Source organism: Taudactylus pleione, unplaced genomic scaffold, assembly GCF_031769625.1.
Source record: "Taudactylus pleione unplaced genomic scaffold, aTauple2 ptg000372l, whole genome shotgun sequence".
In the NCBI taxonomy this organism is placed as follows: domain Eukaryota; kingdom Metazoa; phylum Chordata; class Amphibia; order Anura; family Myobatrachidae; genus Taudactylus; species Taudactylus pleione.
In genome coordinates this window covers 17,701,154-17,814,669 of record NW_028284773.1, presented here as the reverse complement: position 1 = coordinate 17,814,669, position 113,516 = coordinate 17,701,154, and the positions used below count along the sequence as shown (strand labels likewise).

Genomic DNA, 113,516 nt, shown 5'->3' with positions numbered 1-113,516 from the left:
GACATTTATATGATGCTATAAAGGTTTTTGCCTTCAATAATTATTAAGCATTGCATTCTATTCCATCCTGGAGCACTTTAGAGTGAACTAAATCTAAGATGCAAGCTTAGCATCAGAAAATATCTATCTATCTATCTATCTATCTATCTATCTATCTATCTATCTATCTATCTATCTATCTATCTATCTCATCATAGAAGAAATTTGTTTGTTTGTTTCTTTGTTGGCGAATATCTTCTACAGCTCTCAAGGTAAAGCTGCCAAATCTTATATAGTAATTTAGAATAAAAAAGTAAGCTATTATACCACATAGCGACAACGCGACAGAGCGACGAATCTTACATTTAAAATGCATTGGTCTGTTTTGTTTGCTTGTGAGTTTGTCTGTGCGGTTATGCATTCAGACACCCCTGTACCGATTGGGATGAAACCAATGCGAGGTGGTCTAGTAGGATCCTGGTTAGGTGTCTCAAGGTCTCAGTTGGACCCTATGGTGTACTCTGGACAGAACTTTGACCTGGGGAGTCTATTCTGAGCCTTCCACTGGATTTGGACCAAAACTTCACAGAGTGGTAACACTGGATCCAGAAGACATACTAGGGGGTTGAGGTCCTGGTTAGACCTCCCGTTGGTGTATGCTGGGCAGAGCTTTGACCTGGGGAGCCTGTTCTGGGCCTTCCACTGGATGGATTTGGACTAAAACTTCACAGAGGGGTGGCAATTGGTCTGGGATGCCTAAAGGAGTGGTTGGGGTCAGGGTTAGACCTCACATAGACCTCACAGCAGTAATGTGCGGTCAGGTGAGGCAGAGCCTTTCCTGTCATACTTAGGTATACTCCAGAGTTTAAACTATAAAATATATAAGAAAATGTAAAGAAAATATTCTAAAGATCTTCTTTATATTATTCAAATCATTTTTATAGTCAAAACTCTGGAGTAAAAAGTGTATGGCAGGTGAGGCACTGCCTCCCCTGTGTACCTTTTCCGCACATCCCTGATCAAAACACACCAAATTTCCAGCACTATATACTGCTGCACCTTTGTATAATGCCCACATGAACCCTCGGGTTCATATATGTATCTGTAAATCTGGCTCTGATACTAATGCCAATGTCTCTCCAGGCCATTTACCTCACCGCACGTCACGGGCGGAGTGCGCCGGGCAGAATTTTGACCCAGGGAGCCTTTTCGGACTCGGGGAGCCTGTACTGAGCCTTCCATTGGATGGATTTTGATGAAAACTTCACATTGTGGTAACACTGGATCCCAGAAGACATACTAGGGGGCTGAGGTCCCAGTCGGATCTCCTGTTGGTATACTCTGGGCAGTACTTTGATCCAGGGAGCCTGTTCTGGGCCTTCCACTGTGTAGATTTGGATAAAAATTTAGCAGAGGGGTGGCTATTGGTCTGGGATGCCTTATAGAGTGGTTGGGGTCCCAGTTGGAACTCACGGCAGAGTGCACCGGGCAGAACTTTGACCCAGGGAGCCTGTTCTGGGCCTTCCACTGAATGGATTTTAATATATTTGATATGAATTGTATTCCTATGTATATAGTTCTGATCAGTTATGAGACTGGTTACTAAAAGACACTGCCACCATCCTCTTTTAGGGAACATACTGTACTTAGATGTGTTCTTAAATCTACAGTACCTGTGATGTGTTGTCCTGAGTTGTGTGTAGCTGAAGAGCAGTGACTACAGACAAAATGATCCTGATCCTCATCAGTAGGAAATTATTAGAAATTGAAAAGAACAAATTTATCTGAGCACAGGGCCGTAGAGAGCATGGAAGGGCCCAGGTAAAAAAATGAAAAATATATAAATATAAGTGCAATTGCGTTCCCCCACACATAATGCCGGCAGATAGAGACACTGCCTCTGAGGAAGCTGTCAATTGACAGAGAAATGGGTAAGGCCACTCCACCAGCAATCTCTTTACCACTGTATTTGCATATTTACTATAGAATTACCACTTACCACACCAAAAAGGACTGGAACAGTGTTTTTCAAGTCCAAGATTTTCACAACAGCGAAGTGACTGCACGGGCTGCAGGTTATGCTATACCCTGCTGGACTGATTCTTTATCCCCTAAAGAGCTGAGTGGTACAGGTAACTATATGTAGGCTTTCTGCGACCAAAATACATTATTATTCCAGTGACTAAGATTACTACGATTTAACATCTGTTCCTGATGGATGTACTATGTCCTACAGACAAAAGCTATATCAGCATTTAGTAATAGTATAATATGTTTTTTAACATGTAATACTCTAGATCGCTGTTTTTAATTGTGTTGATTAAACTGCAATTTTTATTTAAACATTCACATGGTTTTTAGTGTATTATACCTATTATAGTATTTATTTTTTCTTTATCATATTAGTATACTGGTACACACAGTATATGAGCCATTGTCCACTTTTTTCTTTGCTCTAGCATTCTCCCTGGGTGACTACCTTGGTCATACGGCAGCATTCAGTAACAGTGTGTTTATTGGTGGTATAAATATATCTTGTAGTTATATATTTATCCAATACCCAGCTGCGGTAACTTTGGGCAGCGCCTCTTATTTGTTTGCTTAAGCAGATAGATGGCCTGACTCATTACAGATCGCTATTGCGATTGCAGTTGTGATTACACACGCAGGCTCACTGCGATAATAGGCTAATGATTGCAATTGCAATGCTGTAAGGACGTCCACTTTACCTTGCGCACATCCGTAACACTTTGCAAGTCTGCGAAACCATCGGTAACATCAGTTACCATCGGAGCCTTATGCACACTTGCATATGGTCTGACCTTACTCAGGAATTGCTAACCTTATCGCATGCAGTGAAAGCCCAAGCTGCATATGGCAGCTAATTCATGCATGTCCCTGTAACTGCGTTCAAACATACAGGCACGTCTGCGTTTCCTCCACCACCACCAGTCAAACCCCCCATATGGTCACTTCCTGTCAATCACTCTACAATGGGTCTGCTTAGTACTGCGGTCACAGGGCCTGATTCAGCAAGGATCGCAATAGTAAAGACACACGCAATCGGTCGATTAATTCACATTGCGCATGCATACGCAGCGCAGTGCGCGTGCGAGAACTAGAAATTGCGATGGGAAATGCGTTTGCAGAGGCTACGCAGACCCCGAGCACATTGATTGACAGGAAGTGCCGCTTGAGAGTGGTGACAGGGGGGGGTAGTCGGGCGAATGCAGGCGCACCAGTGCGCTGCAACACGGTTGCAGGGGCGTACATAAATTATCCACTGCAATACCATACACAGCCTGAGGGCTCATAGCGTGTGCTGAAGTAAGCAATTCCTGAGTAAGGTCTGGCTTGTGCGTAACTGTTCGTATGGGTCCGATGTTACTCGATGTTACCGATTATTTCACTATGTTGCCCAAGTATATGGATGTGTGTAAGGGGAAGTGGGCGTCCTTATGGTAAGCTGTGATCGCAATCCGATTGCAAACATTTGCATTTCACCGCTATAAGCAACTGCGGTGCGTGCGTTCTAGCAGAATAGCGATCCTTGCTGAAACAAGTCCACAGTCCGATCACAGTGTAGTCTTCGCACACTGAGATGCATACGCATGCGCAGAACGCAACAATTGGCCGATTGCATGCGTAATCGCAGCTGCGATCGGTAATGAATCAGGCCCTGGGACTGCTGCTGGTCAGCGGTAGCAGCTTTCCTGGACCCTCTGCATCCCAGCACACAGCAGAGTGTGCTGGGCTTGGGGATAGAGGCTGCTGCCGCTGACATGTAAGAAGTGTTACAGAAGAGGGGGGCGGACCTGGACCCCTCCAACAAGCTAGGGCCGAGGAATTAGTACCTCCTTCTTTTCTTGGCGCTGCTGATTGAGCATATTTATTAAGAGTAATTATGTAATCTTACATGTAAAGACATTATAATTTGATATTATTATTGCAACATGAAGTGTGCGTTTGCAATAAGAACCTGTTGCAATGAATTGTATTTGGCAATTTATTTACACAGATAAGTTTCTAACTGTGTGTTATCAGCCTTAAATAAATAACTGACTCGCATTGTTAATGTGTCCATCGGTTTTTTTGACCTGGTGACATGGCAGATAAGCATGCTTTCTAGTTAATTCTAGTTGTTCTTTGAGTTTTGTTGACGTTCCATAGTCTTATTTTTGTCACATCATCATACATACATTACAACACATCATCTTCAGTACCACCATGAGGACACATATGTCTTGGCATTGCTATACTTTTAATGTTGGCAAGAGGAGTTTAAATTAACAAGACAATAAATAAATAGAAAACTACTCATGACCATAGTATTACGTATTGCAACACTAGAAACAGTGGTCATTAATGTCATACTGCACTTGTTTATATATGCATTTTCTTAAAATGTGCTATAGAATGATGTTTAATACTGTTTGGTCTTAAAAAGAAGTTACATTGTTTTATTAAATAATATATAAGTACAATCAGTAATAGTTAAATATTATACCATTAAGGATATTTTGATTAATATATTTACAAATTAAATTTAATGTGTTGATTGCTAAGTCTATACAAATATAGATTTGCAACTCAAACAATTCTTATATTTTGGGTAAATATTCATGATTATTGAATTTAGTAACACAAAAGCAGTGTCAGTATACAGACTTCAATAGTTTAAGAAGGAATGAATGCATGTCGCCATAGCTCTGTAAAGTACAGCTTCCTGACTGCATCCCTTCCATAGACTCTTATGGAAATCAACTATAATACGTGTTCAATTCAAAAACAAAAGTGAACTATGTAAGCCCGAAGGACGACATGTAAACATGAGGGACATTTTAATGTCCCTCATGTTTACATTTGAGTGTTGCCAGTTTAATAACGTGTTGGATATTGCCCCTTTAACCTTAGCTGGTCTTATGCAGCCAATGAATGTTTCATGGGGAGTGGTCTAAGAGTATTTAATGGAGTGATGTATGTAAATCTGCCTCTTGTTCCTGTTTATTTCAGGACAGAGAAGTAAAATGTGTGATTTAAATCTCCTGAAGAAATCTCCTTTTGCTTTATCTCCTCCTGTTCTCTTCCCTCCTGCTATTCTTTTGTTCTCTTCCCATATACTTTAATTCTTTTCACATATTCTTTCACACTTTCCCTGTATTCTTTCCCACTGTGATTCCTTCCTTCCTCCTGTCTCTCTCTCTTGCCCCCCATCGTTCCTCTGTTTCCAATGTCCGCAGTTGCTGCCAGGCTACAACTGCAGGCTCCCGTGTTGCCGCCGCCCCCCCCCAGCTGAGTAGGCCGCCGCACTTATTGCGGACTGGGCCTGAGGCAGCGCTTGTGCAGTAGGGCAGGGCCGCAGCTATGACCACGGCCGACTGCCCCTGCCCTTTAGCTTTGTAGTACGGAGGCGGCCGGCGGTATCCGCCACCTCCGATTCCTGCCTCTCTATGGCGTGCCCGGCGCGGCCTAGGTCGGAAGCGGCGGCTGCGACTGTGCTGTCAGGCGGAGCGCAGCTGGGCATGTTGCCGGTGGCTCCGCCTCTGTGTTGTTTGCCGGCAACGGGCAGCGGTGGCTGCCCCGCTGGTCAAGCCAGTTAATAATAATAATAATAATAATAATTTTATTTATATAGCACTTTTCTCCTAAAGGACTCAAAGTGCTTTACATTTACAGTATAAAATATAAAACAAGCTTTTACAAGGGACATTAGTGAAATGCTTGGGTGAATAGGTGAGTCTTGAGTCTATTTTTGAAGGATTCTAGAGTGGAGGCCTCTCGAACTGTGCGGGGAAGTGAGTTCCATAAGGTTGGAGCCACAAAACTGAAAGCTCGACCCCCAGACGAATTCCGTGAGATTCTAGGTACTGTTAATAGTCCTTCGTCAATGGATCGCAGTAATCGAGTGGCACAGTAGGGAATCAGAAGCTGCTTCAGGTACTCTGTGCCATTGTCATGAAGGGTTTTGTAAGTTATTATTCCAATCTTGAAAACAATTCGCCATCTGACAGGCAGCCAGTGAAGGGAGTAGAGAATGGGTGTTATGTGGCTGGAACGGGGCTGGTTGGTTAATAGCCTGGCAGCTGCGTTTTGTACCATCTGCAAGCGGTGTAATTCTTTTGCTGGGAGACCGAGGTAGAGGGCATTGCAGTAGTCTAGGTGTGATGATATAAATGCATGTATGAATTTAGGCAGATCTTCTGAGGGAATTAAGTGCTTGATTCTGGCTATGTTCCTCAGATGAAAGAATGAGAATTTGATTGTGGCTGATACCTGATGTTTAAGTGTCAAGCCATTATCCAGGACAACACCGAGATTCTGCACATGTTTAGTGTTTTGTAATTCTGAACCCCCAAGTGTAAGTCCTGTTGGTTGGCTATGCTGTAGCCCTGTCCTGTGACCTATCATAAGAACCTCTGTTTTATCAGGGCTCAGTCGCAGCCAACTGGCACTCATCCACTCCTGAAGCTCAGCTAGGCAGCCATTTAGGGTTGTTATTGGGGCATTTGTACCCTGGAGCAAAGGACAGGTACAGTTGTGTATCATCTGCATAGCAGTGGTAAACCAGGCCATGACGTCTGATTATTTCACCCAGTGGCAGCATGTATACTGCAAAAAGCATGGGAGATAGTATAGAACCCTTGGGACACTGCATGGAAGTGATACTGGTGATGAAGAGTTTACTCCAGAAGAAACTCTCTGTGACCTGCCAGTGAGAAATGATTTGAACCATCTAAGGACTGTGCCATCCAGTCCGCAGAAATTTTTCAGGCACTCAATTAGAATCCCATGGTCCACAGTATCAAATGCTGCTGAGAGATCCAGAAGGATTAAGATTGAACAATCACCTCTGTCTCTTGCCATCAGAAGATCATTAAGCACACATACCAGGGCTGTTTCAGTTCTATGGGCCTGATTCAGACCCACTCGCGAGCGGCTGTCCGCTCGCAAGTGGGTCGATGTTATGGACTGAGCATGCGCACGACGGAGGGAGCTGCGCCAGACGCGACGAGCGAAGGAAAGTCCTTCGCTCGTTGTGTCCGATCAAAGGGGGCGTGCTGTCAATGTTGATTGACAGCACGCCCCCTTTGGTAGGCGTTCCGGGGGCGTGCCTCCCGTCAGAAGCCGGCCCACTGACATCACTAGTGATGTCAGTGGGAGTGATTTTGGCTCTGATAGAGCCAAAATCACTCCGGAGCTTGCGGTTGAAAACCTCAACCGCAGGCTCCGGCTCGCAATTTCGATGGTCGCGATGGTCTCGACCATCGCGGCCATCACAATGCACGCTCGTATAGCCTGTGGGTGGTGACCCACAGCTATACGAGCGTCCAGGAGGACGCTCCATGAAAATGGAGCCTGGCCCTCATTCAGAGCGTGCGCTCTGCTCAGAGCGTACGGCTCTGAATGAGGGCCTATGTCTTCTCCTGAATCCTGACTGGAATCGATCATAAATATCATGGGTAGACAGGTGGGTTTCCAGTTGCATTGCCACCACTTTCTCAATGACCTTTCCTAGAAAAGGAAGGTTTGATACTGGTCTATAGTTGGTCATGCAGTCGGGGTCTAAATTAGGTTTTTTAAGAAATGGTCTAACCATTGCTTCCTTTACTGGTTCTGGAAAAATGGCTGTTTGCAAAGAGCATTGAACTATTTTTGCAATTACAGGGCCAATAATGTCTATACACCCTATGAGAAGCTTGGTTGAGGCAGGGTCCAGATCACAGGTGGTGGGTCGCAACATTCTGATAATTTTAGCAATATCTTTTGCATCCATTATGTCAAAGCTGTTCCAGGGAGACAGGTGGCTTACCTTGGCAGGCTTGGTAGTTTGGCACTCCTTTGATGGCACTGTGGGGATTCCAGCCCGGATGGAGGATACTTTATCTGCAAAGAATTTTGCAAACTCATTGCATCTTGATTGGGAGAGGGTTTCATCATGCTGCAGGCATGCTGGTTTGCAAAGCATCTCCACTGTATGGAAAAGCTGAGCCGGCCTATCGTTTGCTGCCTTGATCTCATTTGAAAGGAACTCTGTTTTCTTACGGGTGATTGTTGATTGATATTCTCTTATATGTTTGATTAGTGTTAACTTATTCTCTACCAGGTTCGTCTTCCTCCATCGTCTTTCAAGTCTATGCCCCCTTTTCTTGAGTTCACTAACACTATTGTCAAACCAAGGGGCTTGACGGTGTGGTATGAGGGGTCGTATACGCACAGGGGCAATTATATCCATTGCAGCTTTCACATCCCTGTTATAGTAATGGACAAGGGAACAAGGTTAGCTATCGGGTTGTGGGCGGTTGGGGCCGCGAAGGGGGCGTGGCTTTGCCCCGAGTGCGGCCGCCATCTTTATACTGGGGGGGCTGCTGCTGCCTGCTCTAGGCATGGCAGGCAGCCTCCCAGGTACCACAAACTGCCCTATTCGTGCCCCAGATTATAAGGGACCATACAAATTAGGATCCCCTCAGTGCCACAAATTAAATAACTAGCACTACAGTCCCTGTTGATCTTTTATAATGTCAGCCAGTAGTAAAAATTGCACAGCCAGTAATGAATATAGTAGTGAACTGACTAGGTGATCTGGAAAACATGCACTGTTTGGGGTGCACTGATATAGACCATCTATAGGATCGATTACTAATACTGAATAATACACCATCCAGTACATAAGGGGACCAATCTGTACATCTATGTCCAGGGCAATGCACGGTTTCAATTCTGCCCTCCCCCAAATTCCCCAACTTGCTCAAATGATCTGCATTTAAAAACCCCTCTGTACAGATTCCGCATTTGCCACTGAGCCCTGTCCCTTAATAAACAAGGGCTGTTAGGATAGCCCAAGCGGGAGGCACGGGCAGGCCCCTTCTATATATCGCAGAGGTCGTGTGTGTGTCCAGTAGCGTTGGGCTCTCCACTACTGCAGTACGCAGTTACACCAGCAGTTATTCAGTCTCCCATGCATAGAGCTAGGCAGTCCTGGCTCCGCCGATCCAGGGTGCTGCCTGCTCGGCTGCCCAACACTGCATCAGTTATTACCGGAGGTGGGACCATGGCACCCGGAGAAAGTGTATGTCTTAGCGCAGCCCACCCCACACACTCACACACACTCCCTGTACTGAACTGAGCTAGTGGGGTATGGCAAGCCTGCGGGGGAATACTGGTGTGAAGTGTAAAAACAGCAAACAGTAGCAGTTTTTCTGCTGGGCATTGACGTCCCATTGGTGGAATAGAACGCTTAGTGATGCAATATCTGACATTAAGGGGTAGCTGCTTTGACACTGCCTTATTTAAGTATAGCACCTAGGATCTAACTGTGATCTATTTGAATCATTGACAGAGGAGGTTGTATTACTGCAATTGTTGCCCCAAGCAGCTTTCACTGTAAAACCAAATCCAGATCCAAAACCTTGCAGGAGATACAGATTCAAAAGCAAAATATGGGGGTCGGTGCACATCCCTAATATATATGTACACACACATATGTCACAAATCAAACAATATCATTATTAAAATTAGGGGTGTGCACCGGCCACTTTTCGTGTTTTGTGTTTTGGTTTTGGATCTGGATCTTTCTTCGTGTTTTGGATCTGGATTGGTTTTGCCAAAACCACCCTTCCGTGTTTTGGGTTCTGGGTTTTGTGTTTTGGATCTGTATTTTTTTGAAAAAAAGCATAAAAACAGCTAAAATCACAGAATTTGTAGGTTTTTCTGCTCCTATGCTATTATTAACCTCAATAACCTTAATTTCCACTCATTTCCAGTCTATTCTGAACACCTCACACCTCATAATAGTGTTTTTATGTCCAAAAGGTTGCACCGAGGTAGCTGGATGACTATGCTAAGCGACACGAGTGGGCGGCACAAACACGTGACCCATCTAGGCGTGAAACTGCAGTGGCAGACAGGATGGCAGTTTGAAAAACTAGGCCCCAAACTGTACATAATGCAAAGAAAAAAAAGAGGTGCAAGATGGAATTGTCCTTGGGCCCTCCCACCCACCCTTATGTTGTATAAACAGGACATGCACACTTTAACAAACCAATCATTTCAGCGCCAGGGTCTGCCACACAACTGTGGCTGAAATGATTGGTTCGTTTGGGCCCCCACAAAACAAGCTGGCAATTAATGTGTCCCTGCACAAACTGGCTCTACGGAGGCAAGATGTCATCCTCATCCTCCTCATCCACCAATTCCTCACCCTCTTCAGTGTGTACATCCTCATCCTCACAAAGTATTAACTCGTCCCCACTTGAATCCACCACCACAGGTCCCTCTGTACCTTCTGGAGGCTGGTCTCCCTGGAAGAGCTGATAATTCATTTTGATGAACATCATCTTCTCCACATTCTGTGGAAGCAACCTCCTACGCCTTTCGCTGACAAGGTTCCCGGCTGCACTAAACACTCTTTCGGAGTACACACTGGAGGGGGGGCAACTCAGGTAAAATAGAGCCAGTTTCTACAGGGGCCTTCAAATTGCCTCTTTTTCCTGCCAGTACAGGTATGGACTGTCTGACATGCCTACTTGGATGCTGTCACCGATGTAATCCTCCACCATTCTGTCAATGGTGACAGTATCATATGCAGTGACAGTAGACATGTCAGAAATTGTTGCCAGGTCCTTCAGTCCGGACCAGATGTCCAAACTTGGTCCTGCCTGCCCTGCATCACCGCCAGCGGGTTGCTTAGGATACCTAAGTTTTTTCCTGGCAGCCCCAGTTGCGGGAGAAAATGAAGAAGGAGCCGTTGACGTGTCACGTTCTGCTTCAGCTGACAGTGTGTTCACCAGCAGGTCTTTGCACCTCTGCAGGCTTGTGTCGGCCGGAAAGAGAGACACCACATAGGCTTTAAACCTAGGATCGAGCACGGTGGCCAAAATGTAGTGGTCTGATTTCAACAGATTGACCACCCTGGAATCCTGGCAAAGCGAATGAAGGGCTTCATTCACAAGTCCCACATGCCGAGCGGAATCGCTCCGTCTTAGCTCCTCCTTCACTTTCTCCAGCTGCTTCTGCAAAAGCCTGATGAGGGGAATGACCTGACTCAAGCTGGCAGTGTCTGAACTGACTTCACGTGTGGCAAGTTCGAAGGGCTGGAGAACCTTGCACAACACGGAAATCATTCTCCACTGCGCTTGAGTCAGGTGCATACCCCCTCCTTTGCCTATGTCATAGGTGGATGTAAAAGCTTGTATGGCCTTTTGCTGCTCCTCCATCCTCTGAAGCATATAGAGGGTTGAGTTCCACCGCGTCACAACCTCTTGCTTCAGGTGATGGCGGGGCAGGTTCAAGAGTGTTTGCTGGCGCTCCAGTCTTCGGCACGCAGTCGCTGAATGGCGAAAGTGGCCAGAAATTTTTCGGGCCACCCAAAGTGTCTCCTGCACGCCCCTGTCACTTTTCAGAAAATTCTGCACCACCAAGTTTATTGTGTGAGCAAAACATGGGACATGCTGGAATTTGCCCAGATGTAATGCCCGCACAATATTGGTGGCGTTGTCAGATATCACAAATCCCCAGGAGAGTCTAAGTGGGGTAAGCCACTGGGCGATGATTTCCCTCAGTTTCTCTAAGAGGTTGTCGGCGGTGTGCCTCTTACTGAAACCGGTGATACACAGCGTAGCCTGCCTTGTAACGAGCTGGCGTTTCTGAGATGCTGCTACTGGTGACGCTGCTGCTGTTGCTGCGTAAGGTGATACATCTACCCAGTGGGCTGTCACAGTCATATAGTCCTTAGTCTGCCCTGTTCCACTTGTCCACATGTCCGTGGTTAAGTGGACATTGTGTACAACGGCATTTTTCAGGACACTGAGGACACTTTTTCTGTCGTTTCTGTACAGTTTCGGTATCGCCTGCCTAGTGAAGTGGAATCTAGACGGGATTTGGAACCGGGGACACACTACCTCCATCAATTGTCTAAATCCCACTGCACTAATGGCGGATACCGGACGCACGTCTAACACCAACATAGCAGTCAAGGCCTCAGTTATACATTTTGCTTCAGGATGACTGCTGTCGTACTTCATCCTCCTCGCTAAGGACTGTTGGAGCGTCAATTGTTTAGTAAAAGTAGTGGTGTTCCTACTTCCTCTCTGGGATGATGAACGACTCCCAGCAGCAGCAACAGCAGCAGCGTAGCAATGCAGGATCCTCCGGAGGAATCCCGGATAGGAGAGTCAGTCATGCCAGTGACATGGCCTGCAGGACTACTTCCGATCCTGACTAAGGAGGAAATTGACGAGGAGGGAGTTGACGGTGTGGTTTGCAGGCGCTTGGATACAATAGGACAACGGGATTTAGGTGTCCCTGGACTGCTTACGGTCTTAGCCAAAGTTTCTGAACTTGACAGTAACTTTTTATGAACGCGCTGCAGGTGCCGTATAAGGGAGGATGTTCCTAGGTGGTTGACGTCCCTACCCTTACTTATTTCACCTTTACATATGGTACATATGGCAAGACAGTTGTTGTTGTCCGGATTTGGATAGAAATATTGCCAGACCAAAGAGGTGGAATGTTTGGTCTTCTGCCCAGGCATGACCGTGATGGGCTTTTTCATCCCACGGACATCAACTGTCTCCCCTGGAGCCTGATTTAAACAAACCACATCACCATCAGAATCCTCCTCGCCAACTTCCTCCTCAGCGCCAGCTACACCAGTATCCTCATCCTGTTGTACTTCAACAGTGACATCTTCAATTTGCCTATCAGCAAGTGGACTGTGGGTGCTCCTTTCAGCACTTGCAGGGGGCGTGCAAATGGTGGAAAGAGCCACCTCTTCCCGTCCAGTGCTGGGAAGGTCAGGCATCGCAACCACCACCACACTTGGACTCTCCTTGGGGATTTGTGATATCTTCTTAGAAAGCACAGTTCTTTGCTGTGCTTTTGCCAGCTTAACTCTTTTGATTTTTTTAGTGGGAGGAGGGCTTCCATCGTCATGTGAAGCTGAACCACTAGTCATGAACATACTAGGGATCGACCTTAGCCGTGTCGTAAATGGCATATTGGCAAGTTTACGTTTCTCTTCAGATGATTTAAATGTTTTTTTCAAGGTCATTTTCCTGAACTTTGTCATTTGGGATTGTATGTGCCCTCTACTATGACATTGGGCATCGGCCTTGGCAGACGACGTTGATGGCATGTTATCGTCTATGTCATGACTAGTGGCAGCAGCTTCAGCACTAGGAGGAAGTGTTTCTTGATCTTTCTCTATTTTATTTTTATCGGAGAAAGTTTGGTCCTCCATTTATGTTATATCGATTTGATATATACGTGCGGCTAAACACAGAAAATATTTTTTTATTTTTGCTGGAGAGTAGTGCACTTTGTGGGTTACACCAGCCTTTAAGAAATGAGCCTCTTTACTTATGGGACACAGGCGCACGCTTGGCGCTGCTCCTTTGTTGATGCACGTGCGGCTACTGCGCACACAATTCACACACACAGAAATTTTTTTTTATTTGGTTTGGAGTGTACTTTGGGGGTTACAGCACCCTTTAACGGTCAAGCCAGCCGGCCCTTTACTTATGACACAGGCGCACGCTTGGCACTACTTTGTTGATGCACGTGCGGCTACTGCGCACACAATTCACAAACACAGAAAAAATATATTTTTTTGGTTTGGACTGGAGTGTACTTTCGGGGGTTACAGCACCCTTTAACGGTCAAGCCAGCCGGCCCTTTACTTATGACACAGGCGCACGCTTGGCACTACTTTGTGATGCACGTGCGGCTACTGCGCACACAATTCACAAACACAGAAAATAATTTTTTTTTTGGTTTGGACTGGAGTGTACTTTCGGGGGTTACAGCACCCTTTAACGGTCAAGCCAGCCGGCCCTTTACTTATGACACAGGCGCACGCTTGGCACTACTTTGTTGATGCACGTGCGGCTACTGCGCACACAATTCACAAACACAGAAAATATATTATTTTTTTAGCACTTGGGGGGAGCACCCCTGATGGACAGAGCACCCCCTGGACAACACTACAGCACCCCTTTAGGACTGGGACACTGCACAGGACTTTGGAGTGGACACAGCCTCTATGGAGAACTGACTGCACAACACAGTCCAGCCAGCCCCTATGGACTTTGAAGTAGTGGACACAGCCCCTATTAACAACAGCAACACAGCACAACACAGCCAGCCCCTATGGACTTTGAAGTAGTGGACAACAGCAGCACTACACTACACTACACTACACAGCCCTAACTCCCACCCTCCCTCTTCACTGTCCACAGCCGAGTGAGAAAATGGCGCCGACGCGGGTACCTTATATAGGATCCAAAACCCGCGAGACTCGGAAGGCGGGATGATGACGTTTTGCCTCGATTTCAGATCCGAGTCAGGCGGGAAAAGTCGAGCCTGACTCGGATCAGACTCGGATCGGGGGGGCTCGGGTGGGTTCGGATTTCAGAAATCCGAACCCGCTCACCCCTAATTAAAATATTCAGTCAGTGACAGTGCAAAAATGAGCATATTTTTTTTTTTATAGAGGTACTGCACTGAGACAGGCTGCAGGACACAGCACTCTGGCCATCCACGACCAGCCAGCAGGTCATCCATGAAGACAGCACACTCTCCTGAGCCGCCATCACGGAGCTAATGCTGAGTTTGGAATGGATGCAATTCCTGTTGGCCTCATTGGTGTGGTGGCACTTGTGTGACATCACACGCCGTGACATCACACAGCACAGAGGAGTTCCTGAGAAACTGTGTGGCGCAGGGAGGGCTTGTGAAGTCTTCTAATGTGCCCCCATTTATTACTGAACTGTGCCCAGTATATGAATACCAGGCCAGTCGGACGGCCTGCTGGGGGATGGAGCATTTTTGGGGACCGTGACATGTGCAAAGCCCCACCTTACAGCAATAGAGGGCATGGCTAGATTTCGCCCGGGCCCACAGAGGAATTACCCGAATCCCCGGTGGCCCTGTCTGAGCCTAAATGCCGTGCTCACCAATCAGTTTAGCTGTGCCTACTCTCCCACAATGCTGGGCTTACCAATTTGTTCACCAATTACTTCACCAGGAGATGGATCATATCAATGTGAAGCTTTACTGAGGGAGGAACAGAGAATACCACCTATATGAGCTCCAATGAGTCCCTATTTTCAGGCTGGGAAATGGGCAGAACCCTATTGCTTAGCTTGATAGAAAACTATATGACCGGGATGCAGCCCACCTAAGCCGCTGTGCCCCATAGCAATGGCAGCCTCTGCACCAACTATAGTGCTCATGCTAATACAAATACCTTAAAGAAAAAGAACACATTTAATCCATTACATGCTAACAGTTGCTTTGCAGACAGTTTCTCGAAAATTGTTACTGAAGAAATAAACAAACTGAAAAACAACCCTCCCAGATATATGTATAATTTACCCTCAAAGAGAGAGAGACTGTGGGACAATTTAAAGAGAATACTTCTACAGGTTGAGCCTCCCATATCCAAATATTCCGAAATATGGAATATTCCGAAATAGGGAATAATTTTGGCATGACTGAGATAATGAAACCTTTGATTTTTGATGGTTCAATGTACACAAACTTTGGGGAATATCCAATTAGGTAAACCCCGCGACTAATTATCGCGCTGATCGGGATTCAATTATCGGGGATTCCTCATGTAGGTGCGAAGTAAAATCCGCTTGAAGCTGCCCTATTCGGCCTCGCGCGAGAGGGTATAACACACTAATTCCGCAGTTCTCAGTGTGTTCTCGCGCGGGAGTTCCGTTCTAATGACACAGTGAAAAAGTTATTTAATTGAATAGCAAATCCCCACGTCGCGGGACTTTTGCCTGACAATTAGCCGCGGGTGAAACCCCGCGACTAATTGGATTTGCCCCTTTGTCTAAAGCACAAATTATTAAAAATATTGTATAAAATTACCTTCAGGCTGTGTGTATAAGGTGTATATGAGACATAAATTAATTTCATGTATGTACACAAACTTTGCTTGAGCCACAAAATTATTGAAAATATAGTATAAAATGACCTTCGGGCTATGTGTATAAGGTGTATATAACACATAAATGCTTTCTGTGTGTATATTGGGGTCCCATTCCCAAGATAGTTCATTATGATATGCAAATATTCCAAAATACGGAATATTCCGTTATCCAAAATACCCCTGGTCCCAAGAATTTTGGATATGGGAGACTCAACCTGTATTATTATAAAACCAGCAGATGAAGGGGGGCGGGAATTAGTGTGTATGTGAAATTTTCTGACAACTTAATGGTGTTAAAACTTACAGAAAACTGAGGTCAAATCCATCTACTGAAATACTTTGTTCCTTTGGTCGAAAAACATCTCAATATGGAGTCCATCAAAAAAGGGACAGTCAATTTCTTAGTGAATGAGAATCATGTGATACCAGTTCTATACTTTTTGCCTAAATCTATGAGGAATTAGTAAATCTCCCAGGGTGTCCCATAGTGACTGGCACAAATTTGATAACATTGAATGTGTCACTCTTTATTGATCATCGTCCCCAACCACTGGTGATTAAAGGGAGATGCCATCTTAGGGATACAAAGATGTCCTGAACAAATTGAATGGGTGTAGTGGGTGGACGACATGTTCCTAATAGCAGAGAATATCACCTCCCTCTATGCAATTATGCAATCTATAGCTTTGAATAAAACCTTGGAGGCCAAAAACATGGACCCTAAGGGGTCAATCCTATTAGGTGCAAATTGCGAGGTGCGAGTTGCTCTTTTCACTTCGAATTCACATAGTGAATTCATTTTGCAAACCAATTAGCAACTCGCACTGGTCAGTCAGACTGAATTAGCAACTTTCCACTCACGTCTCCCTGAGGGTGAGAGATGGAAAGGAAAATCTATATTTTAAGGTTAAAATGTTGGGACACTGTGCTGAACCTCTTGGACATCCCCCCTAATGACTAATTAGGCAATTGGAAGTTTCCAATTAGCTTAATTAGTCCAATAATTACATGTCATTATTTGGGGTACAAGAAAAAGTCCTCAAATTACCCCAAATTTAATTACAATAACTTTTTAGTTGAAAAATAATTTTTATAATTTTTCTTTACATTTTTCAAGGTGCCTTTAAAGTATTTTTTCATTTAATTCGTTTGAGATTAAACGAAAAAAGTTTTTTTATAATTTTCTTGCATTTTTTAAAAAAAAGCTCAAATCACCCATTTAACACCATTTCAAAACCTACAGTAACTTCCTAATGCCCACAAACAGCCTTCTATACGGACCTGTTAACGAAATTATCCATTTTGGGGGGTTCAGGATGGTCTCCCCACATTTTCATGCATCTCTCGCAAATCTCATTTGGCAGTCAATTCGCACCCCTCCGCTGCGCGTAGTGCGAATGGGCATTTTTAATTGGATTGAAGAGTTCTCGGGAGCGCACTTCGCCGTGAAGTGTGCGAGTTTCAAGAAACAAAACTTGCTACTCGCCATTTGCACCTAATAGTATTGACCCCTACGTTACAAATGCTCATTAGTGAAGGTGTCATATTTATTTTACTCAAAAATTATTTCAAATTTGATGAGTCTTTTTGTATGCAGGACATAGCCATGGGAACCAGGTTTTCCCCCAGCTATACAAATATCTGCATGTCCAGATGGGAGGACGAAGCATTCTGGAATGGTCATAGCTGGGATGTAAACCTGGTGGAGTGGTGAAGCTACATTGATGAAGTCCTGTTTTTTTTTAAGGGCAATAAGGAGGATCTTGATATGTTTTGTCAATATCTTAATTCCAATACTTTAGGGCTAAAGTTCACTTTCAGTATTAGTGTGACCTCCGTTAAATATTTTGGAATAGAATATACAGTATATGAAAAATAATAGTTTGGAAATCGATCATTTTACGAAGCCAACAGATTCTATCACCTACAGTATATTAATAATATGAAATTGTGGTTAGAGAATATCCCTAAAGGACAGTTTTTGCATCTGCAGAGGAATTGTTGTTCAAAAGAAACATATAACAAGCAGGCTAACATCATGATAAATAAGAAAAAGGATATACATTGGATACTGCTATAGACAAAATAGGGAGTATAGGGCCCACAGGCATCTTTAGACAGGAGGGTGACAGTGGGCCTGATTCAGAGCCAGACGCTCTGACCAGAGCGCTCGCTCTGAATCAGGGCCCTCCTCCATTAAAATGGAGCGTCCTCCTGGACGCTCGTATAGCTGTGGGTCACCACCCCCAGCATATACGAGCGTGCAAAAAGATGGTCGCGATGGTCTTGACCCTGCGGTAGGGTTTCCCAGCCACAAGCCCTGGAGTGATTTTGGCTCTATCAGAGCCAAAATCACTCCCACTGACATCACTAGTGATGTCAGTGGGGCCGGCTTCAGACGGTAGGCATTCCCAGGGGAACGCCTCCGTCTGGCAGGCACGCCCCCGGCACGCCCACCAAAGGGGGCGTGCTGTCAGTCACCATCGACAGCACTCCCCCTTTGGTGCGAGACCCGGAGCGACAGCTTGGTTGTCGCAGTCCGGGTCTCGCGCATGCACACGACGGAGCTCCCTCCGTCGTGCGCATGCGCAGTGGGGAACATCGACCCACTTGCGAGCGTACTGCCGCTTGCGAGTGGGTCTGAATGACCCCCTGTGTCCATTCCCCATCTGTGGCCCCCTCCTCTCTTCCCGGCGGCCGGCAGCCGACTGACACAGCTGGCTGGCCACCGAAGCATTAGTAGACTTTGGACACTAGAATGTACCGGGAGTCTACTGTGCATGCGCAAAACGCCGGAAAAACAGCCGCAGCGGCCGGAGGCTCGTGTGCATTGCACACCCTGCACCCATTATAGATATGCCCCTGATAAGGCATGATTCAACTGTGATTGCAATAGTGATCGGTGGCAAACGCAGGATTTCTTGAGGGGGTTTCCACATGCTTGATTTTAGAGTGAGTGTGGCCAGTCCATGAAGAGGGTATAATTAGCACTTATCCAGCTTTGCGTAATACCAAGTGTATTGTGTGTCATAATTCAATCATATACAGGACTAGCGATCACAATATGCCATTAAATGCAGCAGTAGGGCCATAGCTGAATGTTTTTATTTCAGATGTGGGCACCATTCCAGAGCATGGGAGCAAGTCCGGGAGTCTGGGGAAGCAGCAGAAGAACATAGCACTGCCCTGGACATATATGTACATATTGGTCTCATATGCACTGGATAGTGTATCATTATGCAATATTAGAAATAGGGATGTGCGCCGGACCATTTTTGCCGGATTTGGATTTGGATTTGGTTCTAATTCGTCGTCCGGCTTTGGATTTGGATTTGGATTTGCCAAACTGCGGTGACTGGCTTTGGATTTGGATTTGGATTTGGATTTGGATTTTTTTACAAAAATTGACAAAAAAAGCTAAAATCACATAAATTGGTCTTTTTTTTCTTCCTAGAGTATTATTAACCTCAATAACATTAATTTCCAGTCAATTTAGACCATATCACAGCTTATAATATTGTTTTCAACATTATTGGCCAAAGGTTGCAGTGAGCTGACTGGTTACTAAGCGACAAAGCAGCGGCACAACGACACAGACACCACAGTATAAAGCACATCTATGACACATTGCCACACAGCAGTGGCAGAAATGAAAAGTAGTGCACCCACCCAGTGGGGTACGGCCAGCAGAGTCACAGTACTTGTTTACAAAGTGGGCTACGGCCCTAGGAGTCACAGTGCACAATCTTATTAGCATTACACCGCACATAGGGCCTGATTCACATTACACCATAAAGTAGTGTCTCTTATTTATGTTACGACACACAGTAGTGCCCCTTTTACACAATGCCCACAGTAGTGACCCTTTTACACAATGCCCACAGTAGCGGTGTCCCTTACACAATGTCCCCCAGCAGTGGTGCCCCCTATGCAGTCCCCTTAGTAGTACGGTCCACTATGCAGTGCCCCCAGTTGAATGCTCCCCAGTAGTATGCCCCCCATTAGCAGGCCCCCCCAGTAGTATGTCCCCCATTAGCAGGCCCCCCCAGTAGTATGCCCCCCATTAGCATGCCACCCAGTAGTATGCCCCCCCAGTAGTATGGCTCCCCCAGTAGTATGGCTCCCCCAGTAGCAGGCCCCCCCAGTAGTAGGCTGCTCCAGTAGTAGCCCCCCCTGTAGTATGGGCCCCCCCTGTAGTATGGCTCCCCCAGTAGTATGGCTCCCCCAGTAGCAGGCCCCCCCAGTAGTAGGCTGCTCCAGTAGTAGCCCCCCCTGTAGTATGGGCCCCCCCTGTAGTATGGCCCCCCCTGTAGTAGGCCCCCCCAGTAGTATGGCCCCCCCCAGTAGCAGGCCCCTCAGTAGTATGGCCCCCCCAGTAGCAGACCCCCCCCAGTAGTATAGCCCCCCCCAGTAGCAGGCCCCTCTGTAGTATGGCCCCCCAGTAGTATAGCCCTGCCCAGTAGCAGACCCCCCCCAGTAGTGCAGACCCCCCCAGTAGTATAGCCCCCCCCCAGTAGCAGGCCCCTCTGTAGTATGGCCCCCCAATAGTGCAGATCCCCCCCAGTAGTATGGCCCCCCCAGTAGCAGACCCCCCCCCAGTAGTATAGCCCCCCCAGTAGCAGGCCCCTCTGTAGTATGGCCCCCCCAGTAGTATTGCCTCCCCCAGTAGCAGACCCCCCCCAGTAGTGCAGACCCCCCCCCAGTAGTATAGCCCCCCCAGTAGCAGGCCCCTCTGTAGTATGGCCCCCCCAGTAGTATAGCCCCCCCCCAGTAGCAGACCCCCCCAGTAGTGCAGACCCCCCCCCCCAGTAGCGCCCCCGGACCTTTGACAAGTAAAAAAATAAAAAAAATAAAACTTACCTGTATCCCCGCTCCCGCGCCGTCCGCTCTGTCACACGCTGAGGAGGGAGCCGGAAGACGGAGCTCATGTGTGAGCTCCAGCCGGCTCCCTCCGTGCAGCAGCCAATGAGAGTCTGTGTGACTCTCATTGGCTGCTGTAACAAACACACAGCTGCCGCTGGCGGCTGTGTGTCTGTGTCTGTGTAGGGCAGAGCGCTATCACTGCGCTCTGCCCTACACGCGAGGAGACCTGATGTCGGATTCTCTAGTGAGAATCCGACATCAGGCGGCCGCCGTTCGGCCCCGAACGGGGATCCGAGTCAGGCGGTGAACACCCGAACAGGGTTCGGGTGGACTCGGATCCCCAATGTTCGGAGCGGTTCGGATTCCACAGAATCCGAACCGCTCATCTCTAATTAGAAATAAAACCTATAGATGGTCTATAGCAGTGCACCCCTAACAGTGCATGTTTTCCAGATCTCCTAGTTGGTGCATAGGTGTATTTATTACTAGCTGACACATGTTAAAAAATCCACAGGTGGTGCTAATTATTTAATTTGCAATACTGAGAAGAACACGCAGCACTAGTAACATTCTCTTATATTACTATTTCTATTGTGGTCATGGTGTGGGTTGGAGAGGGGGATTTTTAGGCAACCGGAAACCCGCCCTGCGATTGCCTATGGTGATTATGCACGCAGTCTCACTGCGATAGTATGCTAATCCATTGCGATCACTATGCCGTCGCAGCACAACATAAGGATGCCCACTTTACCTTACACATATCTTTAATCCTTAGCAAGACTGCAAAACCATCGGAAACATCAAGTGCCATCGCAGCCTCACGCACACTTGCACAAGCTATGACCTTACTCAGGAATTGCTAACTTCATCGCAAGCTATGAGTACTCAAGCTGCGTAAGGCATTGCAGTAGCTAATTTATGCATGCCCCTGCAGCGGCGTTTAAACGCACTGGCACACCTGTGTTTCGCTGACCACCCCCCGTCACCACCCACAAACGGCACTTTCTGTCAATCACTCTGCGTTGGGTCTGCGTAGTCACTGCGAGAGCAGTCCCGATCGCAGTGGTCGGTTCACGCACGCACACTGCGATTAATATACTTGCGCAGAAGGCAACAATCGGCCGTTTGCGTGTGTAATCGCAGTTACGATCGGTAGTGAATCAGGCCCATAGATAGGAAGCTTTACTTGTGCCTAGTGAAAAACATAAACCAGATCATAGTTTCAGTTTGGCATTTAATACTCAATTTACTAGATCACACAAATGTGTAGAACTAAACCCAAATTTATATATAAAAAGGCACCAAATCTAACAGATAAATTGCTGACAAGTGCCTTTCATACTGATGATAAAAAACAACTGGCCAGAAACAAAGGCTATTACCGGTGCGGTAGCTGCAGTGTGTGTAACGCGGACAGATATACACCAATAAAAGGACCAATTTTGAGGTCAATAGTAAAAATGATAAAACGACATAATTAATGACGTCCCACACGAGGTATGTAATTTATGCCATTGAATGTGTCTGAGAGGTCTCCTTTATATTGGGAAAAATATTAGACCACTTAAAGTGAGTTTAGCAGAACATGTACACACCATCAGAAGGGGGTTAGATACAGCAGCCACCCATTCTTAGCACATTTTAAAGAATAACATACTGTAACTGCTCTGTGAAGGACTTTTGGGGTATTGATCCATGATAATTGGAAGGACAATAATAAGGACACCGGACTAGCAAAGTGTGACAATTGGTGTATCCAAGATCCCAACACATTGATTCCTCATGGTCTCAATCATGACTTTATCATTAAAATGTTTTTGGACTAATAAGATCAAGTGTTTTATTGCTTATGTCAGGGGTGGCCAACCCACGGCTCTCGAGCCGCATGAGGCTCTTTTGAGCTTCTAATGCGGCTCCCGACTTGCGGCTCCGCAGACCCCCATTAGTACTGAAAATGCTGGTCTCTAAAGCCATCAGAGACTAAAGAAGTCTCTGATTGCTTCAGAGGCCAGCGTTCCCAGTAATGCAGTGCGCGGGTGATGTCATGACTTCACCTGTGATGTGAGGAGCTTGCGCGTCTGTTGGAACCAATTAGATCCAGCAGGCGGTGGAAGAAGCAGCAGCGATGGCGGGACTCGGGAGCCCTGACAGCGTGGAGCGGTACCAGCATGAAGGTAAGGTCTTTCATAGGGGTGTGGGCGGGGAGGGGAAGCTAGTGCTGGGGGCACTTCTTTAGGGGGCACGACTACAGGGAGCATTGCAGGAGGTGCACAGCTAGAGGGGGCATTGCTTAATGGGCACAGCTACAAGGGACAATGCAGAAGGGGCACAACTGCTGGAGGCATTGCTTAATGGGAACAGCTACAGTGGGCATTGCAGAAGGGGCACAACTACTAGGGGGCATTGTAGAAGGGGCACAACTACTGGGGAAATTGCTTAATGGACACAGCTACAGGGGGCATTGCATAAGGGCCACAACTAATGGGGGCATTGCAAAATGGGCACAGCTACAGGGGCATTGCTTAAGTGCCACAACCACTGGGGGCATTGCGTAATGGGCACAGCTACAAGGGGCATTGCAGAAGGGGCACAACTACTGGGGCAATTGCTTAATGGGCACAGCTACAGGGGGCATTGCATAAGGGTCACAACTAATGGGGGCATTGCTTAATGGCCACAGCTACTGGGGGCATTGCATAAGGACCACAACTAATTGGGGCATTGCCTAATGGGCACAGCTACAGGGGCATTGCCTAATGGGCACAGCTACAGGGGCATTGCAAAAGGGCCACAACTAATGGGGGCATTGCTTAATGGGCACAACTACAGGAGGGCACTACATATGGGGCACAACTACAGGGGGCACAGCATAATGGGCACTGGCATTCTCAATGTATTTTATGTGGATCTAGCTTGTTTCTGTGTATTTTATGTAAACGTGGCTATTTCAATGCTTTCTATATTGCTCTGGCTTTTTCTTTCACTTCAACAGTGAAAAATGTATATTGGGAAGATTATGTAAAATGTGTATTTTCAATGTCCTGGGCTCGCCCCCAGCGTGACTAAAAACGGGTGTGACACAAGGTCATGCTCTTGCAAATGTCATACCAAAGGCGGTGTGTGCGCACAAAAATGGGGCGTGGCCTTGTGACAGTTAGGCCACGCCCCATTTTTATCCCGTGCACCTGCTTTCAGCTTTTTCGCTTCACTACATATATTTTTTGGCTCATTGCCTCTGACTGGTTGGCCACCCCTGGTTTATGTGATAAAAAGGTAATTCTGTAGGAATATTTATAGTAGTTGGATTTGTTGTAGTTTCACAGAGATATTTATTGGAATCATATGTACATAGGTATTGCTGTCATGATGCATATTTATTAGATGTATTGTATATACAGATTAATTATAATATGTTAGTACCACTATGAAATATGAATTGAACTAGTTATTATTGTGATGATTTTATTCTAACAAATACTATTTGTTTAGAGGGCCTGATTCAGACCCGGTCGCAAGCGCTGAGCGCTCGCAACTGGGTCGATGTTTGCCCACTGGGCATGCGCACGACGGAGCCGACTCCGTTGTGCGCATGCGCGAGACCCGGCTAGTGATGGGTGCTCCGTCGCTCCGGGTCTCGCACCAAAGGGGGCGAGCTGTCGATGGTGATTGACAGCTCGCCCCGTTTGGTAGGCGGGCAGGAGGGGTGGCTGGCCAAACGGTAACGTTCCTGAAGGAAAGCCTGCCGTTTGGGGGCGGCCCCACTGACATCAGCAGTGATGTCAGTGGGAGAGCTTCCGACTCTATTAGAGCCAGAAGCTCTCTGGGGCTTGCAGCCATGAGACCCTACCACAAGGGTCTCGTCGGAAGCCCGATGGTCGCGATGGTCTTGACCATCGTGACCATCAACCTGGCCACTCGCAATGGTTGTGGGTGGTCACCCACAGCTATGCGAGCGGCCAGGAGGCCGAACAAAAAAAAAAATGCCCTGATTCAGAGCGAGCGCTCATTCAGGGCGTCCGTCTCTGAATCAGGCCCTGAGTCTCTAAGTATCACCGCCATCCTTTATTACTAGATAAAATCATTATTTACTTATTATATTTAAAATGACTATAACCAACCTTATATTCATTGCATAGACTTATATTTGTTGAAAATTTTTAAGTGAGCCCCCGTGTTCAGTCATATAGTAAATGGGTCCATATAATTTCCAACATTGGTAAAGGAAGTGCATCATCTCCCACAATGCTAGTCCTTCCCAGCCACCCGCTGACATCAGTGGATATTGCGCCACACTGACCTGCAATGTGTTCTGGGAGTTGTAGTTCAATTTTATTGCTCTAATGTGTAATGTTGGAGATTACCACCCTCATCACTGCGTTATCCGTTGATAGGGAAACCGCAGCATGAACCCTAATTATATAAAGTTATTAGATCACCCTTTTTACTATGAGTTCTATAAATGAATACAAAACATATATATTAGAACTAGGGGTGAGCGGGTTCGGATTTCTGAAATCCGAACCCCCCCGAGCCCCCCCGATCCGAGTCCGATCCGAATCAGGCTCGACTTTTCCCGCCTGACTCGGATCTGAAATCGAGGCAAAACGTCATCATCCCGCCTTCCGAGTCTCGCGGGTTTTGGATCCTATATAAGGTACCCACGTCGGCGCCATTTTCTCACTCGGCTGTGGACAGTGAAGAGGGAGGGTGGGAGTTAGGGCTGTGTAGTGTAGTGTAGTGTAGTGTAGTGCTGCTGTTGTCCACTACTTCAAAGTCCATAGGGGCTGGCTGTGGTGTGCTGTGCTGCTGTTGTTAATAGGGGCTGTGTCCACTACTTCAAAGTCCATAGGGGCTGGCTGGACTGTGTTGTGCAGTCAGTTCTCCATAGGGGCTGTGTCCACTCCAAAGTCCTGTGCAGTGTCCCAGTCCTAAAGGAGTGCTGCAGTGTTGTCCAGGGGGTGCTCTGTCCATCAGGGGTGCTCCCCCCAAGTGCTAAAAAAATAATATATTTTCTGTGTTTGTGAATTGTGTGCGCAGTAGCCGCACGTGCATCAACAAAGTAGTGCCAAGCGTGCGCCTGTGTCATAAGTAAAGGGCCGGCTGGCTTGACCGTTAAGGGTGCTGTAACCCCCGAAAGTACACTCCAGTCCAAACCAAAAAAAAAATTATTTTCTGTGTTTGTGAATTGTGTGCGCAGTAGCCGCACGTGCATCAACAAAGTAGTGCCAAGCGTGCGCCTGTGTCATAAGTAAAGGGCCGGCTGGCTTGACCGTTAAGGGTGCTGTAACCCCCGAAAGTACACTCCAGTCCAAACCAAAAAAAAAATTATTTTCTGTGTTTGTGAATTGTGTGCGCAGTAGCCGCACGTGCATCAACAAAGTAGTGCCAAGCGTGCGCCTGTGTCATAAGTAAAGGGCCGGCTGGCTTGACCGTTAAGGGTGCTGTAACCCCCGAAAGTACACTCCAGTCCAAACCAAAAAAAAAATTATTTTCTGTGTTTGTGAATTGTGTGCGCAGTAGCCGCACGTGCATCAACAAAGTAGTGCCAAGCGTGCGCCTGTGTCATAAGTAAAGGGCCGGCTGGCTTGACCGTTAAGGGTGCTGTAACCCCCGAAAGTACACTCCAGTCCAAACCAAAAAAAAAATTATTTTCTGTGTTTGTGAATTGTGTGCGCAGTAGCCGCACGTGCATCAACAAAGTAGTGCCAAGCGTGCGCCTGTGTCATAAGTAAAGGGCCGGCTGGCTTGACCGTTAAGGGTGCTGTAACCCCCGAAAGTACACTCCAGTCCAAACCAAAAAAAAAATTATTTTCTGTGTTTGTGAATTGTGTGCGCAGTAGCCGCACGTGCATCAACAAAGTAGTGCCAAGCGTGCGCCTGTGTCATAAGTAAAGGGCCGGCTGGCTTGACCGTTAAGGGTGCTGTAACCCCCGAAAGTACACTCCAGTCCAAACCAAAAAAAAAATTATTTTCTGTGTTTGTGAATTGTGTGCGCAGTAGCCGCACGTGCATCAACAAAGTAGTGCCAAGCGTGCGCCTGTGTCATAAGTAAAGGGCCGGCTGGCTTGACCGTTAAGGGTGCTGTAACCCCCGAAAGTACACTCCAGTCCAAACCAAAAAAAAAATTATTTTCTGTGTTTGTGAATTGTGTGCACTGTGGCTGCACGTGCATCAACAAAGGAGCAGCGCCAAGCGTGCGCCTGTGTCCCATAAGTAAAGAGCCGGCTGGCTCATTTCTTAAAGGGTGGTGTAACCCACAAAGTGCACTACTCTCCAGCAAAAATAAAATAATATTTTCTGTGTTTGTGTGCGCTTTAGCCGCACGTATATATATCAATATAACATAAATGGAGGACCAAACTTTCTCCGATAAAAATAAAATAGGGAAAGATCAAGAACCACTTCCTCCTAGTGCTGTTGCTGCTGCTGGGAGTTGTTCATCATCCCAGAGAGGAAGTAGGAACATCACTACTTTTACTAAACAATTGACCCTCCAACAGTCCCTAGCGATGAGGATGAAGTACGACAGCAGTCATCCTGAAGCAAAATGTATAACTGAGGCCTTGACTGCTATGTTGGTGTTAGACGTGCGTCCGGTATCCGACATTAGTGCAGTGGGATTTAGACAATTGATGGAGGTAGTGTGTCCTCGGTTCCAAATCCCGTCTAGATTCCACCTGCATCCTCAAAGCAGCAGCGACAAGCGTGCGTCTGTCTGTTAAAGGGTGGTGACACCCTCAAAGTGTGCTACACAAACAATTAAAATATTGTTCTTTTTTTTTCTGTCTTTGTGAATTGTGTGGGCTGTAGCCGCACCTGCATCCTTAAAGCAGCAGCGACAAGCGTGCGTCTGTCTGTTAAAGGGTGGTGACACCCTCAAAGTGTGCTACACAAACAATTAAAATATTGTTCTTTTTTTTTTGGTCTTTGTGAAATGTGTGGGCTGTAGCCGCACCTGCATCCTTAAAGCAGCAGCGACAAGCGTGCGTCTGTCTGTTAAAGGGTGGTGACACCCTCAAAGTGTGCTACACAAACAATTAAAATATTGTTCTTTTTTTTGGGGTCTTTGTGAAATGTGTGGGCTGTAGCCGCACCTGCATCCTTAAAGCAGCAGCGACAAGCGTGCGTCTGTCTGTTAAAGGGTGGTGACACCCTCAAAGTGTTCTACACAAACAATTAAAATATTGTTCTTTTTTTTTCGGTCTTTGTGAAATGTGTGGGCTGTAGCCGCACCTGCATCCTTAAAGCAGCAGCGACAAGCGTGCGTCTGTCTGTTAAAGGGTGGTGACACCCTCAAAGTGTTCTACACAAACAATTAAAATATTGTTCTTTTTTTTTCGGTCTTTGTGAAATGTGTGGGCTGTAGCCGCACCTGCATCCTTAAAGCAGCAGCGACAAGCGTGCGTCTGTCTGTTAAAGGGTGGTGTAACTCTCAAAGTGCTCCAAAAAATAAAAAACTATTTTTTTAATGTGTTTGTGACTTGTGTGCGATGTAGCCGCACCTGCATCCTTAAAGCAGCAGCGACAAGCGTGCGTCTGTCTGTTAAAGGGTGGTGACACCCTCAAAGTGTGCTACACAAACAATAAAAATATTCTTCTTTTTTCTGTCTATGTGAATTGTGTGGGCTGTAGCCGCACCTGCATCCTTAAAGCAGCAGCGACAAGCGTGCGTCTGTCTGTTAAAGGGTGGTGACACCCTCAAAGTGTTCTACACAAACAATTAAAATATTGTTCTTTTTTTTTCGGTCTTTGTGAAATGTGTGGGCTGCAGCCGCACCTGCATCCTTAAAGCAGCAGCGACAAGCGTGCGTCTGTCTGTTAAAGGGTGGTGTAACTCTCAAAGTGTTCCAAAAAATAAAAAACTATTTTTTTAATGTGTTTGTGACTTGTGTGCGATGTAGCCACACTTGCATCCTCAAAGCAGCAGCGACAAGCGTGCGTCTGTCTGTTAAAGGGTGGTGACACCCTCAAAGTGTGCTACACAAACAATTAAAATATTGTTCTTTTTTTTTCTGTCTATGTGAATTGTGTGGGCTGTAGCCGCACCTGCATCCTTAAAGCAGCAGCGACAAGCGTGCGTCTGTCTGTTAAAGGGTGGTGACACCTCAAAGTGTTCTACTCAAACAATTAAAATATTGTTCTTTTTTTTTTGGTCTTTGTGAAATGTGTGGGCTGTAGCCGCACCTGCATCCTTAAAGCAGCAGCGACAAGCGTGCGTCTGTCTGTTAAAGGGTGGTGACACCTCAAAGTGTTCTACACAAACAATTAAAATATTCTTCTTCTTTTTTCTGTCTTTGTGAATTGTGTGGGCTGTAGCCGCACTTGCATCCTCAAAGCAGCAGCGACAAGCGTGCGTCTGTCTGTTAAAGGGTGGTGTAACCCTCAAAGTGTGCTCCACAAACAATAAAAATATTCTTTTTTTTTTCTGTCTTTGTGAATTGTGTGGGCTGTAGCCGCACTTGAATCCTTAAAGCAGCAGCGACAAGCGTGCGTCTGTCTGTTAAAGGATTACATCGGTGACAGCATCCAAGTAGGCATGTCAGACAGTCCGTACCTGTACTGGCAGGAAAAAGAAGCAATTTGGAGGTCCCTGTACAAACTGGCTCTATTTTACCTGAGTTGCCCCCCCTCCAGTGTGTACTCCGAAAGAGTGTTTAGTGCAGCCGGGAACCTTGTCAGCGAAAGGCGTAGGAGGTTGCTTCCACAAAATGTGGAGAAGATGATGTTCATAAAATGAATTATCAACTCTTCCAGGGAGACCAGCCTCCAGAACGTACAGAGGGACCTGTGGTTCCAGCAGGGACGAATTAATACTCTGTGAGGATGAGGATGTACACACTGAAGAGGGTGAGGAATCGGTGGATGAGGAGGATGAGGATGACATCTTGCCTCCGTAGAGCCAGTTTGTGCAGGGACAGATAAATTGCCAGCTTGTTTTGTGGGGGCCCAAACGAACCAATCATTTCAGCCACAGTTGTGTGGCAGACCCTGGCGCTGAAATGATTGGTTTGTTAAAGTGTGCATGTCCTGTTTATACAACATAAGGGTGGGTGGGAGGGCCCAAGGACAATTCCATCTTGCACCTCTTTTTTTTCTTTGCATTATGTACAGTTTGGGGCCTAGTTTTTCAATGCCATCCTGTCTGCCACTGCAGTTTCACGCCTAGATGGGTCACGTGTTTGTGCCGCCCACTTGTGTCGCTTAGCATAGTCATCCAGCTACCTCGGTGCAACCTTTTGGACATAAAAACACTATTGTGAGGTGTGAGGTATTCAGAATAGACTGGAAATGAGTGGAAATTAAGGTTATTGAGGTTAATAATAGCATAGGAGCAGAAAAACCTACAAATTCTGTGATTTTAGCTGTTTTTATGCTTTTTTTCAAAAAAATACAGATCCAAAACACAAAACCCAGAACCCAAAACACGCAAGGGTGGTTTTGGCAAAACCAATCCAGATCCAAAACACGAAGAAAGATCCAGATCCAAAACCAAAACACAAAACACGAAAAGTGGCCGGTGCACACCCCTAATTAGAACCAATATAAAGATTTGATACTACACAAACATACAGCGATCATTTAAATGTGTCAGCATGCACAATAATGATTAAATGAAGATGTGTCAGCATGCACAATAATGATCTTATAGGCAGCCAACGTTTTAATGCTTCAACATTTTCACCAGGGTTATAAATAACAGGTGTACAATTCTTACCTTATATTACCAACTCCCGTACCACCATGTAAGACGCCACCAGACAAAGGCTGCCTGCATTGGCGACGCAATGTAAAAAAAAGCTAGCGATTCAACAAATAAGTACATATACTTTAGTGTACTTTAGTACTATTCACTAACTTTGATTATTTCATAAGAAACATATATCAACTGTATCAACTGGCATAACTCAAGAATATCTATCTCATAGCAACATATAATTAACTAACCTCCAGACCCCCTGAACCATATACTTCAAATGAAGAAATATTAAAATTGACACCATATTAAAGAATAAAGATGCTGTATGATATTTGTGTTAATAATTTTTATGTTAGCAAAAATAATGGTCACATACAGTATAACCAACAAAGGTGATCAAAGAAAACACTATCAGTCCAATTGCTTGTTTAATCCACATAGTGAAACAGTACAGCCTTAAGGGGGAATATCCACTAGGATTCGAACTGTGCAAGTTTTCTGGAATGGTCACCACCTGGTAACGGGACTATGTGATTATTATTTTATAATGGACCATGTTTAAGGTTTGGGAGTTATTAGCAAGTGCCTAGCAACCAGTTGCTCACTATAGAGATAGTATCACTACACCGATATTAGATCTATGCAATGCCATCTTCTCTTTAAATTGTTGCTTGGTCTTGCTCATGTAGTAAAGACCATGTGGGCAGACCAGCACATAAATTACAAAGCAATTACAAAGCAATTCGTTCATGTAATATGGCAGGGCCGATTCGAGGCATGTTCGACCAGTGCGGTCGAACAGGTTCGCCACCCCATAGAGGGTGCAGCCCTCCCAACCATTCCCGATTTCAGAGGGACATCCATTCAGTGCAGGGAAAAAGCTGGGAGCAGCTCAGCTACTGACCTAGTGCTGGGCTCGCCTGACATTAAATGGGGGCGTGCCATACGGGTATGCCCCCAAATAGCGTAATTTAGGGGGCGTCACCTATGGTAATTAGGCCACGTCCCTTTTCAGCCGCGCGCAAGACTAGGGCTTCTGGGTCCCTTGCCGCACAGGGCGTAGCTCCTGCTGGAGCCGGCCCTGTCAAATGGTGATGGATATAACATTATATCCTAAATGGGGATGTATAATTGTATCTCCTTCTATAAGGTAGTTAGAAGTAGTGCACCGAAAACAATTATGGCAGCCCATTTTGTGGATACCCAGAAAATCAGTAACAGGTTTTCTGTTAAAATCTGAAATATAATTTTTTACATTGACTCATTAATTTACTGGCTGAGAAGGCATTTACCTGCATTGCTCATTAGTTATGTATTTGGATCAGCTAAGACATTTGTGATATATTCTGGGCATCTGCTGCTACTCTTTACAAATACTGGGCCAGAGTTTTACATAAACCTAATGATTTACACAGAAGGCCCATGTTTAATGATCGGTGCATGTACAGGATCTGTACTTCGCATGTGCCGATCACCGACGGTGGCCACAATCCCCCCTAAGCATGATTGACATGCTGCCGATGTTTGGGGGCAGTAATGGCCAGCATTTGTTAAAATGGGGACGAGCCGGCCCTGTTTTCAATGCACACCAAGGCCAGGGTCTTTGTCTGACAACACAGCTTTCTTGGTCCTGGCAGAGTGAAGACACCGGTCATCCTGTGTAACCTGTATTCACTGATGATCCAATGCTATGTCCTCGGACGCAGCAGTGGATCACAGAAGCCTGCAGGAGGTGGCTATTTACACCAGATGTCTCCTGCAGTATTAGCAAATTTACACACAGCCAGTGTCGGACTGGGGCATGAAGGGCCCACCAGGGAAATGTAATGGAAGGGGCCCGCTGAAGGGGTGTGACCAGCCATTTGGTAGGTGAGCTCATTAAATGGAGGGGTATGGCCAAAGAACTTTAGGAAATTAGAGATTAAAATATTATGAATGGGGGCCAGTTTTTTATAGAGATGACCATCGGTGGGGTGGTCATTGATGGTTACAATCAATGGGCCCATCGGTGATTACCATCAATGGCACACAAACCATCTTTGGTGAACCATCGATTGTTTGCACCTCCTTGATGGTCACCTCTGTTGCTGGCACTCTGGGCCGCGACCCACAAAAAATGAGGGCAGTGCTTAGTGATGTTGGGGGCGGGGCTGAGCTCTGTCATGCCACTAAAAAATTAAATCATCTGCTCCTGCTCATCCATCGATGCCAGAGAACCACTGGTTCTCTTCCATCGATGCCAAAAGTAGTTGACATCGACAAGCAACCATCAATGTTTTGAAAGCATTGATGGTCGATAGCCATCACTAGTTTATTGCAGACAGATCTAGCATTCCAGAAAGTGCCCCAGAATGATGGAGAGAGAAGTGGGGAGATGTAGCAGGATTAGCGGCAGCCAGGGGAAGAAGCAGTGCTAGTAGGAATAGGATGTAGGAGGGATATTTATAGGTGAGGAGAGTATTGTGGCAAAAGTAGGTAGGTGAGGGGATGTAACAAAGAGTGGCATGAGATTTTATAAGAAATGCGGTACCAGAGAGGATTAAGGTGGGTGAGGTGGAGGATTTGTTGGTTAGATACCTGTGCTGCCATTCTACAGTCCTTCAACGGAGAACTCCTATCCTGCTCTGTTACTGGGAAAGCTGATAGGGCCTGATTCTGACTCGGACACTATTTTGATGCCGCACTTAGTTTAGCCATTTTTTTCCACTGCTTATGCGTTCTGATACAGTCGCAGTAGTGATGTCCGATACAGTCGCAGTAGTGATGTCCGATACAGAGTCGCAGTAGTGATGTCAGATGCAGAGTCGCAGTAGTGATGTCAGATGCATAGTCGCAGTAGTGATGTCAGATGCATAGTCGCAGTAGTGATGTCCAATACAGAGTCGCAGTAGTAATGTCCGATACAGAGTCGCAGTAGTGATGTCCGATACAGAGTCGCAGTAGTGATGTCCGATACAGAATCGCAGCAGTGATGTCCGATACAGAGTCGCAGTAGTGATGTCAGATGCATAGTCGCAGTAGTGATGTCCGGTACAGAGTCGCAGTAGTGATGTCAGATGCATAGTCGCAGTAGTGATGTCTGGTACAGAGTCGCAGTAGCAATGTTTGATACAGAGTCGCAGTAGCAATGTCCGTTACAGAGTCGCAGTAGTGATGTTCGATACAGAGTCACAGTAGTGATGTCCGATACAGAGTCGCAGTAGTGATGTCCGATACAGAGCCGCAGTAGCGATGTCCGATACAAAGTCGTAGTAGTGATGTCTGATACAGAGTCGCAGCAGTGATGTCTGATACAGAGGCGCAGTAGTGATGATTCAGACCCGCTCGTGAGCGCTGAGCGCTCGCAAGTGGGTCGATGGTGGCCCAGTGTGCATGCGCACGACGGAGCCGGCTCCGATACAGAGTCGCAGTAGTGATGTCCAATACAGAGCCGCAGTAGCGATGTCCGATACAAAGTCGTAGTAGTGATGTCTGATACAGAGTCGCAGCAGTGATGTCTGATACAGAGGCGCAGTAGTGATGATTCAGACCCGCTCGCGAGCGCTCGCAAGTGGGTCGATGGTGGCCCAGTGTGCATGCGCACGACGGAGCCGGCTCCGTCGTGCGCATGAGCGAGACCCGGATAGCGATGGGCAAGCCATCGCTCTGGGTCTCATACCAAAGGGGGCGTGCTGTCGATGGTGAGTGACTGCACGCCCCCTTTGGTGGGCGTGCCGGGGGCGTGGCTGCCCAGACGGAGGCGTTCCCATGGGAACGCCTACCGTCTGGGTCCGGCCCCACTGACATCACAAGTGATGTCAGTGGGAGTGCTTTCGGCTCTGTTTGAGCCGAAAGCACTCTAGGGCTTGCGGCAACGAGACCCTACCACAAGGGTCTCGTCGCAAGCCCGATGGTCGCGATGGTCTTGACCATCGCGACCATCTTCCTGCCCGCTCGCTATAGCTGTAGGTGGTCACCCACAGCTATGCGAGCGGACAGGAGGCCGTTCAAAAAAAAAAAATATCAGAGCGTCCGGCTCTGAATCAGGGCCTTAGTTGCTCACATTGGAGCCCACACTTACACAGAGATTCTGTGCCTAGCATGGGGCTGGTACAGGTTTAGATGCACCAAGATGCACTAAGCATGGTTGCAGTGTCTGGGGACGCTCTAATTGAGTGTCCCTGTCCTTGCACAGTCATACACACAGGTGTACACCAGGGGAAGCGCTTGTAGCGGCATTAGCATAAAGTCACAGACGTGCTACTAGCAAAAGATGTTGCGTCCCACTCAAAATCAGCCCCTTAGTCTCAGCTTAAGTAATATCCCTGCCATATGTGACGCTATTTTATATTGTTTCTTTTAAATGGCTTCCAAGATATCAGTATAAATATCATACTTCTGGCCTGCACAGAGGCCCTGATTCAGCTAATGCAAGTGGCCAGGATGATGGTCGCGATGGTCACCCACAGCTATAGGAGCGGCCAGGAGGGCCACTCTAAAAATCAAGAAGGATGGCCCTGATTCAGAGCGAGCGCTCTGTCAGAGCGTCCGACTCTGAATCAGGGCCACAGTGAGTACACAAGCTGCGTATGTCATCGCAGTGGCTAATTTATGCACGCCCCTGTAACGGTGTTGAAGCGGACAGGCGAATCTGCGTATCTCCTACCAGCCCTCCGTCACCACCCCCAAACGCTGACTACCTGTCACTCACTCTGTGTGATCATGGACGTGCACTGCGGTTCATACGCATGTGCAGTACGCAACAATCAGCCATCTGCATACGCTGTTGCAGCTGTGATCTGTGCTGAATCAGGCCCATAGATTTTTACTCACCATTATTGTGCCTGGTCAGCTGTACCCTCCGTCGAAATGGTTCTCCTTCAGAAGTATGGGCAGATTTTCCCACTGCTGCTGACACATCAAAAAGAGCTGGAAGGCAAACCTGGCTTGGGGGGGCCCTGAGAGAGGGGTAGGGGGCAATTTAGCACCAATCAAGCTGACTGCAGCAGGAATCCCCGAACTGCACAGAACTGCTCCCGAGGTTAAACCCCCCCCTGCATTAAGACTCCGTTCTCTGCCGAGCTGCTCCATAGCAGCATGAGGCAGGGATGTGGGATAAGGTGCAGGTACAAAGCCCCTAGTACTGGTCGTGGGAGGGCATGGGGCACTTCCACCGGGTGGGCAGCAACCCCTCCCCCCCGATCATGGGACCCTAAGCCCCGACCCCTCCGGAAAAGGGGCATGGCCTCAAATCAGTGGAGCCCACCGGGGAATTACCCGAATCCCTGGGAGCCCAGCCCACGCCTGCACACAACTGCTGTGTACACTGCGTACAACTCTGAATCAGGCCCCCAAGGGGATGAGAGTTAACAATATCTCCTCAGGCAGATAGGACATGAACAATACATTGTGTGATTGTGGTACCCTGACCAGTATTTTGTATTGGTTAGAGTGTTGTGCTGGATGGTGTCTTGACTCTTACCAGATCTTGAGTCTCTTGGTTCTCATTCTCGGTATAGAGAGGTAAGGAGGAGTTACAGGCACAGACGGTCACCAGTTTAGTTTCAAATAAGAGTTACAGTTTATTAAACAGGCAATTTCACACTCTGAGAAAAGCTCAGAAAATAGCATTTTCCATTCATTACATTTACTAGTAGATCACACTATGAACAACAAGGTTTTATTTTACTGGAATACTTGAATGGCTGATGACGCGTTTCAACGAAGAGGACAGCAAAGTGGAGATACTGGGGAATTCAAGTAGGTTAACCTAACAAACACATACAATTGAACGTATATCATACGATATTATAAACAGGGATAAATATATTAGAAGAATATATCCAAAACTCACAAATCACTTCTCTAAGTATTCTCAGAACTCAAATTTCCTATCTACCTAAATACAGATAAATTACTGCCAGTAATAAAGTCCAGCGTGTTCTGTAGAGGTGGTGCACGTTATTAATTTACCTTAGTTGGTACCAACTTAATGAGTAGGGTTATATAAGCAATGGTCTGCAGCAGAGGGTCTGCTGCAGACCATTGCCCGGGTTAATTTAAATGGTAAAAACATCCAGTTTCCTGTAGCTGGGGGTAATCCTGGCTGTTACCGTGTATACTGACTGCGCAAACTTTTTCCTGAGGAGTCTGTAAAAGTTTATGCTGTCTGTCTTATCCTGTCTGCATATGTCCTGTAGCAGAAAGTCGTTTACAGGCTATTAGGCTATACAGGGATGCCGTAATAAGGTGAACAGAGGATTGCAGAGTAATTAAAGTCTGACCTGTGCTCTGAACGTCCAGTCATTAATTAGTTAAGTTTCATTGCTCTCTGGACGCTATTTGCGTCTGCTCACTGGCTAAAAGGGGCCGGCTATTTAAATCATGCTCTCGCACTGCGTCGCGTAAAGCCGCCCACTAAGTAATAGCGAGCGGCCACACTATGCGCTCGCACCTGTATAAAGACGCTCCTTTGCCACTCGCAACACTCGTCATCTCCTGCAGTTGTAGGATTAATCGGGAACATCGAGAGCCATCGGAGCTGCTCGCAGTGCTTGTGGTAGCCTTTTCCAACCACAACATTGCGAGCAGTTCAGGCTAAAATACAACCTGGTCACGTGTGTAATGATGCTACTTTGCTAATTATGCATACCGATTAAATGCCGTTCTGACGGTCGGGCACGCCTGCGTTCGCACATCCACACCCCCGTTTTCAAGCACCTTCCCCAGTTGCCACCCACAAACGGCACTATCTGTCACTCAAAATAGCAGCCCGACTGCGGGCTACGGGCGAGCACTTTCCCATCGCAATGACTGGTTCGCGCACGCGCATTGCGACTCATACGCATGCTCAGATTGCGAAAAATTGCTCAATGCGAGCGAGCACAGCATAGTGTCCGGGTCTGAATCAGGCCCTCTGTCCCTACAGCTGTTCTTTGGAGATGTGCATCTGATACTGAATGTATAGAAGCTTATTAGGAGGAGGAATGAGAGTCTCTCTGTATGTGACAGCTATATGGCTATTTACCGCACCGGAGACTCATTACACCTGTCACCTGAAGTGAAGGGACGCTGTGCTGAGCTGTGATAATTAATTTATTACCGACCTCTCCCTGGTGCTTGCTCCAAGTGTCCTGACTCCTGTGCCTGTTACTGAAGGAGTCACTGCTCTGCCTCCGTTCATTTACCTCAACCAGCCTACCTCTTATCCTACTGCTCACTGGGGAGGGTCCTTTCCTCAGGCTGCCGCCCACAGCCCGCATTTTGGGGAGGAGGGATGGCCAGCTCTGTCACATCCTCCTCCTGCACATACTAATTAAAGGAAACTTCCGGCTCTCTGTCTCTGCTACAGACGGACCTCATAATCAGAGCTGCCGCTCACCGCTCACCTCAGTAGCGCAGGTAATCAGCCCACAGACCTGCTCTGCCTCCTCCGATGGTCACCTCACACAGTTGCCTCGACGGATGGGGAGAGCGGTTATTTATAGACTTGACCTCTCTATGCACATGCCAGTTGCCTCCCGCCTGACCCACGCTCCACTGTCCTTTTCACTACAACCAGGGCTCCCCTGTTATAGTCTGATTAGAGAGTCTCTGCCTCGTGGCCCCCGGACATTAAACATTAAAACAGTTCAAGTTGTTGGGGGAGCTGGAGATGGGGCTGCAGCGCAGTTCAAAATGCACATAGGGGAGCCACACCATCTGCCATTTCAGTCAAAGCCAAACATCACTGGCTGGGACTCACTGCCAGTCAGTGTGGCTCCCCTATTTGAATTTTGAACTGTGCTGCAGCCCCACCTCATGGTAATTTCTCTCTCTTATATGGCTCCAGAGGTGGGGATGCAGCGCAGTCCAAAATTCAAATAGGGGAGCCCCACCAACTGCCATTCCAAACGTCGCCAAACATTGCCGGCTGGGAATCACTGGCAGTTGGTGTGGCTCCCCTATTTGAATGTTGGACTGTGCTGCAGCCCCACCTCTGGAGCCGGCACTGGCCATAACTGAATGTGATTCCTGTGGAAGAACTGAAGAAGCTTTCTATTTCAGTTAAGAGCCACTTTCGTTGCCTCTATAATTCCACTTTATTGCTGTTCATTATTTGTAAGAATTAAAAGTGACATTTTATTAATTTTCCATTTTATTATTAAGAGTGACCCCAAAAAGGGTATTACTTTGATTTTGCCTCTTTCACAAAATACCCACAGTATAATTGTGCTAGTTCCTACAGTTGATGCATATTTCCTATGAGATGATCCAGGTATGTGGATAGATCTAAAGTACAACGTTTACATGATGAATCGCTAGCTTGTAATTTTTTAACTTATGTAATATTTAGCACATTGGACCTCATTTAGACCTGGTCGCAAGCACTGAGCGCTTGCAACCGGATCGATGTTTAGGCCCTGCGCACGCGCAGCAGCCGCACTGTGCGTGCGCAAGCCCCGGAGCGAGAGAGAAATTCTCTCGCTCCGGAGCTCACTACAAAAGGGGCGGCTGTCGATGTTGATCGACAGCTCGACCCATTTTGTAGGCGTGGCGGGGGCGTGGTTTCACAAACGGAGGCGATCCTTAAGGAACACCTGCCGTTTTGTGGGCAGCCGCAGCAGTGATGTCAGTGGGGAGCTTCCTGCTTGATCAGAGCAGGAAGCTTCCTGGGGCTTGCGGTTGCCGAGACCCAACCTTAGCCTCTCGTCGCAAGCCCCGATGGTCGCGATGGTCTTTACCATCGCGACCATCAACCTGGTCGGTTGCTAAAGCTGTGGGTGGCAACCCACAGCTTAGCTAGCGACCAGGAGGCCGCACTTGAAAAGTCAAGCGGCCGCCCTCATTCAGAGCGAGCGCTCGCTTCTTGCGACCGCCTCTGAATGAGGGCCATTGTCCATTACATGAATAGCTTCTATGTTTGCACTTGTTACTCTGAGACATATGATTTAGCACTGCAAGACAATGCATCAATAAACATAATGTGATAAGTATTTTCTTTCTTTATTAATATTGAACAAACAACATGAATACATTCAGATTTTTAATACACTTCTACCGATTACAGCATCATGAGAGTATAAAATATTATATTATAAAACAGAACCTGAAGTTGGTCTGATGTGTTTCTACTTTGGAATTCGGGTTGGCTCTTGTGGTACTTCTAAAATGGGAAGGTCTTCTATAACTGGAAAATTCTTGGATAGGCCAGGGCATTGGTCAGATGCTGAGGCATTGTCAGGGAAAGGGAGAATAAAGGATTTAGATGGTTTCCCCTTTTTGTCTGGTTTCGATCCTTTTCTCTTGTTGTCTTGTCCTGTAGGAACCACCGAGGGTGCCACATCAGAAGTGAGGTAGGTAATGGTTCCAACAGTTTTGGGAAGATCTGATGAAGGACCATGTGCCCTTTGGGGAGGGGAGTGATGATGCTCATGGGTGTGTAAATGCTCATGGTCATGCTCGTGCTCTTTGCTTTCACTGTGATCGTGATCATGGCCATGTTTATGGCCATGTGCGTGATCGTGCTTGTGTTCATGTCCATGGCCCTTTTTATGCCCATGTTTCTTCCCTTTTCCTCGGTCACCTTTCCTTCCATGGTGATCTTTTTTGTCACCATCAGGTTTATCAGCAGCATGGCCATCCTTATGGGGCTGCTCTTCCCTTATAGCAGCCTAAACATAAAAATCAATGTTATCAATAAAGCCATTGAAGAACTGATGCTATGTAAAGAATATTTCAATTTACCACTGTCATACTTTATTATATAAACCAACAAGAAAAACCAACACGAAAAAAGAAAAGAAAGGACTCTTTTTGGGGGCACACAATAGGTATAGAGAGTAGGCCAGCCAGCCTATTAAAAATTAGCTTTTATTATGTTTAATTAAAACTAGGACTAGACTAAGAGCAGTTGCACCATTTGGTATGAACGAATATATCAACTTTGGTGTTTTTCTACCATCTTGAATAACTGTTCCCTAATACATCCTAAGATCCACATTATTTCATCTTACTTGTTCTGCTATAATCCATGGCAGTATGTTCATGTATATAACATTAATTGTTAAGTAATTACGCTAAATAAATGTATTTCCCTCACTTACTTGTGACTTCACCTACCATCACACATCCTATTTAATCATCATACTATTTTAATCACATCACTGTATTATACTCTATTAATAGATTAGAGTAGCTTATCACCATATACACTCATAGTCAGTCAATTATTATACGGACTCACAGCACCTACTTCTATTTTTGTTTAACTTTCATTTTTTGAAAGTTTCTAGTTCACATCCCTTACACTTACACATATTTAATTTATATTTCTTTTTCCCTTCACTGTTATTTATTTCAACACATCATACCATATTTATATCAGCATTTTCACATTTATATGCACTATAGCACAGGTTCAACAAATATTGATCAACACATCAACTGGTGAATGTACATATGAGGATCACATTTTCAATATGGACACAACGATATCGCAGGGTTTTTTCTCTTCCTTATAAAGACACACATATATTTTTATATTATATTTTTTATATTTTGCATTCTTATATCAATCACATTGAAGACAATTATATTTCTTGTTCTTGTCTTATTTTCGGATATGTAGCATGAACAGCAATTTCTGATGGACTGATGACTCTGCAATGCCGAGGCAACAGAGTCAATGCCCATCAGAGTCAGTACATTTGCATTATCACATTATCTTTCTGCACATCAGTATACAGGTCCTCATTGCTCACCAACCATCAATGCCTATGGCATATGGTTGGCAGTAGCATGGGTCCCTGAGTATATACTGAATAGGATTTTTATATATATTTTTCATTATACTGTCACATCTATACTTCCTTTTTTCTTGTTCTCTGCAACTAAGGGCACTCTCGTAGATTTTCAGGGAAGGCATCTGCGATGCTTGTCATCAGGTGCCTTTCAGCTGATACAATGTAACAGCAGATGCTCTATTCTCATCCTTGATTACTTTGCAAGCACGCTCACAAGTCATTCACTGCAGGATATAATGACATGCAGCAGCTGCTTGCTTGGCATAATTACAAGGAGTAGACTATTTTTCATTATTATAATGTCCCTATCAAAAATGTACATACAGGCTTCATAATATATAATAAATTAGTTTTTGTGTTGATTAATAATGTGCTCAACAAAGAATTTATAGGGCTTATTATACTTAGTTTGTATTTGAGTGTAAACATAATAAACTTTTAAATTTTTTTATTTTTATCAAATAAAGTATTAGTACAGAGATATGTATATTTAATAATTTATTGTTCATTTATAATTTCCCTTCCCAGTGGTATTAACCATCACTTCTATGATACCTATTGTGAGCTTTAAATAAACTAACTGTATTATTGTTACCATTATGATAACAAATGGCATTAATCCAATTCTGCACATTATCGTTTTTGCAGCCTTTTTATTGGCCTTCTGCAATGTTTATCATATACTGACTTCAATGTGATTGGCCATTAGACTCCATACATCCATTTGCCATATGATATGCCAATCAGCTATTTTGCTATGTGATTGGCTATCAACGGGTACTAATACAGTGGGCTACCACTGAGACCATTGGGTTGGAACTGTGAACAAGCCGTTCTAGGAAAAAACGCGCATCAGGCACTTCCGGGTCACGAGATGCGCACACGTGACTCCGGTTCTCCGATCACACAGCGGCATGCACTTTTCCCACTGACTACTATAAAAGCTACACGTCCGGACAGCTGATCAGGTAAGTGGCGTACACCCCCTGCACTGCCTAGCGCATCAGGGCAGACGGCCACTGGTCCTGACAGCGTACTATCTTATACATACACACATTGCTGGACCATTGCTATCTCAGCAGATCTGATCATTTACATGAACATTGTATATCATGATCTCCATGCTAATATGTGATGTTTATAAACAGCAATACAAATCAAGGTGTATTTCAGATGACTCACTGTTAGTTACCATCTGGATGTGTATAGCTCAGAGTGCATGCAGGCATTAGGGAATTATTCACCCTATTTAGAACAATATATGAATCTATTCATTCCTAAAATTATACGCCTAGACTGTAAACCATCGGCGATATACTATTTTGTGGCTATTTGCAACATATATTATTTCAATTGACCGTATTATCTCGCCTGGCTTTCAACATTTTTTCATTGGAGGGATGCTTTTTCCTTGATATGTGTTATACAAATGGCAATATATTGATTTGTGGCTGTTAGTACATAACTAAACCACTATATTTAGCCTAAATAATTCACATTCTCTATATTTATAATGGGAGAGATGCATCCCCCGTGATTTATGTGTAAAATAATTGTTTGTTTATGTTGTATGTTGATTCTGTTGCTCTTTTTCCTTTTTTTAATTATACATAATAAAAGCTAATTTTTAATAGGCTGGCTGGCCTACTCTCTATACCTATTGTGTGCCCCCAAAAAGAGTGCTTTCTTTACTTTTTTCTTGTTGGTTTATATGTTGTAAACAGACTCTGGGGAGCACCAAGGACTTACCTATTAATGGATCTGATAGACCGAGGTCTTATGATCATTCTTGGGAGTATTTTAAACAATTGGTTTGTAAATCACCTGTGTAGTCCTTTATAGGGTATTTTTGAGAGATATATCATCCTTGTCACAGCGGCAGTATATTTTTCAGTGCAGTTCCCATTCCTTTCTTTTTTGGAAATTTTATTATATGTAATTATATTAAATTACTCCATTAATATTAAACTATATTCACATACTTGGACCAAGTTGATCATAAAACTGTTTGACTGTGGCACTCCTTAGTCCTGTGTCACTATCTGTATACAAACAGTCCCTGCTGTGGGTGCAGCCATCTTGGATTGTATCACATGATCTATTTTGACAAACTAGTCTCCAACAACTCTGGTCCCATGATTAAGGCAGCCTATTAGTGCACATTGTACCCTACATCAAACCAGGAACTGCTAATTGCACATTGCCAGAATTAATTCCTACAGGGATCAATCTCCTGACGCTGGTCCTGTCTGCAGTGACTCCAGTCAGTACTGCAAAGTGTATCTGATCCAATCTTTAGTATATGCAGTCAGCATTGCTAAGTGCCTCTGATCCTATATGCAGTATATCCAGTCAGCATTGCTAAGTGCCTCTGATCCTATATGCAGTAAATCCAGTTAGTATTGCTAAGTGCCTCTAATCCTGTATGCAGAATATGCAGTCAGCATCGCTAAGTGCCTCTGTTCCTATGTGCAGTATATCCAGTCAGCATTGCTAAGTGCCTCTGATCCTGCATGCAGTATATGCAGTCAGCATTGCTAAGTGCCTCTGATCCGATGTGCAGTATATGCAGTCAGCATTGCTAAGTGCCTCTGATCCTGTATGCAGAATATGCAGTCAGCATCGCTAAGTGCCTCTGATCCTGCATGCAGTATATGCAGTCAGCATTGCTAAGTGCCTCTGTTCCTATGTGCAGTATATCCAGTCAGCATTGCAAAGTGCTTCTGATCCTGTCTGCAGTATTTTCCGTCAGCATCACCAAGGTGCCTCTGACTTCAATGACTCGTCTACTAAGCCAGCTAGGCCCAAGGGTCCCAATTTGGATCTACAAAGCCCGGCATTCGTGACACGGTTGGCCCACTTATTGAAATCACTTGTTGATGAGTGCCAGTAAAAACTGCAATCAAATAACGAAAAACCGCTTATATTGTGTGTCACCATTCAACCACAATAACTACACCCTACAGAGACTGGCTGTTCACCCTGTGCTGGAGGTGGCTTAGGGCTTATTCTTCATCATGTTTTGTTGGTAATGCTGTTATGTCTATTGTACTTATCTGCTCTTTGTTCTGCTGCCATTTTATATTCCCATAGACTTTTCTACAACCATAAATCTATGATATAATAAAGCACCTAAGAATGTTCTAGAAATATAGATCAATTACTTCTTTCCAGCCAGAAGCATTCCTACTATCAAAGACATTTTCATCCCCCTAGAACAGGTAGATCCCTAAGATCATGGCTAGTCCATCCAGACAGAATATATAAAATACATGATATTAATCTGATATACAGTATGTTAGTTCTACAGTAATACGCTCTCATTTCATACCTCTGGTTCAAATATATCGCAGGTGACATTTTCCACTTTCTTATCATTGGGTGTACTCCAGTGTGCTATAGCCTTGGTCTTGCAGTAGCCAGTGTGCTGGGGGAAAATAACATTTCATTAACATGCATTTATATGAATATTGATAATAAAAATAGTAATAATAACAATAACACCAGCTCTTTATATCAACATATTTTGCATCCAATTTTGTCCATAAAACAATGTTTTTTAGAAAGAGTTCTTTCCAGCAACGGATTTTATCTAGGGGCTGCGGGACTGCAACCCCCCCAGTAAAATCTGCCACTCGCAGGGACTGCTTACCTAGCAGTGACAGTGACTTCTCATTGGAAGCACTCCCTGCTGATCGCAGGGGGAGGTGTTTTCTCCCCCTAGGACTGCCAGTCAGGACTGCAATAGCAGAGAGCCACTCCCCTGCTATTACAGCAGCCCTACCTGGCTTCTAGGGGCTGCAGCTGATGCAGTCCCTACAAGCCAGCCAAGCAGTGTTTGACTTAAACCACGACCCCTATTTAGGCCTCATCCCTGTCTGACATCAGCCCTGCCTCCTGGTAACATCACCTGTCAATCACTGGGATGGCAGGGAGGAGAGGGCTGCATAGACTGCAGCCAGACCCTCCGGCCAGACAGGTAAGGAGCCCCCGCTGGTTCTAACTAAAAGCTAAACAGTCAGGGGCGTTTTTATAATTGGTGCAGCGTTGCAGAAATCATTGGGAAAATGGCCACCGCAGCAATTTCCTTGGTGATTCAAGCATGCGGAGTAGAGATGTCCCGGGAATACGGTGCAGACGCCATGTTCCCGGAGACCTGCACATGTGCAGTAGACTCTGACAAAATGCCAGAGTCTACTGCACCGCCGGAGAGGAGGGGGCAAGATTGGAGCCTGCACACGGGCCCCCTCTTCTCTTTAAGTGCCCCTGTAAACAGTATATGTTTTAGTATAGAAACACAAATAGAGTATGAGGGGAGTTGAAACTAAAATAGATGTAAATTACTCAAAACAAAATTAGACAGAAAAAACCGTATGAATGTGCATCTATACACTTAAGGGGTATATTCAATCGGGCGCGAGGTTTAGCGAGACTAAATCCTCGCGCCCAATTTCAGAATCCTGTGGGTATGCGCGCTCCCGATACCCACGGGATTCAATTTAAAAAATAGTGGATGCGGGGTTTTCATCATTGAAAACCTTGCGCCATGTAAAATTAATTTAAAAAAAAACACTTACCTGCGCAGGGTTCTCCACGGCTCCTGGTGGCTTCCCCTCTCCCTTCTTACTGGAGAGGGGGCTGCTGGGAGTCCCGGGGAATGGTGGGAGGGGCAAGGGCTGCTGGGAGGTTCCGGGGGGACCACAGTGAGACTTGGGGGGGGGGCACACTGACACCGGGACACACGCACAAAACACTTATACATACACGCACACACACGCATACACTCATACACACTTACATACAGCACACACACTGACATACTTACCGCTGCTGCAGAAGACCTGGCTTCCGACGCTGGATGAAGAAGAAGATGCTGGAGACAGCGATGCAGAAGGTAAGTAATTATGGACTAATTAAGCTAATTGGATACTTCCAATTGCTTAATTAGTCCTCAGGGTGGGTGCCGCCGGGGTGTCAGAGCAAGTCCCAGTGATTTCTCCTAAAATCAACAATTTTATGAAAAATCACTCTTGCTCAAGAGGTGCGTAAATAAAAACCTCCCGGCGCGTGTTGTAAAACAAAACACGCACTTAATAGAGTAGCAAACAACCCGCACCTGCAGGAAAAACCTTGCATGTGTGGGTTTTCTGCTATTCTCACAGCCTATTGAATATGCCCCTATGAGTATAATGGTTTACTGAAATTCATCATCATTGATGCAGGGGCAGATCAAAAGATGGGGGGCAGTGTGTAGTCTCCATGTATGTTTCCGCTAGACTTTGGCACTGTCACAGAGTCTACTGGACAAGAGCTGATATCCGGGAAAATGACGGGGCTCCATTTTACTAGGGATGAGCGGTTTGGAATCTGTGGAATCCGAACTGCTCCCCACCTGACTCGGATCCCACTGCGACTAGAAGACTGCTAAAGCACGCAAGACACTAACTATATTAATTACCATGTTATTTATGTAGTATGAATATCTATTAAAACCTAAATATGTACACATCTAAAGAACAAAGCTCAGCTACTGGAAATAAGTTGTTCTCAACCAGTCTTAGAGCAAAAGCAAATGTTAAGTATATTGTATTTAGTTTAGTAATGTTCTTGGCAGTAGTGCATAATTGTATTTAAATTTGGAGCAGTGAATCTATTCAGTGCTCCTTTCGGATCAGTGACGGGAGTGCGCATGCACGACCTACAGATCACGCATGCGCACAAGAGCCCTGAATCCGCTGGAAGGAACCAGACAGGGGTGGAGGGATCCGAAAGGATCCCTCTTCGCGACCCGGGACTCCTTCCCATAAAGAAGGAGCGGGTATCAGGAGCATTCACCATTGAAGATGGTGAATGCTCCTTCACTCAAGCTCTGAAAATATTATATTTTCAGAGCTTGCAGAATTCTGTCCCCATACTAGTGTGTGGGGACAGCGGGCCATTCCGCCAGAGAAAGGTAAGCAGGAGATATCTGTGACATCTCATGCTTTACCTTTGTGATGAATGGCCCGATAACTTAATTTTTACAATTGCTTTTGTAAAATTACTGCTTTTATAAAAATTAAGTGATGATGAATAGGCTATACCTAAACACCGTTTAGGTATAGCCTAAACTGTTCTACCTAAATTGGGAAAATTTGTAGCTGTGAAATATGTAGCTATATTGAAGGCTACAATATGACCTAGGTAAAAACTAGGGATGAGTGGTTCGGATTCTGTGGAATCCGAACCGCTCTGAACATCAGGATCCGAGTTCACCCGAGCCGCGGCTCGGGTGTTCCCATCTGACTCGGATCCCACTGTGAAGCCAATGTCATCCTCCTGACATCGGATTCTCCAGAGAGTTCGGCTCTACAAAAGGCGCCAAGACCGGGACTCAGCGCCATTTCTCTCCCAATGCTTGCAGGCATGGAACAAGGAGTTCTGTGCTGCATGCATGAAGAAACAGATGCATGGATGGATCTCCGTCCGTGCATCTGTGTCTAATAAAATTGAAAACCTGTGTAAAAAAAAAAATGGCGTTACCTCCTCCCCCAAAAAAGCAACCGGCCCCAGGCTTTAGTGACCCAGTGCTGGTTGTGCAAAATGTGGGGGACAAATTACAAGGGGTCCCCCGTACTTCAGCACAACCAGCACTGGGCTAGTCAGAACCAGCCCTGGTTGGCAAAATACGGGGGACAATGGACATAGGGGTCCCTGTACTTTGAGCAACCAGCACTGGGTTCTGTGACGGTCCTGGTTCTGGAAATAAGGGGGAAAAATGTGTAGGGTCCCCCTGTATTATCCAGAACTAGCACCAGACTTTTTCAGCAGGGGGCTAATGCCACAGCCAGGGTAGCCCTTTCACCATTGGGGAGCTGCCGGGGAAAGTTCAAGGGCAATTGCTCACGATATCGAATCGTAAGCACATCGCATAGTGTGTAGGCACCTTCACAAGTGGCTGTGCTGGCAAAGTGACTGTGTATAGGGAGCACACTGCACAGTGATGTATGCTGCGCTATACTCTGCTGATTAAAGTGTCGAGACTCACAAGTGGCTGTGTGTTCAAATTTTTTTTTTTTTTAAATTAAAAAAAACTTTCAAGAAAGTTAAATGTTTAAAAATAAAAATATATTTTTTGGTGCTCTAGCCCACTGTGTATACAAGCACTGTGACTCAATTGAGCAGTAGCCCTCTGTGTTTATAAGCACCATGACTCAATGGGCAATAGCCATCTGTGTGTATAAGCACAGTGACTCCTTGGGCAATAGCCATCTGTGTATACAAGCACCATGACTCCTTGGGCCGTAGCCCTCTGTGTGTCCATAACACACAAGTACTGTGACTCAGTAATGAGTGGCAGTGAGTGGCAATGTTTCATAGATGTGCTTTAAACTGCGGTGTTTGACGCTTAGTAACCATGCAGCCTTTGGCCAATAATTGTGAAAACAATATTATAAACTGTGAGGTGGTCTAAATTGACTGTAAATGACTGGAAATTAATGTTATTGGGGTTAATAATACTCTAGGAACAAAAAAAGCCCAAATTATATATTTTAAGTTTTTTTTGTACATTTTTGTAAAAAAAATCCAAAACCAGTCACGGCAGGTTTGGCAAATCCAAATCCAAAGCCGGACGACGAATCAGAACCAAATCCAGCAAAAATGGTCTGGCACACATCCCTAGTAATAACTATTATTATACCAATGTGTCCCTACCAATAGCAGAAACACTTCCTGCATGCAAAAGAGGTGTGAATGTGAGGACCAATCACATGCTGCAAAGTCTTCTCCTGCTTGCAGAATTCAAGGATCAGAGTTGGGATATTGAGCCTACTTCATATATATAGAAAGAATATTAGTGAATAATATATTACAGTGTGCAATTTTGAAGGAGAGTTAGTTGTTCACACAGACCTGTCAAGCACAGTGCATATGACCAATTTACCAAAGTAACTGATGGTGCTGGGACAGAAGAAATAGGACATGCTCTACCTTTTCCCTTCTCCTCTCTGGCATCTCAATTATCTAAAATTAAACATTCATCCCCCTCCTTTCACTCAAAGACATTTCTAGTGGGAGTGCAGTGCATTCATGCAGTCAATGTAGCAAAATAATAAATGACTGGATGGTGATGTCTTCCCACCAGCATGATCCACCAACCATAGTTTTACCTACTGCTTTAGATGCATAAACATTTTATGCTGTTGCTTTAATCTTCCAATGTAATGATGTTTATCCTTAAAATAATGTGCTTCCCCTTTTTGGGACCTACCAAGGGCCCATTGTGGGCACAATAAAATGGAATTAGTATGTATTACCTGATGCTGTAGGCCCGCAGGGGTGAAAATCCTGACAGCGGATTTAGGTAAGTAACCCTAACCCTCTCCCCACCACCTAACCCTCCCTTAAGGGTGCCTAACCCTAACTCTCCCTAAGTGCCTAATCCTATCCTCCCTTCCCCATTGCCTAAACCTAAGTCTCCCCGGGGTGCCTAACCCCAACCCCCCCTTCCCCTAGCCCTCCCGGGGGGTGTCTAACCCTAAGTCCCCCCAGGAGCCCTGAAACCTAGCCCTCCCCCCCCCGTGGCTGTCCACACCCGGCGCCCGGCTTACCTTCATTTGGCATGCCAGGCGTCGGGCGCCCGACTTAGGTATAATGACGTCTGTCATTAGTATCCTGCCGGGATTTGAGAGTTGAGAAGCCATCAGTCAGCATTTCGACCATCGGCTTCCTAACTGCATCCCCAATAAAATATATGGTTTTGCACAGCTGCATTATACCCCTCACTGCATATGCCTAGCCTTCTAGATACGGTAGGAGGCTTATGAATATGTACTTACCGCAAATTCACAGTCTAAGGGCGTACACTGGGACAGGTCTTCATCTGACTTATTACAGGTAGATTCGTGAATTGTAAACTCCACGTGGTAGGCTTGTCCTGCAACCACCTTTGAACAATTACCACAAAAATGGAAAAAAATATAGATATTAAGTAGTGCTGCTATAATGGAGCTACTGTACAATATTTTGTATTCTGGTGCAATTGAGTGATCCTGTTACATTAACAAGGGCATATGTGTGTCAGGGGTAGGTAACAGGGACTTCTATAACCAGGTTTATAACTAGATATTTTTGGGTGTGATAGCAAGATTTTGTATGGGCTACATGTGACAACCAATGTGAAAACACCTTTATACGGAATACATATGTTACACTGCCGGCCGCATCTACCCCCTAACTCTCCTTTAGGGTGCCTAACCCTAACCTCCCCCCCCTGTGCCTAACCCTAATCCCCCATCTAAGTGCCTAAACATTACCCCCCCTTTCCCCACCATTTAAACCTAAATCCCCCGGGGGGGGATGCCTAACCCTAAGTTCTCCCCGGGGCTGTCTAACCCTAAACCTCTCTCCCCCTAGCCTAAACCTAACCCCCGGGGGGGGTGCCTAACCCTAAGTCCCCTCTCAGAACCCTAAACCAAACCCTCCCCCCACCACACCTGTCCGCTCTCCGGCGCCGGTCTCCCGTCGTATTCTGTAGGGGAGATGCCGGTGGTCGGCATAGCGACCGCCGGCATCATAAACGCATACCCCTTTATACATCTGCTTTTAAGAGGACTGGTTAACCCCCAGCTGTGGACTCTGCAACAGCTGTTACCCCCCCCCCCCTGCCCATAACTGTGGTAGTTATACCTATGCTTGACATTTTACCTCTTTGGGTACTCAATGCATTTGAAAAACAGAGCAATTGCTCCAAGGCTGCCTTCTTTGCTATATTTAGGGAGTATGTCAGAAAAATATAAAAAAAAGCAGACACATTAGCCTCATACTAAACAGCACTGGGCCTCTTCCCTGTTTCCCCCAGTTATGGGGGCTGGGATAATGTGTAAAAGTGTGAAAGCATTAAATAGGATTGTGGAACTACAAATCACAGCAAGCTGTAACAGCCATTAGCTACTTGGGCATGCTGACATCATAGTGTATCTTCTTGCCTACTTTCCTGTAGCAATCCAAAAATTACTCAAAAGTAATCCAGTGGGGCTAAGAAAAAAAAAATTAATATGACTCACAGAGCAGCTCGTCTCTGATTGGCTGGAGCATGATAGACTACATCATTTTATTTATGTTTATTTTACATATAATTCAATATACCTATATGACACCTTTATTGCAAGTTTATCAGCAATACATGATTTACTGTAACTTATATACATTTTCTGCAGTGTTCTTTCCTTGTCTGATATTTGTATCATTACTTCAATCGGTTTGGGTGTAGGATGTCGGCGCTCGGGATCCCCGCGGTCAGAATCCCGACGCCGTCATCCCGACAGAGTTAGGATACAGAAACCTTTCGGTAAGTATCCTAACCGTACCCTTGCCCCTACTCCTAAACCTAACCCTCCCTCCCTGTAGCCTAAACCTAACCTCTGCCCCTAGTGCCTAAACCTAACCAACCCCCCCTAGGGCCTAACCCTAACCCTCCCCCAAGTGCCTAAACCTAACCCTTGTCCAAGTGCCTAATCCTAACCCCCTCCCTAACGCCCACTACTTACCACCAGGATGCTGGCGGTCGGGATGCCGGTGCCGGGATTATGACTGGTGTCGGGATTCCGGTGCCGGTATTCTGAGCCCGGATTTAAACTACTGTACATACCCTTCAATAATTTGTTTTTTACTATTAAATCCTTAAATAATTTAGAGATTGCAAATTAAATATTGTTTCAAAAAAGGAAACCATAACGTGAGTTTTCATTCCATATCTACCTGTTTAGCTCCTTTTGTGATGTTTCCAATAACAAAATATTTGTTGATGTTACTCTCTGTGTTAAACTTCTCCAAGCTCTTCTTTGCAACCTCCTGAAAGTCAGAATCATTCAGAGGTTTGGAAAAAAGGCAACCACCACAACCAAAATGTCCTCGATCACCTGGATTAATAAATAAATAAAATTATGACTGTACATTGATTATATAGAAAACTCACTCATTTTATGGTAGCAACATTAACTTGGTGCATATATTATAAACAGTGATCAGCTACACAGATAGTAGTTCACTTTTTAAAGAAGCGCTTTTTTATTATTTTATCTCCTTATTTTATTATATGTTTTTGTGTTTCCTGTATGGTCAAAATAAAAACGTTATTTACGGAGATTCTCTCCCTTTCTGGTCTGAGGTTTGCCATTTGTGGTATATGAGGCCGGACGGTTGTTGCACATGACCAGGAACACTGAGGAGTGACATCTTTACATGCACTATCCTATGCACTATCTGGTACGCAGATTTATGTATGTTCACCATTGATACTGTTTGCAAAAACTATACACTATATCACCTTTCTGTGGGCAAAATTGGAGCCCAATCTTCTAAGGTTATATACGGAAGTTCTGTCCTTTGGAGAAACTCTGAAAAAGTTGCCACTACATACTTCCTGATTCTAGAAGGAATACCTGAACATCAGATAAGCTTATATTTGGTTATCTTTTGGTACGCATAATACTTACTATTTCGAGCACTATTTGAATTTATCTAATTTACTACACTATCAGGCACACGTCTTTGTTCTTATTATTTTTCAGCACACTGTTCCTCATTCTGCCACGTGATTATTTTGAAGACTGCAGCCACCTGCTATTTTCAGGAGTGTTTTTCATGACTTTTTTTCTTCAATGTTTATGATTATTTTCATATAAGGAATTTGAAATTTGTGCGTTAGTTTTTCACTTTTTTATTTATTTATATATATATATATATATATATATGCGCTATTTTTTAGCAGGAACTTAGGCCCTGATTCAGAGTCGGACGCTCTTTGTGAACGCTCGCTCTGAATCTGGGCGGCCTGTTTTTTTTCTAATTTGACCTCCTGGCCGCTTGCTGAGCTGTGGGTGACCATCGCGACCATCTGGCTTGAGACGAGACCCTTGTGGTAGGGTCAGGAAGCTCAACTACTGACATCACGAGTGATGTCAGTAGGGCCGCACTCAAATGGCAGACGTTTCTTTGGGAACGCCTCCGTTTGGCCAGCCACCCCCCCTCCCCGCCTACTAAACAGGGCGAGCTGTCGATCAACATCGACAGCCACCCTGTTTTGTTGCGAGCCCCGGAGTGAGCCATTTCTCGCTCGCTCCGGGGCTCGCGCACGCACAGTGCACACGCCTGGCCATCGACCTGCTTGCGAGCGCATATCACTTGCGAGCGGTCTGAATCAGGCCCTTAGTTCCTGAACCTCTCATTAGCTATGACGTAAAGTCCTGGGCCAAACTGTATTTTCCATAAGATAAGTGCCTTCTATTGTAAATACTAAATATATGTATATATAATATGTATACAAGTATATATAATGTATAGAATTGTTTTTCTATAGCTCCACCCACAGTTCCTGAACCTATTTTTCCAGAGAAATAGCCCTGTATATAATATTATTATTATTATTATTATTATTATTATTATTATTATCCTTTATTTATATGGCACCACAAGTGTTCTGAAGCACCTTACAAAGTACATAGACAAATAAGTGAACTAGCAACCAGTGACTTACAGTACAATACAATGCAGGACAAGGACAAGGTTTATATACATTGCTGCATTGGCGATCATAAAACTCAAATAAGCAATAGGGCGTAAGCAACCAGGTGTAAGGTGTCCGAGTGAGGAGTAGGAGAAGCACAAGAGGGTTGAGGACCCTGCTCCTGAAATCTTACTTTCTGAAGGGGTGGGGCAGACAAAGAGGTGTGACACACATGGGGTAGACAGGAAGGAAGAAGCATGTAGAAGCGGGTTAGGATGAGAGCTGGAATGCTTTAATTAAGTAGTTTGTCTTGAGAGCCCGTTTGAAGATTTGTAGACAGATGGAGAGTCTGATGGGGAAAAGGAGAGAGTTTCATAGGTAGGGAGCAGCACAGGCACAATGGAGAAGGGAGTGGAAGGAAGTAATCAGTTGGAAGGAGAGACAACATGCATTTGTTGAGCGAAGAGGTCGGATGGTAGTGTGAATTGAGATGAGGTCAGAGATGTAAATGGGAGGGGAATGGGTGAGGGCTGTGTAAGTGAGTGTAAGAATCTTGAATTGGGTTGTGAAAGGGAATGGGAGCTAGTGGAGGGCTTGTAGGAAAGGGGAGGCAGATGTAGTATAATTGGAGAGAAAGATGAGCCGAGCAGCAGTATTGAGGACAGATTGGATTGGAGAGAGGTGAAAGTCAGGGAGGCCAGATAGGAGGAGGTTACAGTAGCTCAATCTGGAGATGGCCAGTGAGTGGATAAGGGTTTAAGTAGCATCCTGTGTGAGAAAGGGTCTAATCTTGGAAATATGTTTGAGATGGAAATGGTAGGACAGCGAGAAGTGCTAAATGTGTGGTTTGAATGAGGAGGAGGATTCCAGGATTACTCCAAGACAGCGTACTTTGGTGCTCGAGGAGATAGATTGATAATGAAAATGTGTGAAGTGCGGCTATGCGGAAAAGTGGGAAGATGATAAGCTCCGTCTTAGACATATTAAGTTTAAGAAAGCACTGGGACACCCAGGAAGAGATAGCAGAGAGACATTTGGAGATATAAGTAAGGAGAGGGGGGAAAGGCCAGGGGAGGAAAGGTAGATCTGAGTATCATCAGCATAGAGATGATATTGGAGGTCAAAAGAGCTGATAAGTTCACCTAAAAAGGATGTATAAAGAGAAAATAGGAGGGGTCATGAAAGGTAACTTTGGGAACACCAAATGTAAGCGGAAGTGGGGAGGAAGAGGCCTCATGAGATGAGAGAGAGAGAAGGAACGATCAGAGAGGTAGGAGGAAAGCCAGCAGAGAGCATTGTCATTTAGACAAGGGAGTGAAGGATTTGCAGGTGGAGAGGGTGGTCCACAGTTTCAAAAGCAGCAGAGAGGTCGAGGAGAATGAGCAGAGAGTAGTGGCCCTTGTAATTGGTAGCAAGGAGGTCATTGGCGGCTTTCTCGTGAGCAGTTTCAGTGGAGTAAAGAGAACAGAAGCCAGACTGAAAAAGGTCAAGGAGGGAATGGGGGGAAGAAAGGAGGTAAGGTTGTTGTAAACAATATGCTCAAGGAGTTTGGAGACAAAAGAGAAGAGAAAGATGGGTTGGTAGTTGCAGAGAGTGATAGGATCAAGTGTAGAGGGAGAAAGGTAGCAGAGGAGGCAGGAAGGGATAGGGCCAAGGGGGGGAGGTGGAGGATTGGATGAGGGCCATGACCTCTCCAGATACAGGGGAGAAGGATGTCAGAGTTGGTAAGATGGATGGGGAGGGGTGGTCTGGGAAAGGAGGGGGGGGATGCTGAAGGTCTGGTGGGATATGATGTCCTGGTTCGTAGAGTAAATATTAGATGTAGGTGGCAAAGTCAAGGGCAGAAAGCAAAGAGGGGAGGCGAGGAGGTGGTGGGTATGCCCGCCAAGAGCCAGGCCTGGGTAAAAAGGGGCATGGCCTAATTGAGGGAGGCATGTCCATGTCCCCTTAGGTAAAAAAAAAAAGTTATGCTGCTGGCGAGGGAGGCACAGTGACCCCCCCCAGCCCAACGCATAACCAGTGGGTGGTGCGATCAGCTGTGGCTGCTTCTTAGCAGCCGCGAGCAGTCTCCCAGTGCAGCCAGCACACAGCAGTGTGTGCTGGGCTGCTGTGATGTTAAAGGGGAGGGGAGTGGTGCCGTACACGGGCCCCCGCCGGGCCCCTCTAGTAAGGCCAGGCCCGGGTGATTAGTACCCGCCCCCGCCATTACGGCGCCCCTGGTGATGGGCAGAGGGGGGAGTTAAAAGTGGCAAAAAGATGCCAGGGTTTGAGGACTGAGAGGAGAAGAGGTTTTATATATAGTATATAGTATAATATAGCAGTCTGTGTAATAAAAGTAAATTAAGTTTTCTCTTTATTATACAGAAAAGAGGAAAGTGATACCGCTAAATATTTTCTGTGAAATTTATTATATTTTAACATGGACAATCAGTATGTGAGCATGACATACCATACCTGGTCTCAGATCACATTCATAATTGTGGAGATGAGCAATTCTCTTAGGTTTACTCATTTGGAATGTAACTTTGCACTGTCCAATAACCTTTAACAACAGAACATGAATGACAATGAACATTTTAAAACCATAAATCCAACCCAACTCCACCTATTTCCTTAGAAAGTGTATTTTAATTGAAAGCAAAAACATGATTTATGGGAACATACTGTGCCAAATATTTTGACATTTGGCAAAAGTAAATTTTCTAGTCTAGAAAAAAACATGTTGAAGAAAAGTTTAAAAAAGAAAGAAGACTGAGGTGTAGTTGTAAGGCACACTTACTGCAATATGGAAACAGTTCAGGCACACATCCACTAAGAGATTTTATTGAGCGATTGAACGATAACGATATAGTTCATTAACCATTTAAAAATGGTTAGCAAATTGTGCACAAAAATGTCTTAAACGACCAGCGATGCGCGCTCCTGCTGGTCATTTAGACATCTATCATCGTGCAAACTTGCTGTACAACCTGCCGATATCGTCAGGTTCAGCATGTTTCCAGATGATTGATGTTCATACACTGAATGACTGTCTGTCTGTGATGTGCTTTCACTGAATCAGCAAACGACTGCAATGTCGTAATCGTGCAGTCTTTTGCCTGTCGTTTAGTGGATGTGTGCCTTTACAGGGCAAACAGTGGTAGGGCTATCAGTCTGATTCCATCCAGGGGACTATGGGCCTGATTCAGACCCGCTCGCAAGCACATAGCGCTCGCAAACGGGTCGATGGTGGCCCAGTGCGCACGCGCAGCATGCGCACTGCGCGTGCCCCGGAGCGAGCGCAAAATGCTCTTGCTCCATGGCTCACTGCAAAAGGGGCGGCTGTCGATGTAGATCATCAGCTCGCCCCAGTTTGTAGGCGTGGTGGGGGGGTGGCTTCACAAACGGAGGTGTTCCCATGCGAACGCCTGCCGTTTGTGGGCGTCCCCACTGACATCACCAGTGATGTCAGTGGGAGAGCTTCCGGCTCTATTAGAGCCAGAAGCTCTCTGGGGCTTGCGGCCACAAGACCCTACCACAAGGGTCTCGTCGCAAGCCCGATGGTCGCGATGGTCTTGACCATCACGACCATCATCCTGGCCGCTCGCAATAGCTGTGGGTGGTCACCCACAGCTATGCGAGTGGCCAGGAGGCCGCTCCAAAAAAAAACAAAAACGCCCTGATTCAGAGCGAGCGTCCGTCTCTGAATCAGGCCCAATCTCTCTGTTGTATGTGTCCTCTGTGCTTGCATGGGTTCCCTCCAGGTGTTTCAGTTTATCCCCAAAAGTTAATTAACTCCTGACACAATTAACCATAGTGTGTGTTCAGATGGGAAAATGTAGCTTCAATGAGGCAGAGACTGTAAATGATTTAACATGCTCAATAAATACAGCTTAATATAAAAGGTTTGATTTAAATATAAGATAATAAATAAATGGGACATTGCATTAAATACAGGTGAAAAAAAACAAACGTATGAATTCTACACCAATTTGATACTAATGCTTCAGCAGGGGAGTATCATCAGAGGAGGGGGAATCGTGTGCGGGCCTGCCCCCTACACCATCGCAGGCACTGAGAAAGCTGAGGCACTGTGCCAGAGTCTAATGTACCTGTATATACACTATCTCTGAAAAACTGCTGCTCAGTAGATCTGATTTATCTACTAAGCAGCATGCGCATTGACACCACTGCCATTGTGAGGTGATTTCTGCAGTGTTGGCCAAAGGGTAAGTATAGTCAATGGGTGCGTGATGTGAGGCCCCTTTGACTCAGGGTTCCATGTGTACCGCACACCCTGCACCCATTATAGGCCACGGTAATTAAGGAATATTAGTATACAGTCATTTCAACTTGAATCACTTTTATGGTTTGAGAGCTGCACTAACTAATTAGGGCCTCTCGTCTATTACTAAAAGACTAAAATTGTATGTCATATGGAAAGAATATTCATATGTTTTAAGGAAAAGGGAAAGCTATCATGTAAAATATGGCAGACCAGGTACCTCCCTCATGGAGTGTTCAGTTCCTGACAACATTGGGAAACCTCCACTGTTATGGAGCATCAGATCTTAAGCAAGACTAATGGCACAGTTTTTCCTAAACTGCTCCTGAGGGAGCACAATGTCACATTAAGAGGTACAAATAAGAGTATGTGGAGGAGGGGGGCAGAATAAAAAAAAAATGCTGTTTTGTCTGTGCAATCCTATTGTACAAAAAAGTTACTTTTAAATATGATTAACACATGGCAATTTATACCCCTTTCAGACAGAAAACCAGTCATACATTTCTAACCGGTAATTTGCTGATCAACACAGGTTTTTTTCTGTATGAAAGGGTTAACCCGGGTCTAAATTCCTGGGTCTCCGACCCAGGAATCTACCAGGGTTGGAGACCCGGGAATTTAGACCCGGGTTGATGCTTTGAGACAGAAGAAATACCTATGTTTCTCAGCAAATTACCCGGTAGAAATGTATGACCCGGTAATTTGCACTTCTGTCTAAAGACGGGTGCTGGCAGGGACCAGGGTCATAGAGAGCGCCGCTGGGCCCCGGTAAAGAGAGGGGGCGTGGCCTAATTGAGGGAGGCGTGGCCACACCCCCTTGAAGAAGTTGGGGAAACAAAAAAGTTTTTGCAGCGCCGCGAAGCGGCACTGCACGCCGGGGAGGGGGCGCTGTGAGCCCTCAGCCCGGCGCAAAGAGAGAGGGGGCGCGATCAATGTGATCGCTCTCCCCCTGAGGCAGAGGAGATTGCTGTGGGTGCTGCTTATCAGCCACTAGCAATCTCCCACGTGCTGGGCTGCTGCGAGGGAGGGGAGGAAGGGAGGGGGGGCGGCGCCAGACCCGGGCCCCCGCTGGGCCCCTCTGGAAGCCCGGGTAAAGTGTACCCGCTCCCCCCCCTCTCGGCGCCCCTGGCAGGGACCAGTAAAATATCCCGGCACACAAAAGCTGGGTAAAAGCCGGCGTTTTGCCATTTTCTGTCTGAAAGTGGTATAACCGAATTCTTCATAGAGAATATTTGTCATTCATATCAGTCCCTGCCAGGGGCAGAACTATGGGAGACAATGGAGGCGCCTGCCGCCGGGCTCCAGCTCTGAAGGGGCACCTCTTCCATTGTCCACAACATATTAACCCCACTTAAGGCTGTAACTATGTACCCGGAGTGTACCGTAACGGCCACCCAATACAGCGCACCTCTTCCCAGCACCTGAGAAGCCACCATACACTAGTGGAGAGCTCCATGTCAGACCATCAGCTGCTGCCTTCATCTATCTATAGCCTGTCTGCATGCAAATAGCTACAATACAGTGTCAGTGGCTGTAACGGGGGGGCACCAAATTATAACTTGTCTCCGGGTGTCTGGGATGAACTTACGCCACTGGTCCCTGCCTCAATGGAGTTTAAAGCCTGAGTGCTAAAACATACAAGTGTGCACACACTAGAGTTAATTTATGTCAGAATCCATTTAACATACCAGAATGTATTTGGATTGTTGGAGAAAACCCATGTAAACTTCATACAGATAAGGCCCTGGTTGAGAATTTAACTCATGACCTCAGTGCTGTGAGTCAGTAATGCTAACCACTATGCCACCATGTTGTCATTGCCTTGGGAGACATAGCATTGAGCAAAATGATCTATTATGTTCTTGTGCACTTACAGATTCATGTTGGTATTTGGCTGTACAATCTTTCCAAAATTTTCGGCTCAGAACATGGCATTGGGTCTCCAACACATCAAGTGTTATGTAAAACACTGATCCATTTTCATCCTATAAAATAAAAACACAGTCACTTTAAAATCTCTTATACAATTACCTCGCTTCATTCTAAATAAAAATATACTTAGTAGAAATAGTTACGGTTTGATGAGGTTTAATCGTCATTATTTTTAACACTCTAAAATGTTTTGTGCTATGCATTCACTAGCGTCACAGAAATGTGGAAATGCAGACATCAATAAGACATACTTGCCTACACTTCTGTGTGTTCTATAAATTGTGTCATCATAGTCCTGCCCCTCACTGTGTGATGCCATAAAGCACTGTGATGATGCAATTCACATTACCACACCCCAAAGTTACGTGGAGTTATGTGGCGTAACTAGGGTATTTGGAGCCCAGGACAGCTTAAAAAATGGAGCCCCCCCAAAGTATGTGCATGCGTCGCAAAAGTGGGCATGGTCACATGTAACAAGGGGCGGAAGCACTGGAAAATGGGGGCGGTGTTTGTAACTCTGTGCGCTCCGCACTACACAGACTTAAAATAAGTGTCCTGGATCGCGGAAAGCAATGCCCTCCCCCTGGCAACGCCGTACCAATGGCGCCCAGGGCACGTGCCCTGTTTGACCCCTCCACGATATGTCACTGCGTAGACTTCACCTCCCGGATCTCCCAGAGAAAAGGTCCCAAATGTAGGCAGTTACGTAATGTAATTAGAGATGAGCAGTTCGGCTTTGCTGAAAACTGAACACACCCGATCGTTGGGGTTTGAACCGAGTCCTGGATCGGATTTAAGTAGTAGAAACGAGTCTCGACTCGGGTCTTCTTGCCAAGTTCGGAACTCAAATCTAATAACCGGATCTTGTGTATTTTGGATTGCACTTAAGTACCTCCCTCATGATTTCAGGTGCTGCAAGGTGGTTAAAATTGACTGGAAATTAATTTTATTGATTTTAATAATACTATAGGAACCAAAACAGGTCAAAGTTACATGATTTTAGCTGTTTCTTATCATTTTTTGAAGAGAACCAAAACCAAACCAAAACACTTAGGGGTAGCTTTGCCAAAACCAAAACATGATGATGATTTAGAACCAAAACATCTCTAAATAAATGAAACAAACACTGGAAAGAGCCCAAATTTACACCCACATCCCTATGTAAGGTTCTGCACTCACACTTTGCACCATTCATTTACACTTCTCTCAACAAGTGCAGTTGAAGGTGACTTTGCTAAATTTAAAAAAGAGCCTTCAAACACAGGAGTATCAGATGTGTAAGAGGCAGTCATAATGCCTCCTCACTCTTGCGCTAAATGAAGCTATACACAAGGTTGAAAACGATCTGAGATGAAAGGAGAGATTCTATCGGGGTCTTTTATTTACATTCATTTGTGCACAGTGTAGCTTCATATTTTTCCACCTACCTACAAACCCAGGTAGACTTCAAGATTGCAGAGGCATCTCCAAAGACCATATAGTAGGCATGCACTTGGAGGTGCTGTGGGCGTTCCACAACTGCATGACACCAGTGGCGTAACTACGGTATTTGGAGCCCAGGGCAAGTTCAAAAACGGAGCCCACCCCAAGTATGTGCACACACCGAAAAAGTGGGCATAGTCACATGCCAGAAGGGGCATGGCCACTGAAAAATGGGGACGTGTCAACATGACACACCACCGTTTCTCATAACCCTGGGAACACTCCTTTCCATATGCCCCTCTTGCAATGCCCACTGTAGTAGTGCCCCTTATGCAATGTCCCCAGTTGCAGTTCCCCTTATGCAGTGCCCCCAGTAGTGCCCCTTATACAGTGCCCCTAGTAGTGGTCCCCCCTATGCACTGCCCACAGTAGTGCCCCTTATACAGTGCCCCCAGTAGTTGTCCCCCCTATGCAGTGCCAATTATACAGAGCCCCCAGTAGTGGTCCCCCCTATGCAGTGCCCCTTATACAGTGCCCCTAGTAGTGGTCCCCCCTATGCAGTGCCCCCAGTAGTTCCCCTTATACAATGCCTGCAGTAGTGGTCCCCCCTATGCAGTGTCCCTTATGCAGTGCCCCCAGGAGTGGTCCTCCTTATGCAGTGCCCCCAGTAGTGTCCCTTATACAGTGCCCCAGTAGTGGTCCCCCCTATGCAGTGCCCCTTATTCAGTGCCCCCAGTAGTGGTCTGGTCACCCCTATGCAGTGCCCCCAGTAGTGCCCCTTATACAGTGCTCCAAGCAGTGGTCCCCCCTATCCAGTGCAGCGGTCTACACTACACCGACTGAAACCACTGCCCATGACCGCGGCCGGTGGCGCCCCCCCGTGCTACTGGTCTGATGGCACCCAAGACACGAGCCCTGGGTGAACCCCCCCCTAATTATGCCACTGCATGATACAAATGTCTACTTTATTTTCTTAGGTTTGAGATTGGCCTAATACATGTAGAGTAAAAACTGGGTGAGATGAACTGTGACTAATACCAGCAAATTGGGACCAATTTGCCAGTATAAGGTATACATGTGTCCCATATCAGCTGCTACACCCACTGCTCCATGGTTACACCCATGATATAAGATTGGGTGTGAAACTTTGCCAGAAAATTTTTTGTGGACCTCATGTCCAATTTTGAATTTCTGCGGGTATGCACGCTCCCAATACCTGCGGTATTCAATAAAAAAATATATGGAAACTTCCATTTGCTTAATTAGTCATCAGGAAGGGTGTCCGATGGGTTCTGGAGCAAGTCCCCACAATTTTTCCTTAAAACAACAATTTAAGGAAAAATTAGACTTGCTCTGGGGCTGCGAGAGAAAAAAAATGGTGATTTCTATAGAAATCACTGCAGCTCATTGTCTCTCCTTCAATTGAATAGGAAAAACCCAGAAGCTGTGGGAAAACCCCCATGTCATAGAGGTTTTCTTATTATTTCACTCCAAATCGAAATACCTCTAAGTAAATGTAAGTAATTGAATAATGTTCTATTTTGCTAAATTTGCCCCAAACCAGCTAATACATAACATATATTACAGCTATCTGCAGCTCAGAAGACAGACCTATCCAGGCAAACTATGTCGGATATCTAAGATAACTGAGAGACCAAAACATAATGGCAATAAGTATACAGTAGGAGCACCTGAGCTTACATTTATACTTATGTCATACTCACATCATATTGTTCTTGCACATTGGTAATCCGCCTGAGTCCAAGCACAAACCCATCTTTACGGTTGGCATTAAGCTGGCGTAGAGACAAATCTGCAGCACCTTCTACTCCAGGTTTACTGCAAGAAATGGAAGTTAATGTAGGTTCTGTTGCTCCTGTTCCTCGCCCTGCTCTTACACAGAACAGCTGGGCACACAACATCAGTAATATTGCGCCCTTCATTCTTCCTACAATGAGAAAGAATGAGACTCAATTGGTCTGGTTGTCACATCAGTTGTCACAGTTCACTGCAAAGAAGCAATGTATATAACTTGCTTATATACATTGTTATCATTTGAAGTGATATATCACCTTTTACCCTTTGAAACTGACAGCAAACAAGAGAGTCAATGATTAGGCGAATGTCCAACACTATGTTGCAAAGTCAGGCTGAAACCTTAAGCACAGAAATCTAGTATTTGATTTTGTGTTAGTCCAGCTAACCTTGGCACAATGTGCTCAAGGTTGGTTACTTCTTTATTGAGAACAGGAAAATACAAATGTTAGAATTTAAAAAGGACAAAATGGGGAAAAACAGTGAGAAAGCATATGCTGGCTTAGATTGTTGGATTTTTAACTAAAAAATGAAATAGACCCAGTTCTGCGCTTAGTATTTAACTAAGGTTGTTACTCCTACACTCCTAAGTGTGGTATGAGAAGGTCCTAATATAAGCCACAGATTGATATATAGACATTTCCTATTCTGAAGTGGTCTAATATACTGCTGTAATCTAGTCATAGATCATCAGTGTAATAGAGACATGTATCCCATCTAATGAACCCCTATTCACCACCATTCAACCATCTACAAGCTGGATATAGATAGATAGATAGATAAATAAATAGAAAGATAGATATTGATGTTTACAGTAAATCAACAGAAGTATACAATGTGCTGCTGTGTTGGCACTTAATCTGACATGCTTAGAATAGGAAACAAGTCAATAAATATTTGACAATGATTAAAGTATGTTAAGAAAAATATAAAGATAGAGATTCTGATGCTAAGTTGAACTGCTTTTGCACTGTGCATGCTCTGGAACCGAGTGTACGCAAGTTAGAGGGATGCTGAGATTTACGCATTTCAAGCCCATCTCCCTTTGCAACTGAGGAGGTGTAACTAGCGTTCTCACATAGGCAAAGTTCAGTGAGGGTAGTTAACAGAACTGCAGGCTATACAGAGTTCAACAGAAGTATAAATATGCCCCAGGTGGGTATGTAGGATCAGGCTAGGGGAAGGGGGGGTTAGGCACCCCCTGGGGGGAGGTTAGGGTTAGGCACCCCCCTGAGAGGGTTAGGTTTAGGGAGCAGGGTGGGGGGGTTAGGTTTAGGCACTTACAGGGAGAGGTTAGGGTTAGACATTAGGGGCGGAGGTTAGGGTTAGGCATTAGGGGCGGAGGTTAGGGTTAGGCACCCCTAAAGGATGGTTAGGGTTAGGGGGGAGATGGTTAGAAATAGTACAAATACTTACCCTGTCAGGATCTTCTAGTGCCAGTCTTCCTGCGTCAGTAACTCATACCGTTTCCGTCCAGGTGTATAGTTTGCAGCAAGTATAGGCCAGTAAAAAAACAAACTCTGCGTATGGATGAAGAGATGCATTTATTTACCTGCACGCACTGTGCGAGCATCAACGGCTGATTTGTGTTCAATTCAGCATCAGGCTCAAATAATAATTTTTCAAGGCTTACTTTAGGGTATTAAATGAGAGGGAGGTGTGTAATAGTTGGGCAATTTCTCTATTACAGCCCAACTGCCCCAAATTACTTTATAAATTGACAGCTGGGGAGAGTTATTGGATATTGGGTATGCCACCTTTACTTCTATTATGATTACCCCAATGACTTTAACTACAACTACCTAAGTTTGCCGCATTGTAGGCTCATCTTTATCCAGGGATGAACCATTATTTTCATAACGTCCTCATAATGAATTATCTGGTGAGTCAAATGCTGAATTAATAGAATCTTACATTACAGTATATTAAATGGAATTGTTATGATATAGATTTAGGAGTGGTATACTCTGATGTCAAATACCGACAGCGGCAGGCCGGCGGGTCGAAATCCCAACAGCTAAAGGTAAGTACCCTAACCCTCCCCTCTCACCCCCTTACCCTTCCTTAGGGGTGCCTAACCCTAACCTCCCCCTTAGTGCCTAACCCTAACCTCCCCCCAGGGGTGCCTAAGCCTGACCACCCCTCCCCGCACCCTAAACCTAACCCTCTTGAGGGGTGCCTAACCCTAACCACCCCCCTAGTGCCTAACCCCCTGTTCCCCTAGCCTAACCCTAACCTTCCCCGGGGGGGTGCCTAACCCTTAGTTCCCCAGGTGGTCCCTAATTCTAACCCCCCATCCCCGAACTAAGTGTTATACTTACCCGTCCGAGGACGATCGGGATGGTGGGGGTCATTCTTCCGGCATCGGGATTAAGATAGGCGTTGGCAGGTTTAGTCAGGATTTAGACCGGCGGCAACATCCGCCGGTCTATTAACTACTTCCCTTCTCTGATGGCCATTACAGAATAGTAAGGAACAAGGTGCATAAAAGTTTTAATAGAAAACACAGTAGGTTTCACCCATTAGAAACATTTCTCAATAGTGCAAACTGTCATTTATGGCAGGAGATTAATAGAGAACAAACAGGTGGTGCAATTATAATTATAATAACAAAATGTGGCTATTTAAAGCCTAAGCAGAAAACATATCCTGAATGGGACCCAGATGTAACAGAATCCAGTACAGTTATTGTGTTAGTGACACTGGGGTGAAAGACTTCTGAAGAAGATAATGGGTTGGAGTCCCCGGTTTGCATAAAAAGGACTGTGGTAGCAATATGTTAGTAGATTTTATAGCAGAACTCAACCATTGGAAGCAGGTTAGCCCAGTCATTACAATAGTACAAGAAATGGGATGAGCATCCTTTGTATACGCTTCCCATACTTATGCTTATCTGATCTAAAATATTCAGATGGAGAATATGAGCCTTTTGTTTGCATATAGAAAAGTATTGGCACCTGAGGACACCATCTGTGAAATAAATTAATACTATGAATAGATCATCAATCTGCAAATTCCAGAGACATCCCTGAGAAGTGCCTTGGCACACCTACCGTGCACATCCTCCATCCATGTGCAAACAGACGAAGGATCCCACCCCAAAGAATAATTTCAAACTTGTAGTCTTTATGTTAGAGTCTGTGTTTGTTGTGGAGTCGGGGTGGTGGAACAGGTTTAAACTGAAGGGTGGGTTGTTTTATGTGAATGTTGGTAGACAATAAGATAAACTAAAGTTCAGTAATAAACAAACTAATATATGTGGCAGGAGGGAACTGTAGTGAGTGGGGATAAACGAATGTCCAGATCAGTGACAGAGATGAGTGAGGTGAATCCAGATAGACTATAAGAGTGAAGTGGATATCCTGGTATGCTGAATAGTGGCTGAGAGGGATATCCAGTAATGCTGTGATGATGGCTGAAAGGGAAATCCGGTAATGCTGTGATGATGGCTGAAAGGGAAATCTGGTAATGCTGTGATGAGGGCTGCGCAGGAATGGGTTAATTTAGGAGACAGGTTCAGGCAGGAGTGGGTCTGGTGGAAGGTGGAAGCGGAGGCAAGGCAGAGTGGAGAAATATCTGCTGCGGTGCCCTCTTAATATATTCAGATGGCATCTACTTAATGCACAAATTCTCAGTTTCGAGGAATTTCTGCAAAAAGTACTTGATAAATAGGCCCTTAAAGAAGGAAAATAAGCCTTTCATAACCTTATGTCTTTCACTATGCAACTGACTTCTATTGCTTCATCTGAATCATACATTTTCTTGCATAAATCATAGCTAAAAATAGCTTTGAAGACATTGGATATTGTGTCATTCCCCCCATTAATGGCAATAGTAGAAACTACAGTGCTTGAAATGTTATTGGTTTAGAAATCACTAGCAATCACAAGTCTAACAAAGTTAAAATTCTTTATTGTATTTCACGCTATCTTTGCTTAATGGTTATTATTAAATATATATATTGGAATGCTTTGACCCAGAAGTGTAATTGTAATTACAAGCAATTGCTACTATAAAAATAGCTTAAATTCATAGTGTGATGTGATCTGTGCACAAGAACTATACTTTTAACAAATAAATCCCCTCAATCTTTAAAACAAAAAATGTCCACATATTTTTTAGGAAAATTCCAATTTAAATAATGTGGTAAATGTAGGGGAAAATGTCTGTTTATGTTTTTGTAATATAGATAATGCTATGTACACAGTTGTATCATTGTATGCTTCAAACAAAGATCAGTGCTCTATCCTGAGTACATTTTAGATAATCGTGACAAGGTTCATCTGTTGTGTGTGGAGATTAAAACACTGTTATTTATTCAATGTTTGACAATGTGAAACGCCATAACCCTGAGTTACCCAATTTCATTTTCACTTAAAGTCTAAATAAGTAACATTTTGCAGTCATCTGTTTGATAAAGGAACTATTTTATGCTTCTCCTCACAAACATACTTAAGAATCAATTCCATAATAAAAATTATTACAGAGAGTTAACACTTTAGCACTGATTCAGTAATGCTCCAGAGCAGGAGCATGAAAGATTGTATTATTTTAGACAACGGGCTTTTCCCTAAATAATTGTCTCCATGTTTGACTTATTACACTGGGGAACAAAAAATATATATTTTTTCTTGCCAAGGATTTAAGATCGGTTTGAGAGTACTCGCAGGTCCTATTTTCGCATTAGATCTTTGCTATAGCTGAATTGGCTCCAGTTTTCAAATTAAATGAAAAATTATAAAATTCAATTATTTTCTCCATTTGAAGTACCTCACTAGTCTAGGCTGCTTTACTTAACAGAATCGACTTAGTTTTGGTTTTTTAACAACTACTCTCTTTCAACAATAACAAGAATTTGTTTTATTTATGATAATGTAGCTGGTAGTCACGTTTGAGACACATAACACATTTAAATCTCACTAATACTGGAAGGAGGCGTGGCAGTGCACTGCTGAGCCTGCTGGGACATCCTCAGACCACAGCCACGCCTCTTCCCAGCATACAGAGAGGAGCAATGGAGAGGACTGAGTGACACAGTTAGCACACCTCCTGTTCCTTTGTTCGGCCCTCTCTCTGTCCCACCACAAGCAATTTCCCACCAGTTGGGCTTGTTTTGTTCAGTATGTCCTCGGCTTTTGTTGGGAGTTAGCACTGAATGTGTGAAACAAAACGTTTTTTTGCCGTAAAAATTAGTTCTTCTCGGAGACGGTGTGCTAACAACCCTGATGTTGTTTTTTATATTTGTAGCAAATATAGTGTTGCAAAAGAAAGGAAAAATATAACTGTATTCGTAAAATACAAGCGTATCAGGCTTATTTTGGATGTTACAGCAAGACAAGATTTGGGTGCCTCACAAAGTTTGTAAAACTTGTGTGGAATCACTCCGCAATTGGACTAAAGGTGATCAAAAAGGACTTATGGTAAACTTTCTTCTTGGGCAGCAAAGTGGATATACTAAGTATCCTTGTCACATATGCTTATGGGATAGTCGTGCAAAATAAAAGCACTGGCAGCAAACTGTATGGCCTCCAAGAGAAGTTATAACTGTAGGAAAAGCCAACATCATTCGTGAGCCCTTAATTGACAGGAAAAAAAAATCATACTGCTGTCTCTCCATATCAAACTGGGTTTAATGAAACAATACAGTATGTTAAAGCATTGGACAAGTCAGGCGATTGTTTCACGTATATTTGTCGAACATTTCCATCTCTTAGTATTGAAAAATTAAAGGCAGGAATTTGACAGATACAGAAACTGGCGGAGGATCTAAATTTTACTACATCTATGACTGAAACCGAATCTGAACCATGGCTGAGTTATGTGTCTGTCATTCAAAAATTTTTAGGCAATCACAAGGTAAACAACTATCATCAATTAGTCCACAACATGCTAAAATATTTTGAGAAAGTAGATGCCAACATGAGTATTAAAGTACATTTTTTGTACAGCCATTTAGATCACTTCCCGTCCAATCTAGGAGATTTAAGTGAAGAAGAGGGTGAACGGTTCCACCAGTATATTTAGGTAATGGAAAAAAGATATCAAGGAAGGTGGTATCGTCACATGATGGACGATTACTGTTGGAGTCTGCAGAGGGACTGCCCACAACAAGAATACAATAGAAAAGCCTACAAAAAACAGTTTTCATAGCTTCCTAACACTTATTTATGTATTTATCCTGTGTCTTTTTATAACATTTTATGAATCAAATTTAATCAGAATAAAAAAAATATCTTTTTAACTATTTTTAGCATAGTTTACTTACATTTTTCATAAATATTAAAGACATATGCATATCTCAAAAAACTAAAGCCAATTGAAAAATAAGCATGGCATATTCATGATCAGAAGCACAAAAATAATCGAAATCGACTCTTAAATCCCTAGCAACAAATTGACTGTGCCCCAGTGTTATATGTGATCCACACCATGCTGACCTCTCTAATATGGTTCATGTATCTTCGATGCCCATGAAGAATTCGGATGTTTTTTTGTAAAGCATGCTGTTCTGGTGTGGCGACCTTATACAGCTCATTTTAAGAGTAAGGGGGAGATGTACTAAGCCTTGGAGAGTGATAAAGTGGAGATAGATAAAGTATCAACCAATCAGCTCCTAAGTGTCAATTTTCAAACGCAGACTGCAAAAAAGGCAGCTAGGAGCTGATTAGTTGGTTCTTTATCTCTCTCCAATTTATCGCTCTTCAAGGCTTAGTAAATTTCCTCATAAGGATCAGGGCAATTTTGTGGAATGTTCATTCATAAGATGATAGGGGTTATGTGTTTAATCATATGTGTCTGTGGTGATGCATCCTTGTTGGGAAAGAAAGATCTTTCCTATCTGCACATCTGTTCACAATAACCCAGACACAATATTCAGAGTCCATTGCTGGCCATCAAGTCAAGCCACGAAAGTGGAGGAGGAACAGGTTAATTCTCTTCCCAGTTTTGCCTAAAAGCTGGTCGCTGTATGGTGGTCTCCAGTATCCAGCATAGCCACCATTTTAGTTCCATTTATGCATACTGAAATGGTTGAACATTTTCTGACATAATGGGGCCACCATCCTTCAGGGATAGGGTTCACTCCAGTTTCCCCCCCCCTCTTCCCCTAGGCTTGATCTCCAGCCTCGAGAAGTAGGAGTTTAAAGTATCCATATAGCAACAATTTCTCTCCACATGTCTACTTCTATGGCATCGTCGGCAGATGGGATGGCCTTGGGGGTCAAATCAGTCCGTCTGTCACTTCCCACATCATTGTGGTAGCTGCCACCAGTCATTTGGGGGTCTTACATCACTCTCCCTCTGACCCCCAGGACTAGATACTTGATGATTGGTAAAATTCTGAAATTCTCTGCATATTTCAGCCATTCCCATAATTAATGCCTCCATCTGTCCTTTTAAAAGCTTGAAAGGTATCGGTGACAGGTAGCTGTATACTCTGTACGACAGTGTCTTTTGACAGCAATGAATTTCCCTGACTCAATAAGTTGACTTCTAAATGCTGTTTTGTCTCATGAAACCTTGTCATTTCAGAGAAAACTACCTCTTGAACCAGGTTAGGCCTACCACCTTGATGGCAGCTACTTTGAAATACAGGAAAAAGTTAATCCGCCATATGCATGCTCAATAGTCACAATTTGCACTCTCTCCATTTGATCCCTCAATAAATTGATTTACTAGTGTTTTGTCTACATTCTTTACTTCTGCAACATCTGTCACCTGAATGTTTTGTAATGGCTCTTGTACACTTAAGACAACATCTCATAGACTATCCCTATCTGTTGCTTCCAGGCTTATAATTTAGAACCTAAACATTGACTTCATCTTAGTCTTAAGTTCCATCAAAGCATTTCCCTCTGAGCTATGAGCATCCCCGATGTAGTTGGGGAGCAATGGAGCACCAAAGTAGTAAGGTAAGATGATTGGGTTCAGTTGTGACATAGGGTTTCTCCTCCCGATCCATTGGGGTTAATGCTGCATAAATCTACCGTGCGCTGTCTTTCCTTTTATATATATATATATATATATATATATATAGTCCAAATAATCTTGCACTCTCACCTATTTAATACACCAACGGGGGGTGCCACTAGAATCTAACAGATCCAAATAATATATTCAAACAAATTGTTCAATAACTATGAACAAGGGCACTCTCCAAAGAAGTCAAATAATTTTTATTCGGGCTTATTATTGCCACATAATTGTTTTATATTATTATATCCATTGAAAAAATGTCTTTATGTCGACGTTTCGGTTCTCCACGAACCTTCTTCAGGACATTTAAACACATGAAACATCTGTTGCAAAATGTTACTTCATAGGAACAACAGTCTCTGCAAAATAGAAGACATACATATACATATAAATATGGTCTCTCAGGCTTCATAGTCTATCAAAACACAAATGTATAATAACGTGAATACTGACTGAAGCTAACCTGTATAAAGGCCAACAATATGAATGACCATACCCTATACACTAAAAGAGCAAAATAATGACAATATTACCAACACATCATAATATATAATGTATAATGCGCAAGACACCACACATCAGCACACTACTGGTACTGAGGGTACATAAACAAATGCAATCATATCCTACTAAGAGAATATTCATGCAAAGCAATAAGGACATGGGGCCTCAGTCAGAGGCGGTCATTAGATGCAAGCGGTCGCTCTGAATCAGGGCGGCCGCTTGCATCCTAAACAGCTGCCTCCTTGTCGATCATTAAGCTGTGGGTTAACACCCACAGCTCTAACGACCGACATGGGTGATGGTCGCGATGGTCAATACCATCGCGACTATCGGGGCTTACGACCAGATCCTAGGGTAGGGTCTGGGCACTTGTAAGCCCCAGGGAGCTTCCTGCTCTGTTCGAGCAGGAAGTTCCCCACTGACATCAGCAATGATGTCAGTGGGGCCACCCCCAAATGGCAAGCATTCCGACTGGAACGCCTCTGTTTGGCCGGGCACGCCCCCGGCCCACCAAGAAAAAGGGGCGAGCTGTCACTCAACATCGACAGCTCGCCCCGTCTGCTACGAGACCCCTAACGACGGAGCACCCATCGTTAGCCGGGTCTCGCGCATGCACACGAAGGAGCCGGCTCCGTTGTGCGCCTGCGCTGTGGGGCAACATCGAGTCGCTTGTGAGCGCTCAGCGCTCACGACCGACTCTAAATGAGCTCCTTGGTGCTCATACAGAGAGCACATAGAAAATACTGCAAATAAACAGCATCTAGAAATGAATCCATATCCTGAAAATTGCACCACAGTTAAGTGTTTAATCAGGACCCATAAACAACATCTTAAAGTAAAACACAGAACACCGGGGTACTCACCAATATGTCCTATCATCGTACATGATAGATGCCTGGCCGAAATCACCAAACACCGGTGTCTCCGGTCGCAGGTGTATTGGACATGCAACAGCACTTGTCTTTTAAACCCTGCTCCACCAGAAGCACACGCCGATGCATCAATCCAAACACATCCACCTGGGATCTCAATATATTACGGCAGCCAAGGTGGCCAATAAGGCAAAAGCACAGCACAGTGCGGAAGCGGCTGTGCATGTAAACTAAGTAATGGAAGCAGGAACTAATGTGTGTTTCATAGCGCACATATTGTCTATATAAACAAACAAATTGCTAAGGGCAGCTAATGCCCAAAAACAAGCACGACGGGTATAGTCATAATCTGAAGTAATGGTTATGAAGCCTGGAGTTTGAACCTGCTCACACACATAATATATATAAAAAAATTATATTATATAAAAAACGCATCAAATAAAACAATGACACAGAGGGTAATTAACCCATATACAATCAGGTGCATAAATATTGGGACATTGACAGAATTTTCATATTTTGGCCTCTATTCACCACCACAATGGCTTTGAACTGAAACAAACAAGATGTGCTTTAACTGCAGACTTTCAGATTTAATTTGAGGGTAATTACATCCAAATCAGGTGAATGGTGTAGGAATTACAACGGTTTCTATATGTGCCTCCCACTTTTTAAGGGGGCCAAAAGTAATGGGACTATCAACTCAAAAGCTATTTCATGGACAGGTGTGGGCTATTCCCTCATTATTTCATTATCAATTATGCAGGTAAAAGGTCTGGAGTTGATTCTAGGTGTGACATTTGCATTTGGAATCAGTTGCTGTCAACTCTCAATATGAGATCCAAAGAGCTGTCACTATCAGTGAAGCAAGCCATCATTAGGCTGAAAAATCAAAACAAACCCATCAAAGAGATAGCAAAAACATTAGGCGTGGCCAAATCAACTGTTTGGAACATTCTTAAAAAAAAAGAACGTACCGGAGAGCTCAGCAACACCAAAAGACCCGGAAGACCACGGAAAACAACTGTGGTGGATGACAGAAGAATTATTACCCTGGTGAAGAAAAACCCCTTCACAACAGTTGGCCAAATCAAGAACACTCTCCAGGAGGTAGGTGTATATGTGTCAAAGTCAACAATCAAGAGAAGACTTCACAAGAGTGAATATAGAGGGTTCACCACAAGATGTAAACCATTGGTGAGCCACAAAAACAGGAAGACTAGATTACAGTTTGCCAAACAACATCTATAAAAGCCATTACAGTTCTGGAACAACATCCTATGGACAGATGAGACAAAGATCAACTTGTACCAGAGTGATGGGAAGAGAAGAGTATGGAGAAGGAAAGGAACTGCTCATGATCCAAAACATACCACCTCATCAGTGAAGCAGGGTGGTGGTAGTGTCATGGCGTGGGCATGTATGGCTGCCAATGGAACTGGTTCCCTTGTATTTATTGATGATGTGATTGCTGACAAAAGCAGCAGAATGAATTCTGAAGTGTTTCGGGCAATATTATAAGCTCATATTCAGTCAAATGCTTCAGAACTCATTGGACGACGCTTCACAGTGCAGATGGACAATGACCTGAAGCATACTGCAAAAGCAACCAAAGAGTTTTTTAAGGCTAAGAAGTGGAATGTTATGCAATGGCCAAGTCAATCCCCTGACCTGAATCCGATTGAGCATGCATTTCACTTGATGAAGACAAAACTGAAGGGAAAATGCCCCAAGAACAAGCAGGAACTGAAGACATTTGCAGTAGAGGCCTGGCAGAGCATCACCAGGGTTGAAACCCAGCATCTGGTGATGTCTATGTGTTCCAGACTTCAGGCTGTAATTGCCTGCAAAGGATTTGCAACAAAGTATTAAAAAGTGAAAGTTAGATTTAGGATTGTTTAGTTTGTCCCATTACTTTTGGCCCCTTAAAAAGTGGGAGGCACATATAGAAACCGTTGTAAATCCTACACCGTTCACCTGATTTGGATGTAATTACCCTCAAATTAAATCTGAAAGTCTGCAGTTAAAGCACATCTTGTTTGTTCCATTTCAAAGCCATTGTGGTGGTGAATAGAGGTCAAAATATGAAAATTCTATCAATGTCCCAATATTTATGCACCTGACTGTATCTGCTATTGGAGCTAACCTGTCTCAAGTGTACCAAAAAAATTTTGGAAAAACAAAAATACCAAATAGAAATCAATAGTGAGAACTAATAGAGATATACATACAGTATAAATACAAATGCATACATATACATATATACATACACACACATATATATATATATATATACATATATATATACAGTATATACATACACATACATACATACATGTGAAAAAAACACCCATACACGTGCATATGGATATATAGAAGTATAGAAAAAAACTGACATACATACACAGCCAGGAGACATAAGAATTCATAACCATGTGGGGATTGAAATCTAAGCCCAAAGTTTAGAACATCTTGTGTATAAGATAATCACCACAAGAGAAAATAAGCATGCAAAAATCAATACATTATATATGCATAAAGCATGTAAACATATATGCACCATAAGCGACCAATCAAGAGGAATACAGAAAAAATTATAAAATAACACCAACAGTGAAATAGGTACAATACAGACCACCACTTGAATTTAAGCAAAAAATACTGAAACATCATCAAGACTATCTCATGCAGAGACAAAGTAATCACCACCAAATCTACAGGAATACATACAAGGGATTGTATTCATTCAGGCCACGGGGGGCCACAATGTCCAATTGATGTATCCAATAACTCTTTTCTTCAATGTTTGGAGTCTATCACCACCAAATTTTGGAGGTGGTATCCAGTCAATTAATTTACATTTGAGACTGGCTATTTGATGTCCTTTCTCAAAAAAATACCTAGCCACGGGTTTATCAGGGGAACCTGTATTTAGGGCTGACCTGATCGAAGCCCTGTGATTGGCCATACGATCTCTAAATTTCCTTGAAGTTAGCCCCACATAGTAGAGTCCGCAGGGGCATGTCAGGATCTAGATCAGATGGTCCAAAGCGCACTGCAGGTGATAACGAATCCTGATTTTTCTACCAGAATGTGGATGTGGAAACGTTGGTCCTACCAACATCGACATGCACGTAATACAGTTACCGCAGGAGAAACTACCGGGTTTAGATGCCATGGCTTCTATAATTTTATTTTGACCCCCAGGGTAGGTGGTTGGCCTCATTACCAGGTTTTAAGATTGGGTTCTCGTTTAAATGCCATCATTAATGGACCACTGTTTTTGAATGGCAGTGTCCTATCACTTGACACTATAGGCCAAAATTTCTTGATCATTTCTTCAACATCTACCACCTGAATGGTTTGTAATGGCTCTTGTAGACTTAAGACATCTCATAGACTATCCCTATCTGCTGCTTCCAGGCTTACAATTTCATCTCTAATTCTGAGACAGTGTTGATCTCAAAGGTGGCTACTAGAACCTAAACATTGACTTCATCTTAGTCTTAAGTTCCATCAAAGCATTTCCCTCTGAGCTATGAGCATCCCTGGTGTAGGTGGGGAGCAATGGAGCACCAAAGTAGTAAGGTAAGATGATTGGGTTCAGTTGTGACATTGATAGGGTTTCTCCTCCCGATCCATTGAGGTTAATGCTGCATAAATCTACCGTGCGTTGTCGTTCCCTACATTGTGAACTTTACCAAACCCCGGAATGCAAAGCTTTGCTATCTGTTTGTGCAGCCTTCAGAACCCTCCCCATCAGCCCATACTGAGGCATGTATATACTAGTACCAATAACAGTACCCATGTGGTACCACCTAGGTTTATGGGCTTTAATATATATATATATATATATATATATTTTCCATACACGAAAAACCTTACGGTTTCACATGTCCCATTAAGACTACTTAGACATGATCTGAAAATTCACAAAACCTATGAAATTTCTGCCACTCAAACTTCAAAAAGTAATGGTCTTGTTCCTTGCGCAATACAGATATGGTATGCCATCACACCCTGTGGTTAACTGCAGATTCAGCACTCTCACAGAATGAGATTGCTTTCACTCACAAAATGGTGGAGCTGCTAATTCACAGAATTGTGTGCTCATTGGAATACAAACATGCGGCAGCAGCGGTGCAGTGCAAAGGGGGCATCTGTGGGCGACAGAGGGCTCACTGGTAGTGTGTATGCACCTGAGAAAATAAAATCAATAAGTTACAGAAGCACGAATGCAGCAGTGAGATCCATCTACGCATCTTTTAAAAATTAATTGTGCAAAAAAAAAGCATAGCCCCGCCCCCTAGAAGACAACCAACAACGGGCTTTGGAGCCGCAGTACTGGTTGTGCTACATACAGGGGACAAATGACGTAGGGGTCCCCCGTATGAAGCACAACCAGCACCAGGCTTTTGAGAACCAGTCCTGGTTGCCAAAATATGGGGGACAAATGACATAGGGGTCCCCCGTATTTAGCGCAACCAGCACTGGACTCTGAGTCGGTCCTGGTTCTGGAAATACAGGGGAAAAATGCATAGGATCCCCCTGTATTTCCCAGAACCAGCACCGGACCATAACTAGCAGGGGGGGTGATGCCACAGCCAGGGGAGCCCTTTCACTGGGCCCCCCAGCCGAAGCATCACCCCTGACTACTAGTCATCCCATCCAGGGCTTCCGCAGCGTCTTCTATCTCCTGTCTTCGGCAGCTTTTCACTGCTGCCTCCCCGCCGCTGACTGAGTGCACGGCAACTCGTGCTGGCAGTATTTAAGCCAGCCGAGGAGGCGGGGCGATGATGTGGCGAGCAGTGATTGGCTTGCGGTGGCCATCTTTGAATTTCAAAAATGGCGCAGACCCTGAGTACACAAATTGTGTATGGCATCGCAGTGGCTAATTTACTCATGCCCCTGTAATGGCGTTCAAACGCACTGTCATGTCTGCGTTTAGCCGACCACCCCCCCTGTCACCACCCCCAAGTGGTACTTCCTGTCAATCACTCTTCGATGGGTCTGCGTAGCCATTGCGATCCCAGTACTAACACTATTTATAATAATCCTATAAGGTCTATCCCATCTCCAACAAGCAGATTGGACAGACCTAGGAGAGGAGGATATCCCACCGGGCTCTGGGAACGCCGTTAGTATGGGGGTGGTGAGTGGGAGCGGGGCAGATGGGACAGACCGGGGCCAGACTGGGCAGCAGAGAAGGGGGCGGAGTGGGACAGAGCGGGTGACGGAGCAGAGTGGTGCGGGGGTCAGATTGAGGTGACCTGAGTTCCTTCACTAGTTATATGTAAAATAGGATAAATATATGTGCTCAGCCTCATATACAATTTTTAGGGGATCATCTGCATGACAATATAAATGAAGTATGTAAATATAAAAAAGAAAGGGTTGGGTATGGGATATCGGCACTCAGGATCTCGGCAGTCAAAAGCCTGATGCCTGGCATCCCAAAAGGGTTAGGATACCGACACCTGTCGGTAGGTATCCTATCCCTCTGCCTCTCCCTACCCCTAAACCTTCCTCCCTGGTGCCTAAACCTAACCTCCCCATCCCACAACCTAAACCTAACCCTCCCCCCTTAGTGCCTAACCCTCCCCCTAGTGCCTAACTCTCCCACTAACCCTGCTACTTACCTTCGGGATGCCGGCGGTCAGGATGCCGATGCCAGGATTCTGACAGGTGTTGGGATTCTGGCAACGGTATTCTAAGTGCCGGCAACCCCTTTGCCAGGATATTGATTGAATCCCAAAGGAACAACTGTTGTTTAAACTTGCCAGTACAAATATATTTAGCCTACCTCCCAGCGTTTCTGATTCTGTCAGGACTTATGGAAAGTTGGGAGGTGTTTCCCTTGCTGCATGCAGCAGACTCCAGTGTCTCCAATGTGTGTGGCAATAAAATCGTGTTTAAGTACTGGGGGCATGATCTATAATGTGGCCATGCCCCCAATATTGCTTCCGAATCAGAGTTTACCAATGCTGAGAGGTATTACAAAAGTAATATGGGTATTGGTTTATATTTTGTGCAAATCAATAAAGATTGCAAAGCAATGTCATGGATCCTTATGTTTTGCATGTCCCTATCCTCATATCTTCCCAAACAATGGAAATCACCATACAAGTCCTCTTTTCCTATTTCCATTACAATCTTCCATTTGCAAAACATCATAATAGATAAGCAGATTATTTGGTGTATTGTGAAGCACTGATATCCTATATACTTGTTAAAGAACAAAAAAAAGTAAGGGAAATCCCAGAATGTGACAACCTTACAGATATAGTTCATTTTAGAAGAGATATAACCATGTTATGTACAGTGGTACCATCTACAGATGGGTGACAGGTATTGCCATGGGGATTAATCGAGCTACAGAAGAATTATATTTTTGTAAGGAAGAAAAGTACATATTCAAAGCCTTTTAAAAATTCACCTTTACCCAGCAAATGTTTTTCGCTTTTATTGATTACATGTGTACACACGTTATCAAAAGGTTGGGTCAACACTGATGTTTAACAAAAAATTACCCACAAAGATAACTTTAACAGGCATTAACATAATTTGTTTTTATACATAGAGAAATAGCCCCAAATATATTTCCTAATACGCTGATTGCCAGAGGGATTTAAAAAGGCTATAATATTTAATGCAATACCTGGCATGTTTAGCCTTTAATATTATTGGCGTTGTAAGTCATGTGGGCAAAACCACTGACAATTGTGACTTCGTAAATATACCCACTTAGCTTCTATTTATGAAGGGCAAAGAGACCTGTTGTTTTCAATGGTGATAGAGCTCCTTATCACATTGCCCTCAATGGGAAACGCAGGATTTTTATAAGGGGGTTTCCAAATTCTTGTTTACCAAACTAGTAAAAAAAACATCAACTGGGGGCAAATAAATAAATATTTTAACAGAAGAAAAGAGAGATTGAAAAGTTGGAGTTAATTGACCTAGTGGTGTTGTCTGTTAAAGTCCGGTGAGTGCTGCCGTCTCTCTCTTTTCTTCTACAATCCATGAGTAGTTTCTACCTGGGGAGGGCACCACCAAGGCAAGTAAAATCAAATCTTTTAATTACCAGTGAGTGCCGGTCTTTTGGACTCACACATATATATCTGTATTTATATATATATATATATATATATATATATATATACACAGATAAATAAATAGATAGATATATAGATAGTTAGATAGATAGAAACAGCTTACACAGGATGGATACACGCACACTGACTGACACAGACACACACAGACACCTCTATCACTAAAAAACATGAATGCAGCAGGCAAATAAATACAGCCAGCATGATTTATTAAAGACCCACCTCCCTCCAGTATTGCAGCTTATACAGTTCTCCCAATAGTGGTCCCCCTATGCAGTTGCCACTTATACAGTACCCCCAGTAGTAGTTCCCCCTATGCATTCCCCATAGTAGTGGTCCCCCTATGCAGTACCCCCAGTAGTGCCCCTTATATAGGGCCTCCTGTAGTGGTCCCCCTTATGCAGTGCCCCCACCCCTATGCAGTGCCCATTAGATATATAGGACAAAGAAAAAAAGAAAGAAAAAAATACTTACCTGAATCCCCGCATCTGCTGCTGTGCGCTCCTCCGTCCTCCCGGCCCGCTCTGCACTATGGGAGAGATGTCATGACGTCACTCCCATCACCCACTGCGGGAGCTGGAAGGTGGAGCTCATGAGTGAGCTCCCGGCCGGCTTCGGCAGTGGGCGCAGCAGCCAATGAGAATCTGTCTGACTCTCATTGGCTGCTAAAACAACACACCGCAGTTGGGTAGTACGAATGTACTACCCGTCGCCGGCAGTGGTGTGCTTGTTACTGTGTAGTGCGGACTGCACTGAGGTCCACACTACACTTACTGATCGGCGGGCAGGGGGGGGTTCTGGGTACACGTCTTCCAAGAGCAGAGGGTACTTGTGCATCTCATTATTTTGTACAGGGTCATTTTGCAATGCAAATTGTGTGTGTCATAAATAAGGTCCAATGTGTGCATATTAATCATTCATATATGCAAATATGATCTGTAGATTCCTTTCAAGATTAATAATTATACAGAGATTTTTGATTATATGGAAAAGATTCTTAAAAGATGTTCCAATATCTACTAATTATTACAACATGTGATAATTATTACATATTTTATTTTTTTATATTTGTTATGTTTTTTTATATATAGATTATTATTTTGGCAAAACTATTCTGATTTTTTTGAGTAATTACTTAGTAGTAAGTACAATTTTATTTATCTAATTGCTTATGAATTTGGGCTGCTCATCGGTGCAAAATTTTCTGCTATCCTTTTTTGTTTATGTCAGTTCACCTTAGATTTTAGTATCTAAAGTTGATATTAAATTAAACATTCTCTGATCCCTTGTAAGAACCAAGACATTCATCTTACTTATACCAGGAATGTTTCCATCAGCCCACTTTAGGGACATTGCAACACTGTCAATAATATTGATTTGTTTACTTTATTTAGACTATCATATTCCTCCTACCTTGTCATCCCTTTAACTTAGATAACACTTTTATCATTAAACCAACATCAAACATGGGTTGCAGAAGCACAATGATCTCTCACCTTTTCTGCTTTTCCAAATATTGCATAATGGTTATCTATTAACAGAAAGTCCAAAGGAAACAAACAATTTGGACTAAATCTATTATGGAGTAGATTAAATGGAGCAATTCTTTAAATTGTTATGTGTAAGCATACAGTATATTCATAGTGTTTCCTGAACATTTAAATAAAGAACATAATAATTGTAGGCTAATGGTAAACACAATTGATGGAACAAGAAAAAATTGTAAAGCAAATATACATAACAAGCACTAGTAACAGCCGTAGTGAGCATTGTTAACCCATAACGTGTTCTATTAATATAAAAGAATTAATTACGGGGCATAAGCCTCCAACAGATACATCTTTGTAGTCAAATTGTTATACTATAAATAACTGCAATACTCATGAAGGGTAAGCCACATACACCTAACAATGGTTATTCAATGGTGAACGCATACCTACCAACCGTCCAAATTCTAGTGGGACAGTCCCTCTTTTTGGGGACTGTCGCATCTGAGGGCCACAGTGTCCTGCGGGTGCAGGAAAGAGGCTAGGGGCAAGAGGCTAGGGGCAGGAGTACTGGGCTTACCCCCAGCATGATGTGAAAATTAGGGTTACATAAGCTCCCAAAATGTAATTCTCCAGGAGGATGCACACGCCTTAGGCGTACGCAGGGGTCCCGATGTGAAAACCCAAAATGTTGGGATGTATGTGATAGCTGCTTTATTCCAATGAATAACCACTGAATAGCACTATGAAATAATTTATTTCTTCCTTCAGCACACAGCAGGAAAAAGAGCCAACAGTACTGCTCCATTTACTGACAGTTAGGGAGAGATGTACTAAGCTCTGGAAAGTGATAAATTGGAGAGTGATAAACTAACAACCAATCAGCTCCTAACTGTCATTTTTCAAACACAGCCTGTAACATGACAGATAGGAGCTGAGAGGCTGGCACATTATCACTCTCCAATTTATCACTTTCCAGAGCTTAGTATATGTCCCCCTTAGTCCCTAATAGAAATAGGGATGAATTTACCATTCCTCTGTGGTAGCGACACCGGCAGCCTGACACTGTTAAAGTAATAGGCAGATGACAACCAACACGGCTAACATCCGCATATGTGCAGAGTGGATTGACTCTGAGGGGACCCAGCAATGCCGGTGTGGTGGCAGTGGTCACCATTGCCGGGTATAGCTAACGCCATCCTGGGATTTTTGTCACTTCATAAATTTACTCAGACCTCTATGGGAATGGCATTAAACTGCGCTAACTAGGGTAATGTTGGAGAAATCCAATAGTATAGCTACAATAGGTGCAGGGGGTGTGGCTGCTATGGGCTAGGGCCGCCTCCAGGGTCCACCCCCCCTGCACCCAGTTACGCTGCATCACACTACAGTGAACTACTAGGTGTGGGGCAGGTACTCACCTCCTGTGCTCCGTGATTGGCTACTTCTTTCTTTGCAGTGTGCTGCTGCAGGCACATCTGCTGTCCAAAAATCAAAATAACAGAGTAAATTCTACTAAGAATAAGAACATGTGCAAATTGAATCACATTTAAAACAAAACACAATATTCAATACAATAGTATAAAAAAGAAAAACCCACATCAAAGACATTGGTGTGATACAATGGTGCTGAACAATGAATACAGATATCAATATGTATCAAACTATTGTTGGTGTCTAGTGATCGTATATAGCTCCGTGGATTTTTCCAAAATCCTTCATAAATCTAGACAAAAGTCTTAATGGAGAATCTGAGGTGAAAAGAAACCCCTCAAAAATTGATGAGTACAGAAATATCTATATTGTCCTTAAATGTTCAATCGGGTTTAGTCCGTGCACCAATGTGCAAAAACTGGTATTGATATAGCAGTTCAAGGTAAATCACAGTGATAATCTTATCCACAATGTAAATTATGACAGTCACTTGTAACAGCCTCTGATACGGGCTGTACTACCTGTGATGAGGTATACAGTGTAAGCAGGGGTGCAGCGAGGGTGGTTCCAGTGGAACATGAGCTCCCGGCACCAAAATGGACAGAGGGCACCATCCAGTGTTTCGGAATTCAGGGGGTGCTGCACAGTATGACAGCCGCCTGTTAGTTTTATCTCGTGTTTGTTTGCTCTATATCCTAAATAAGTTACGGATCGGAGATCTGTTTCTACATTTCATGCTCCCTCAAGCTGCCCAGATTGCCTCCCATCCAGCGCTCCTTCCTCTGTGATCACCATCTGTCACCTCCCCTGTCAGATTGATTACATTCACTTCTCACCTCTTCAATTCCCTCCCCTCTCTACCCTGTGATCGTCTCTTTGCCCCTCCCCTATCATTTTCTTATTTGTTTCTGTCACCACCCCTCTGATCGACTCTTTGCCCCTCTTCTTTCTTATTGGTTTCTGTCACCACCCCTCTCCTGTCCTTTTTCTGTTGGCTTCTACCGCCAAACCTCTCTGATCGACTCCTTGTCCCTCGTCTCTCTTTTCTTATTGGCTTCTGTCCCCACCCTTCTCTGATCAACTCTTTGCCGCTCCCATCTCCTTTATTTGCTTCTCGTCACCGCCTCTCTCTGATTGACTCTTTGTCCCTCCCCTCTCCTTTCTTATTGGATACTGTCACCACTCCTCTCCTGTCCTTTTCCTATTAGCTTCTGTCACCACCCTTCTCTGATCGACTCTTTGCCCCTCCACTCTCTTATTTGCTTCTGTCACCACCCCTCTCTGATCGACTTTTTGTCCCTCCTCTCTCCTTTCTTATTGGCTTCTGTCACCACCCTTCTCAGCTCCTTTTCTTATTGGCTTCTGTCACCTCCCCTCTCTGATCGGCACTTTCCTCTCTGATTCCCTCCCTCCTTCTCTTCTCATTCATTCATTGTGCTTCAATGGACTTAAAAGTTACACATCTGAGGTACAATCCTAAACTTACATTTTAAGGTGTGAGTTTAAAAAAAGTCACTGCTTTGCTATTTAAAGTAATGAGGATGATACTGCCACTGCATGCTATTTTGTTTTTCTCTTCATTTCAGTATTCCGCCGCAGGCTGGCCATACCCCACTGGCACAGTTCAGTACAGGGCGCTATGACATGCACTTTCTCTGGGTGCCATGGTTCCACGCTACTCCTCTGAGTGTAAGAGGGAGAGGCCAACTATGCAGCAAATTCAAGAAATGTATGGCGTTGCATCGCTCTAGTATTAGAGCAGCATTGACCAACAGCATGAGCGAACAACCTGTAGCACGCCATTTCCTTGAGTTTGGCCATAATCTTGCCAGTTTGCTTTACCGCATGATCAATCACATCCCGCTGCATAAGAGGGGTGGCAATCGTGGATGATTATTACTTCGGTGTGAAGTAAGGTGGATTCACCGTTTGGATGTCATTTTCCTAAGAGGTTTAAATGACTCCACTACATTATCTTGTTTCTAATGAGCAGGTTTTTTGTCAATTGTTTTATATTCTATTTATATATTCCCAATGTCCTTAACATTGTATATGTTTGTCTTGGTTGCCTGGTGATGGGCACTCTGTCACACGCCCGCGACGCTGCGGAGGTGATGACGTCATCTACAGCCGCCTCCAGACGGGTTGCTGGTCCTGCTCCTGGCGCGGTATTCACTGGTGGTGTTACAGTATTTAAGGTAAGATCTTTATGTATGTAATGTATTGTTACCCTGAAGATAGTACGTAATAGTACTGAAACGTCGATATTACAGACACAGTTGTCGTGTTTTACTTATTGAGAGTGCCGCACCGCTGCCTGATTGTATTCTCTATTTGTGAGGGCACCTCTACAAGTTTTTCATTGTCGTGTGATGGCCGGACCCTCGTTTGACTATATATATATATATATATATATATATATATATACAGTCAGGTCCATAAATATTGGGACATTGACAGAATTTTCATATTTTGGCCTCTATTCACCACCACAATGGCTTTGAAATGAAACAAACAAGATGTGCTTTAACTGCAGACTTTCAGATTTAATTTGAGGGTAATTACATCCAAATCAGGTGAACGGTATTGGAATTAGCCCATGTGGTGGTGAATAGAGGCCAAAATATGAAAATTCTGTCAATGTCCCAATATTTATGGACCTGACTGTATATATATATATATATATATATATATATATATGAACAAGGTAGTGTAAGTGGCGCACTAAGCTTAAATACCAGAAGATCCTTTAAAAGCAAACAGAAACACAAACAAATATAATATCAGAAACACTCCCCCGTAAGGTGGCTGCCAATCCTTCCTAGATATGATCTATTCAGAGAAACCATAGGAAAAAAGTGTATATAGAAAAGTGAAAGAGCGGCACCTTCAGTGTATCAATCTTAAGTTAAGATCCACTTTTGTAGTGTAAGTAACTATTTTTGTCGACCTTCTTGATGTAATTTTTGGTCTCTATTACATTATTCTTGGCCACTAATACTAGGTCCAAATAATATATTTCTTCACTGTCAAATTCATAAGTGAAAGTGAGGTTGTATGTCTAATATGTAAAATAAAATTCTCAAAAACTTCTTTATCACCTTTCCAAACAATTAGGATATCATCTATGTATCATCTATGTGTCCCAGAAAAGGGTTATTTTTATATATATTTTCATTCTCCCAACTTCCCATAAGCAAATTCGCAAAGCTAGGTGCAAAAACCGTCCCCATTGCAGTACCACATGTATGTAGATAAAACTCTTCTAAAAATTTAAATAGTTATGCTTTAAAATTAATTCCATCAACTGACCAATAACATTCCTATGCTTTTCCTCTAAGTCTGGATCCAATCTCATAAATTCCAGACTAGATATTTTTTATCAGGTAACACTATGTTTCTATTTGTTTTTCACTTATTTCGAGATAAATATCATGGGACGTGTATATGAAGACACGTTGGGATAATCAAGACTGTGTGGACACTTGTTGAAAGATCTGCTACAGAGATCTTAACTTTGATACACTGAAGGCGCCGCTCTTTCACTTTTTCCATATATATATATATATATATGTGTATATATATATATTTTTTTTACAAATTTCACAACAACCATGGACTTAAAGAAACGGTACACAAACATCACTAAACTACAATGTTGCTTCCCTGCAACTCACCCTCTGGCTGGGTGAGTGGGTAGCGTCTTCCTGCAAGTACACTGCCCCCTCCCCACCTGCCTTTATATTGCCCCAGGTGGATCCTTCCCTGGCCTGACCACGCTGTCCCACTGTCCAGTATGCCTCCCTAGGTGTTAAAATAGGGACGGGCCCCTTAGCCCGTCCCCACCGCTTTCGCGCCACTGGACCATGGGCTGCCTCGCGCCCCTCCCCCTTGAAGGGCTCAGGCGCCATTATGGCATCCTCCACTTTTATAAGGGGGAAAGGCCGACTATCTGGTGGCCCCACTTTTACCGTGCCCTACGCAACAAGCCGCACCCCCTTCTCACGTGGTGTGTGCTCGGCCCAACCTTGAAGGCCGCAGCAACCGCACCTCCTTTCTCAACCTGGGGACTAGCTACCATGCACATACCCCCTTTGTTTTGCACGCCTCCCGTATGGCCCAGCCGTCTCAAGCTGGCGCCAGGTGTGCGTCCTATTTACTGGCAAATATGCCTGGACCTCTGAAATCCCCCTACTTACCTTGCTCACCATCTCCTCCCACCACACGAGGTCCCCCGCTTGCTGGGGACCGAAGCCCCACCCAACGACCTCTACCATCTGAGATGCTACAAAGCCTCCTGCAACGCACTGTTGAACAAGTCTAAACCCATGTCAGACAAGTGCACCCCTTCCTTCCTATAAAACCCTTTGCAATGCGCTGAAATGTCTCTGTGCTGAATGACACTCCCACCACCGGCAGCTACCATCTTTGCCATTGATGCGTTCACCTTTTTTCTGGCCCTCTCGATACCAGCCCCACTCCTCGGCCCTCTTCATGCCAAACTTGGTATGATGTTTGACCCTATAATGTATGTCACTCCATCGCCTCATGCTTTTAAGGTTTTCAATAAAATCTTCCCCACCTGGTCCCTATCCCTCTTCTAACTAAGGGCACTCTGTTGAACTGCCTACCCCCTTGCTCCATATCTTAATGTCAGTTTGCTGGACGACGTCGCCTCACCTTGCTGCCTTGACATTCTTTCCAGCTCTCTTGATATAAGACCTCTCTAGCCCCTCGGGACTCTCCTGATTATGTTGATCCATATATTTTGAGCACAGCTCCACAGCCTATCTGTCTCATCAAACCCTCACACATGTAGCTGAGCAGGCCAAGAGCATTTAGCTTACCCGGTCTTGCCTTGTAGCTGCAATGCCCCTGTGACTGTAGCTTGACCTGTCAACTTTTCATCTTAACGGACAGCTCTCCTTGCTCGGGGCCACCACCTACGTCTGCTGCCAGTCCAGTGGACCTATCCACCTGCTTAGGGTGGGCCTTTCTCTGCTTATGAGAAAGTTAACGCCTTCTTTTTGTTTCACTTCCGCAACACCCTCACTGGCACATGGGTGGCCCCTTGAGTTTGAAAGCTTCCCAAGCTGGATCTGCCTCACTTCCCAACCTAGTACTTGTGCGTCTGACACAGCAATGGGCTTGCAAGTGGACCGGCAACCCAACATTACTGCTCCTCAGTCGAACACATGCAGCTGAATCACACACCCCAATTCCCATTTCCCTTTAAGGTTGCCTTTCGTTTTGCTTTATAACTGTGGCAAGACTTAGGGGTTTATTTATCAAGCAGTGAAAAACTTAGTGAGGCGGACCAGTGGAGAAGTTGCCCATGGCAACCAATCAGCTTTTAAATAACATGTATTAAGTACAGTCTATTAAATAATAGGTAGGAGCTGATTGGTTGCCATGGGCAACTTCTCCACTGGTCCACTTCACCACATTTTTCACTGCTTGATAAATAAACCCCTTACTGACTACACTTTGTTAGGACCCTGGTGGAACCTGCTCTCCAGGCTTCTGCACTGCGAGGCAGAACTGCCTGCCCTTCCGCCATCCACCCTGCCAATGGGCCCTGTCTCCATGGGAATGCCAATGCCATCAGTGATTCTGGTTGTCAGCCCTCACTTGAGTCTGCCTGATGTAAAGTTAAACCAAATGACAATCTGGTCTGTCAGACAGTGATCAAAATTCACACGCCTAAGGGTTAATGTATGTGGCCTTATTTTTTACTGCCGCTTCACAACCGGATGAATTAACTAAACAATATTGGCCTGCGCTTCCTAACCTGCTCCCCTACGCCCCATGTAGCCTTCCGCTGCTTTGGAGCTGCTTATTTTTCTTATTAAATGCGTCGCCACTAACTTGCATGTAGCAAACTTTACTCACCTGGCCTTTTATCTTTCTATTTTTATATTGACATTCTTTATCTCACCATTCCTGTGTGATCCCAAAGTGTACTTGATGGGCCCCTGCTGGACGATTCCCATAGATAAGACTGCCTTCGCTGCACTGGGTATGGCGTCAGCAATAGGTGTGATTGTTCTTTTCTGCACAGGGCATGGCGTCAGTGATACGCGTGACTGCTCTTTGCTGTGCTGGCCATGGCAACAGCCTTTGATGAAGTGCTTCTGTGACTGGCCTAGACCATGCCGCCATACTCCTGCACACCAGCTATGCAGACAAAACCGCCACCTTTGCTGTATGTGTATTGGGGCGTTATATGCTTTATCCCACCCTGCTTGCCTCAGAGACCACATAATCTCTTGAGAGCTGACCAGCCAAGCAGCCTCTGCTGCTGAAGTGTTTCTGTACATATGTTCCATATGTGTACTAAACAGCTGACTCCGCCATTCTGAGACGGTAATTGCTGCATGGTGCGCCCACCGCGCCTGCCTCAGAAACTATATAGCCTCCGAAGCGATCTGTCCAACAATGCCTCCTGTGCCTTGGTAGCCTGCAAACTGATAAAGAAGACTTTAATTGGACAGCATATCCTTAAATGAGCGACTTGGTAAAAAGCGATATGAATTTCTTAATAAATGCATAGTGGACCTAAATAGTCATCGATCCCCAATCAGTGCATCCAAGAGAAACATATTAAAACATTTTATTTATGCACCTTGAAAACCGTTTTCTATCATTTCATTTTCCTCAGTGCAGACATTTGCAGGAGGCGCAAATTTGATTAAGTGGCTACTTACAATACTTTGAAAGTCCATGGTTACACCGACTGATGCGGTGCTGATGTATCCATTGATTTATATCACCATTATATACGCTCTATCCCCACCGCAGTGCATTTTCTGATCTGTGCTCTACTGCACACTATACTGCAATCTCTGCCTCTGAGGAAACTGCCAGACAGACAAAGGCTCAGAAACATGTTAGGACACCTTATTTCTTATCAGTATTTGGAGTTCCAGATCACCAAAACTGTGAAGTACTACCTGCTGCCGTTATCGCTGCTACTCAGAGGAAGTGGATAGCATATGAGCAGTTTCATTCAATAAACCATTTTCATGGCTATCTCCCTGGTGATCAGAGGCCGGAAGTTCTACTCCCTAACCGGAGGTGAGATTTTCCTCCACACAGCTAATACCTGCCATCGAAGCGGCATTCTGGACACTGCCCTCCTTTTTTCACCTGGATGCAAGCTGGCAGACACGGTAAGAAGGTCAGCTAACACTGTGTACCTCATCACAGGAAGGACAGCCCGTATCAGAGGCTATTACAAGTGACTGTCATAATTTACATTGTGGATAAGATTACCACTGTGATTAACCTAGAACTGCTGATATACATACCAGTTTTTGCACATCGGTGCACGGACTTAACCCAATTGAACATTTAAGAACAATATAGATATTTTCGGACTCATCAATTTTGGGGGGATTCTTTCAACCTCAGATTCTCCATTAAGACATTTGTCTGGATTTATAAAGGATTTTGGAAAAATCCACGGAGCTATATAAGATCACTAGACACCAACAACATGTGTCAGCAAGTAATAAATACACCTGTGCACCAACTAGATCTGGAAAACATGCACTGTTAGTGGTGCACTGCTATAGACCATCAATAGGGTTAATTATTAATACGGTATTATAATACACTATCCAGTGCACAAGGAGACCAATGTGTACATATATGTCCAAGGCAGTGCTAGGTTCTTCTGCTGCTCCTCCAGACTTGCTACAATGATCTGGAATGGTGCCCACATGTGAAATAAAGTCATTCATCTCAGGCAGGATAGCCATACTGCTACAGTTAATGGCTTACTGTGATTGCTGGTCCTGTACATGCTGGAATTATGACACATAATACAGTTTGTATGACGCATATTAAAGTAGGATTAGTGCTAATTATGCCCTCTTCATGGACTGGCCACACTCACTCTAAAATCAAGCATTTGGACACCCCCTCTAGAAATCCTGCGTTTGCCACTGCAACTCTATTGATATATTTTGTAGTAACGTAGGAGAGGGTTTGTCAGATCTGGGGCTAAATGTAATAGCTTACGATCTTCAGCCGCTGCAGGGATTTATGCAGGTCTCCCTGTAATTTTAAAGTAGCAACCATTTTAAAAGCTAAACCAGCTTGGTTTAGCCTTTAAAATAATTGCCATTTTAAAAATACGGTGAGACTCGCATAAATCCCTGCAGCAGCTGAAGGTCGCAAGCTATTACATTTAGCCCCAGGAGTATGAATGTAATTAGGGTGGAGGAGGGTGTCAGATTTGGGATCTAATTGTTAATGAGGAAGGGAGAGGTGATTATTTATTATATATTTTACCAATATAAGTTAGTCACTATTTTACTCAAATTGTTTGTGTATATATAGCATATTGTTTGTTTTTAAGGTTTAAATACATGTCTGTTTATAAAAAGTGGTAATATTCTCATAGTGTTTTTTCATATAAATTGGGACTATACTTACTATATGTATTAATTAGGGATGTGCAGGCTCGGATAGGTTCGAGTTTGCACGTTGAGTTCGGATTTTTCCCTCAAAAAAAACGGAACTCAGAAAGAGGCAAAACTTCATCTTGCATGGACGAACATCATCATTCCTGGAAGTCCCAGTGTTAGCGCTCACATTTGTATGTTGATTTTAGATATTTTTGTTTCTAAAGCTACATATACACACAACGATGTTAATAACCAATGATTTTAGTGAATGATTTTAGTTCAGATTTTCCCTTGAAAAAGTGAACGAAAATCATTCACTAAAAATCGTTGGTTACTAAACTAATGATCAATTTTCAAAAACGATGAACGATTTTTTAATCATGCATACAGTGAATGGAAATCATTCACCGTTTATCGTTCATTCTGCACAACATGAATGATTTTCTGAACGAAAATAGTTTGTTAGACAGTCAGAATGGACGATGAACTACAAACTACAAACGTGAACGTGCATGAACGATTATCGTTCATCGTTCAGCTTAAAAAGATATACGATTTTACAAACGATTTAACGATAATGACGTCATTATAGTTAAATCGTTCAAAAAATCGTAATGTGTGTACGCACCTAAAGACAGGGAGCTTTTCTCCCTTTGGGAGTGATACTGCGCTGGACAGAAATTGGGCTTGGAATTTGTGTGTATGGAAACAATGTGTATATTCACAAATATGCAGTGTTGTATTTATCCTGTTGCTACATTCAGCAGGAGATGTATCAAAGCTTAGAGAGAGATAAAGTGGAGAAGTTGCTCATTGGAAACCAATCAGTTTCTGTCATTTATCTAACACAGGCTATAAAATGACAGTTACTGTAGAAGCTGATCGGTTGCTATGGACAACGCCTTACTATTATCTCCATGATTTGATACATCTCCCCTTTAATCTGTATACAAATACTGTTACATACATCTAAAACACCATATTCAGAATATTCACATACTGTATCTCACACATGACACAGCAAGAACCTTCTTTCTTTTTAGCTCCTGCATTGATTATTGCAAATGTCTCTTTACTGGCCTTCCCCTAAACACACTTTCACCTGTATTATCTATTATGAATGCAGTGGCTAGACTGATCTTCCCTGCAAAACATTATTCTTCTGCTGCTACGCTCTGTCATGATCGCCACTATTTTACCAAATTCAATATAAAATACTTCTGTTTACATATAAGGCTACCAACCAAACTACACCAACATATGATAAATGTCTTCACTTTTCTTGAAATATCTCCCACCTTGACCCCTCAATCTGTGCAAGATCTGCATCTCTCCATCACTCAACACCTGCTCCCATTCAGATCTGGCCCTGGGCATAGGCAAATTAGGCAAATGCCTAGGGGTATCCCAAGCCTAGTGCTGGCAGCAGTGTTTGGGGCACTTGGAGGATGGTGGCACTGCTCTGTCTGCCGCGTTCGGAGGTCAGCTCCGATCAGGCAGCTCAGCTTGCAGTGAGTAAGTAGCTGGCAGCAGTAGTGGGGAGCAGAGAATGGTCAGCGGGCAGCAAGTGAAATGACCGCTGGAGGGCTACTGCACATGCCCAGCTGCAGCAGCTTCTCCAGTTTGCGGAGTCCAAGACCAGCAGGCTGCACAGACTGACAACTGCAGGAGCGGACCGTGGACACAGCTGCATTCTCATCTTCCGCTTCATAGTCAGCCTGGTAGAGTGAGTTTTGTAAAAATGCAGTTTTGAATAAGTCAGCTCAGCATGTATGTGTGAGTGGTCCTGAGCTGAATGCTGAGAGGGGTGCTATGTGTGCTGTCTGGGTGAGGGGTGATTGCTGGCTCAGATGCTGCTGTGTCCTGTGCTGCTGGGATTGGGGTGCTGTGCTGAGTAAGCAGTGCTGGATGAGGGGCGCTGACATGCTGTGCTGACCGAGGGGTGCTTACATGCTGTGCTGTGAGTAGGGTGCTGGGTGAGGGGTGCTGACATTCTGTGCTGTGAGTAGGGTGCTGGGTGAGGTGTGCTGACATGCTGTGTTGGGAGTAGGGTGCTGGGTATGTGGTGCTGACATGCTGTACTGGGAGAGGGATGCTGGGTGAGGGGTGCTATGCTGGGAGAGAGGTGCTGGGTGAGGGGTGCTGATATGCTGTGCTGCAAGAGGGGTGTTAGGTGAGGGATGCTGATATGCTGTGCTGCAAGAGGGGTGTTGGGTGAGGGATGCTGACATGCTATGCTGGGAGATGGGTGCTGGATGAGAGGTGCTGTGATGGGAGGGGAAGGGTGCTGTACAGTGAGGGGAGATTGTGCCCTATAGAATGTCAGACGTGCTGCACTAATGAGAGAAGGTGTCAGGAGGCTCTGTAATGGCAGGCGGCTGAAGAGGAGCCTGACACAGAGAGAGGAACATCAAGAACCTAAAAAAGGAGTGCCCTGGAGAAGACAGAAGCACAGAGTTGAAGTAAAAAAGGTGTTTTATTATAAATGTTTTTACACAAGAAAGAAGATGTTGGGCTGGGGCTGGAGAGACATAAGGGGGGAATGAGCCTGTATGGGATGTGAGCACAGCACAATGGGACAAGGGGAGCACAGCACAGTGATACCATGCCCCCTTCCATGATGCCACACGCCTTTTCAGGATCCCACATGGGGGGGTCACCAGCAAAATTCTTGCCTAGGTCACTAATTTGGCTAAGGCCGACTCTGCGTCCATTCAATCTGTGAAATGCCCCACCCCACCTACCCCAACACACACAACAAGACTTTCTTCTAGCCTCCAAACCTTGAAGTGTTCCCTGAAAACTCACCAAGTTTATTAAATTCCTGAATCACATATATTCTCTCCATAAGCTATCCTACCCAATTACCACCACTCTACACAGACCGAACATAACTTACATTTGTAATTTTTCTGTACTTACTGTACTCAACCTACTGACCACCAGTCACATTGCTATATGACTGGATCATATAGCCCATCTACAACAGGTTCGGTCTGGTTGGACTAATTTGCAATATGTAGCACTCATCCCTATGTATCAAAATTCTATTTCCCTATAGAGAAGAGACTAATGAGCAGGGCACCCTAACATCTTTGCCTGTCTGTTATTTACCAGTCTTGTTTTATTACTATTTTGTTTCCAGTTGTAAAGCACAACAGAATATGCTAGTTCTATATATATATAAATGCTAATAGCTTGCACCTAAATCCGTTGCCAGAGCCTGATTCAGCAAGGATCGCTATTATGCTAATACGCACACAACGCAGTTGCTAATATCAGTGGTAAATGATTGCATTCGCATTGCGATCACAGCTTGACATAAGGACACCCACTGTCCCTTACTCATATCCGTATACTTTGGCAACATAGCAAAATAATCGGTAACATTGAGTAAAATCAGACCCATGTGCACAGTTAAGGCAGGTCAAACCTCACTCAGGAATTGCTAACTTCAGTGCACGCTATGAGGCCTCATATGGTATCGCAGTGACTAATTTATGAACGCCTATCCAACGACGTTAAAAGGTACTGGCACAGTGTTGAAATACACTGGATACGCCTATGCAACGGCATTGAAACTGCATTCACCCGACCACACCACCGTCACCACCCACAAGCGGCACTTCCTGTCAATCACTCTGCGATTGATCTGCGTAGCTGCAGAAATCGCAGTACTGAATCGCAGCGGCTGGTTCACGGACGCGCACTGCAATGCGTACGCATGCGCAGTGTGAAACAATTGGCAGATTGCGTGCGTATTGGTAACTGCGATTCTTGCTGAATCAAGCCCCCAGTCTCTTCCCTTACTCTCTCATTCCACTTGTCCTTTTCTTTTCTTTCCTTTCCTTTGTTTTCTTCAAAAAACTAAATGTTTGTGGATATTATTGTGCCAGTTTCATACTACACGGCTACGTGTACCACATACATAACCAGCTATGTGTATTTCACTGCATCATTCATTTGCTGTTGTTTTTGTTTGCAATTTGAACCTTGACATTTGTCCTTTTCTACATCTTACCCTTTAAAGAAAGAATTTATTGAAAAGAATGCTAACAAATGTCCACATGGAAGAAGAAAAGCCACTGCACTGAGATACTAAATGCACAAGGTAACCCTTAATTTCCAATACACAAGCTTGTAGAAACAGAATGCACTATTGGGATGTAGTTTAAATCCCAATCAGAATCCCATTGTCGGCATCCCGTATACCGGCATCCCAACAGTAAGTAGTGGGTTTAGGGGGAGGGTAAGGCACTAGGGGGAGGGATAGGCACTAGGGCAGAGCCGACCCTAGGCATAGGCATAATAAGCATATGCCTAGGGGCGACTGGAATGCCTAGGGGCATTCCAGGGCTCTGCCACGCTCCCCCCCGCTGCTGACACGATCGGAGCTCAGCTCCGATCGGTCAGCGCCCTGCGCCCCTTCCCTGCTGCTGACGCTGCTGCCGCGATAGGAGCTGAGCTCCGATCAGACAGCGCGGCGGTCAGGTGAGCTGCCCAAGACAAGTCAGAATGAGCTTCTGGACAGAAGCTCATTCTGACTACAGGAGAAAACAAGATGGCCGCGGGAGGGCATGCTGCGCATGCCCAGCCGCGTCCACTCCTCCCATGGGCCTTTGCGGAGCAGAGCCATGAGTGACAACTCACGGCTCCGCCTCAGGCCCCATTTTAGCCGCCCAGCCATCGGACCAGGTGGCATCTTCAGCAGCAGGACTAGCTGCGCAGCGCTTAATAATTTAAGTAAAGGTTAGTAAAATTAGCTATCTCTAGCTGGGAGAGGGACATACGTTGGGGTGGGCACCATACATATGTATATATATATATATATACATATGTGTGTAAGCATATATATATATGTGTATGTATGTGTGTATATATATATATATATATATATATATATATATGTGTGTATATATGTATATATATATATATGTGTGCATATGTGTATATATATATATGTATGTGTATAAATGTATATATACATATATATTTATATACACACATATATACACACACATATATATGCACACACACACATATATATATATATATATATATATACATACACACATATATACACACACACACACATATATATATATATATATATATATATATATATATACATACACACACATATATATATATTATATGTGAATGGAGAAAATCAGCAGCACTTGGAGACTTGTGAAGAAGTTTAATGTGACACCTCACATCACACCGACGCTATTATATGCTGCAATGCAAATAGATATTTGCTTTTCCTGTATAATTGTCTCTAACATTTACGCTTAGCTATTTCCATCTTATCTTTTTTTCTGTAACAGGATGGCGAGCTGCGTCGATCCGCTGGCGCCCTGGTTGTCTTGATAACGGGAGACATGCAGTGTTACGACGTCATCATTACGGGACTCCGGCTGCGACACAGGGAGTCCCCAGGCGGCATCCGGTTCACATCTCTTGGCGGCTTCTCACTTTATAAGGTGAGCTGTCTTTTAGTTCTTCTACCTTGACAAAGGGGTGTGTGAGCCCCGAAACATCGGTGTGATGTGAGGGGTCACATTAAACTTCTTCACAAGTCTCCAAGTGCCGCTGATTTGTTCCACTTGTTTGCAGAAGGCACAGGAGCATGTATTGGTGGGTTTAGAGGAGTGTCGGTCCGTCTGAATAAATTTACTGGTAATCTCCTATACTGAGCTGAACAGCCCCCTCAGGAAAAAAAACAGACGGCACTTGTCAGTAGTTGTAAAAAAATGATATATTGTCACAAATCACATAGGTGCTGTAAATGTTTTAAGACCCATTGGTTTTTTCATCAGGACATGTCCTGATGAATAGACAGATGGGTCGTAAAACGACAGCACCTACTGAGGAGTGCCGCTTGTTTTTTCCTGAGGGGCGGTTCAGCTCGGTATGGGAAGTTGTTAGGGGGCACCAGTCAAAATTTTGCCTCGGGCATCAAATGGGCTAGGGCCGGCTCTGCACTAGGGGGAGGGATAGGCACTAGGGGGAGGGTAAGGCACTAGGGGGAGGGTTAGGCACTAGGGGGTGGGATAGGCACTAGGGGGAGGTTTAGGCACTACGGGGAGGTTTAGGCACTAGGGGGAGGGTTAGGCACTAGGGGGAGGGATAGGCACTAGGGGGCGGGTTAGAGTTAGGCACTTGGGGGAGGGATAGGCACTAGGGGGAGGGATAGGCATTAGGGGGCGGGTTAGAGTTAGCACTAGGGGGAGGGATAGGCACTAGGGGGCGGGTTAGAGTTAGGCACTAAGGGGAGGGATAGGCACTAGGGGGCAGGGTAGAGTTAGCACTAGGGGGAGGGATAGGCACTAGGGGGCGGGTTAGAGTTAGCACTAGGGAGGGATAGGCACTAGGGGGAGGGATAGGCACTAGGGGGCGGGTTACAGTTAGGCACTAGGGGGAGGGATAGGCACTAGGGAACGGGTTAAAGTTAGGCACTAGGGGGAGGGATAGGCACAAGGGGGCGAGTTAGAGTTAGGCACTAGGGGGAGGGTATAGGCATTAGGGGGCGGGTTAGAGTTAGGCACTAGGGGGAGGGAGAGGCACTAGGGGGAGGCATAGGCACTAGGGGGAGGGATAGGCACTAGGGGGCGGGTTACAGTTAGGCACTAGGGGGAGGGATAGGCACTAGGGGACGGGTTAGAGTTAGCACTAGGGGGAGGGATAGGCACTAGGGCGCGGGTTAGAGTTAGGCACTAGGGGGAGGGATAGGCACTAGGGCGCGGGTTAGAGTTAGGCACTAGGGGGAGGGATAGGCACTAGGGGGAGGAATAGGCACTAGGGGTGGGTTAGAGTTAGTGTCAGTATCCTAACCCTGTCGGGGTGCTGGCGTTGTGATTTCGACCGCCAAGATCCCAAGTGCCTGCATCCCGTACCCAACCCTGCACTATTGTGTCTTTGTTCTATTTTCATACTGTGGATTTGAGGGAACACCTAAATATACAGACGGGAAGACTACAGCTTTTTGTTTGCTTTTGATTTATAAAGAATACCTTTTGCTTTATATAATGGGATGTTACACTCTATATTAGGTTTTCATTTATCTGAGATTCCTATGTGCCAGAACCTGTGGGAAATTTTGCTGGGTCTTGAAGCTGCATTGGAATCACTGTTCAATTATCCAGGCTGCAAAGCACTGATCCCCTTACAGTTCAGTGGGGCGCCGGACTTTTTTCTTCGAATATAAATTAAGTTACTGTAACCTATGATGTATTCTAGGAGAAAATAAACAGTTGATATGAAATGTACAGGGTGGTCCTAAAATAGTAGTAAGCAGGACTTTCCAGTTACAGTTCTCTTCTTTATACCATACATATTTCTAAATGTACTCATACTGACAGCATCGTGAGGCTGCATTTTTCCTGGTTAGTAAGTAACCACTATTTTAAAAGAATACAAGGATCCACCCAAAAAAAACCACAAATATTTTACTGTCAAACTTTATTAGTAAATAAATGAGCACCAATGAGTTTTATTAATCATATATAACTTTGAGACATGCAACATGTTACCTCTAAAATACATGTTAATGCAATATCACTTCATCATATAATGTGCAATTTCTGTTAACTTTAAGGAAAACATGTATATTTTAACTGTACACTGATTGTCTCTTAATATTAGTTTAAACCCAGCAGTAAATGACTGGGTGAGCACCTCTAATTCTAGCAGTACATGCTAGTATCAATCAAGTAAAGAACAGTCACATGCTTTTGGCACTTTGGAAGTGAGCATGTAACTTGAATTTCAGCCTTTGGATTCAAGGCAACAAAGTTTATCTTGAATTCTTTTCTAATCAGCTGAATGACTATTGTGGCTAACTGTTCACAGTACTGATTTGAAAGAAAGCCATTACTGTAGTTGTTTTTTGACTTATTTCTACAAATTGTATAAGTAACTGTGTAAGGGTTATCTACTAACATTACTGAAAGGTGCAACATGTACACTAAGATCATACTGTAGTAATCAGTCATTAAATGTCTTTGTAAAACTTGCACCGGACAAATAAAAGCAAATTGCTGATTGGCTATATGTTCCTGTGTAATTGCACCGTTGAGCAATGGGTAACTAATAATAATTGGCTTAATATGCAGACGTCAGTGGTTTAAAAATTATAGTAAATGTACTGGTAGCACTAGCATTAGCATAATTGTAGCATCAAAGATTTCCATCAGATGTTTGTCCTCAAGTAAAATTTCTTAAGCATTTACTACGACAACCAAAATATTCAAACTTAATATTTTTACTGTAAATTACGTAGCATTTATAAGATACAAAATACATCCCCCAAATAGCCAAAGAGAGGCACATATATGGGTTATAGACTCAAATGTATTATAAATAGATTTCTAAGGGCTGACATTTATATATGATTTGTGTAGGTCAAGCAGGTGGGAGGGAAGTCAAAATAGAGAATTCATGCTCCTTCTGCACTGTGTTTATACCTTTACCTTGCTATTGCCCACAGAATTTCCTAGGTCAATGTAACAGGGCAGCAGAAATCTAATTTGTTTCCAAAAAATCTCCCCATTCACTTTAGTTTACATACCAGCAGTTCCTATCTGTGCGCATTGGGAAAAAAGCATTTTTGATGGAACAACTACTTTAGGGTGTAGTCTAGCAGTATGGGGTTGCACCCAAATAACGCAGGCAATCTTGGCACCAGTTGATGAATTTTTCATTATACACCTATTCCTTAGCCCAGTGGTTCCCAAACTCTGTCCTCAAGGCACCCTAACAGTCCAGGTTTAAGAATATCCATGCCTGACCACAGGTGACTTAATTAGTACCTCAGTCAATTTGATTGAACCTGTGCTCAACTGTGGATATCTCTAAAACCTGAGCTGTTGGGTAGCCTTGAAGACTGCGTTTGGGAACCTCTGCCTTAGCCCCAAAAGAGGGACTACTTCAGAGAAAAGAGATAAGTAGAGCACTTCAGGCAACTGAGTTACATCCATAGAATAGAAATTAGATATCTATCTGAGTTGTCCAGCTGTAGATTATAAACAGTAAGTATAACATTTTTGTTTGTAGGATGGCATATGTTTAGGTCAAGATATTATTAGGGGTTTACATCTTTTTATAAACAGGCAAAACTATAACTACAATGTGTGTGAAATAAGGTTATATAACGATTGTAGGATTTTTCACATCATTGAAACAAGTTAGAAGTGTATTTTTCTCCCAGGACATATTGGGACAGTAACTGGCAAATTGGGTGGCACAGCTTCACCAGTCAATGACCTCTTGACGGCATGTTTTTTAGGAGTCACCAGAAAATGGTGTTCAGCAGATTCGGATTCAGAAGAAAGATGGAGGCCATGGTAGAAATGTGGATGAGGGACATTCGGCTTCGGTGGTGCCAGTGGGGCATGCTGTTCATCAGCTTGAGTACCATTTCTAATCTGCAATGTCATACATTTTAGCTGTATTTAAAACTGTAAACTAAAAGAGCTGTGATAAACAACATAACCAGTAGGTGACAGGGTCACACAGGAAAAGATACCGCAAGAAGCTAGAGAACAGTGTTCAGGATATGGATCTTTTATATATTTCTCACTTTATGCAATTATTTATTTTATTTTTATTATTCTGTCGCAGTTAAAGTACTAATTATCATCATAGAAATAACATACATTATTCTAATAGTACGTAACAAAATAGATTACTTTTGATTACATAAAATGATCAAAGCATGACAATTAGTCATTGGCAAATTAATTCAACCAATTGTGAAATTTTGCCAATGTCAGAGATTTTTAAAATTTTGTGAATCAGTCTTGATTTGGCCAAACTTTGCCAAATAATTTATGGTCACTGGAGAATCAGGCAAATCCCAGTATATGGAATGTAAAGTGTAAATGTATTTATGGATTTATAACAACAGCTTACTGTCACTATGGCACTCATTATTCCTAGACTGTTCTAACCATCCAGTACTGTGAACTGTGAGTATCAGTAGCCCGGCTGCTAATATTTTCATTACTCATGTGCACACTATATTTAGTACTTAGTTTTCTGAACAGTTCAGCAACATTGTCTACACTGACTCACAATCTATTGGAGTTCAGTAGATTTCTGCATGTTTCTCCATTGTACAAATTGCCCATATCTTCAACCCTCCTTTTATTAACTCCCAGACTTATTGTGTCTGTACTTGTCACGACCTGTAGGTAAATGTGTTTTATTACCCCAGGCAATATATTTATTTTACATATACATACTTTTGTTTTAGGAATATAGGTATTTTTGGGGTAAACATGCCAGTTTGCTTAAAAAAAATATATTTTTAAATAAATGTTTTTAATATTCTGGTAAGCTACATTTAGTTCTGATGGGATCAAACTATTTAATTCAAGTCTGAAACGCTACATAATATTATTTAACTTTAAGAGATCAATCGATGTTCTGCTCACTGAAATAGGTATATTTCAAAAGGGAATGTGGTCCAACATGCATAATTTCTTGTGCATCCTTCAAGACTTGGAGACAGACAGTCATTTATTTTTGAACTCTAATATGTTTTAATACCTGTGGTCCATAGATTGTACAGTGCACAGCAACATCTTCATCTACTACATAATGATGTTTGACAACTGTCCCAGAACAAGCTCCATAATGCTAAAAAATAAAAAGGAATTTAAACATTCAAAATGTTTCTACAATTTTGAAGACAGACAGACAGTTTTATAAAACATTTTAAATGATAGAAAAACATGATGTCCATGTTTTTAATAAAATATAGAGAATTTGAAATTCCCTTGTTAAGTAATAAAACAGTATTTAAAATAGAATATTAATTAAAGCATCAAGCCTATATAAATATAAAAGGTTTTTTTCTTTAAAAACAAGTTAAGTACCTTTTAAAGCATGCTTTATATTTTTAGCAGCCATTACGGAGACTATTTATTATTAACTGTGCTATGTCTATGAAAATGAACATTCCTTAGAGACTTGGAATGCTTTTTCATAACTGTATATTATGTGACAGAGATATGCCGGGGCTCGTGCCCTAGCCGCCGTCTGATCGGTGGTGGGGGGAGGGGTGGCGCCACCAGCCACGGTCCAGTAAAGTCAATGTAGTGCGGACCGCAGTGAGTGCGGTCTGCACTACACAGTAACACACACACCGCTGCCAGCGCTGGGTAGTACACTCGTACTACCAGGTAGTGGTGTGTGTGTTTCAGCAGCCAATGAAAGTCAGATAGACTCTCATTGTCTGCTGCGCCGACTGCCTGAGCCGGGCTGGAGCTCATTCATCAGCTCCGCCTTCTGGCTCCTGCAGTGGGTGATGGGAGAGACGTCATGACCTCGCTCCCATAGTACCGAGCGGGAGGGCGGGGGAGCAGACATTGGCGGGCGCGGCAGGAGCGGGGATTCAGGTAAGTGTTTTGTGTATGTATGTCTGTGTGTTTGTTATATATGTAAGGGGCACTACTGGCCGGGGACACTGTATAGGGGGCACTGCATCACTACTGAAGGCACTGAATAGGGGGGACCACTACTGGGAGCACTGCATAGAAGATATCACTACTGGGGGCACTGTATAAGGGGCACTACTGCGGGCCTGCATAAGTGGGATCACTACTGGGGGTACTGTATAAAGGGCACTACTGGGGGCCTGCATAAGGGGGACCACTACTGGCGTCACTGTATAAGGGGCACTACTGGGGTCACTGCATACCATACAATACTCCCAGTATGCAGTGCCCCCAGTAGTGAACACTCTTATGCAGGCCCCCAGTAGAGCCCCCAATAGTGGTCCCCCTTAAACATTACCCTCAGTAGTGCCCTTTATACAAAGCCTCCAGTAGTGGTCCCTCTTATGCAGGCCTCCAGTAGTACCCCTTATACAGTGCCCCCAGTAGTGGTCCCGTTTATGCAGATCCCCAGTAGTGCCCCTTATACAGTGCCTCAGTACTGTATAAGGGGCACTACTGGGGGTCTGCATAAGGGGGACCACTACGGGGGGCACTGTATAAGGGGCACAGCTGGGGGCCTGCATAAGAGGGACCATTACTGGGGGCACTTTATGAGGGTGCACTACTGCAGGCACTGTATAAAGGGCACTACTGGGGGCACTGTATAAGGGGCATTTCTTGGGCACTACTACATGGGGCACTACTACTAGGGACATTGCATAAGGGGCACTACTACAGTGGGCATTGCAAGAGGGGCACTACTACAGGGGGGCATTAAGGTGCATATGGAATGAAAAGGGATGTTCCCAGAGTAACGAGAAATGGGGGGGTATTATGTTGACACGCCCCCATTTTCCAGTGGCCACGCCCCTTATGGCATGTGACCATGCCCACTTTTCACCTCAGGCCTTTGTCGCGAGGAAACATAGGGGGTGGGTGCTCTGTTTTTCATCTAGCCCTGGGCTCCAAATACCCTAGTTACGCCGCTACAGGGTTAAAAGAAAAAGTTCAAAGTAAAAATATTAATAGAATTATGAAAGAATTTTGAAAGAAAAGTCATAGGCGTTCCATAAATTCTAATTGTTTTATTATAACAAATACTTACTGCACTAGCACCAGTATCCTCTATGCAGGCAACATCAGCATTTGCATCTTCTATGGAGCAATTAGTTGCTGCAACAATAAACTCGACAACTACTGTATTGCTTATGCCACTCTGCAAATAACAAATATGATTCTTAATGATTAAAAAAATATTATGCCTGGCTCATCCTTATTATTGGTCAATACTTTGCCCCCAACCCCCCACACAGAAATTTTATTTAGTTTCCTAAATTGTTTACTCCGTGCCTATTTTTTCTTTTGAACTCTGTATATCTTGATGTTGGTTCTATTTATGCTTATCTTCAGCCTTATTGAATCTCTCCTCAGGTTTCACCAAAACATGCCTGTTTTACGGATTGCCTCAAGGAACCCAGTAGAAGTGATTGAACTGGCTGTATTTTGAGTAATTATTCTAAAATTCCAAAACTGCACATCATTTCTTTAATTTTAGAACCATTTCAACAAATCTAGAAAGCCAAACCAATTCAACCATGTTCAAAATAGTTTGGGTGTATTTAATCCTGTTTAACAGTGTTCAAGTCAGTTCACACAAGTTTCCTCAAGTTCAGTTAAATATTAAATTTTTTTACTTTTTTATTGTGAACCTCAAACTATGAATTTAAAATATAGTAGTGTTCACAGTTTGATTGAAAACATATTTAAAAATATTTTATTAATTAAAAATATTATTTAAATAGTCATTTTATTAAGTTATAACCCTAATACTGAAAAATTCAAATAAACTTTCTGTACTTTCTCAAGACTATGATGGACTCTTTGTTCAGCATAGAGATTATTACTAAAAGGATTGCACATATGACTCTTATTCATCCTCCCACGAGTATGTAAAATAATGTCACAACATATAGAAGAATTGGAAAAGTTAAGCATCATATCAGAAGTATTACACAAAAAATATTTAAGTGTAATTGGTGTCATGTATTTCAAATAAGTACAATAATTAAAATAATATAATTGGTACCATCTATTTTATCTATCTTATTTATATTTCTCCACTGCCCCCCCAAAACATAATAAAGATGAATAAGAGTTACAAAGAATACCTGAATCTGTCCCCTGCCAATTTCATGAAGTCTATAAAAGGCAGTATTGTTCCCACTGTTAAATTTATGAAGCGATACATCAACAGCATGCATGACTTGACTGTTATTATGAGAAGCCAACAATGGGCAATCAGGGCAAATCCTACGCATGTTTTCTGCTGAATCTAAAGTAAGGAGGTGAAAAGAAATATGGTTATAAGCTAAAATTTGACAAATTTAGCACATATTGCCTTTAGACATACATACAGCCCCCCCCTCCCAAAAAACCCCCCAACAACTGTACAACATATACAGGGTCGCTGAATCATCAGGCAGGCCATGTTGGGGGTGTGACTATGATCCACTTGGCATGGTATACACTGATATGGGCCCCTCCGACAGGCTTAGGCCCAGGTAATATGTACTCACCCCACCCCCCTCTCAGCACCTTTGAACATTCACAGTTTACCCCATAACTAACTTTTTATTTTTTTTTATTTTATCTTGTGGTCATTCACTTGTGCTGAATTATTAATTATGTTTTTCTTTATTATATGTCTAGATTTTAATGAAAATTAATAGGTAAAACAGACACTAAGGGCTCTGTTTATCAGTGCAAATAAGCCCTAGAGGGGAGTTTTTACAGGATTTAGACATTTTACCCATTTATCAAAGCCCCCTCCTGGTAAAGACTATTGCCGGTGTCAGCCTTCAGCGGCCCCATGCTGTGTGTTCCTATTTATCATGTAGGGCAGGGGTGCTGCCCTTAGATAGCTAACTCCATCTCAGGATGGTGACTTCATAAAAAAAAGCATCATTAAAATTAAGCATTTTTTCAGTTTTACTTTTATATTTTTTTAAACAAACTTTACTTCATGTAAAGTTGGGCTTCCAATTCCAGTGAACATGCTGGAGCTGCCAGCATGGGTCACTGGGGAGCTGAGCATTGCTGAACCCCGATGTTTTGTTTTTTGTTATGGTAAATACTTCGAATGAAGATTTTCTATCACTGCAATGATAAATAGACCCAAAGCAATTGATAATTTAACCACAGGCTGGAAATACAGTACTTTTCACAAATCGAACCAAAATCTTTACACTATTAATAGTACTTCAATAAATACATCATATAGACTTTAATCGTCCACATTTGTATACCTTAGATACTTCACTGTTGTATAATAGACCCTAAGGGAATATTTTAATATAATTCCTATCTTAACTTTAATCATTCTTGAGATGCACTATGTAGCAAAGTGTATCTAACAGAGGTGGGCAATAAGAACCCCGTCCCCCCAGCTGTTGTAGAACTACATATCCCAGCATGCCCTGCCACAGTTTTGTTATTTGGCCATGCTAAAACTGTTACAAGTCATGCTGGGATGTGTAGTTCCGCAACAGCAGGAGGGCCGCTTATTGCCCGCCCTATTCTAACTGGTGCCTGTTAGTCCTGAGTCTTCATCATCAGATTATGCAGTCCATATGCCCGGATTCAGTATGAAATACCGCCAGCCGCATGGCCGGCGGTTCAATTCCCGGCAGCGGCAGCCCGACAGCTCTGGAAATCCCGATCGTCCTAAGGTAAGTAGTGACTAACCTAACCCCCCTAACCCTAACCCTCCTTAAGGGTGCATAACCCTAACCTCCCCCCCAAGTGCCTAACCCTAATCCCCCCTGTAAGTGCCTAACCTTAACCCCCCCTTCCCCGCTGCCTAACCCTAAGTCCCCCGTGGGGGTGTCTAACCCTAACCCGCCCTCCCCCTAGCCTGACCCTAACGCTCCCGGGGGGGTGCCTAACCCTATGTCCCCCCCCCGGGTGCCCTAAACCTAACCCTCCCCCAGCTGCTGTCCGCTTGCGGCGCCCGGCATCCCTTCGATCGGGATGCCGGGCGTCTGGAAAATGACAGGGCGTCTAGATATAGACGCCTGTCATTTAACCCACGCTGGGATAAAGCAGTCGGGAAGCCGGCTGTCGGGATCATGTCAGCCGGTTTCCCAATTGCATTCCATATGCCCAGCCCTTCTCCTGCCTGTATCAGGAGTTTAAAAACAGATAACTATTTTCAAAATAATTTGAATTCTGTAACAGATCCGTGATTCAGTTTTACAGTAAAAAAAAAATAATAATATTTTTTTACTGTAGTATAAAGGTACTGACTCACAGTTGGCAACAAAGCAATAAAGAGCAAGTGATTTTGTCCCTTGGTAAAACCATGCTGCATTGCAGGTGGGGCAGATTTATAATGGGTTATTTAAAAAATTCAAATCTAAATTGCAGTGCAAAAATAAAGCTGTGCAGCATTTGTGGGCTACATGCAAAAGCAGTCAGTATTAAAAAATACTTGTATTTGCACCCCTAAAATTGCAACATGGTTTGTTCCAGATACAAAGTTACTTGTCCTTTTTTTTTACTTTTTTTTACTTTGCTACCATCTAAGAATCAGCCCCATAGTATGCTGAAATCAAACACATTCATAATATCACATTGTGTTTTTGACACATAAACCACATATATGACAGTAACAAATGGAACACTAAGGGCCTGATTCAGAGTCACACGTAATGCCGATGTTCACGGAGTCAGGAGAGACGCAGTGTTTGAGACAGGTCAGACTTACTCAGAGGCTGTGTGGCTGCCCGATGTGCGTTGATGTTCCCGATGTTCATGGTGATGCACGTCATCGGACGGATATGAGAAGGCAGCAGTGGGCGCACCTATGCTCGGGTAAGCTGTGGAAGGCATTAGCATATTTTTGCAATTGTGATCTATAAGAGATCTCAGCTGCTATTGCATTAATGTAAATCTTGGAATCAGGCCCTATGGACCTCATTCAGAGTCGGTCGTAGCGGCCGCACGGTCGTACGCCACCGATGTTCGCTAAACTGCGCATGCGTAAAGTTCGCAATGCGCGTGCACAAACTAGCCGCTACGATCAGAAATTTCTCTCCTTGAACACAGCCAGGTCGGTAGTTTGAGTGACAGATTGAGGCGTTTGTGGGTGGTAACAGGGGAAGGTGCTTGAAAACGGGGGAGTGGAGATCCGAACGCAGGCGTGCCTAATTATGCGAACGGCATTTAATGGGAGTGCATAATTAACAAAGTAGTGTCATAGCACACGTGACATGGGTGGTTTGTACACTGACCTGATCGTAGAGCTTAAGAGAGGGTATGGTCAACCTTAAGCTCTACGACCAGTTCCGATGGTCTCGATTAATCCATATATGCCCGAAGATGACGTGTAATGCGTGCGAGAAGGGGGCGTATTTTTTTGTCTTCCGGCCGCTTCCTCCCCTTGGTCGGCCAGCTACCGATCCGATCTTAGGGACGCAACATGCGAGTGCATCATTTGCATATCCGGCCCCTTTTCCCTACGACCGTGCGGCCGCAACGACCGACTCTGAATGAGGTCCTATGTTCCCACAGACATAATAGAATGTAAATTTGGGATTACCTAGTTCAGACTTGCACCTAGTACTAAGGACTGTAAATGTGCCATTTTTCTTGCTGAGTCGGACATCACAATCACCTTCTACTGCCTGTAAAAAAAAAAAAGGAAACAAATGGTAAAATATAAATATTTTGTATAATGCTTTGTGATTATGTACTGCAAGCTGCATAGTTATGTGGAATTGGAATTCGATCATTGTTATTTTATGCAAGTCTGTGCAGTGAACTTCCTGTCTGAGGGCCAGATTTAGATCCGCACACAAATACCATCGCAGCTGTGATCTCTCATGGATCACAATTGCGAAAATATGCTAAATACTCAATTGCTGTCCAGTGCTTGGAAATACCTACTGAAATCCTCTCACATTCGCCGCTAACTCACAAAACCGGAAACATCGAAAGCAGATCTTGCACCCACTGAAATCATCTCACATCCACCGCACACGCGCAAAAGTGTAAATATCGAATGCAGATCAGGCGGCCATTAGCATTCTGATTCCGTCTAAGCTGTCACAGACAAAGCGGGTCTCCAGACTTGGAGGGGGCTCTTCTGCAGGAAGCAGACCCTGAAAATAGTGTTTAAATTCTACCAACACAGCTAGAATAGAATATGAGGTGATAGAGCAGGGGACACAGTAAAGAATAGAGATGATAGAGCAGGGGAACAGGAAAGAAAAGTAGGTGATAGAGCAGGGGAGATAAGAAACAATAGGTAGTGATAGAGAAGAGGAGACAGGAAAGAATAGTATTTAATAGAGCAGGGGAGATAAGAAACAATAGGTAGTGATATAGCAGTGGAGACAGGAAAGAATAGTAGGTAATAGATCAGGGGAGATAAGAAACAATAGGTAGTGATAGAGCAGGGGAGACAGTAAAGAATAGAGATGATAGAGTAGGGGGACAGGAAAGAATAGTAGGTAATAGAGCAGGGAAGATAAGAAACAATAGGTAGTGATATAGCAGGGGAGACAGGAAATAATAGGAGGTGATAGTGCCAGGAGACAGAACAGAATAGAGATGATAGAGCAGGAGAGATAGGAAATGATAGGAAGGTGATATAGCTGAAGAGACAGTAATGCATAGGTAGTGATAAAGCAGGAAAGACAGTAATTATTAGGTAGTGATAAAGCAGGGTAGGCATGAAATAATAGGAGGTGATAGAGCAGGGGGAGACATGAAAGAATAGAAGGTGATAGAGCAGGGGAGACAGTAAAGAATAGAAGGTGATAGAGCAGGGGAGACAGGAAAGAATAGGTAGTGATAGAGCAGGGGAGACAGGAAAAATAGTAGGTGATAGAGCAGGGGAGAAAAGAAACAATAGGTAGTGAAAGAGCAGGGGAGACAGGAAAGAATAGGAGGTGATAGAGCAGGGGGAGACAGGAAAGAATAGAAGATGATAGAGCAGGGGATACAGGAAAGAATAGAAGGTGATAGAGCAGGGGATACAGGAAAAAATAGAAGGTGATAGAGCAAGGGAGACAGGAAAGAATACGTAGTGATAGAGCAGGGGAGAAAAGAAACAATAGGTAGTGAAAGAGAAGGAGAGACAGGAAAAAATAGAAGGTGATAGAGCAGGGGAGACAGGAAAGCATAGGTAGTGATAGAGCAGGGGATACAGGAAATAATAGGAAGGTGGTAGAGCCAGGAGACAGAAAAGAATAGGCACTGATATAGCCGGGGAGACAGAAAGAATAGGCAGTGATAGAGCAGAGGAGACAGAAAATTATATGACAGTGACATAGCTGAGGATATAGGAATGAATAGGAAGCTAATAGAGCATGTGAGACAGAAAAAAATAAGAGGCGATAGAGCAGTGGAGACAGGAAAGATAAGGAAGTTATAGAGAATAGGAAACATGAAAAAATAGGAAGGTGATAGAGCAGGGGAGATAAGGGAGATAAGGAAAGAGACAGCTCAAAAGAGAATGTATATGTTAGGAAGAAAATAAAGGTTTGTCTGGAGAATTTTTATAAATACATCAAGATGGAACACTGACAAAATCCAGTGGTATGCAATGTGCTTGTTGGCAATCAAAATGTTGACAAACATTATGGTTATCATGAAGGCAAGCAGAGGGATGTCAGCAAGCTACTTAAAGCATTTCACATGCGCCGGCACTACAACTGGCAACTTGATGGTAAATCATCATGTTGAAAGCATTTCACACTTGCCGACATACCGGCACCTGCCGTCCGAAGTCCCCGTAATGCTTGTTGACATTCTAATTGCCGACAAGCCGTATGTATCCTGACCCAGCTATGTATAACACTGTAACAGTTGGACCCTGGATACATTTATGTTCATGCATTTGTCTAATCACAATATTAGGAAATACACCTTGTTATAAAAGAGCATCTACTTACAATAAAATGTGTAACTTTATTGTACAGAATGAATAGGTAAGTAGCTCAGTAATTTTCTGACATACCATAAAAACATTACAAAACTGTAAATGTAATATTGCGTCTATGCAAATTAGGTTTAACTTTTAAACACGTCCACTAAAGATCTTTAACCGTGTTTTCTATTCTGTATCTGAACTGTTAGGACATCCAGCTATTTGCTAAAGGTGCATACACACAATCAGATTTTTCCTTCAGATATGAACGATAACGATTTAAAAATCGTTCAGTCGTTCATATCTGAAGGAAAATCGTTCATATCTGACATGCCTGAACGATGGACGATCAACGATGCGCGTTCCCGATGGTCAGATAACGATTTCTGACATCTGATGTGTTTGCAGTCAGACTTGGACGATTCCATTCATTTTAATGCAGTCAAAAATCGTTCAATCGTTCAAATCGTTCAAAACTTTGGTAAAATCGTTCAAATCGTTCAAATCGTTCAGTCGTTCATCTGACAAATCTGACAAATCTGACCGTGTGTATGCTCCATTACTTTTCATTTGGATAGGAAGATTTGCTATTTACTAATATCAGACATGATGGACAGTTTTCATTAAAACTTTTTAAATGTTTCTCAAATATTTTAAAATGCTTCCACTCCCAAATACTAATTCAGAATTGAATTGAAAAATAGATTAAGATTTTAAAATAATGTAAATAAATGTTAATATCGTAACCATTGTCTATTGTTTTCACAGTAACATTTTTGTTTGTAAAATATTTATGTTAATCCTCTATGTTTGAACATGCTCCATGAATAAATATGCAAAGCAATACTTTTACACAGGACATTCCACAAACCAAAAAGAAAACAGTATTTGCTACAGTAGTTCTTGGAAATGTCAGACATTATCAGGAGCACACCTAAATATTTTCAGGAGGAGAGTAATGTGTTAGTTTGGGGCAAATCAGTGGCCTATTTCAAATCTAATTTAATATATTTTTGCATTGTTCTCAAAATTCTGGAAAAGCCCTTATCCAAAAAAACGTTTATCTAACTCCAAGCATTCTGTATAGATGTCCTCATACACGTCCTTGTATCTATAATGCACTTATATACAACATTGAGGGGGATATTTATCAAATCTTGGAGAGGAATAAAGTGGAAAACGATAAAGTACCAACCAATCAGCTCCTAGTTGTCAATTTACAGGCTATGTTTGAATAATGACAGAAGCTGATTACTGGGTACTTTATCTCCAAGACTTGATAAATCTCACCCTAAGGCTGGTATATAAATAATTATCCAATATAATTCAAATAAGGTATTTTCAAGCAACATAAATTGTTCTCCTGTGTGTAAAGCAATTGAGGAGACGTTTGTGTAACTACTGATTTTACTTATACTCTAAAATGTTGTTACTATTACTGTGTACACACATGATACCTGGTTATTTGGTCTGATTGACGAACAGCTAAATCTGTGACAAATATTGTGAGCAAATACTGTAGATCTGTGAGAAACTTGCTCACACACAACTAGTGTAATATTGCATTGATGATTCCACAGACAACATAAGGGAGATTGCACAACTAAATGCTCACACTCATTTGGAACCTTCTTTTCTCATTCAGAACAGATGTTAGGATGGTAGGACATGGTACGATTTTACATCTATTTGGTTGAAATGACCAGACAGACTGAATTATTATTATTATTATTACCAGTTATTTATATAGCGCACACATATTCCGCAGTGCTTTACAGAGAATATTTGGCCATTTACATCAGTCCCTGCCCCAGTGAAGATTACCTACCACATGCTCACACACATACACACTAGGGGTAATTTTTTGTTGGAGCCAATTAACCTACCAGTTTATTTTTGGAGTGTGAGAGGAAACCGGAGTACACGGAGGAAACCCACGCAAGCACAGGGAGAATATACAAACTCCGAACACAGTTAGGGCCGTAGTGCGAATCGAACCCACGACTGTGACGCAGTAATGCTAACCATTACACCGTCTGTGCTGGACTTCACCATGTGTTGAGACTAAGCCAATACATGCCCTGCATATAACGTTTTGTGAGATGCATACTATTCATTTCCAGTCACATTGGCATTCCAATATTATACAAACATACCTGTTCTATCACCGACCTCACAGCGCATTTCGCTAATGGTGTTGGACTCACAGATGGACATTTAGTCTCCAAGAGATCTAACTCCAAAATGAAAATCTCACCATGGTCAATCTTGAAAATAAATGCAAAGAATAGAACTTTATTTTTATCAACAATATAAATTGTATTGTTTGTACTATCCTAGGTTGGGCTGATTATGATGCTTTTATAAATATATCAATGCAAATAAATGATTCAATTATTCACCTAAAAGCATTATTAAAGATAAGATATACAACACGAAGTTCATCACCTTAGCAGTGTAATATCACCTGTCAATTGACAATGTTTTCATCTCATCTACAAAATTGGACTGATTCCAAATTCAAGACACATGCAAAGATTAATCCATATATTTACTTCTACCTGGAGACACTTTAAGATTTAACATTATTTTAATTCTGAATAATCAAAAATAAGAACCCAAGGAAGGATCTCACCCTCCTTTTCTAGTGGACTTACCGAAAACAGCACCTTGATATTTTCAACTCGATTTAAGGTATACTTGTATCCAATTTTGTGATGATCATTAATGTAATTTACAGCCGCAGTAGCTGCCTCATGAGCCTCTGCATCATCACACTTTACAACTCTGCCATTAGGTATATATTCCAATATGTAAGCTGAACCAAAGAATAGCTGAGCCAAAAACAAGGTTGCGAGCAGAAGCCTCATGATGCTACACTATGTCAGGACTGTCTCTGAGGACTGTGCTCTGCATGGCAACGTCCTTATATATATATAATGATATATACATATAAAACTATTTCAATCATGCCAGGAAAAATATTTGTTCTGGCACGTCCAGACTGTACACATGACATCGAAAAATAAATAATTAGGTAACAAATTTGTCTAGTTAACCTTTCTAAAAGGTAACTGAACTGTCTGCAACTACTAAATGCAGATATTAAATGTGCTACCTTTCTTAAGCTAGCAGATGGAAGAAGCTGTGATTTATAGTGAGAGCAGTGCAAAAGCTGATTTT

General features: G+C 43.9%; 2 protein-coding genes across 2 annotated transcripts; both read right to left on the bottom strand.

Moving 5' to 3' along the window:
* Nucleotides 1–39,568: 39,568 nt before the first annotated feature.
* LOC148508323 (fetuin-B-like) lies at nt 39,569–63,365 on the bottom strand. Its single transcript, XM_088444769.1, has 7 exons — nt 63,072–63,365; nt 59,868–59,978; nt 56,184–56,271; nt 51,983–52,143; nt 50,062–50,169; nt 44,574–44,669; nt 39,569–40,111 (listed from the first exon to the last, which is right to left on the bottom strand). Exons 1-7 carry the CDS (start codon nt 63,288–63,290, stop codon nt 39,569–39,571), a joined length of 1,326 nt encoding a protein of 441 aa, XP_088300895.1. The 5' UTR covers nt 63,291–63,365.
* A 35,126-nt stretch (nt 63,366–98,491) lies between these two features.
* On the bottom strand, nt 98,492–113,203 carry AHSG (alpha 2-HS glycoprotein). Its single transcript, XM_088444708.1, has 7 exons — nt 112,991–113,203; nt 112,490–112,600; nt 108,000–108,084; nt 104,569–104,732; nt 103,506–103,616; nt 101,511–101,600; nt 98,492–100,384 (listed from the first exon to the last, which is right to left on the bottom strand). Exons 1-7 carry the CDS (start codon nt 113,201–113,203, stop codon nt 100,145–100,147), a joined length of 1,014 nt encoding a protein of 337 aa, XP_088300834.1. The 3' UTR covers nt 98,492–100,144.
* Between the last annotated feature and the right edge of the window lie 313 nt (nt 113,204–113,516).

Bases quoted from the DNA above. Each gene is read 5' to 3' on its own strand.
- LOC148508323 (XM_088444769.1), bottom strand. From the start codon at position 63,290: ATGAAGGGCGCAATATTACTGATGTTGTGTGCCCAGCTGTTCTGTGTA. The intron at 56,272-59,867 runs GTAAGTGCACAA...CTGTTGTTAAAG, and splicing joins CCAAATACCAACATGAATCT to GTTATTGGACAGTGCAAAGT. The intron at 44,670-50,061 runs GTAAGTACATAT...ATTTTCCCCCAG, and splicing joins CCTTAGACTGTGAATTTGCG to CACACTGGCTACTGCAAGAC.
- AHSG (XM_088444708.1), bottom strand. From the start codon at position 113,203: ATGAGGCTTCTGCTCGCAACCTTGTTTTTGGCTCAGCTATTCTTTGGT. The intron at 108,085-112,489 runs GTATGTTTGTAT...TTTTTTTTACAG, and splicing joins TGAGGTCGGTGATAGAACAG to GCAGTAGAAGGTGATTGTGA. The intron at 101,601-103,505 runs GTAAGTATTTGT...TTTATTTTTTAG, and splicing joins AGGATACTGGTGCTAGTGCA to CATTATGGAGCTTGTTCTGG.